This window comes from Haliotis rubra, unplaced genomic scaffold (assembly GCF_003918875.1).
Source record: "Haliotis rubra isolate DU_JTF1 unplaced genomic scaffold, ASM391887v1 Scf851, whole genome shotgun sequence".
Taxonomy (NCBI): domain Eukaryota; kingdom Metazoa; phylum Mollusca; class Gastropoda; order Lepetellida; family Haliotidae; genus Haliotis; species Haliotis rubra.
The window spans coordinates 109,915-231,810 of NW_025767581.1; the positions used below are offsets into that span (position 1 = coordinate 109,915).

Below are 121,896 nucleotides of genomic sequence, written 5' to 3' on the forward strand. Positions count from 1 at the left end.
TTAAAGATGGGCATCGCTATACACGATATCAACGCCATTACCAATAATATGGCCACGCTCTGCATGTTCTGTAAATTGACATTGGCATTTAATAACATTCAAGACTCGGTAATTGTTTTGACGCGTAATTGATCCACTACTTCAAAACAAACATAAAAACCAGTTGAATCCGTTCATTCAGTCAACTGCAGAATATGGCTTCTAAATAATATATTCTTGCTTCTCTTGATCGTCTATAAATTCTCTTAGCAGCACAACGTTCAATAGCAAACTTTACTAACAAGCCACGAATGACATGGTGCATTGTTACATACTGATTCCAGAACGTTAAGTGATATTCAGTAAGCAAAGGAACTAAACAAGAAACAACCAACAACAAAGAAACTCTGAAGGGTTGAGAAGCAAAACGACCTAAGTAGGTTTATAGGTATTCAGGAGAGATGAAACTGGTATCTTGAAAACTACTGGGGGAAAGCCCTTGTTTTCCTTGTTAGACTTGCGTGATGGGATAAAATGCATAATTCTTAAATTTACTTTAATGTTGTTTCACGAAATATTTTCAGAATTATGGAGGCAAAACTGATGATTGAATTTCCGTTTTCTAATTCAGGGATATTTTTCGTGGGAGAACGACCTAAATCCCCCAAAATGAGAAGCAAAACAACCTAAGTCAGTATGCATAAAATCATTTCAAGAAATAACACAATAATTATGAGAAAGATACAAAATAGGATGTGTGTACCCATTGCACATGTTTCTGGTGGACTTTTGAGAGGAATATTGTGTTTCGAAACGATGCTTTTCTTTCTGAAACTCATCTTAACCATAGAGGGTACCGCTTTTCCATTGGTTTACAGACTGCACTGCATCCATCAGCCATCATAATGAGTGATAAAACATCTCCCAATTAGAATTATCAAATTTATTCAAACATAAAACATTCTGAACATCATACTGTAAAAAACGGTGTACCCATGTGGGAAATCAGAAATGGGGTTCACACCAGAAGCCACCAGACACTAGATATGGGGTTCACACCAGAAGCCACCAGACACTAGATATGGGCTTCACACCAGAAGCCACCAGACACTAGATATGGGCTTCACACCAGAAGCCACCAGACACTAGATATGGGCTTCACACCAGAAGCCACCAGACACTAGATATGGGCTTCACACCAGAAGCCACCAGACACTAGATATGGGCTTAACACCAGAAGCCAACAGACATTTGATTTGGGCTTCACACCAGAAGCCACAAGACACTAGATATGGGCTTCACACCAGAAGCCACCAGACACTTGATTTGGGCTTCACACCAGAAGCCACAAGACACTTGATTTGGGCTTCACACCAGAAGCCACAAGACACTAGATATGGGCTTCACACCAGAAGCCACCAGACCCGAATATATTTTTACTAGCCACGGGCTAGCGGGCCAGCGGGCTATTTCGCACACTGTACTGGAACTGTCCATTGTATTCTGAGTAAGACTATGCTGGAAAATACCATACTGTTGTAATACTTTGTATATTTCTCTAAATATGGCGCAGAGCTGCCCCCAACTGAATGCCAACAGAAACAATGCAATACACTTGAAACATTCTTCCTGACTGAGTAATCAAGTCACAAAACATGGCATGTGCTGCAAAACGAAATGCGACTTGAAACAATTTCCTCTTGACTGGGCGTTGTGCGTGTTTGTGACGGATGCTACCAGTGGCACAGGATGCACTTGTGGAGCGCAATAGTGCAGTGGTAAGGCGTCTGCCTATCACGCTGAAGGCCCGTGTTCGATCGCCGGTGCAGGCACCGAGGTTCGGGTCCCGAGGTGGGCACATTTACGAAATATCCTTGGACAAGATACTTAGATCCACATTGTCTCAGTTCACCCAGCTGTAAAATGGGTACCCGTGAGGATGTGCTGCCAATGTGAGTGTTTAGTTCATTGCGCCTAACAGGCAGCATGGCTGTATGATCCCCAGGGAGTTGAAAGAGTATCGGAAAGTACGATAGTGTCCTATGACCGGGGATAGTAATGTACGTAGCGCCGTGAGCAGGCAATGTGCCTGGATATGAGCGCCCTATAAGCGGACTATTACTATTACTATTACTCGGAATGACTGGTGTAATCAATATTGTATAGCGATTTATAACCACATACATACGATCTGATTCGTACTGTGCACTCTGCCTTTTGTTGAAACTGCTTAATATGATTGATTTGAAAACGTTTATATTTTGCTTTTTATCTTTTTATTCATATTAAAAGTTTATATTTTGTTGACATTTACATTTATTCAAAATAATGGGGTCGTTAGCAAGATCGGGAACAGACAGAAGTGGGCACAGGAAATGTATTTTATCATGCCTAAACTCACTGATTCGTCTAGAGCCAGGCCAGTCCCTCTTAAGTCCATAACCGCCTGACCCTTTGGACCGCAGGCACTACCTGCCGCGGAATAGCAGTCTCTGACCACAGCAACGTTGGCATTGGTCACACCTGTCTTGTTGTAAAAAGCCCTGGCTTTCTTGTTGATTGCCATGTTCTGAAATATTAACAAATAATCTTACAGCAACGTGAGAGTGACTTGTTTCAACATTATTTCTGTTATGTACACTATGAAAGGCAGGATAAAATCGAAAATGATTTTCAATTTCAAATATGTGAACGCATTGAGGGTGACTTAAAATGTTTAAGGCACATCGGGCGTATTTGAGCCATATCGTGGCTATGAAGGTTGCATATTAAAATAGATCTAAATGCTATATTTATCTGCGAACGACGGGCAGTAACATCACTAAACTGTCACAGATTTACACTTAAAACTGGCAAGCAACCATAACAAGATGTTACTGTACACAATTTGGAAACAGACTGTAGAACGCAAGCAACCGAAGGTGATCAGCATGCTGGGTCCCGTTCCTCAAAGCGATCGCAGCCAGCGCTAAGGTAAGGTGATCGTAACTCCCATACTTTAACATAGACTTACGACAGTCGCAGCGCTACGATCGCTTTGAGGAACGGGGACCTGGGCCTAGATTTTCGAAGCTCTCTTAGCGCTAAAATAGTCGTAAGTGCCATACATTAACATTAACTTACGACTATCGTAGCGCTAAGAGAGGTTCGAAAATCTGGGCCCTGGGTTCTACTTGGACATCCACCGCACCTTCAGATGAAGGCGATTATAACAAATTTAGCCATGAATTAAACTAACACACGTTCTACGTTCTACAGCCGTGGTAGGAATAAATATACTTTGAATGACTAGGTCTTACATACGCTCTCAGGGACAAAGGGCCTTTTCGACTGCGTCAACGACCTTCGAGGCGAACCTACGAAAGCCGAATGCTGCCACATTTGTAGCGTATAATATTTCTTTCAGCGACAGTACGCGTTAGTTCGATTATTATCTCGCTGCTTCGAGTATTTTGTCGTTGCTTCAAGTTTTTTTCAAGTACTTGAAAGAAACTTGACGCAGCGAGAAATTAATCGAAGCAACGGAAAATATTTGAAGTAGCGAGAAAAAAATCGAAGCAACGAGAAAATAACGAGTAATTTCGCTGAAAAAAATGTTTTGCAACAAAGGTCGCAGCATTGTGAACGAACTGGCACTACAAGCAGTAGTGAAATGTAAAAGTAGATGATTGTTGTAACTTCAGCGATCTTGGAGGATGATTTTGGTAAGATAGGAAGAATGTATGCTTTTGGATCAGTAGCGCGTTACTCTGCTTCGATTTGTCAAATTTTCAATCGATCGACGAGGCATATGCCTCTAGCTTGTATTGTCGCTGACTACACCATTAAACTAACCTTTCAAAATGTTATTTTTTATCAAGATGAAGTCTCACGTTTTTTCTGATATGGTATAAATGAGGATGTTATCAGATGATTAGTGAGTGAGTTTAGTTCTACGCCGCTTTTAGCAGGGCGGGGGACACCAGAAATGGGCTTCACACATTGTACCCATGCGGGGACTCGAACCCGGATTTTCGGCGTGACGACCGAACGCTCTCCGAAGGCTATCTCACCGCCCCATTATTAGATGTTAACTTACTGTGATGTCCAGGCCGAATTTTGTATATTCGTGATACCCAAGCAGATTGTGTGTCTTTGGTGACTCCCCGGTACAATCCGGATTTTGCATCAGTGGAGCATTCATGAAGTATGGTGTTTTCAAAGAGATGTACTCGGAAGGTGTACTGTCCATTGCATGGCAATACACCCTAACTCGTGCGCCATTAAGCTTTAGTGGATACAGCCAGTACTCTCCGTCAGTGTACGTGGAACGAAGTTGTAGTACATCTGTACAGTTGGACACAGCTGGAACGGCAAGCGAGGTATAAACTATATCGTTGAATGTGTAAACCGTCTGCGTCTGTGCGTGTGCGCGTGCGTTTGTGTGTGTGTGTATGTGTTTGCGTGTGCGTGTTTGTGTGTGCGTGTTTGTTTTTGTTATGTTTGTTTGTGTGCGTGCGTGCGTGCGTCTCTCTCTCTCTCTCTCTCTCTCTCTCTCTCTCTCTCTCTCTCTCTCTCTCTCTCTCTCTCTCTCTCTCTCTCTCTCTCTCGTTTTTTGTTTGAAAAAGAAAATCGTACACATGCAAATTTCACGTCATACACCAATCATCTTTCAAGAGCGAGTACTGTACAAACAACTATGGTCATAAGGAAGTGCAAGTGGTGATACACTCTCAAAACATTCAACATTGATATATCTCCAAATTTGTTCAATCGGAAATTAAAAGTAAAAGTTCCCCTACTTTTTTAAGAGTATAGAAGATCGGTCAATGATAATCTTCTCGCGATCTCGATTATTTTAGGACTTCTCAACTGTTATTGGAATACGGTTGATTCCTAGATTGTCTGTGAAATAACATTCACTCGCTTCCTGTTGTTTTCCTACATATAAGATGGTTGGTTGTTGTTTAACGCCGCACTCAGCAATATTCCAGCTATATGGCGGAGTCTGTAAATAATCGAGTTTGGACTAGACAGTCCAGTGATAAACATCATGAGCATCGATCTACGCAATTGGTATACGATGACATGTGTCAACCAAGTCAGCGAGCCTGACCACCCGATCCCGTTAGTCGCCTCTTACGACAAGCATGGGTTACTGAAGACCAATTCTAACCCGGATTTTCACGGGTAACATATAAGGTGACTTACGCATGCAGGTCATGGGTGACCACGTTCCGTCGGTGTTGCAGGTGATGATACCACAGGGCACATATCCCACAGTGCACTCGTAAGGTAGGGACTCTGCCACAGGGGTCAGAGGCCCTACTGATGTCAGAGTAGCAAATTCTACCGTCGGTGGGTCTTGGCAGTCTGCAGTAGAGTATTTACATAGACAATCAGGGAGGTTCAAGATTAGTCAAATATTACAATCAAAAGTGAGTGAGTGAGTTTAGTTTTACGCCGCACTCAGCAATATTCCAGCTATATGGTTGCGGTCTTAAATCATCGAGTCTGGACCAGACAATCCAGTGATCAACAGCATGAGCATCGATCTAAGCAATTGGGAACCGATGACATGTGTCAACCAGGCCAGCTTGCCTGACCACCCGATCCCGTTAGTCGCCCTTTACGACAAGAATGGGTTACTGAAGATTCATTCTAACCCGGACCTTCACGGGTCTACATTCAAAAGTAAAAACAGACTGCTGAGATAAAAGGCTATATTTTTACCATTTTTCATTTTGTCACACATTTAGATTTCTTTCAATTGTGCTTAAGTGGTCATATGCTGTTCAGAAAAGGTATGATCATCTTCATCATGGCAAGGAAGACGAGAATAGGAGTGACGTCCACTCAAATGAGATAAACTGAAACCTCTGTATTCCAGCATGTTGCCATCCAGGTCATTCACGTGATTTCTAACATATTACATTAAGTGGCCTGATTTAGAGCATCTCTTGCAGTTTGAGTGAGCGAGTATGGTATTACGCCGCTTTTAGCTATATTTCAACAATATCACGGCTGGGGAACACCCAAAATGAGCTTCTCACATTGTACCCAGGTGGGGAACCGAACACGAGTCTTCAGCGTGACGCCCTTGCAGAGGCATCGGCTTTTCGGGTTGGGGAGTATGGGTTTAGCCTAGTGATTATAGCGTTAAACTTCGCTCGTTCGAGTCCCCATATGGATACAATGTGTGAAGCCCATTTTTGGTGTCCCCCGCTTTGATATTGCTGGATTATTGCTAAACGTGGAGTAGAACTAAACTCACTCACTAATCATCTGATAACATCCTCATTTATACCATATCAGAAAAAAACGTGAGACTTCATCTTGATAACAAATACCACTTTGAAAGGTTAGTTTAATGTTGCAGTCAGCGACAGTACAAGCTAGGGGCATATGCCTCTTCGATCGATCTGCTTTACGTGGCACTTGTGACCATGCTTTACGATCAATATCCTTCCCCAGTAAAACTTGATGTAATTCAAAACAGGTTTAAAACAGTTTGAACGGACACTTGTTCATCAAGTAAAACTAGTGCATACGTACAAGATATAACACATTCCGGTCCGTCAGTTTCTTCTACACACCGAGTGGTGACGGGGCAGCTGTGGTGTTCACATGTTCCCAGTATTCGCTGCAGCAAATTCAAATCATTAAACTGAAGTGCACATATGACACGTCAGAACTGTAAATACGAAAATCGTAAGTCGTAACACCCAGCACACCGAGGAACATTTTCAAATTAATATAAATGCTGGTTTGTTTCAACCCCTTTTCAACATAACATGTATCCCAATAGATAGACTAAATATTAGTTTATGTGATGCATGGCCCTCCTTCATTGGTTTGAAGTATCACTACACCTCTGTCTATAACGAGTTGACTCTTAGTCGTTGATTTGTTGGAATACGCTCGGTTTATTTTCAAAGGTAAATGTTAGTCTTGAGAGTCCCTTGTTGGTCGTATTACTGGTATGAGGTCAAATTTAGAAAAGACATTTAAATTTGGAATTTGAGGATTCATTTCCCGAAAGATTCTAGTGTTAAATGGTAGATTTCTTACCTAAATAGATGTATCCGTAACACGATATTTCCCAGGAGGAAATGCGTTTTTAGATACTTATCAAAAATCCGATTTCTAAAATGTAAAGCATAAACCATTACTTTAGTAATACTCTGTTTGATGAAAATCTTCTCAACGTTCCTTTCTACAACACTTTCACAAATTCAAAAACAATGTTTACTCACAGAAGGCCAGTCTTCAGCTTTAGATAAAACAAAGCTTGTTTCCGCCATCATTGATACTCCAGTAGATCCATCATTAGCACTACTGAGCTCACAGATGCCGTGGTCAAGATTGAAGTTGAAGCCTTGACATGCTGTTCTCCCAAGGCATTCTCTAGCACACGTCACTATACCCGGTGTGAGGAGTGTGTCAAATACAGCACCAATAAGTCTGTACCCCACTGAAACAGGAAGACTCTCCTTTGGGGAACAGGTCGTCACCACGGCTCCAGCAGAAGCAGAGAGCAGCAGCACATATACTCTTCTGTACATCGTGCAGGTTAGCAGTCCCCCAGTTTCGCAAGGATACCGTTTCATACTATACACGCATCGACGCAAACAGTAAAGATCACGGAATCGATGTATTGGTGCAATCCAGTTCCGTTCTTCTGTTTCACGAAAGAAGGTGTATGGGGAAGATTGGTGTAGATCCCCACTGGGACTATAGTCAGGCTTTTTGAGAAATGGGTTGAGGTTTCTGTTCCCACGACCGTATTTGAACACCCTTAAGCAAATAACCAGTCAAAGGACCTCATAGATTAAGTAGATACACAAATGGACTCCAGTTGTCTGTCTGCTTCTGTATCATTAGTGTAAATGGCACTACACAATTATTTGATTATAGCAATCGACCCAGTAGTTATGGCGTCTTCATACTTCTCGTGTACTTTATTATAAGATGATACTTTAGCATGGAAGAATGCCCATATTGTGTGCACTTGGTACAAAACAAGTACCTCAAAACCTTTACAAACAACACCACAAAATAATGAACATGCTGAAAATGTCTATTATGGCAACAAAGTCGTACTGACGACATCGGTGAACTGACCAACAATAGATGAATCGCATGTTTGATCTCGGTCTTCGTGAACTCTACACTTTCATAAACAACATAATACAATCATGTACATACTGAACGTGTACTAAAACTCTTGAAAATAATTGATTGCTTTTAACGTGTATTCAGATCTGATAAGCCTTAAGACAGAGACTTTGTATTTGTACTGCGTCAGGTCGTCGTTTGATAGAATACAGAGAAAGACGAACCTTAAGTGTGCTTGTATTCTGTAGTGTGAATCAGCGCAGAAATATGTGCTTATATTTCATTTGATTAACAATACCGTCAACGCATTCAACTGTTTTAAAGAACAGACGACGAAAGCGTGTCTTTGTATGATACTCACATGTACCAACACATCTATTATCAGTCAAGAGTTTCTATGGTGCAGACTGTGTTCTGGATACTGTCAAACAGCTGGAATACTACTGTATGCGGCGATCGACAAGCACACAATGCTGGGTTTGTTTGGTTTGTTGTTTTTTACGCCTCAATCAACAGTATTACATCTTTACGACGGCGGTCTGTAAATAATCGAGTCTGGACCAGGCAATCTAGTAATCAACATCATGAGCATCGATCTACGCAACTGGGATACGATGACATGTGTCAACCAAGTCAGCGAGCCTGACCACCCGATCCCGTTATTCGCCTCTTACAAGCATGGGTTACTGAAGACCACTTGTAACCCGGATCTTGGCGGATACATCAGATATGGGCTTCAGGGACTTTTCCATCTTCGTGGCATAAAGCCACTGTGGTCCCTATACCAAAGCCTGATCACACAGATTCATCAAATTAGAGACCCATATCTTTAACTTGTTGTGTCTGTAAAACCATGCAACGAATGACACAATTTATTAACTTGGGATCTGGAAACCAATAACCTTATAACAAATAGTCAATGTGATTTCTGGAAAAATCGAATTACGATTGGAATCATTGATAAAAATGATATTGTAATTAAACACGTCTAGTATCAATTTGTGTTATCTTGAGAACGCATACGATGCTACTCGAAAGCATAACGTTTAAAAAGATGTACATGGTTAGGTTTGAGAGGTGGTTTATCTCAGTTAATATCACAGACATGCGGATATAGAATTTCATACCCGTGTGGGATCAACCCTGCCTGATCATTATGATCAGGATTAAGGTGTTGCACGAGGCAGTATTTTGTCTGTCACATTATGTCATATTCAAAGAGATAGACTTTAAAGGGTTTAACTGCTTCAGTAGATGGATCACTTTTCGTGGATGATTTAATCTTTCTTGTGGAAAAATATGCATACATGAGACAGTCAGTTACAAATTTGTCTCAATATAATTTGCAAATGGTCACTTGAAAATGGGTTTCAATTTTCTAAATCAAAACCAAATTGAATACGTTTCTACCGAAAATATAAACCACATAAAACCCCCGAAATCTCTCAATCACCCATCAAGGTTGTGACGGAGGCCAAGTTTTTAGAACTTATATTTGACTTTCGTTTGCCTTTCTTACCACACATTAAACATGTGAAAGCTAAATGCCTGAATTCACTCGATTTGTTGAAAGTCGTTTCTAATTCTGGGTGGTAAGGGGTTCCAACTATCCTACACTAATATAGATCACTGGTCCGCCTAAAACGTGGTTACGGCTCCTTCGTATATGGTTGAACCTGTAAGAGCAGCTTTAAACCACTTGATTCTGTCTACTACCAAGGTGTGAAACTTTGTCTTGGATCTCTCAACTGTTATAGTTGAGGCATATGAGCCTTCCATTAAACAGTGCCACCTTCAACTCTTTTTGCAATATATTACAAAACTTTCAGAACTAAATTCTAAAAAATCCAGTCCACACAAATATTGTATTTAATCTCCTTTAAGAAGAACTACTTGGGGAAAATGTTTCTCTTATTCCACCTCTTGGAATACGAATTAAAACTTTCATTTCTTTTGCTAATATCGAACACGAAATAATATCACCTTTTGGTCGGCTCATTTCCGCCTTGGCAGTTGTTAAAATAAAAGTAGGTTTAACTCTGACCATTTTTAAGCAATAAGAAACAAATCAGTTACAGTTTAAACAGCAATTTAATCAGTTAAGACGTAAATATAATACGTACACATCTCTATAGGACCTGTAAGTCTCGCGAGGCGCTACTTCCGGTACTAATCTGGTTCCTGGCTCCCTTTGCGCGCGCCAACTTGCGATATGCGAGACGGGGCCCGGTTTACTTCCAGTTCCAGATTTCCGGTGACAAGGGTATATTCAAGGCCCTAGTTCTGGTTCCAAATTGCGCCAAAGCTAAATATGACTTTACCAGACCGGACCAAGTGTACAACCATGGTTGGCTGTCACATCTGTTGACAGTCGTAACAGTTGGCTAGTTTGGGGATGGTTAGATCGGAAATTTGTTATTCCTGCAAGGATTATGGGTTCTTTACTGTCAGCTGACAACCCTAGCGATTTACAGATGGATTCAAGCATGGCGGCGAAGTTGCCTGTGGACCTAGGTTACATTATTGTGAAAGTATTGTCACCCTGAAACTGTATGTAAGACATCTTTCAATGTATGTTGAGGCACCACACGTTTTCACTCGTAGAATATGTGCTCTTTTAATTCAAGGCAACCTTTAATTGTTGGCGATCGATAGCCATTTCTATATTGTATTTTTGTTGACAGTAAAGGCGTGGGTGGGCGAGCTGGCTAAGGCGCCAGGCTAGTGATCCGGCGGGCCTGAGGTGCCGGGATCGAGCCCACCTGTGACCGGGTGTAAAAGCCTTGGAGTCAACTGTGTGCAGACTTTATCAGTGTTGTCACAACCCCTAGTGTACAGTACACAACCCTGTGCACTTAAAATAACCCACGAATCCGTTGGTATTTTACCAAATGGTGGCCACATGAATACGTGCAAACACCAAGCTAGTTGCGGGTACAGCAACGTGCAGTAAACTTGGACAAAGTACTGTGACTATGTGTCCCAGTCCACCCAGCTGTGAATGGGTACCTCGTTAGGATGGGAAAGCCGCCATAACTCGGTGCGCCTTGTGGCAGCAAGAGTTGTATACTCCCCAGGGAGCTGAGATTGATAATACGATGTGCCGTTGAGATTGAAATCCAATGATCGAGGGAAAATACCAGCGCCTTGAGCATGCACTAGTGCGTGGATATGTGCGCTATATAAATATCCAATAATAATAATTATAAAAATAATTAACAGGAATATCTTGTTGTGGTACATGCTCGTATAAGGTCTAAATCTGTGATAGTCTAGTTACTATATTATCCTTTGTCGGCAAATATTGTCTCGTATTAGGTCTAAATCTGTGATAGCCTAGTTACTATATTACCCTTTGTCGGCAAATATTGTCTCGTATTAGGTCTAAATCTGTGATAGTCTAGTTACTATATAATCCTTTGTCGACAAATATTGTCTCGTATTAGGTCTAAATCTGTGATAGTCAAGTTACTATACGATGTATTATCCTTTGTCGACAAATATTGTCTCGTATTAGGTCTAAATCTGTGATAGTCAAGTTACTATATTATCCTTTGTCGACAAATATTGTCTCGTATTAGGTCTAAATCTGTGATAGTCAAGTTACTATATTATCCTTTGTCGACAAATATTGTCTCGTATTAGGTCTAAATCTGTGATAGTCTAGTTACTAAATTATCCTTTGTCGGCAAATATTGTCTCGTATTAGGTCTAAATCTGTGATAGTCTAGTTACTATATTATCCTTTGTCGACAAATATTGTCTCGTATTAGGTCTAAATCTGTGATAGCCTAGTTACTATATTATCCTTTGTCGACAAATATTGTCTCGTATTAGGTCTAAATCTGTGATAGTCTAGTTACTATATTATCCTTTGTCGACAAATATTGTCTCGTATTAGGTCTAAATCTGTGATAGTCAAGTTACTATACAATGTATTATCCTTTGTCGACAAATATTGTCTCGTATTAGGTCTAAATCTGTGATAGTCTAGTTACTATATTATCCTTTGTCGACAAATATTGTCTCGTATTAGGTCTAAATCTGTGATAGTCAAGTTACTATATTATCCTTTGTCGACAAATATTGTCTCGTATTAGGTTTAAATCTGTGATAGTCTAGTTACTATATTATCCTTTGTCGACAAATACTGTCTCGTATTAGGTCTAAATCTGTGATAGTCTAGTTACTATATTATCCTTTGTCGACAAATATTGTCTCGTATTAGGTTTAAATCTGTGATAGTCTAGTTACTATATGTATTATCCTTTGTCGACAAATATTGTCTCGTATTAGGTCTAAATCTGTGATAGTCTAGTTACTATATTACTTTGTCGACAAATATTGTCTCGTATTGTCGAGTCTAAATATTATCCTTTGTCGACAAATATTGTCTCGTATTAGGTCTAAATCTGTGATAGTCTAGTTACTATATTATCTTTTGTCGACAAATATTGTCTAGTATTAGGTTTAAATCTGCGATAGTCTAGTTACTATATTACCCTTTGTCGACAAATATTGTCTCGTATTAGGTCTAAATCTGTGATAGTCTAGTTACTATATTCTCACTCAAGTGTGTATATTTATTTTAGGTACTGAAAGGCCACAGGCCTGTAGTACAATGCATTTATAAATCAATATTTACACGAACGGATAATATACATGAAGAAGGGAAACTAATCAATTTTAGGTTACATTGTGTTCTGAGATATATTCTGTCCTAAACAACATGGCATAGTAAGCAAACATGGACAAGTTTTGAAGTATAGTATGGGTTTTGTTATTCAACAATGCTGAGAATTTAAAAAGGTTTGGATGGGCACAATAATATTTCTTAATATACAACTTTCTGATGGAATTATAAGCAGGGCAAATTAAAAGAAAATGATATTCATCTTCTATTTTTTGTTAAGATCACATAGTTTGCAAGTTCTATTTTCTTTTTTGACATTTTTAAATCTTCCACTTTCGATAGATAAATCATGTGAAGAACATCTCAATCTGCTTAACGCTATCCTATACCTTTTTTACGTTTAGACATGAAAGATAAGTTTCGGAGTCAAAAGTACATTTAAACATCTTATAATACAGACATTTACTGGAAAGTGATATCTTTTCAAACCATTCTTGCAAATAGATATCTTTTAATCTTTGTGTTAGTTCTAAAATAAACTTACCCTCACAATCAACATACTGATCGTTCCATACAAAACCAAACCCTTTCGAGAATAGAAACTGTCTATCAGCAGAAACCCAATTTGTGTGTCCATTTTTATCGAATAGCATCATCATATTGTAACATTTCTTTGGTAGCCTATAAGAAGGCATCTTCAGTCATTTTAACCAGTATTTTATAACTCTGATATTTGTAAATAAGTGCATCGGGTATTTACCACATTCTCCATACACCATTGTATTCATCGTATTGGATTTAACACCAAGAAATCTTTTACAGGCTTTCAATTGAACTCTTTCAATATCACTGTAATAATTCAAACCCCATAATTCGGCTCCATACAATAAAATTGGCTTAATTTTGGCATCAAATATTTTAAAGTATGAACTTATATTTATGTCACCAAGTACATTTAATTGTTTAAAGATACCTATCATGACCTTTTGTGCTTGCAAACAAGCGTAATTAACATGTGTTGTCCAAGATAAACAATTACTAAAGAACATTCCCAAATATTTGTACGAACTGGTGCATTCTAATTCTTTACCTTTATACAACCATTTCTCGTTTTTTGATAAACGCCCCCCTTTTTTAAAAACTACTACTTTAGTTTTATTTCTATTTACAGTTAATTTGTACTGGTCACAATAATTCTCAAGTTCTTGTATAAGTCTTTGTAAACCTGCAACAGTGCTTGAGAATAGCACATTATCGGCAGCAAAAATATTATCCTTTGTCGACAAATATTGTCTCGTATTAGGTCTAAATCTGTGATAGTCTAGTTACTATATTATCCTTTGTCGGCAAATATTGTCTATATTTTTTAAGTGTGGTTTATTAAAATACATTTACAACACTCAGAATTACGAATCTGGAATCTGGAATACAACAGTTCAGTTATTGATGGCATGAGTATCGATACATACATTAGCAACATGATATCAAATGTGGTGTTTAGATCATCTCCTTGTAGGTTCGGGGCTGTGAGGTAGTCTTATGGTTAAAGCGTCCGCTAATCACACCGAAGACCCGGGTTCGATTCCCCACAATGTAAGTGTGGAGTCCATTTCTGGTGTCCAGCGCCGTGATATTTCTGAAATATGGCTAAACGCGGCGTCAAACCATGCTCAATCACTCCTTATACGTTCAGCGTCACTAATGATACATGTATATTTATTACACATAATATAATTCCAGAAATTTCAATGCCTTTTGCAATGAGTTATATATACATAAAATATACATGGAGTTAACACAAATCATTCTTATTGACTGTCAGATTCCAAGGTCGATGTGAAGGTCATTTAATTATGAACGGACTTAGTTACTATGGTATTGATGCATTTTTTGTTATACATGTAGATACTCTGATTGGGTGGGTCGGTGGGGCAGATTAGTGGTTAAAGCGTTCGCTCGTCCCGCAAAAGTCCGGGGTTCGATTCCCCAATGGGTACAATGTGTGAAGCCCATTTTTGTGTCCTCCACCATGATATTGCTGGGATTTTGCTAAAGGCGGCCTAAAATCATACTCACTCTGATTAGGTGACATTCATATACATGCGTTCAAGGTTGTTCACGCCGGAGAGAGAAGATGCTACGATGATTATAAAATTACACATGAAGAACGAAACTGATGTTACTTAAACGAAAATGCTTAAAACATAATTATTTGGGTTAAACAGAAATTTGAAATACGTGATTTGACTTGAAATGACCTTGTTTGTGTATTTGTGGGGATAACTGACCTTGAGTCTTGTGGATTTGCTTACCTGAGGGTATAGAAAATGACGATAAACGTATTGTATTACGGTGTACGGCTAGGATACGTGAAAATATAACAGTGTCAAACAGCATTTAGAATCGATATGTCGTGTTTCTTGCCCACAATGTATTGACCAACATACTTTGAACATTTTATGGATGTTCAGATGATTATCTGTTTAGGACTACTTACTGTTTGTGTCTATTTGTCTCTGTGAAAATTGTATCGTGAGAATGAACCACCTGGGTATCGACCAATATGTGTTACCAAAGTGTATTTTTGTACTTATCTATCCCTCCTTTATAATAATTCAGGATCAATTTGTTACCGTAAATTTGGCTGCAAATCCGAAAATACGCAGTTGGAAACATATTATGACTATAGCTTCTTGGTACGCCTGTCCGTACGTTTACGTTTACGTTGATCAACGTATAACATGAAACTTGTGTTGGCCACACTTATGCTAAATCCGTAAGACATTGAAACTCATTTTCTTGTAAAGCATATTATGAATTTAGGGCCATGAAGCATGACAACGAAGTACCTTGTTTCAGGAAACATGTTGTTGTGTTAATTTCATTGCAAACACTGAGCTGAAGCAGGGACAGTACAAGAAAACCAGAGAGGCTTACACTGAATTAATGTGCTGTAAGCCAGAAGGTTACGCTGAATGTTGTGTAAGCCAGAAGGTTACGCTGAATGTTGTGTAAGCCAGAAGGTTACGCTGAATGTGGTGTAAGCCAGAAGGTTACGCTAAATGTTGTGTAAGCCAGAAGTTACCCAATCCCAGTCAAAGTCAGTGGACAATGTGCTTACTTGATAGCATACTTAGAAGATAAGCTGTAGAAGTTAATTCTGTCGTAACTATTGAGTTCGGATTACCAGGCTGTTGAGGCTACAGTTTTGAAGGCCTATGAATTGGTACCGTACAGAAGTTAAGGTCTGCTGAGATAACTGATGGTTCGATTTTCGTTGTGTTTGCGAGTGAGAAAGGATTCCTACAGTCGACTTAGCATTTGACTGATTTCATATTGACATGCATCCTCGATAATCTCAAGGGTATACGTTACGATCACTCTCCACTATACCCTGGATGCATCCACGGCTTGGGGCGATGATTTTATTACCTCCCTTTGCTGGCTTTTTATCCAGTCAGGTGCCTGCGCTGGGAAGTTGAGTGTACCAATCACTACTCACTTTCGCGTCTTAAATTATCTAACCGTTTAATCTTGACAACACAATTGATGCAGAGGTACTCTGAAAGAAGTTCTTTCATATATTCTATAAGTTTCAGATCTGTGAATTTGTCTTTATTATTTCCCCAAAAATCTGAGTGGCACTGCGAACAAACCTTTGCAACTGCGACTGCAATCTTTGTTGACACTGGCAAGCTCGGTTGTAACGGCGGCTTAGCTCATTGGCTACTGTGAGAATGCGGAGCCAGCCAAAGGAGGTAATAAAATCATCGCCCCAAGCCGTAGATGCATCCAGGGTTAAGTGGAGAGTGATCGTAACGTATACCCTGGAGATTATCGAGGATGCATGTCAATATGAAATCAGTCAAATGCTAAGTCGACTGTAGGAATCCTTTCTCACTCGCAAACACAACGAAAGTCGAACCATCAGTTATCTCAGTAGACCTTAACTTGTGTACGGTACCAATTCATAGGCCTTCAAAACTGTAGCCTCAACAGCCTGGTAATCCGAACTCAATAGTAACGTATACCCTGGAGATTATCGAGGGTGATTGACATGGAAGGGCCGTTTCCTGCTCAAATTTGTTGATCTGGGGCTCCTTTCACGAAGCAACCTTTACTAAGGTTAACCTTAACTTCCATTCTTTAACATTGCTTTAAGGTTACCTTAGTGACTTACGATCACCTTGTGCTTTGTGAAAGGAGGCCCGGGAGTACAACACTGAAGGCCATATACATGCTTTCAAGATGTTTTATGCCGTCATATGGACGACATTTCCAAACTTGACGCATCCTTGATTAAAATTACGCCTGATTCAGTTCTCTGTGTCTCCTTGTATGATATACTCCGGGTTATTTTGAAAGGTGAACACCGGTCTTGCCGGTGTATGTTTGTGATGACCCCATCGGTGGGGAAGGGTACGATAGCCTGTTCGCAACATCTGGCACAATGAATCGGGTGATTATACACGGGGTTTGGTTGATAGCAGATGGTTGTATTCTCATTCTGTGGATTAATCACACGATTGAGAAACATAATATTTATCATTAGTACCACATGGTTCGGATATTGCCGAGGTTTTTTTTCAAAATACAATAACTGCCCACCACTATTTACATGTTCATTTTGTAATGAGACTGATCTGCAGTGACCATTACGTAAGTTATATTCTGAATACATTCTCCGAGACGGCTGGAACCCCTGACCAATACTGTGGTGTGTCTGTGATTGAAAAACGTATCATTTTCCGTTTTCCAGGCTGATCGACTGCCTCCGTGGTGTAGTGGTTAGAGCGTCCGCCCGGAGAACGGAAGGTCGCGGGTTCAATCCCCGACCGTGTCATACCAAAAGACGTTAAAATATGGTACTTGTTGGTCCCTGCCTGGCGCTCGGCATTAATGGGTGCAACAAGGACTGGTCGGCTCGGAGTCAGTATAATGTGTCTGAGTGGGGTATTCATGCTTCACTGCGGCATAGTATCTCAGTGGGCTAGCACTACAAAACCAGCTTAAATCTGGGCTAGTACAAGCAGCCGCACATACACATACACACGCATGCACGTCGTCGTATGAGCGAAATATTCTCAAGCACGACGTTAAACCCAATTTCACCTCACCTCCAGGCTGACCAATATTCACGTGCAAAAATAAAACAAAAGTTGGTCACGGCACTTCGCGAGACCTCAGTACTTCCGATGACAAACAACGTTTCATACCTTTTCAAATGGGGTCATGGTTGTCAGTTGACAGTAAGGAACTGATAATTCTTGCGGGGTCTAACCATCCCCAAACTAGCCAACTATTTCCAATGTCAACAGCTGTGACAGCAAAGCATGCTTGTACACTTGGTGTAGTAAAGTCATATTTGGCGGTTGCGCAACATGGAACCAGAACTGGATCTTGAATATCCAGTTGTCATCGGAAATCTGGTACCGGAAATAAGCTGGGCCCCGTCGCAAGTTGGCGCGGACAAAGGGAGCCGGGGAACCAGCTTAGTACGGGAGTATCGCATCGCGAGACTTACAGACCCTGTGCCTTTCATATTCCAGTTGTCCTGTAACCATATCGCTTATTGTTTTTAAAAATCAACAAAACATATAGGGTTTTGTAACACAAGGAATTCCTTATGTATAGTCCATATGTATTAACAAATCACACATTTAAAACATTTTGGCATCTCAGGCTTAACACTGTAGGTCTGTGACACTTGCGTTCTGATAGTAAATTGAATATATGTCAAAACATTATGCATTGATACCAATGAGCTCACTTACATGGACGCTCATAAGACTGAAATAAAGTTTAATATCTTGCCGATAATAAGATTTATAACACATGAATATATATCCTAAGAAAATTACGTTGTGAAACACATATCACATACATGTAACGAAATGAAAAAAAACGACCAATCATGATATTGTTTCAATATACTCAGGATCCTAGTCACAGTGAGCTCCAGTAGTAGAACCGGAAGTCATATGGCCAAGGGCTACAACTCTGCTCAGTAAATTGTTCTGGAACAGTACAGCCTCTCTTCAGCCAAACAGTGTAAAGGAATCACTTTATCATATATATAATCCTGCAAAAAGGCATAGGTGGTTTGGGAGAGAACTGTTGCCATTATAAGGGCTACTTCTCTGTTTTGTTCAGGTATTGTTGGGAGGTGGGGTAGCCTAGTAGGCTTTGTTTGCCACGCCGAAGACCTGGGTTCGATTCCCCACATGGATACAATGTGTGAAACCCATTTCTGGTTACATCCGACGTGATATTGTTGACATGTTGTTAAAATCGGCATGAAACTAAACACACCTAACGAGGTGTTGTCCAATGCGTCTGAAAGCTGCTTCGTGACTGCGTTTACAAATCTGTCATGTGATTGCTGGCGGGCACGTATTGTCAGTATTTGCACAAATAAAGATGGCGATAAAATTGGATAAGGCGTTACTTTGCGTATATGAATGAAAGGAAAGTTCATGAAAATTTAGAAGGGAGTAATCTGTGAGCAACCGAAACGGTAATGGATTGCTTAAACCAAACGAATGATGTCACAGATTTGTTTTTAGTGAAACGCCTTAAAGATACATGAAGGGCCTTAAAGATACATCAAGGGCCTTAAACATACATGAAAGGCCTTGCGTCATAACTTGTCACAACTATATCACAGTTTATAATCAAAATGAACACAAGCCATATTTTCAGGGCAAGAATTCGAAATGGAGAAACTGCAAAGCCAGAAAGAAGAATATGCAGGTGTGAAATATATTCCCTTCCTTCAAAGACACAGCATGGTTTTCGTCAAGGTAAAGGTCGCCCGTCCATCCACAGGTTTGGCAGCAGACTACCTGGTACTCTGTGCCATCCGACATGGTCTCATTCAACTTAGGGTCGCAGAACTTTTTTGTCACACCACGTGTAGCGGTCACCGTACTCGCATCCTGAAACGGAACACGTATATATTAGTACGGCATATGGGTCGTCGTCGATAGAATATCTAATATCTTTTTGTGATTTAACGTTTGACAACCCGCCATGATGTTGCTGGAATATTGCTAAAAGCGGCATAAAACCATACTCACTCACCCACTCATAAATTGTAAATTAAACCAACACCAGTCACACGCTGAATCTCAGTCGGAAAACCAACCGCCTGTATCACCCATAACAGTTCAGGGCTAGGGGACTGTATCAACCGTCCGATTCAGTGCTAGGAACTATTTTACACTAATCCTGGTCGGAAAATTCGTTATATAAGATGTGGTCTGTAGACCTACCGAACATTTACAAGGACGTACCATCTACACCCGAACTACGAGCATCACAAGTGCTGCAACAAAGGCCTTTTATTGTGTAACAGGAGCTGGAGCCATAGTCCTCGATGTATGAAAAACAATCTTGTCCTGTGTCGTACACGGTCGCCGTCTCACCAAGGGGGCAACTATCTGGAACAAAAGTCCAAGAATTAGTATTTGTTAAGATCGAAAACGACAAACGAAAGGGATGCACCGATATAGGGGGCATTTCCTTATGCTGACCAAACATATACATTTGTCACTTTCCTCCTTTCCTCCTTTCCAGGAGGATTGTTTTACTAAATACGGACGGTGTCATCTAATGTTAACGATATGTCTGAAATACTGTCGATGTGACTTAAAATCGTAACTCACTCACTCATCGTATGTCAAAGACAATACGCTAAAAGCAAGAAGTCCTCATTCATGAATTCTGTCTGGACAGGACAATTGCATCCGCATTTCAACGAGCATACTCCTTTCCTTTACAGATATGTATTGAATCCTGGAAGGGACATTGTCGCGTTGTCGCATTGTCGCGCTTTGGTTAATTTTGCCTCATTTTGCTTGTTTTTGAGAGGGCGACAACGCGACAATGCGACAACGCGACAATGTCCCTTCCAGGATTCCATAGGTATGACATTGTGTCGATGTTTCTGTAAACATCCGAAAACTTTAGAACTGGACTAGAAAGGTTTACAAAGCTGCAAACGATCGATGTTTGATGATGGAGCAGTTCCTTCAGCTGACTTACCTACCTGAAATTGACATGAAATAGGCCAGGGAATCCGTTATACTCAGGGCTATACAAAAGGATGTTCAAATAATCAGTGACAATAATGGATCCCCTGATATGTATGAGAGGACGAACTACGTCAATTCTTGAAAAGTGTAATTTCCCTTTTGAATCGAACAGTGTTCTAACCGCTTCGACTTTTGGTGTTCACTGACCCGTGAAGATCCGGGTTAGAATTGAGGTGAGGTGAAATTGGGTTTAACGTCGTGCTTGAGAATATTTCGCTCATATGACGACGTGCATGCTGCGTGTGTATGTGTATGTGCGGCTGCTTGTACTAGCCCAGACTGAAGCTGGTTTTATAGTGCTAGCCCACTGAGATACCATGCCGCAGTGTAGCATGAATACCCCACTCAGACACATTATACTGACTCCGAGCTGACCAGTCCTTGTTGTACCCATTAATGCCCAGCGCCAGGCAGGGATCAACAAGTACCGTATTTTAACGTCTTTTGGTATGACGCGGTCGGGGATCGAACCCGCGACCTTCCGCTCTCAGGGCGGACGCTCTAACCACTACACCACGGCGGCAGTAAGATCGGGATCGGGTGGTCAGGCTCACTTGGCTGACACATGTCAGCGTATCCCAATTGCCTAGGTCGATGCTCATGCTTTTGATTACTGAATTGTCTGGTCCAGACTCGATTATTTACAGACCTCCGCCATACACACATAGAGTTAGTGAGATGGATTTTAAGGCGATTTTAGCAATATTTCTGCTATAATGGCGCGAGACACCGTTATTGTATTCAGTCATGGTGTATATGCTTGGAATCGAAACCAACATGATAAGCGAACGCACTAACCACTAGGCTAACCAATCGCAACGCAACGAAAAAAAAAGAAAGAAAAAATCATCATATTCACCTGATGTAATGGATGTATCATTGGTGTCGACACACTGCCCTCCCTGGCACCACTGTAAGAAAACAAACATTGGTAAACGTTTGTTTGTTTGTTTGTTTGTTTGTTTGTTGTGGTTAGAATTGGTCTTCAGCACCCATGCTTGTCGTAAAAAGGCGACTGACGGGATCGGGTTGTCAGGCTCGCTGACTTGATTGACACATGTCATCGTATCCAACTTCCGTAGATCGATTCTCATGATGTTGATCACTGGATTGTCTGGTCCAGACTGGATTATTTACAGACCACCGCCATATAGCTGGAATATTCCTAAGTACGGCGTAAAACTAAACTCACTCACTCATACACTTCACTTATATACACCTGCTGAGCATCAATTTTTCACTGCCTACATTCCCACGTCTACACTTGTGGACAGACTGTCTAGACGTTTTGGAGTAACAGTTTAGCATCACCTAACTTCCCACTTCCACACCATGTACTGTAGCAAGGACTGGATCTGGACTGGTGGTGTTAAGGAAACAGGTTAACATCGCTTCCATTCCTGCTGCCACATTGGGTAACAACGGCTTGCTATATAGACTGGCAGTTTTAAAGAAATAGTTCGGCATCGCCTACCTTCCCACTTCCACACTGGGTACCAAGAGCTGGATATATCCCCTGGCAGTAGCCTGCATAGCCAGGTATTTCACAGTATAATAATCCACACAATGTTTCCAATGGTGTCAGACCCTGAAACGTAGATTACAGGTTTCCTTCTAAAATACCATTAAAGAGAAAAAATAGTACGTGCATATTCACTGCAGACGACTATTGTAGTATCATTTGATTTTTTTCTGACTTTTTTTTTAGTTGACTTTACTCTTATTCCCGAGTTTTCATTGGTACCCAGCAAGGGACTGACAAAATCAAGCGGTCGGTCTCAGAGGCACGGTTGATTGTGTGTCTCGGTGTTCATGACATTACGTGTCCAGACACAGGACTGACTGTTCCAGATTCGCATATTAGCATGTCACCGTCTTAGCGGAATATACTATATGGCTGAAATTATGCCGATGAACCTAAAACTTCAGTACTTCTGGAATATTCTAGGCAGTGTGCAATGATAAGGCAGGTTGTTTGCTCACTCACAAGACAGATGGTTGACCCAGCTCCCACGCCTAGTTCACATTGCTCATTGATGGTGAAATCCTGGGCATGCCTTTTACCAGCAACGTCAAAAACATCTGCATTAGTTTCTGCGACCTCACCGAGACACTTGGAACCTTCTCTGTGAAGGAAAAACACTGCTGTACTAAGCAACATAATTGAGGGGAAGCGAACCCGGGTCTTTGGCGTGAGGAGCGAACGCTTTAACCACTAGTCTACCCCCACCACCCCTCATTATATAAGATACGGAGAGAGCCTTAATTATCTACATATCTTTGGTTTAGGAAACAAGAACAAGGTAAAACCCTGCGAAAGTTGGACAAAACATTTATCTAGTTGCAAGATTATACACAGACGACATTCATACTTCCCTTTCCTAAAACTGACATGAAGTTTTGACCACAAAGTGCAGCAACAACTGCTGGACATAATACATAGCCAGACCATCTTCTTGGCATCAATGAAACCGGAAGTAGGATTTATTCCAAGAACTGGTTGTACAAAAAGACGTCTTGTGTTCATGCACATCGTGCTGAGTACTTACTGAGTGTCTACAAGTGCTTCAAGATGGATCTTGAAATAGGTGACGGAGCAGTGGGAAAATTCCCATACGTGGTAGATGTTGGTGGACGTCAAACTTGGCCACATCAAGAACTTCTCATCTTTCCAGCAAATGTTACCAGATCCGTCATGTTCCGCTCCTAGACTGAATGTAACATATGCCTACAATGAGTGAGTGAGAGAGTTTAGTCTTGCGCCGCACTCAGCAGTATTCCAGCTATATGTCTGTAAATAATTGAGTCTGGGCCAGACAATCCAGTTATCAACCTCACGAGCATCGTTCTACGCAATTGGGATACGATGACACGTGTCAACCAAGTCAGCGAGCCTGACCACCCGGTCCCTTTTGTCGCCTCTTACGACAAGTATGGGTTACTGAAGATCAATTCTAACCAGATGTTCACGGGCTAATCAATCAATCATCTTCTTTAAATGCCGTGTCGAACTTTTCTGTTTCAGGATTAAATATTTCCAGCTTCGGAAACGGAGAGATGGGTCTGACCATAATCGGCCTTTTTCAAAGGCATGAATGTGTTGATGATCTTTTACATTGGAACGTATGAAAGATAATTGATGTACTGAATGAAAACATAGTTTATACTATATTTCTCAAACTCGACTGGAGTAGACTACGTACAAAAAACAAGAGACCTTCTTGTTCATCCCCCGGTATTTCTGGCAAGTATTGCAATTCTTTTGCTACATAACTTGACGAAATCCGAAAGATCACATTGCGAAATTACGGATGAGGACTTATTTTTACGTTATGTGATATTTCGAGATTGGCATGCACGTGAGTGTGACTACACAGAGGTCGTCTTAATAACAAGGCAGGACATTGTTTGAAACTGCTTGACTCTGAGAGGAATAACGATTCTCGCAAAAACCAAAAAAATAAAGGTATGGTTCCAGCGGAAACATTTATCTGGCGGAAACATTTATTTGTAATTTCCATTACGTAATAAAATATTCATCAATACTAATGTGTCAGTCAGCACCGTGTTGCTATAGCGCTTTTATTGGACAAACGCAAAGTAATTTTACAGTAAGTCCTCCAGTATGGGTAAGATAATGAAGTATACTGAACCCCTATTCAACCGGTCGGTAAGATTCCTGGTAAAACTGCCCTAATTAACGAAAAGTCAGATTATGATTCATGTTTGTCCTTTTTGCTTTGATAATATATGTGCGGACTCCATCCGCAACTGAGAACACATTGATTGACGAAGTCAGGATCAATTGGAAAGATGTGAAGAATGTGAACGTTCTGTATAGCAACACGAATGTATACGGAGTGTACATGCTCATGCTGTTGATCAGTGGATTGTCTGGTCCAAACTCGATTATTTACTGACAAAGTACCAGGTTCAGTGAAGTAAGGTGATAACGAGCATTACATTTTTTAACATATCTTTCCGACAGTCATTTTCTAGATGGCAGAGTTGCAGTACTAACGAGAGATGTGAGTAATGATATCCATCGAACTCTAAACATAAGAACGTATATTTGCATGTATATAATATTATTAATAATTTACTGTTTCCAGTATTCGAAGACTGTTGATCTTGGGCGTTATACTTCGATCCTATGCTTACTGATCAATACTCGTATAGTAGCATTCTTGCCACAAATATTGACAACACCATACAGACACTGCAAGTACTGCAGTATTATACTGTGAACGAATACAGACTTATCAATATCAATACATCCAAGCAGAATACACTGGTAAAAAAAAAGTATTTCGCATTGTCCGTCTAAACTTTAAAGTAATAAGATGATTATATCTATTGCATTGTTGACCTAATCCGTAATATGTAATACTATATATATTTTTGATATACCGACTTTCTGCTAACGCTTCTGGAGTTGTTCCGATCATCACGATCGATCTACCTTTGTCGCAGTAAAACGCTCTTAGATGCCGTTGATTGTGAATCTGGGTTAGGGCGGACAACTGATTGGCTATTTCATGGTATTTTGTCAAATAAAAAAATGAAATTCATTTAATCTGGTTTGGTGCTCTATACAGTGATAGATTCATCACATATCTGGGGAAAGACCTGTTCATCAATGTGATGTCAAGAGAGATATTCCAAACTCTATCATCAAAACTTTAAAAGATGTTTCTGTAATTGAAAGATCGCAACAAAATGTAGAAAATGTCAATAGCAAATGGTTTCATTTTACTTAGTTAAATAATGGCCGCTTTGACATGTACTTGCTTTGACATGTACCAATCAGACAAGGCCTTTTTACCATAAATCATAGAAGTTAGGAAACGTTCTGACCAATGAGTGCTTTCATTACAAAGACGTTTCCTCCTTGCTGTTGTCTTGTTGCTGCCAAATCTACACATTACAACTGGGAGTGGTACTGTTCACATACAATTAATGCAAAGTCTTGGTTCTTTGGACAGGTCCTCTTCATTTCATAAAGAATTTCATAAGATTACATCGTCTATACACGGATTAATTTACTCCAGGTTTGAATTATATCTATGTTTTATTGAGAGCTGAACCACTTAACCTTTGTTACATATAACGGTAGTTCCTTACGCCCCCTTATACATACATATGGCCAAGTTCGTGGGCAGCTGTGGCGGTTGTCCCTTCAAAACGGTCGCTGGACTCCTCAATAAGCGAGACGCTGTCGTTGCTGCACGTCGCCCCGACAAAAGCATATCCTGTACACAAAAGCATATCCTGTACACAAAAGCATATCCTGTACACAAAGTGATAAGCAGAAGTAAAGTGACAGTGGTAATATACATGTGGCGGTCTAGAGTTTTAAGCTTGCCTAGTGGATGTCGCATTAGCCACGTTTATTGCTATAGGGCTAGATTATTGCATGTGCGATGACACTAATTAACTCACTTACTCGCATCGGTTGAGTTATTGGCTGAAACCTCAGATGCACACGACAATTGTGAACTTTGTATACTGTACAGTCCGTTTGAGACAAAATGATACCGATGAAGCAAGATGCACGTGCGTTAACGGGTTCTCTACAAACTTTTGAGCTGGCGAGATGACACGTACCCCAGCTGCACAGGCTTGTACTTAGTAATTGCATACTTGGGTCTCCCCCTATCATTTTCATCCTTGAAAAAATCATAGACTTGCTAAATTATAGACTTTCATTTTCTCTCACTTTGTCAATCAGAAGTAATCACATGTCTCTGACGTCACTAATGCACGTGCATCTCGCTTTTCGGGCTGTTCCTTTAGTTGCCACTCCGCCCTTGTAACAAACTTGGAAAACGAACAAATAAATGATGACAGTTTCTTAAATAACTTTTTTATTTTTGTGACAAAAATTATGCAAGTATTTTCTAGAGTTGGTCTGTTGTGTTTATTGCAGTTCGCATTGGTTTGATTCTTTTATGCCGATTTGTGTTTGTGTTAGATTGCAATTCATCGGTATCATTTTGTCTCAAACGGACTGAAGGTGGGTCATACGTGAAAGGGGGGTAACTCGAGTTACAACGGTGTCCTCCCATAATTTAGACGTCCCATTTGTCAGACACGTTAAAACAACTTGGACATCTTCCTTGTTTGCGTATTTTCAAAAATGCCGCGCTGAAAGTGGTCGTCGGACTACCTAAACTCACCATCTAAGCCTGTGTCTAAATACATTTTTTGTTATTATGTTTTACAGATTAAAGATGAAAATGCAGCAGAGAGGGTTCGGGTGATCCTGGCACAGTCAGGCTGGTAAGGCTCATCATCAGCTCAGGGCCCTTGCCCCCTCTACACGTAGCCCAGACAGCGAATGGGACTTCTCCCAGGAAACACTGCCTTGTCAAACCCACCAAGAACTTTCCGGAGAATATGAAGGCTCCCCAACACTGCAGCCTTCTGCATTAGCCAGAATGTCAGAAGGGCTGTACTCCCGGTGGAGAACCCGGGCACTCTCCTGATCTGCGCCAAGAGATCAGGAGGTACCAAACCAAGGGCACCGAGAACAATGGGGAGCCTGGCGACAGTGTACTTGGGATGCAAGCGAGACATTTCAAAGGCGAGGTCCGCATATTTATCATGCTTTTCCTGAATCTTGCCAATCACATGGCTGTCAAAAGGGACAGAAAATTCAATGATATAAATAAATTCATTGGTTTTATCAAAAAGGAGAAGATCAGGTTTGTTGGCAGGAATTCTGCTGAGGTTGTATATGGGCCTATTCCACAGAAGTTTGAAAGCATCATTTTCCATGACGCCTGGACATGTTCAGGGTCGTACCAAGGACGGACCTCGAAGTCAAAGCCACAGGCATGCCGAAGACGGTAGTAGAAGCAGCGAGCCATGCCATCATGTTGTTTCAGATATGCTGTTTGTGCCAAGGAAGGGCATCCTCTGACAAGGTGTTGGACAGTCTCTGTGAATTCATTGCAAAGTCGACACTTCATGTTAATATTCTCCTTAAGAATCACATTAAGGCGATTGCGAATGGGAAGTGACTGGTCCTGAGCAGCAAAAAGAAAATCAACATCAAATTTCAGATTCTGCCCAACAACCTTAGCACGCTTAAAATAGCTGTGGAATTCCTTGCTTTCATCATGAGTCTTGACATGCATCACCAGCGGATCATCCGATCAATAAATATGTGCAAAAGTACACAATCAAATTCTATTATGAAGAGCCTCCACATTAATCAAACCCCGACCTCCAGAATTGATTGGCATATATAAACTGTTAAGAGTGTAACGAGGGTGGTGGGCTCTATTATCAGACATGATCCTTCGTGGTCAGGCGGTCAAGACTCTGGATGTCTTGTTCGTCCAGTCAACTACTCCAAAGGAATAGGAAAGGACTGGCACAGCAAAAGTATTGGTGGCTTTGACCTTGTTTCGAGCATTTAGCTCTGAGCTCCAGATTTTTTTTAAACGAGATTTGTACTCGGCCCGAAGCATTCTGGAGCTTGTCTCGAACTTGCATTCCAAGATAGGTGTAGGCCTGATCTTCCACAAGATGCTCAATAACTCCTCCCCCCTTGTAACTTGACCGATCCACCATTAACTACCTTGCCACGTTTCAAATGAAGAGTTTTACATTTGTCAAGCGCAAATGTCATGCCAATATCATTAGAAAAGGACTCGACAAGGAGAGCCTGCTCTTTTACATTGGAATCTCCTTTGGCAAGGAGCTCGATGTCAATCATATAGAGAAGATGAGTAAGCGGTGTTGGGGATCTGTGCTGGGGAGGTTCGGGGTGGTAACCCTCCTCTCTGTTGAGCAGAAAGCTCAAAGGATGTAGAGACAAACGTATTATTATTATTATAATTATTATTATTATGTTTCCCTTGTTTATGTGATGCCACTGTGTAAAGCGATTCCTACAATGTTTGTTTCCAGTTTCAAGGTTGACTTATTTTTGGAAATGGACACGTAACCTGTCACAGACATGATGTGTAAACTGGTCCAAATGATTAACAGGCTACGTACCGACAACTCCAAGATTCGCGTTGCCGCCTTCGAGATAGGACAAGGCGTATCTGAAATAGTAAACAATGATCGACTTTCACATAGGCGAACACGTCATAGACCCCCCCCACCCCCACCCCCCACACACACCTTTTGTCCTGACTTTCCGACAATTCAGGCAAAAGGATGATTTCATCGCATATGCTTGGATGATTTGACCCCATATACACAGTGGATGTGTCAACTGTACACGAATTACTTGAATTAACTAAACACCAACCTGGTGAACAGCATGGCGTGGTCATTGACAGGCAACGCTGTTTCCAGCCGCCATTTCTTCAGACGGTCAATGGACAAGTCGACGTCGACGTGGTAAATGTATTCGGTGCGGTCAAAGGCCTTGTATGGTTCAGTCCATACCGCCGTCGTTGCGTCCTGTGGTCCATAAATACAAAATACGTTTGCGTTCCTAGTATGTACACTGGTATACTTGTAATTTAACCATGAACTGATCATTAATAAATATATTTGCCCCGTTTTGAAACGTTGCGATAACTGCCACATGTGAACGCGTAAACGTCCTGACGTCAAACATAAATGTGCGTAGATCGAAAGTCATTTTCGCAGTTGCTAAAAATATCATTACTTGTATATTTGTTGCCGATTTCTTTACCTTTGTGGCAATATACGTTTTTTGTGGCCATATACGTTATTCAGGTATATGTTCTAAGAAATCGATGGCGATTACTCGTTACTTATAAACTTACAAACGCCTGTATCCTTTTTCAGGTACATTTGATCGTCATGTTTGATAATGCTTACCAAGCTCGGATTTCAGCGTGAACGAAGATAAACGTAAGTGCATGAAAACATTGTGTATCAAATATCACTGTACCTCCGCGACGAAATAGCCAACCAGCCTCACGACAATAGGCGGATCCATATCACTGACGTCAATGTCTGCATACCGCAGTGCGATCTGAAGATATAACGTAAATATGACCCTTGGTTATTCATCTTTATTCGTTCTACTCCAGAAAAAAGTAACGGTTACGTTTCTGTTTAAAGCTATAACCAAATTATTCTGAGAAGGGTTTTGGATTCCAAGAGGTCTGGTCCGTTTGTGTGGGACCTATGACAGTTATATCACGGTGTATCAGTCTTTGATGTTTGCCAGTATGGTGGGGCACCCGAACACTAACACGGTGCTGACAAACCTTTAACACTAGCATGCTTTCAACAATATATCGGAGTCTTATCGGGGCGGTGGGGTAGCCTAGTGGTTAAAGCGTTGGCTCGTCACGCCGAAGACCCGGGTTCGAATCCCCACATGGGTACTATGTGTGAAGCCCATTTCTGGTGTCCCCAGCCGTGATGTTGCTGGAATATTGCTAAAAGCGGCGTAAAACCAAACTCAGTCAGTCAGTCAGTCAGTAGGAGTCTTATCCGTCTCTAACTTGTAATAGTCTACGAGCTGTGTCACCGGAATATGGGAGATGCATGTTTCAAAGAGATTTTTTCCATGGATTTCATCACAGATGATGGAAGGATAGACAAACTATATCGAGTATATGGAAATAGAAAATCCGTATCTTCGAATATTTTAGAATTATTGAACGTATTTACACCATCATGCGCAATAGTAATCTTTACAGATTGTAGTCCACAAGTCCTCGTCACCTATGCTGGTCTTAACGGGCTCCACAATATATCGGGATCGGTGACTTGGTCTTATGGCATGTTTGTTCTATCACAGGAGGAGGACAAGGCCCCCATGCACCTAAAGATATAAATTTAAATTACCTTTTTTGTAATTCCAAAAGTGTTTAATGAATCAAGCTAGATGTTCTCAACGTGAAATGTTACCAAAGTTGTCAACTGGTAGCCAAACTGGTGGTCATATTGTAAATCCAGCGAAAATATATGATCGGTATAAATAGACAAGGGATTTATAAATTTATATAACAGACCATTTATGTGCATTTTAAAAGGATGTATACACGATTACAGCTTTATAAACATTTTGAGTAAGGTGAGTGAGTGAGTGAGTTAAGATTTAAAGTCACATCGGCAATATTTCAGCTATATCGTGACTAAAACTAGTTCTAAATGCAGAATACATACATATAATATATAAAACCCTGTCACCGAAGGACAGTAACAGGACTAGATTATCACAAATGATTTAAAACTAGCTAGCATATATCTTTTAAAAACAGAAAACTATATTTGGACAATACAATGTAAAAATGGGCTATTTATCGGCAACAACTGAAGGTAGATCACCATATTAGGGTCCATGGGGACTTACATTACTTTTGCTACCTGCATGGACCCTAGCTGGATTTACACCATCCCTTCAGCTATTGGCGTTTATGCTGAGATTTAGCCATGCATTAAAATGACAAAAATACTACGACTAAAAACCTGGTAGACTTAAATTTAGATCAAATGTTTTGGGACTTACGTGCCCTCTCAGTAGGACAATACTTTTACGATACTTTAACCCTCTTTAAGGGTACAGCCACTAACAATTTGAGTTATTAAATTAAACTTCCAATCATAGAATATTTATGTATTTACAAATCATTTAACAAATCTAATTCTTTTAACATTGCAATAATTAAATGAGAACTGACATTATTAAAAGATCCTTCAAAGTTCGTGATTTAAAATAGTTATCCCTTGTGATTTGAGTAAGGTAAACACAACTTTATTCCAGTACTACAAGAACTGATGGGGCGGTGGGGTAGCCTAGTGGTAAAAGCGTTCGTTGGTCACGCCGAAGACCCGGCTCCGATTCCCCACATGGGTACAATGTGTAAAGCCCATTTCTGGTGTCCCCCGCCGTGATATTGTTGAAATATTGCTAAAAGCGGCGTAAAACCATACTTACTTACTCACTCAAGAACTGAACCAGTTAGTCAGCTGATTACAGGTAACCATGCTGAATGACACGTATGTTGGTTTTTGAAAATGATACTTCTTAACAAAATCCAGAATATTTTCAAGGTTGGCATCCAAATCAAAAAACATTTAGACCAGCCTGTAAAGAATACACGCCAATATTTAAGGTGAAAAAGTTCCCATGGAATGATTACACACTCTTGATTATCCAACGAATTGAGAGTCAATATGTTGTAAATTTGAAACTTTAAGTCAAAAGAGCAAGTAGGATATGGATGGAACATTTACAATCAGTGATGACACACGGTACTGGTCTCGAATAGAAGGTAGTTCGAACGTGAGTCCACTACAGATGATGTAACCTTCCTACCCCATTCATTATGTGGGCGTAATATTTTCGTATTTCTGTCAAAGCATCATCTCGTTTTAGTGCCGCCGTTCCCAGTTGGCTCCTGTCGAAATATCTGCAACAGAACAACGGATAACGGTGAATGTATACGACGAACTGTGACCTCTTTCCGCTGTTCTATAATCATAAGAAAGTTTCGCCGTTAAGCTTACCTACAAAACGTGAAGGACAACAGTTTCAGAGGATGGCCTAAACCTATGGCCGACTCGATTTTCATTAAATCTAGGACTAAGGTTCGTTGATTAATTTAACTGCAACATAAGACAACAGCCGATACGGTTATTTAAACTTGGTGCATATCTAAACATTGCCAGTGGATTGAGAGAAGCTTACTGAAATTATAAAAAAAATGATTATATAAGTCAATTGATATCCCTCGCCATTCAAGTGTCACGCAGGAATGTGACAAGTACGTGACCTGCCTAATCCAGTGTTCATACAGATATCCCCCTACGCTCGCCCAGTTGAGTTAATGATCCAGGTTAATTAAATGAACGGTATTATATTGCCACTGAGTTCCGGCAACATGTTTCACTGAAAGCGCTCGCTGGTTCTCATGACGCTATACGTCGGTGAATGAGTGAACATTGAGTCAATGCCACAACATGTCAACTCTTTTAGGGTTTAAGGACCAAAATGATGCAAGTTTACAACATCAGAGAAAGTTTATAGGGAAATTCAGCTACGAATTTTGTATTCAATCCCACTATCATAACATTCTGGCACGCCAAGGGGGGGCAACTCTGACCAGTGATGTCAGTGTCATGGGCATGTAACCTGGCATCGATTATATCTTCTAGTCCAAGAACACACATTCTGCTACCCTTTTGACAGTTGCACTGTGTTTAACTAACAACATATGACTCCCTTGAATGCATTAAAAATAAGAAGGATGCGTGAATACACTGAGCAGTTACCCTGTTTAATCCATAAAAATATCTTGGACAAAAGACTAAATGAAACACATAGATCCGTTTTCCATGTAAGTATGACTTGATGTGGTTCCATTTTATAGTGTTACACATGTTTACATTTAGCATGTTTCGAGTTACACGACAATCGAGTCTTGGCCGGACAATCCTGTAATATATATAGCAACGCTCTTCCAAGACACGCAATAATCCTAACGCTCGAATCTGACCATCCTATTGGTTTGACCACCTCTAATGACAGTATAGGTTGCATGGGACCTGTAAGTGTAGGAAATATATACGTAGCAGGCCTACTCTGAATAGATGCTGTAGTCGATGACGGCGAGCACGTCCACGTTGTATGCAGTCACATCCCGTTTGGATCTTGTAGGTGCCGTAGGTTTGGGGACGCCGTGAGGAGATGGCGTGCTGGGTTCGGCCGAGTTTCCTGTGGATGCTGAAAACATGATGCATCACTGGAAACAGTCTCAACCTTAAATATATTTACATGACATGAACAATTTTCAGGGGAATGGATGTCTTATGGATATATCCCTCCAACATCAACATAAACAGGTTGAATAACTGGTTCTCCTTGAAAGTATATTTAATATGTTTTTATAAAAATATTCATTGTGCCTTTTCCATCCTTCAGAGAAAAAATATGTTGTTTTTCAAGAAAATACTAAAAATATCCTCCCCAAATGTATATTTTTTTAATACAATCAGCCCGACTACATGCTTTTATAGGTATTCGTTTTGGATGAAGTCTGTTGGTGTGTAGATCTCTTAAAACTGATACAATGAATATCATTATGTTCTTTATAATACGGCCTAACTGTTATGGGGCTTGGTAGGTACAGTGTCTAAGGTGCCGCCCATCGCTACCTTGTTCGAATCTCAGTTCACCATGCTGCTTACAGTGTACTAGTTGTGTTACTTGGGACTTTCATCCCACGCCGTGGTGTTGCTGAAACACAGCTCAAAGCTGTTGTAACCCGAGTCCCCAGTCAATAACGTTACTTACGTCTCAATTTGAAATCGACTCCAAAGTCCGGCAGCTGGTACGGCTCCATTTCATACTGTACAGGACTACCCGGCTTAAAGCCTGTCTTTGGTCTCAGGACCCATTCTCTGTCGCGGAAAGCAAGTGTCCCTTCCTGGAACAAAGAACATCACTGATGTCATCACCATACCCGTACCCGTGGGGGTCACCAGTGGTTGGCGTGGGTTCCTTCGGGTTTTCCTCCCACATTAAGCTAACACGCTGTAATGTAACTGAAATACTGCTCAAACCAGCGTTAAAACTAAACTCTCTTTATCTCACTACGTGAAAATCCAGGTTGGAATTGGTCTTCAGCAACCCATGATTTTCGTAAGAGTTGACTTAGGGGCTCGGGGGGTCAACTTTGTTGATACATGCCATTGTATCAATCACTGGATTGTCTGGTCCAGATTCGAATATTTACAGACCACCTTCATGTATCTGGACAATTGCTCAGTGCAGCGTTACACACTTACTCACTGATAACTGTATCAGACACTGCGGATACCTGATGAAAGGCTGGTATGAATAAACCCTGCTCCCCAGAATGTCGCAAGGGGTGGATCATACTATAGAACATCAGATACTTGCATTGTACATCAAGTATTTTTCTTTATTACTCGCCCGTGGAAGATACTGCAGTTTATTATATTCTTAAGGGTGAAATACTGTAAATATTGGTGAAAAAAATGGTATTCTCACTGAGTAGAATATCACTTTCGCCTGGAACTACTTTCTTATTAAATAGTTACTCGATGTCTCGATCATATATACACACTGATCAAAATATAATAAATAAAATATTTTGTTAATGTTGTCAAGTAACATATATATTTCATCTCATGGTCTGACAAGGTTGATATGCGCCACTCGTGAACATGTCAACTTTGTCAGACCACTCGATGTTATTTGACTACATTAACAAAATATCCTCTATGTAATATTATATAGAGGATATTATATGAGTGCCCATGTCATACTATGTTTACAACACGAGTGCCTAAATGTTGGTATTTCCCGAGCGAGAGCGAGGGATATACCGATGTTTAGGCACGAGTGTCGTCAAATTGAGGAAAATAAACCCAAATCTACTTTCAAACACAGGCTGGCTACCCGCCATCGCCGCATGTAGAACGCAACGTTATAAAAGAAACGTGACATCATACCATTGTTCATGACGTCACGTCACCATGACAAAGTGATATTTTGCCCTAGGGCATCGTATGAAAAATATGAACCCCGATATGTTCGCCCTCGTAGGTAATAATAAGGCAATATTACACTAGTGTAATACCGCAAGACGTATGACGTCATAATGGTTTACAGTTATGACGTCACAATGCTAATTCCTCTGTCACAATGGCATTAGGCCTTGCTTGACTACGGAAAGCTCAGCGCTCTTAGCGCTAAGATAGTCGTAAGTGCCATACATTAACATGAACTTACGACTATCTTATCGCTAAGAGAGCTTCGAAAATGTAGGCCCAGAATACTAGTGAGTGAGTGAGTGAGTTTAGTTTTACGCCGCACTCAGCAATATTCCAGCTATATGGCGGCAGTCTGTAAATAATCGAGTCTGTACCAGACAATCCAGGGATCAACAGCATGAGCATCGATCTGCACAGTTGTGAACCGATGACGTGTCAAAAAAGCCAGCGAGCCTGATCACCCGATCCCGTGAGTGGCCTCTTACGACAAGCATGGGTTACTGAAGGCTCATTCTAACCCGGACCTTCACGGGTAAAACAGTATACTAAACTTGCTTTCGTGAAATACCATTTCATTAAACTCGTGAAATATTTAGCATCAAACTCGCTTTCGGTCCGTTGATAACAAATCATTAACTCGTTTAACTTTGTATTACACGGAAAGTCGTTTAGTATCCTCTATATGTTTCCATAATACAAACGCCTACGTTTCAATATTGGAAAATTACAGTGATTCTTGTGTTTAGGTGTCGCGTACATTTCGTCGAGCTGTGATTTTATATGATTTAGATAAAGAATACTTCTTTAGAAAGAAACTCATGGGATCAAATAGTATACTGAACAGCAAAAGAAACGCAAGTTTCGAAAAAATGAAATTTCATGAAGGTAAGCGTTCATGTTTATGGAACGTTCATGGTAAAGTGACGTCATGATCCCCGATGAGATGATGTCATGCAATTTGACGTCCATACCAAACACTGGCACAAACACACCAACAGTGCAACAAAACAATAATTTTAGCACGTGCATCGAAGGTTCTGGATGGAAAGCATGCATTTCACTCTGAGGTATCCTTTATAAAGGTTTGTGTCAAAAAACAGTTCAGTGTTGACCCTAGGAGGTGTACAGGTAGACTAACGACTGAGCAGAGGGGAATGGCCATTTGAAAGTTGCACGGAGGTAGCTCTGCAACCGCTGTAGCTAGACAATTGGGCTGTCATTTTACCACCATTACACGACTTGCTCAACGTCATCATGAAACCGGGGTTGCTGCTGATAGTCCCTGTACCGGACGGCAACGAGTAACAACTCATACGCAAGATCGGTTCATCCGGGTCACTCATCTAAGGAACCGAACTCAAGCGGCACCAGTAACAGCAGCCTTAATTCTTGGGTCATAGGGAGCAGTGTCCAGCGATACGATTAGGCGTCGTCTTCGGGCTGCTGGAATCCACTGCCCAAGGCCATATGTGGGGCCAATTTTGGCACGTCAACAACGCCAATGACGTTTGCAGCCCTCACACAGCATGGGTGTCGATGGATTGTCTGGCTCAGAACAACATTAACATTTTGCCATGGCCATCTCTTTACCGGATATGGCTCCCATTGAACATTTGGGACGAAATTGGACGGAGGATTGGGGCAGGTAGACAGCCACTCACACTTGTACAATTGGAATAGAGATTGGTGTTTGGGCGGAAACAATTGCCTCAGGCATCCTTTCAGACTCTAGTGAACTCAATGAGGCCGCGTTGAACGGCCTATGTGCAGGCTCAAGGTGGCTATACGCGCTTCTAAAGAGACTGTCACTTTTTGCGTTCAGGGGTATCTCCATTTGACGGACTGTGATCAATTTGAACTTATTGCAATTCAATGTCAGCTCTTAAATTGACAGTGTCTTCTATAGAATAAATGATTAGACATGATTTTGGTTGTCTTCTATTCAAAAACTTCACAAAAAGCCAGACTTGCGTTTCTTTTGCTGTTCAGTATATATAAGGCAATCCTTTTTACCATGAATGTTTTTGTCCTAAAACTGACTGGATAAGGATAGAAAAAAACTTAATTTCTTAATTTATTTTGTTTGATCCAAATATAACAGAATTTAATCAAGCATGTGACTTTCACTCCTCATGCCACGTATACTATATTGAAATATAATGTAAAGATTTGGCAAGAGACCATGGATGAAAAGGTTAGATTCCCTGTAAATATGTGACGCGTGCAAAAAGGTTGGAAACCGAAATGTGATTTCGACAAGTCTTTTCGACCTGCATTAAAGTGGCAAGTGTTTGTTTCTAATACTTACAAATATCAGTTGCACGCTCTCTCCATACGGCGCAAAACACGTGACCTTCATTGACGCCATATTGGTTACATCCAGGAACATGCCGACGTTCTGCAACAATTACACACCAAATCAAAACAAGCAGCTCGACGTTCTGCAATAATTACACGCCTAATCAAAACACGCTAACCGACTTTCTGCAACAATTACACACCAAATCACAACAAGCAGCCCGACGTTCTGCAACAATTACACGCCTAATCACAACAAGCAACCTGACGTTCTGCAACAATTACATGCCAAATCAAAACAAGCAACCCGACGTTCTGCAACAATTACACGCCTAATCAAAACAAGCAACCTGACGTTCTGCAACAATTACACACCAGAAATGGGCTTCAAACAATGTACCCATGTGGCGAATCGAACCAGGGTCTTCCAAGTGACAAGCGAAAGCTTTAACCACTTGGCTAGCTCACCGCCCCTGTAATGCATACACAATCTGTTCATCCTCTATGTCATCTGCAAAAGCAAAGCCAGTTACCGTGTGCAAATAGGAGCGAACGAAAATGTAGATGCAAATTATATTGTACGTTATGTAATAGTTAAGTTCCAGTCCTTTATAAAGACTGCGGGCAGTGGAGTAGCCTAGGTTATAGCGTTAGATCGTCACGCTGAAGACCTGTATTCAAGTCCCAACATGGATACAACATGTGAAGCCCATTTCTGCTCTCTCCCGCCTGGATATTGCTGTAATATTGCTTAAAGTGACGTAAAATCTCACTCAGTTATATACACCGAAACATAAATCTGCATCCTGGCATTGACCTAATATTCAGTGTTTAAAAATGTCTTGGTGGCTCAGTCCTCTAAGGCAGGCAGTTCTCGTGGTGAGTTAGAGTATGACCAGAAATTATTGCAAATTTTAGGAATATGTTTAATTGGATTTCTAGTATAAACAACCTTGACCAGCTATCAAGTCCTTGGTTTCATTCAAGAGAGACAACTCCGTTAATCCTTTTTCATTAGTTTGTGAATAATTATTTCTTTTGTTTACTTGCTAGCAGACGATCCTCAGTATGGATGATTTAGAGAAGAGGAAGTTGATTTTAGAGTATTATAACAAGGACATCAGATCAGCTGACGTGATTTCAAGTAGAACAGGCATCCCTTTGTGCACTGTTAATCGTGTTTTGAAAAATATTGCAAATGGATATGGCATTGAGCACCAGGGAGGCGCAGGTAGGCCAAGAAAATTGAGTGTCGGTGACAGGAGACGGCTTAGTATTCTTGTTTCTAAAAACAAACGAAGGAGTTTAGAAAACTTAAGGCTGGATATGATTGATAGAGGAACTGTGGCTGTCTGTAAAGAGAAAATTCGAACTGAGCTGCATGCAATGGGTTGGCAGAAAAGTCGAGGAATTCCATCACCGATCATGAAACCTGAACAAAAGGAGCGAAGGTTGAACTGGAGCTTACAGCATAGAAATTTTAACTGGGACAATGCGATTTTCTCAGATGAAAGTTCTGTGTGGCTGTTTCCTAATACACTGAAATTCTGGACCAAACAAATTGAAAAACCTTTGTATCAGCGCCCAAAGTACAGTCCGAAATTTGTCCGAAGGTGTGGGGTGGCATATCTAAAACCCTGACCTAAATCCAATAGAAAATGTTTGGTGACTTATGAAGGAAAGTGTCAATAAGAAAAATCTGACAAATATTGCTGACATGAAAGAAGAGGTGGTCCGATATTTGGACAGCATGGACCACGACTTTCTAACTTCTTTGATCAGTAGTATGTCCGGCCGCATTGAAGCCTGCATTGCTGCCCATGGTGACTTGACAAAATACTAACTGTTCACCTGTCTTTGAATCTGGAGTTATGTTCTGCTAATATTCACATTTAATACGCGAGTAATGAGTGAAAAAAATATAAAAAATTCTCAGTAATTTCTGGTTGTACTGTAACCTTCAGCACGCCAGGAAACAAAATCTTAAAATTGTAATTCGATGCTGATTCAGTTTGTTATTATGCCAATAATTGTATAGCGACAATGTTCAGCTCAACTGCCCTTTGTTTTTCCCCTCGATCATTGGTTGTCAATCTAAAACGGCGCATTATATTATCAGTTCTCAACTCCCTGGGGAGTATACAACTCTTGCAGCCACTAGGCGCACCGGGATAATGTGTCTTTCCCATCCTTACGAGGTACCCATTAATAGCTGGGTGGACTGAGACACATAGTCACAGTACTTTGTCCAAGTTCACTGCACGTTGCTGTACCCGCAACTAGGTGTTTGCACGTATTCATGTGGCCACCATCTGGTCTTGCACCTTAACCATGCAGTGTTTTTGTGACTGTTTTCAGCCCATTTTGACAAACATTTTGTCGAATCCAGTTCTCAATTGTATACTGTTTGCCAGGTAATTTAGTTTATAGTGCTTTATATTAATATCCATTTGGAAAGATCTTGCTCATACCGTAATGTCTCTAAGGCTGAGTCTCACAGTCTCGCCACCTTTGTTGGAGGTATACGTGGGAACGTTGACATCGGCGTTTTTGTTCTTGATCAGTTTAATGGGTGACCTTTCGCCATCACTTTCCATCGTCACAAGCAACGTCTCCGACAGGGTAATACAGTCGAGGTTTTCCCTGATCGTACTTTGGTCGACCTGCATATACGCACTCTTCCCTGCATACAAAATATTAAAATATATATATATATTTTACAAAAATTGATGATCATATTATAAACATTTAACTGTTTTTTTATCGAGTGTCTGAACATTGTATAGACGAAAGTGGAAAGAAGAATCTTATGCTGATTCGATTTATTGATCTTAATGTTTAATTGTTTCTTTGTTTGTTTTTTTATGTGTTGTTTAATACCACAACATTCCATGTACATGTATACAGAGGCTGAAAAAGACAATCCAGTGAATACGGGGCGGTGGGGTAGTCTCGTGGTCAAAGCGTTCGCTCGTCACGCCGAGGCCCGAGTTCGATTCACCACATGGGTACATTGTGTGGAGCCCGTTTCTGATGTCCCCCGCCTTGATGCGTGAATGTTGCTAAAAGCGGCGTAACACCATCGTCATTCACCCACGAGTGATTACACCGAGAGCGATGGTACCTAGTTAGACCAGATTGGACAATTAGACAGAGACAATGTCTGTATCATATATGGACCTAGGTACAACGTCTAGACATTCCTGTAGACCCACGCTCCGCCTCCCTCCATCTAATGCCCATTCACAAGAATGCAGTACGACCGTCGTCACTCTCGTTTGTTATTTGCTGAAGACCAACTCTAACCCGGATCTTCGCGTGTCTCGAAGCCATTGACTTTCGAAAGCCTCGGTGCTGAGATTCAGTGGGTGCTGGTGAATCATATTGAATTCAGATAGTAATGATTCTATAAAACATAAAATTAAGCATCTTCAGAAGTGACACAGACAGTTTTTAGGAGACAATCCGAAATCATATTATGTCAGCTCCAATCTACCATGACGAAACGCGATCTCGCGTTATGTTAGCGAACAAGGAAGTGCGATGATACCTTCCTGACCTAGCTTTGATTCGATTACAAGAAAACACCGTCAATAGCCTATTAATTAACTATGACGCTTTGTGCTTCATTATACTTACTCATATATGCTTAGGTACTAAAATGTATAGGACAGCTACTTCTTAAGCTTATATTGGGTTGATTCAGAAGGTTTCGGCATAAAATGAGGAGTATAATTGCCCTCATGTAATAGAAAAACATATGCTTCATGTCCCGAATAAACAGTAGTTGTGCTTTTATTTAAGAATGTTCAAAACCTGCATGCATAGGCTCTCAAAGAATGATAGAAATATCTATGATTCCATATCATTGCTCCAACATCACAAATGAATTTTCATGATAGAATATTGTGGGTTCACTTGTGTTAATCTCAATGGCTTCATCATTATATTTATACCGTTGGATCTTAATCCTACCTTGTGTAAACATGTCATCATGATTGTATAATACAGAAACTTTAAAAGACGTATTCGGTATTATCTATGAAGGGACCCGTGAAGATCCGGGTTAGAATTGATCTTCACTAAAGGGATCGTGGGGTCACGCTCGCTGACTTGGTTGAACTTGGTTGAACACATGTCATCGTATCCCAATTGCGTAGGACGATGATCATGCTGTTGGTCACTGGATTGTCTGGTCCAAACACGCGTATGTTCAGACCGCCGCCATATAGCTGGAATATTGCTGAGTGCGGCGTAAAACAACAAATCAACCTCTATGGAGGGGCAAGTGGTATCATTGAAACTACAATAAATATAGGAAGTTGCCATGTATTCATAATACAACCTGTATGTGAATTTATACCTACCACACACCAGCATGAACAAACTGGCAGTAAGGAGACAGGGCATCCATGTATGTAAAATGTCCATGTTCAATGTTTTCATAATGGAGCACTGCAACTTGGGTTCATAGTGACTGCATTATCGTTTTCCTCTAACACAGGCGCTACTCGGAATGACTGGCCAATATTTCGAGTCGCGAGGGTTATATCGTGCCTGTCAGCCCGCCGGGAGATTACTACCGTGTCTGTTAGTGTTTATCTTAGTTTCTTTGCACGAGAGGCTCTGTAAACGTATCCGACTTACCTGTGTCCCTTAAAGAAGGTAGTCACCTGTGACGATCAGGACAGCAACAACGTCGTCACACAGTCGTCAGTCAACAACCTTAATTCGAGTAGGTAATGGTTTGTAAGTACAAACAAGTCACGTTCTACCACAAGATCTATTTCGATTAAATAAATCACTCAAGGGCAATATGTTGAATAGTTTTGTGTATTTCTGTGCTTTGATATGGTTTTTGATAGATTAGTTAAGATTTTGCAGCCAATCAAATTCAAAGTTTTAATGCTATGGTAATTTAGATCGTGAAGGCCAGAGTTTAACGAGTCTCGATTGACAACCGAAACAGATTTCATTGGGCGTTAAAAGAGAAATGTACAAAAGGAGAAAATGAGCGTTAAAGGAGAAATGTACAAAAGGGAGAAAATGGGCGTTAAAGGAGAAATGTACAAAATGAGAAAATGAGCGTTAAAAGAGAAATGTACAAAAGGAGAAAATGAGCGTTAAAGGAGAAAAGTATACAAGGAGAAAATGGGCGTTAAATTAGAAATGTAGAAAAGGGGAAAATGAGCGATAAAGGAGAAATGTACAAAAGGAGAAAATAAGCTTTAAAGGAGAAATGTATAAAAGGAGAAAATGAGCGTATAAAAGGAGAAAATGAGCGTTACAGGAGAAAAGTATACAAGGAGAAAATGGGCGTTAAATTAGAAATGTAGAAAAGGGGTAAATGAGCGATAAAGGAGAAATGTACAAAAGGAGAAAATAAGCGTTAAAGGAGAAATGTATAAAAGGAGAAAATGAGCGTTACAGGATAATGTACAAAAGGAGAAAATGGGCGTGAAAGGAGAAATGTACAAAAGCAGAAAATGGGCGTTAAAGGAGAAATGTATAAAAGGAGAAAATGGACGTTAAAGCAGAAATGGCTTCACCAGAATTGGACGTACACGTGACGATCAACTCCTCTACCTACTTGACAAAGTTGGAAACATGTCAGTTTACTGTATATTTGAACTGAATTTTAGTTTAGATACTGGTTTAGAGAGGGGGTGGGGTGGTATCAATCTAAGACACCACAAGTAATTCAGAGCGTTTCATCCCTTTACAAAGATAGAAAGGGAATTTTGTTTGAGATGCAATGTAGCATGTGTAGAAAATGACGGTTTTGTTCTGTGCAACACCGTGACCATATTCAAACCTTGGCCTTAACCTGCGCCGCACTGAAAAAAGTCAGCGATTTGATGGGACATAATTTATTTTTAGCCAATGAGCTCCCTTGCTCTTTTAAGTGCGGAGCAGGTTAAGGCCAAGGTCGTCAATGGCGAACGGGCACGACACAATTCTGTTTGCGATGAATAAATGTACGTAAACTCATTATGACCATGAGATGTACGTGTCTCCGAAAGTATGAAAACTAGCGCGCTGACAGGTGCCATCAGTTCAACATGTTTTGATGAATGTCGTTTGTGTATACTGTGAAATAAACAAGCAAATGGGTGAGTTACCGCTACAAATTCTGAGCAGGAATTTTGGCTCGGAATCGAGAAATCACGATTTTTTCGAGCTTCCGAAGACCCTAGCTCCCAAAGTACTGCTTCGATTTTTGTGCTGTATGTCTCATTTTGTAGGTAAATTTATTGGCTTGAAATGTGTGCAACTTTAAATGGGATAAATACAGTGGGCATTGTTGAATTCGCCCTGAAATGAACCTGGTGTGTTGACCTCGTTACAGCGGGACCACAGGGGGCAGGCTCGCTGCATGCATGTGATTGTATTTCATTTGCATAGTTAGTCACTGGGTTGCTTGGTCCTGACTCGATTGTTATCAGGCTGCCGTCATACACCTGGAACATTTGGCTAAAAGAAGCGTGAAACAACAAACAAACAAAATGGTAACAGAATCATATTTTCCAACTTAACACACCTCTCCCCAAAACCTCCTACCCAGGATGTAAGCCCCTCGGTCAGGTAGGGAGTTATTGTCAAGATCATCTCTACAGGACAGGTACACACTGGAACGAAATGCGATACATACACTAATCTGTTAACATGTATATCTGATGAGTGACACGCCAATATATACTTTGACATGGACACTGAAAAACACATCGCCCGAGATAAGATACATTTTCATAATTGTCGCTCTAAGAAGACAGAACATGTATGGCTTGCTTGCTTAACCGTCATACATCTGTCTTACGTCAGTAGTTCATACAGATCTGTTAATATCATGTGACTTAACCCTTGCACGGTATACCGTTTTCCTTGATACTAATCGTTGAAGCGTTGGCATAAAGAATGTTCGAAAAAACATCACGAAAGTTGTTTTGCAGATTACTATTGTGCGTTTATGTAACGTGACACGTATATTTGTTTGTATCACGATTCGAAAACAAAAGCCTCAATTAGTGTTATTATTATAGTTATTATGCTTTCCACGACCAACATCTCCAAAAATAACAACATAACTTGCAAATCAAACTGGAGATAATTCTTAACGTCAATTAGTTAAATGTGTTATGTATATTCTCTGACCACTACAAATACTTAATAAAGAGAATCTGAGAAATAAATACAAATATTTTACTGCTAAATATTAAATACCTCAAACATATCCTAAATATTTACTTTTTTCACATTTAATAACCAAACCTAATTGGTTCGCCAGTAGACAATCCTATCACCATAACATAAAACAATGAAGTTCTAAGGTAATCTTGACTGTCAAGCAGTTCAACATTTTGTAATAAGAGAGGGAAAAACTGCAAGAATCCCGTTCAAATATCATAACGATTTCATCAAAAGTTTATACTGTAATTAGTCTCACAGTCCATGAACCACATAACCACAACCTGCCTAGCCATCCCTGCGAATGAAGTAAGTCTTTTAAGTTATGGATTTGGCAGTACTTGGATAATGCAGGAAATTGGGTATTATGAAGTATTCATTCATGCTTTTAAATTCAGATTGAGGGATATTTCTACTCAAAATTGGTCTATTCAATTCAACAATGTATAGCACTTTCAAATCTGTCCTGCAACCTGAAAATATTTCAGTTCAATTCAACCATCAAATTTAAGAAGGGCTTTAGCGAAATTTAGTTGCTCAAATGATTATAAAATCAATAGATTACCAAAGGATTGTGATTTTATTGACGCTTTAAGCGATTTTTGTATGGAAGGGGATATGATGAATCTCATGAAATGCTTATATGTCCATCCTATAATCAACTTCGTGTAAGGTATTTACCTGCATTTTATTACACATACCCATCAGTGTTGAAGTTTATATCCCTAATTACTACACAGAATGATGAATTGTTATTTAAACTCGCTCTTTTTTGTGAAAAAGTGTTCAAATTTGGAAACTCTGTAAACCATTGAGCGCTCTGTTATCTAATATATTAAGCTTACACGTTGTGATATAGCTCGGAACAGTGTTGAACACAACTCACTCACTCAAAACTGCAGACATTTAAATAGTGAGAGAGACTAGACGTCTATCATTGAAGAAGAATAGAATGTATAATAACGTTGATTAGAATTCGTTTCATGATTCACAGTCACCAAAGCAGGTACAGTACGATCTGTTTGGCTGTGTTTTCCGGTGATTAACAGTTAGGTCTTTTTTCTAACGCCGTTCACTTACATCCATTCTGACATGCTCGACGTACACATCGGACTCTTCCTTTAAACAGAAGATAAAGCATAAGCCAATATGACAAGAAAGACGATTAAACTCGCCTGTGAAAGAGGTGAGAGGGGTCTTTCGTATTCTTCTTAAATATTGTAATGTAAAACGTATTCGTCAAAGTCTGAGTGAATTTAGGGTTTTTTTGCCGTTTTTAGCAATATTCCAGGAATATCACGGCGGGGGGACACCAAAAATGCGCTTCACATATTGTACCCATGTGCGGAATCGAACCCGGGTCTTCGTCGTGACCATTAAACCACTCGGCTACTCCAAACGCCTCTATTCGTCAAAGGAAAAAACAACTACTTGTTCAATGCAACAAATAAACGTGTTGTAAATAGGTAACAGGTAGGTTATATATACCGTCCAAACATGGCAGGAACCAGGGTACAGTCAGGTGTACGATGGGGGGTGGAGGGGGGTGGGTGTTTAGCCTAGTGGTTAAAGCGTTCGCTCGTTACGCCGAAGACCCGGGTTCGATTGTTAAGCCCAATGTGTTAAGCCCATTTCTGGTGTACCCCGCCGTGATATTGCTGGAATATTGCTAAAAGCGGCGTAAAACAACACTCACCCACTCACTCAGGTGTACGGTAGTATTTTATCCCCTGCCATCATTAGATAGAGGGATGTGACCCATCTGGAAAATAGTTGTTGACAGTTCGGCATCGGTGTCGAAATATGTAAAAAGGCGGACGTACATTTATATATTGAATGCAAATTTTAAGAAAGAGAGTTAAGGACAGATGGCTTGTATTACCTAACCTTGATGACTTTGAGTGTCTCTGTTCTGTCATCCGACAGCGTTTGTTTGTTTGTTCATTTGATTTTATTCCAGCTATATTACGGCGATCTGTAAATAAAGGAATCTGGATCACACAATCGGGTCACTGACATCATGAGCATCGATCTATGAAATTGACATGTTTCAACCGAGCTGTAGATGTGTCTTCACCAGAGGCAAACACAACTACAGATGTAGTTAGAGTTATCTCCCTTCCAGTGCACCCTCGAAGCCTGATACCTAACCGAAGTAAAGTGATTGATTATATTGTGTATTCTTTCATTCTTCATCGATCTTTACGTATCCATTGACGCAGCAACTTAGAGTGTCTCAAACCCGATTCCGTTTGTCACGGGCTACGACAAGCATGTGTTGCCGATGACTATAGTCTGTTTGGGTCAAAATGATACCGATGAATCACAATCTAACGCCAAATCGGTCCTTGATCAAACATTCATTTCAACGCGGAAGGGGTCGTATCAAAATCTCCACTTTTGAAAGTTGACAAATTCACTGTTTTCAGAAAGAGTAAGCATAAAATGATAAGAAATACAGAACATTCGTTGATTATATCCAAACATCAGTTATAGAAACTTTTGCATAACTTTGGGTTTCGTTACAAAAAGGTAAGAGGGGAAAACAGGCGGGTGCTATGTGAAAGAGCTGACATCGTGCGACTACGCAACACATACTAACGCACTATCAGACAAAAACGTGAAGAGGGATTCGAACCAGTGTTTTTGGATGAAGCATGGGTGAACGTCAGCCACACTTCAAGCACACAAAGGGCAGATAACTCTTCCACAGACCCATGTAACAGGCAACTACCATTGGGCAAGGGTGAGCGACTCATTGTGATACACGCAGGTTGTAAAATGGTGGGATTTCTGCCTGACAACAGAGTTACCACACTGAAATGAATGGGCAAGTTTTCTTGAATTGGGAGAAAACAAAACAGCTGGTCCCAGCACTTCACAGAAAAGGTTAATTGTGATGGACAACGCACCATATCATAGCGTGCAGGATACAGATGCAATAGCTCCAACATCCAACAGCTGGAAAAGTGATATGGTAGAATGCCTTGAAAAAAAAAGATATTCCGTTTCCATCAAAAGCAACTAAACCTGTTTTGAATGACTTAATAAAGCGCAACACCAAACTAAAAGTTAAATGAATATCTCAAAGGTCAAGGCCATGAAACTTTACGTTTACCGCCTTACCATTGCGATCTCAATCTAATAGAACTTATCTGGGGGTATAATAAAATCTGATGTGGGTAGACAAAAATACCACGTTCAAACTTTTGGACGTTCAAAACGAAGAACCTAAAGCCATAAGTAAAATAACACCAGCAATCTGGCAAAACCGTGCACAGAAAGTTGAAAATGAAATAGAGAATCAGTACTGGATAAAAACGGGTTTAGATTACCCCACCATTCAACCAGTCATAATAAGTGTACAATCTGAGAGTAGTGACAGTGAATCGAGAATTTCCACAGATTCCAGTCCGGAAGAGTTTTGATACCATCCCTAAATGTTGACATCCTAAGCTGCACGTGCTTTCCGCCCTTGGGGCTGTTTCTACAGCCGTTATCTGTGTATGAAATAAGGCCCGTCCAACCGCCCGAGACGGGCTAGATTTCTGACGGACGTTCTAGATTTACAGTCAGCCAACCCGATGGTCTGGTAAAACGTTTAGATTTTCCATTCATATCTTGGTGTCTGGTCTGGTTAAATCCATTTGGGGCTGGTTACATTTTGAAGTTACCAGCACTGATGTCTGGATGGGCTTTTGGCTTATTTCATATACTGTTTATCCTCGTGAAACGTCACACGGAAAATCAAAACAAAATGATGTGTTAAGGTTTAGAAATTACTGAGATAAAAGGCTTGTGAGTCCAATTTAAACCAGCAAAATAGAACACAGACAAGTTTATGATATTCAATAATATATTGAATATACAGTGTTACAATGAAAGGCAGTACAGATAGCTAATACAATACATTTGGATCACAAATAGCATCACAAATCTAAAATATTGACTCACCAAAGTCTTGATGTTCGCAGTAAAAACAAAAGTCAGTTGAGCGTCGGCCTTGATACTTCGATGTTAGCAGACAGATGAGCGTAAATCCAAAGTAGAAGTCCCTTACATCTCACAAACAATCCCTTATATACCCCTTATACAGTTCTGGAGAATTCTAGCAACAGCCATGTCACACTACAATCATTTAGAAATTACTGGAATCCCCTCATAAGCAAGGGGCGTAGCTACCATAATAAAAAAAGCCCGGGCTTACACATGATTGTTGCCAAAAAGGCTGGGCAAGCCCTCAATACTATCTAAATATGAAGCTTTGTAACCTATCGGGCTTACACGAAAAAATTGGCTTGCTACGCGCCTGTAAGCTTATAGCATCCTACCGAAAACACTGGAACAAACAAAGGGGATGTAACTCTAACTTACTCTTAACGGGTGAAGTTACATAGCCAACGTCCAAGATGTGAGTTCAAATCCATGATCAGCGCTTTAAACTTTTGTTATCCATAACAGCTAAAAGTCAATCAATGTGACATCACAATAACAAAAACACATCCTCATAACAGGTGATAGTTTGTTAAGTAACTTTTTGATTTTGGAGCAAAACGTTATGAAACCTTTTTCCAGAGTTGGTCTGATGTTTTCATTACATTCTGCGTTGAAATGAATGTTTGATCAAGGACCGATTTGGAGTTGGAGATTGTGGTTCATCGGTATCATTTTGACTCAAACAAACTGTAATTCCAACCTGGATCTTCACGGACCCACAGAGTGACGGTAGTGACCCTAACGAAACGACTAGCTTGCCTTCCTTGCAAATTGTGCTCATCATTTTGGACAGTTGGTAGAGGCCAGTCGGATCTAAAGTGTCTTCTTTGATTGGAATTCTAGAAGTTGGGTAGATGAAGAATGAGGACTATTTTTATGGATATACAACTTCTTTATTCTATATAGGCGACGTTTTGACATAGATTCTAATGTCGTTGTCAACGCTTGACAACGACATTAGAATCTATGTCAAAACGTCGCCTATATAGAATAAAGAAGTTGTATATCCATAAAAATAGTCCTCATTCTTCGGATTTAAAGTGTACAGGGACGTAGGCACAAAGCATGATTCTGGGGGTTAGGTTGCAACGAGACACACTGGCCTAAATATGACCTGTCTTGACTTTTGGTGATTTCTGAATGGATCACATCAGTACATTGCCTACATCCATCAAAGTGGGTGGGTGGGCCAATCGCATTGAACTAAGGACTGCATCAGTCTCGAGAGCACTCTATGGTTATCGTCGATATCCAGAATTATGTTCGATCAACATTTACAAAATCTATGTATCCGATGGTTGATTCTACATTCTTGTGGAATTCCCTGAATTGTGAAATCAATAGGATCGGGTGATCAGATCGCTTACTTGGTTGAAACATGTCATCGTATCCCAATTACGTAGATAGTCTGATCCAGAGTTTTTACAGACTGCCACCATATAGCTGGAATATTGCTGAGTGCGACATGAAACAACAAACAAACAAGAAAGGAATCTGTGTTTGTGATCACAGAGGCAGATAGATTAATGGCTCGCTGCAAAATGTGCACCCAGTGCAGCTTGATAAACGCTTTGCCTTAACAAGTGTACTTTGTGGTCTGTTAGTGAATCAGTTGAACGTGACACTCCTTGCTAAATGCACGACACGCTGATCGATAAATGCAATTATTTCCTTCTCAGACAGTAACGGTATCGGCACTTGAACATTGATCGTTTGTATTGTCCTCCTGTGTGATGTTTATGCCTCGGTGACTGTATGCGGTATAGAATTGTGGTTTTCTGTCTTTCCATTTATCACTTAGGTTGTATTTCTCAATCATTTACACTGGTACGTGAAGTCTTTTGTTCCCCGCCGTGATATTGCTGGAATATCAATTTTGCTAAATGTGGTGTAAAACAATACCCTCTCACTCACTCAATCTTTGAACCTTTATGGTATAATATTTTATGAGCGCATACCCCAGTACCTTCATTATGAACAACGGTGAGAGTTCTATGTAACTATATACAACTTCTTTATTAATAATATAAACGACGTTTCCGTGTAGCTACTAACACCGTTGTCAAGCAAGCCACACCGAAACGTCGCTCCTGTTAATAATGCAGTTGTAGATCCATAAAACCCTCCCCGTTAATCATCTCAACTACTTCTTAATGCCACTCAAAGACATTTCTTTACAAAGCTGATTATGTTTTTCACTGGATGCAGGATACGCTCATGTTTTGCGAACAGCTGGTATCATAGTATTTGTATAGTGATTCGCATACCTATGCCATGATATAGCAGGAAGCAGACAATGTATGTTGCTTTTAGCAAATATTTCATATGATAGTGAACATTTTTTAATGGTTTTGTTCCTTAAATTTCCATTATCCACTCCCGAACTCAGCTAAGATGGACTTCAGTAAATTATTTAACACTGTTTACAACAGCATGCGCACCGATGGACAAACACCATATATATTTCCTTTTGCAGTAAAACATTTTCATGAACGTTTCAATAATGTATATGTTCGTCCTTGTAAATGTTCAGCCTCAGTGAACTCGAATGTTGCGTTGTTGGTTAGTGAGCTACACACAAAGTCTATCTCCTGTGTCTGTGGTCGTTTCTCATTAAATATATTAGCTCTGTAGTACCGTAGTTTCTCTATTGGGGTATACTTTTTTGTGGAAATTCAAGTTGACGTGTTGGAAAGTTCAGATTATTACGGCGGACCCTGATTAGTAGTGGTTTCAACAGCCCATGCTTGTAAGGTGGGATGGACTCACTGACTTGGTTGATTCATGTTCTTGTATCCCAACAACGTAAATAGATCTTCTTGATATCAGTCACTGGATTGTCTGGTCCAGTTACCGTATTGCTGGAGTAATTTCTCAATGAGGCGTTAAGCAACAAACAAATATGACTACGGACGGATAAATTGATATAACCCAGTGGTTGATATTACGAGCACCGCCTGCTATAAGACGCTGAGGCTGACGACTCGATTCGACCCGTGAAGATCCGGGTTAGAACTTATATTCAGTAGCCAATGCTTGCCGTAAGAGGCGACTAACGGGGTGGTCAGACTCGTTGACTTTTTTGACACATGTCATCGTGTTCCAATTGCGTATATCGATGGTCGTGCTGTTGATCACTGGACTGGCTGGTCCAGACTTGATTATTTATAGCTAGAATGTTGCTGCGTGCGGCGTTAAAAGACCAGTCAAGAGAAAGAGAGAGACGACTCCATTCAGTTAGTCAGTACGATGACATCTACCTATATCAGACGCTGAGGCTGTTAGTCTGGACTTTGAGAGTGATTGCTGATTTCACCAACACCGTTGCTTGCATGAGGAGATCAGAGCCTGACGCATGTCGGCAAGATCTAATACACAGCAGCAGGGATATATGTGGTTTTATCAATTCAACGTCAGGTTCTACAACACACGCCTCCTGCTCGGCGAATACAACCTACCCCAGGACACAGGAAATACAACCCTCATAATACCGCAACAGTTTGTTGTGTAGCAGAAGCCAAACACAAGGTCCTGTCTCATGAATATTTATTTGTAAACAAAACAGAATATGTAGAATTGTAAAATTGTTTATTACAAAATAATTTGTTAATCACTGTTTGGTGTGCATTGTATCATATGCAATATAGTTTTAATAACAAAAAACACGTGGAGTATACATTAATTAATGTATTACACCAGCGGGATTCTGAAGATCTGTTTATGGAAGACTCTATATGTAATATAATTGTATCCTACAAACTGAAATCCTTTGGACACCGATCATTCTCTTACTCTGCACCTGTACTTTGGAACTCTCTCCTATGTGCCCTTAAAAGCTCTGACACAATTGACATTTTAAAGTCCAGACTTAAAACCCACCTTTTTCAGTATATTATGTATTACTTAATCTCTAAATACTCCAGTGTAAATATTCTGTAGCGCTTTGAGCATGCCTTAGGGTATGGAAGGGGCGCATTATAGATATGCATTTATTATTATTATTATATTATTATAGCAAGCATAATGTATAGGGGCTGGCTAAAAGGATGAATAAAGGGAAATATCGTCGATAGTAAATATTATTAATGATTATCGACATGAAAATTGTGTTATTGATAATATCGTACATTAGCTTTTGTGACAGAGAAAGTTTCTCATAAAATATACAAATTTAGGATTTTATACAAGGTCTGTTTCTAAATAATGTTCAGGACGATGTTTTGTTGGTAGTCCAGGCAAAATATGTCACCACCCACAAGTGATGTAAACTGTATCTATTCATTTTAGACTTCTTTTGCATTTTTGTTCAAAGTTACGTCACCGATATTTATCGATAATCGACCGATATTTACTTAACGATTATCGATCCCTATGATCGATATCGATAACCAGCCCTGATAATGTACCACAGCACTCTTGTATGTCAACTGACATTGGGAACCAGGTAACCCCCTCCTATCCCACAGTCCACATGACCATCAAACGATGACTACATCACCTTCAGATAAAGACAGACTGTATGTCCTTTGCGATAATCATGCAGTAGGATTAATGATGACTTGATGAAGAATGAAACAAGTAGACACATATTCCGCAACAAATTGTGTCCCCCAACCCCCTTGTGATGACAACGGCTCTAATATGTTATGCGTGGCTAAGATGTTTCTGCATTTATAATACTGGATTCGTGATTTGCTGATTTTGGTTCCAGGACTATGGAAATACCATTTTCCTCAGGAGATTTGGCAGACTAGATTTTGAGTACACGAAGCTTTTGTTGTTTTGTTGAGATGATATTCCAGATCGATCCTTTTCTGATCTGCTTCAGCCGCTAGAGAAAACCTGCGCATGCTCTGACAAGTACAGTATTTCAGAGAAGGTGGCCAAGTGATTAAAGCGTCCGCTTATCACACCGAAGACCCAGGTTCGAGTACCCATAGGTAATGGGTACAATGTGTGAAGCCCAGGTTTGGTGTTACTGTAGGAATACTGCCTCCAGCGGCGTAAAACACTCTGCACTCACGACACAGCGTCATGTGGCCATGCTTCCTAGAAAGTGTATTAGACCTCTATACTTTTCGATATATACAGAGGGAAGAAAATAAGGGATCACATGAAAGCACAGTGTCCCCTTATTTATTTCCAGATTTCTTCACAAGCTATGCGATACAAAGCTTGTGAATAAACCTTGGATAAAAATAAAGGAACACTTGTACTTCATGTGATCCCTCATTTTTTTTCCCTCAGTATATATCGCTTACATAAGATATATGATTTTAGGTTTGGCTATTGTGCTTGAGCCTGGATGGTATATAGGTTTCGAGCATAAAGTGTTATTGCACATTAATGCGACCATAATCACAATGTCATAGCACACTCATTTAAGTTGACCATCATAAACATACGCACTGTCATGAAAATATATAACATCTTCAATACAAAAATCATTCGAACAAATCGTAACTTTCATTTGGCAGTAAACACTGCAATTTCTCTTACAATCAACCAAGGCTCCTGGTGCTTTGTAATCTTGATCCTCAAACACATGGCCTTGAACTTGATACTTTCTTCAAGGGTATCAACGTCAATTCGTCCATCTTTGAATTCACCGATCATGATATCGTTCATGCACTGTATATTGACGTCGGTTTTCAGTAAGGTCAAACTGACCTCTACGTGACCGTCGAGCAGTCTGTCTTCCGGGTGACCTACTGAACCAGTATCTACGATAACCCTCCGCAGTCGATGCGGTTCCTGGAAAACGACGGTGAAACTATCGCCGTCACTGGGTGAACCATGTGTCCAAAAATAACCTTCCGTTTTCTCATAAGCTAGACGCGGAATGAATGTCAAAAATACTTTCATAGATGTAAAAACCTCAGCTGGTGGATTATCTCCGTGGTATTTCTTAGTCATCTGGTCAAAAAATCTGTCTTTGAGGGGCTGGATTTTGCCTGGGTAGGACGAGTGAATACCTTGGTGCTGAAACAAAGTTGGTTTGCGCATGCGTTGCACCATTTGCGTGTTCAACATATTGAAATACAAATATGTATAATCTACAGGCTGTTCTTCATAAAATAATTTCAACAACGCAGCTAGTTTTCGTAAGTCGGTATTCTTGTATAACTTCCCAATAAAACCAAGTTCTGAAAATTCCAAACAAGTCCACGTGTCCTGTTGCTCAGCTATGTACTGTTTAACAGCGCCGATGTATCCGTCCACCGTTATGACGTCGTCTTCGATTTGCATATAATACTTTGAAATATTTAAACTGTATTCAAACATATATGCATAATCGAAATTTTGTTTTGCTCGCCATTGAATATAATTTTCAGGCTGGCCATACGTGAATTTCGTAATGGTTATGTTTGGGTAATAGCTAACCGGAGCATGGATGACATGAAGGATCCCTGTGTCAATGGCGTCACTGAAGTTACGCCTAATGTCTCTCGCCAGCTTGGCTTTTATCGTGGGATCCGTATCGGCCAAAAACACAAGAATCAGAACTTCTTTCTGTTCCTCTGGAGACATATTTGACATCAGTGATTTTATAGTATGATCATAATACGACGCCCCCTTGCGTTGAATCGTGGGGATTCCTATCGTTAAAAACACTGAAAAAAAGGGTAGAATAGAATTAGTGCTGAAGAAATGATAATAATGGCGATTAACAAATGAATGCATTCACGTGATTTGTATGTAGGGGCGGTGGGATAGCTTAGCGGTTAGAACGTTCGCTACCCGAAGAAGACCCGGGTTCGATTTCCCTCATGGGTGCAATGTGTGAAGCCCATTTCTGGTGTTCCCCACCGTGATATTGATGGAATATTGCTAAAAGCGGCGTAAAACGCACTCACTGTATTTTATGAAACGATGGGCATGAATGCGGTGGGGCTAATACCAGGTATGGGTGGGACAACTTGGGAATGGCCAGCGAGTCCTAACTTGACACATAGAAGGAAGCGAGCTACAAAGACATATTTTATATCATTGGAAAGATCTCGGGGAGATGAACTGAAAAAATTCATGTGCAAGTGCGCGCACGTGTTCATAAGCTCACAAATGGGCTCTGAAAATGCATTTCTGCAGAAATTACTGGCAGAATTAATTTTTTCCGCAGAAATTTCTGGCAGATTTTTTTTTTACCGCAGAAATTTCTGGCAGAATTTTTTTCCCGCAGAAATTTCTGGCAGAAATTTTATTTCACTACCAGAATTATCTTAATTGAAAAATATTAGACACCATTTTAGGATAATTCAATATGGACTTTATTTAAATGATGTTACTTTCTCCTGTAAACAACTTCAAGTTGGAGGATAATGGTTCCCAGAAGTAGATCGCCGCACAAATCTTACAAGGCATATTTTAACATCTTATCAAGACGAAATGAAAATAAAAATAATATGGTGATTTTTTTATACATCTTTTATTCACGTTCTGTATAACATGAGTTTCACTGGACGAAGTTACAGTCATTTCATGTTAGACATGAGCCCTGTTGCCAAATGTTTCAGAGATAGATCCTCTCGGAGAAATATGCGTCCTATATACTGTATATATATAAATATTTGTCAGGGTTGAGATTGCGATCTGATCTGAGATTCTACCAGTAGAGACTTCGCAGTCTTTACCAGTATCCTACTAGTAGAGATTGAAATCGGATCCTACCTGTCAGATCCGATTCTACCAGTACAATTTCCAATTCAACTGGTAGAAACCCTGATTGTTCTGTAGGCAAACAACACTTTATTTGCTGAACAATAATATTCATTTGTTATGCATGTTATTTTAATATGTGAAAAATGTAAAGAAATTCAAATAATTCCATATCAATGTATCTCACTTTAATACAAATTGCATTAATTGATAATGTCCTAATCATGACCATTTTGTTGATACAAACTATGGTTTCACATATGAAAAATCATATGTAGGATCAGAATGGAGCTTCCACTGGTAGAGATTGCAATTGCATAGGTTATTCTATATAATAAGTTTCTACCAGTACAGACTCCGCTTGCAATCTCTACCCTGGCATATATATCATCTCTATATATACATTGTATATAGTTTAGGTGAATGAATTCATGTATTCAAATCATTGAACGCTTATTATTAGCATATATTCTGAACAACATGAAAAACCCTCAGTCTTTTCCTATAAATATAAGTGCATTCAATATGTTTGGACACATACTAGATACATAATAACAATATTTGATCATTTACATATTCCTAGAAATGCCTCCATCAACACGCTCAACATGACCAGCGTACCGAACTGAGATGATAAACAATACCTGGGCGACAATGTATCACTGTTCAAAGTGACAATACCCGAGAAAATCTAATTGTTTTCACACCTGATAATTTGTTGTTTATGGGGCTGTCCCTACAAGCGGCCACCGTCCCGGTTCGGTTGTCCCTGGTGGCCACAGCAATTAACAATTGCGTAATCCAGAGAGCGGCCACTCAGGGGAAAACACCAAAACAATGTCGGGTGGTGCCGCATGGACAATACACGTCTTTTGGGTTCTATCCAGTAGGTTTTATCGGTTCAGTTAAACACCAGATGATGATATTTTGTTGATTGTAGGAAGACATTAACAGAGAACTTTGTAATGAAACATACATTGGGTCCGCACAATTAAATTTCACAAGATATAACTTTATAAATATTCTCTTTCATGTATTCAAAATACTTTTTTTCTAAACGATGCATAGTTTGATAGTTTATCCATGTATATTGTGGTATTACACAAATATGATATTAAGCAGCATGCGCAAACATATTTAAGTCATATGTCTGCACCCTCAAGTACTTACAATGTCGTATCGGAAATATTCATTGTCCTGCAGCAACAACAGGTGTGCATTGTCTGCCGATTTCAAATAACAATATCAACCGGCATACCATGCAGATTTTATGTGGTACAGGAAAAGGTAGGCAACGGCTCAGTGTCCAAGCAAACATATGTTGCTGGGTAATCTACGATAAGGGTTACTATAATTCATTGCAAATGACAAAACTCTATTAGAGAGGGGTAATCATAATTATCAAAGGAGCAGGTGCCCACTCTTTGCACAGATCAGACTTTACAGGGAATAAGTAAAACAACATGTAGGCGTGCATCAAAGGGATTAACAGCAACAACTATAGGATAGTGGTAATAAAGCAGTGACAACAGGAGGAAGTCAAATGTCCAAGAAGTAGAAAATATACATGGCTGGAATGCTCTGCTAAGTTGTTGCTATCAGTTCATTGTATGCAGATGGGATGAGATATCCTTCATCTCTGTTGATGGAGGGCTTGTGTCCGCGGATTTGAACTGCTTAATCCATGTTGATGTATATATAAGTCTGCTACAGCACCTCAGTCTCGCTTGACAACGGTATAATAATCTATACTGAAACGCCGCATCCTATATAATATAGACGTTGTCATCCATGAAGCGAAAATGTGTTGAAAGAACGATATGAATGTAAGTCACTAACGTGAGGCTCTAAAATCATATGGTGGTGTGCAAATCATATGCGTTTAATTCGTGATTGGTATATTTTCTCATGATATTATTGTATGAATAATCGTTTCCTTTCACACTCGTATTACAACACAAATCATAAAATAGATAAGATCTATATATTATGATCTCGGTAGCAACAGCATGGAGCGTGTTGTTCAGTGACAAAACAATGTGAAAATTCATCGAGGAGATACTTTGTCCTTAACCACCTCAGCATATATTCTATACTTCACGGCAATGACGATTTATCTCCTTTAGACAATGAAAACCTTATAAAATCCGTTCAGAATTATATAACTGAAACTAACCGCTTTACGGAATTCAAGTAACAACCTATAAACATAAAATGCACTTGGTGTCTTGTTATTTATTTTCTTTTCTTTATTTTTATTTTGTTTTGATTCATTCATTAATGTCCTAATGTCTGCTCCATAGAATTAAGTCAAGATAATAACGAACTATATGCGGACAAGCATTGACATAGGCCATATGGCCTGTTTGCTAATCCTATTTCCATTTTGTTATGTTGTGTATTATGAAAAATGTAAACATTAATGGAAATTTTAAAAAATACTGTTTAAATCACAATACTGTATAAATCTCGAACAACCTCTGCGTTTTGCAGGTACAGTGTACAGTTCGAGTGACTATACAAACAATAGAGATACATAAACCATAGCAAAGGGACAACGGGACTCATGTGAGAGATGAAATGAATGCAACTTAGCGCAATGAAACTCATGTAATACAGAGTGTGAATAAACGATGTATAAAGAAATCATCAAATTATTTTTTATTTCATTTCGTCTTGATAAGATGTTAAAATATGCCTTGTAAGATTTGTGCGGCGATCTACTTCTGGGAACCATTTCCCCTCCCACTTGAAGTTGTTTACAGGAGAAAACATCATTTGAAGAAAGTCCATATTGAATTATCCAAAGATGGTGTCTAATCATTTTCAATGAAGACAATTCTGGTAGTGAAATGAAAATTTCTGCGGGAAAAAAAAATTCTGCCAGAAATTTCTGCGGAAAAAAAAAATCTGCCAGAAATTTCTGCGGAAAAAAATTAATTCTGCCAGTAATTTCTGCAGAAATGCATTTTCAGAGCTCATTTGTGAGCTTATGAACACGTGAGCGCACTGGCACATGAACGTTTTGGGTTCATCTCCTCGAGATCTTTCCAATGATATAAATTATGTCTTTGTAGCTCGCTTCCTTCTGTGTGTCCAGTTAGAACTCGCTGGCCATTCCTAAGTTGTCCCACCCCACTGAAACAACATGCGAAGTTTGCCGTGGATACCAAACAACATTGATGTCAATCCGCCCACAGCTTGTTTAATGCCGCCCCGTGAATATCAGGGTTAGAACATATATTCAATAGCCAATGCTTGTCGTAAGAGGCGACTAACGGGATCGGGTGGTCAGGCTCGCTGACTTGGTTGTCACATGTCATCGTATCCTAATTGCGTAGATCGATGTTCATGCTGTTGATCACTGGATTGTCTGTTCCAGATTCGATAATTTTCAGACCACCGCTATATAGCTGGAATATTGCTGAGTGCAGCGTAAAACTGAACTCACTCACTCACATCCCCTGTAATCCCCTTAATGCCCAGGGCAGGCAAGGCAACAACAAGTATCATATTCTTAACGCGACCCGGGATCGAACACCAGACCTCCCGCTGTCCGATACATGATTGCAATAACACAAATATACCTACGACCCCTGAAACATTCAGTGAAACCTCGATGTAGATGAGCCAAAGGTTTGTATGAAAGACATACAAACTATTCGATACTTACGGAGGGTGATATACAATAACTGGTTAATTACCCTCAATGAATGTGTTTTAAGAAGTAAGGGAACAGTGTCAAACTGATAATGCAACCGTGAGTGAAAATTGATTGTTGGTTGCATGAACGGAGCTACACGCCGTCGGCTAGGATGACACGCATACCACGATCCTGGGCCCCGCTCCTCAAAGCGATCGTAGCGCTACGACTGTCGTAAGTCTATGTTAAAGTATTGGAGTTACGATCACCTTAGCGCTACGATCGCTTTGTGGAACGGGGCCCTGGGTACTCGGGTGCCATTCGTATCCAACAGAAGCCTGACCAGCGGAGACCAGCTTTTTTAAGATATACTTTTAATATAACATTTTTTAACTGTACTTACGACAGTCGTAGCGCTACGACAGTCGTAAGTCTATGTTAAAGTATGGGAGTTACGATCACCTTAGCGCTACGATCGCTTTCAGGAACGGGGCCCTGGACGTATTGCGAACTGATGATAACAGCAACGACGGCCTTTGTTTGTACAGAGGATGATCTCTGACCGAGATCTACCATCGATTTAAGTAGCAATGCTTACCGGTTTCGCGTGTCGGTACAGGGAACATGAGGGGGTTATGTTGTGGCGGGGTTGCAGTCACAATGGAAGTCCCACAGGAACAGTCCTGGAAGAGAGCATCGGTACATACTGTTGTTATAAACACATAGTATATGGAATCAGTTCAAGGTCTGATGTTTGGTCTCAAAACTTCAAATATCAGTATTTCCCAAATTCCTGCTATAACACTTTGCAGATGCGGTTTTATAGAACTTCAGGAAACAGAGGAAGACTAACGTAACATGCACATCCCTTCATTATAACGACAAGACAGCTAGCACACCTGAGGAAATCTGCACTATGTGGTCTGATTACTATGGGGATCTGCTGTCACCTCTCGACAAGCCTGAGTTCGACAAGGACTTTTATGAGGAAACGAAGTCAAAAGTGAGTGATATAGCAAAAAGTGGCATACTTGAGAACGATCTCATCCTGAAAACAGATATTACATCCGATGAAGTGAAAGCAATTATTAAGAAGCTGAAAAAGAATAAGTCTCCGGGACCTGATTGTATTACTGCCGAGCATCTCCATTATGCCGGCACTCTTCTGTTTAAACACCTGTCGCACCTCTATAATATGATCGTCAGCTCCTGTCACACGCCTGCCATGATGAGAACTGGAACTATATTATTCCAAGATATAAAGGAAATAACAAAGATAAACGCAACCCAGCTAATTATCGCGGTATCACTCTCACATCAGTGATTGGGAAGGTGTTTGATAGACTGTTGCTTGACAGACTGGAATCCTACATCAAAACTGTAAATCCTGATTTCCCACATCGCCTCCAGAGTGGATTCCGGAACGAGAATGGAGCCAGTGTAGCCACATATGTATTAAAGGAGGCTATTTCATATTTTATCGAGATAGACACTCATATGTCCTTGTTGCCTTTCTTGACAACGAAAGGCTTTCGATAGGATATGGCATGAGGGGTTGTTGTTGAAACTATTCAGTCTTGGTGTAAAGGGCCGTGCATGGCATATCATCCGCCAATCGTATCAAGAAGCAAGTGCCTGTGTTAAATACAGTGGTAAAACGAGTGATTTGTTCAATGTCAACAAGGAGTAGGACAAGGACGTGTGCTCTCAGCATGAATGTTCCTTGTCTATATCAATGACCTGATATCTCAACTTGACGATTTACAATACGGGCTAATCGTTGGTAAGGAGCACATCCCCTCAGTATTACTGGCTGATGACACTACTGTTGCCAGTACTACTGCACATGGACTGAACATGTCCCTTGCTGCTATTCACCGGTATGCCCTCCGCTGGAGACTGACATATAACGCCAGTAAGAGCTGTGTCTTGTCTTTCATCAGTGACAGAAGACAATGTAATAGATCTGTCTTCAAAACAAGATCCGTACGTGACAATGCCGATCCATATACTAGCACGACTTATGCTGGCTCTCTGATGCACACAGAGAAAACAAGTGGACGAACTACTCGAGCTTGTACTAAAGCAAGACAGAAAATCAACTCCCTAAGAGAAGTTGGCCTCAGAGCTGGAGGATTTAGCCCAATATCTTCTTCCAATATCTGGCAAAGAGTAATCGTCCCATCTTTCTATGCATGTGAACTCTGGCCAAATATCAGCAATTGTGAAATCAACGAAATGGAAACTTTGCAACTGTACTTTGCGCGGCGAGTCCAGAATCTCCACAAGAGGTCGTATACAGGTGCTACAATCCAGGTCCTTGGATTATAGACAATGCTGGACAGAATAGACAAGATGAAGCTTCTCTTCCTAGGACGACTCTGTAGAGCAGTCGGCACAACCATTGTGAAGCCGATCTTCTATCTGAGACTGTGCCAGTATGCCACGACTATCACACATAGTACCAGATCCATAACGCATGATCTATTAAACGTAGCCAAGAAGTATGGATTATCAGGCGTACTAGACAAATTTATCAAAACCGGAGAATTCCCATGTAAAAGTATATGGGAAAGCACAGTCCAACGAACCTTGTGTAGATTTGGAAATTGTAAATGGAGAAACACTTTGCAACAACGTCATGATGTGCATAGGTTTAGTGATATTCACACCCAGCTTGCTCCACATCGTCTCTGGAATCTGTGTGTATGGTATGGTATTGAATCTCCTCCTGTTTATGCCCTGGTTAAGCTCGGCATATAACCTGTGACATCGGGACAATGTCTGCTCTGTGACTACGAAAGTGAGGACTTTCTTAAGCATCAATTGCTTTACTGTGAAAGCCTCGTTGAACACAGAAATGTGCTAAGCGAGTCGTTGTTTGATAACCTAAGCCTTGACACCTATTTCAGACTCGATGACATTGCTAGTGATGAAGCTAAGGTCCTGACATACCTCGGTGCCATTACGGATGTGGTCCATGATATGACACTTGACAGCTGGGCAACATTCATGAGCATCGTGGCTAAAAATGTCAGCTCATGGAACTTAAGGTGTATATTGTATCTGTGAAATTATGTCACACACCATGTAAATACAGCTCTTCATATTACTCTTCGTTGTGAAAACCCTGTTGAATTGTCATATGTATTGTCTCTATTGTCAGTGCGACTGACAAGTAATATAATCTAATGTACTCTCCAAATCATTGGGGGAAATAAAGAGTATTCATTCATTCATTCATCAGTTCATGTGTAAACAGTACCTTTAAACAGTATGGGGTATTTAGTAGAACAGTTGACTGTAAGTGGCTACATTTACACTAGTGAGCCTAAACTTTTGATGGGTAGTATATTTGTATCATGAATAATCGTAAGGGGTTTTATTGATGTATGTCGTTCTCATTTTCTGAACTTAACGACCAAGGGCCCGATCCACAACGCGTTCGCAGCATTACGAGCTATCGTAACTATATAGTTTATCATAGACTTACGAATGACGTAGTGCTACGAACGCTTTGTAGATCAGACATGTTTTGTTTAAAGGTTGATCTGAAAAGGGGACGACTGGCTTTTTATCGGATTTAATCAATACACAAGATCACGTGGTGGGTGGCATTTACGCAAATCTCAAGTCAAGAACGAGATTGCATATTTCCATTATAGTTGTCATATCGAACACACTTCAACACCAGTCAATCAATATCGGTAAAGCAGCTATGCACAGCTTGTGCGTGACCAAAGGTGATGGCCTTTGCACGTGGTGTTTAACAAAAAGAAGGATAACAGCGATCATATTTATATCATGTCAATAGAGGATTGATCTGTTGCGCCACGTGCAGAGCATGAGCAGAGCATGCACGTGCACAAAATAGTTAAAAAAACGAAATATCAACCACAGTAAAGTACTGTTATAACGAATCCATGGCGACAACTAGTTCCACTTCGTAATAACCGTATTTTATTGTACGCTTTTCGACTGAAGTGTACATCAGTGACAAAATAGAAATAGACATACATCCGTCAGTTCAGTAAAAAGTGATTGTTATCAATGTAGTTAAGTATATTGACCGATTTTGATTTCAATAATATTTTTGGGGGTACATTATTAACCATCTCGAACTGATGATTAAGATTAGATCAAGTGGTGCTCTCATACTCAATACAACCTTGGATTTACCGAATCCGTGAAGTTTCTAATTTAAAATCATCTGTGGGAAAAATCAATATATACGCGAGTGCCACGTTACCAGGTGTACAACGGTAAATCATAGGCAGTGTAGTATCGACCGGAACAACTAGTGCACGAACATCGATCCACGTCATCTGGGCACGATGACTCGCCTAAGTCCGATCACTGTATATTGCTCAGTTAAAATAGATACAATGTGAATATTTATCTATATCCGAAGAGTATTTACATTTAAGTTTCATTTATTGATTTATGTTTAAAAAGACAAAAGGAGGTAGGTGTCCAAACGTTGTGGTTTGCACGCGCGCATGTCTGTGAGTGAGTGAGTGAGTGAGTGAATGTATTGGGGCGTGTTTTTGTGTATGTATGTATGTATGTATGTATGTATGTATGTATGTATGTATGTATGTGTGTGTGCGTGTGTGCGCGCGTGCTTGCATTCGTGCGAGGGTGGATGTATGTATGTGTGTGTATGTCTTTGTGTATACATTGTATGTATGAGCGAGTCTGTGAACGGCGCTCTGTCGAGTCTCGGCAATTGATACATGATGAAGTGTTAACGTTGCTATGATCCAAGTCGTACCTTCTGACGTGCTTAGATGCCGCTGATTCTATTCTAATTCTGAATCACCACACGTGAGCTCCAGGAACAGAAGATGAGAACTAGTTCTTATTGTGTCCCGTTTTAACGACTTGAACTTGCATGTATGTTCCAGACAGGCACAGACTTTAATCATGGTAGACAGTGTTATATGACATGGGTACCCGTAGGTAGTGATCATAATTATAGAGAATTATAGAGAAATGGTGTATCAGTTTTTACGTGTGACATGTTATACTCTGTCCGACGTCAAGATGTGACAATAATTAGAGGTAAGGTAAAATTGGGTTTAACGTCGTGCTTGAGAATATTTCGCTCATATGACGACGTGACAATAATTAGAACGGCCTTAAATTGTTCAATTCTTCAATAGCATTTTAAATGTTGTTTATGAAATTCATCACTGGATTCACATTTAAGACATAAGACATTGTCCAAAAGTGTTTTTGCGCTTAGAGCACCAGGAGCTAATTGAGCCTTTCCATCAGAATTTCAACCAAGCCGTTGCCTCAGATAACGGGAATTTAACGGACACTCTATTTCTGTGTGAATGTGTAACAAATGGTATTATTATCATTAATACCTTGACTTGGTCTGTCCCCTCCTCGCGGATTCCCATGATGTCTCTGTGACTATGTACTCGTTCCACCTCCACATCCTTAACTGAAACAGTCAGTCTAAATTTAAAATATGTACAATGTTAACATCCTAAAACAAAATCCAAAATCAAGATTACATTGGAGTTGAGCATTATTATAATCGGTAATGTAATAAACATGGATATAATCCATTCTGAGAAGAAAACGAAGAGAGGTACAACAACAAAATACACAAACGTTTCCTATTGGTGAGTGAGTGAGTTGAGTCTCAGTGAGTGAGTAGGTCTAGTTTTACGTCGCACTCAACAATATTCCAACTATATGGCGGTGGTCTGTAAATAATCGAGTCTGGACCAGATAATCCAGTGATCAACAGCATGAGCATCGGTCTACGCAATTGGGATATTATGACATGTGTCAACCAGGTCAGCGAGCCTGACCACACGATCCCGTTGGTCGCCTCTTACGACAAGCATTGGTTACTGAAGATCAATTCTAACCCTGACCTTCACGGGAGAGTTGGGTCTCAACAGGATGCTAGTTATAACGCTTAGCGTCAGTTTAATGTGAGGGGAAAGTTTGAGGTGATGCAGGTACAGGGCCTCCTTTCACAAAGCACTAAGGTGATCGTAAGTCACTAAGGTAACCTTAGTGCAATGTTAAAGAATGGGAGTTAAGATTAACCTTAGTTGCTTCGTGAAAGGAGCCCCTGGTCGTTTACCACTTGGGTGGAAGTCCGACCACAGGACTGCTGACATACATAATCAGAGCCAACATGGGTGGGAGTGAGTGAGTACAGTTTTACGCCGCTTTTAACAATATTCCAACAATATCACAGCGGGGGACGACAGAAAAGGGCTTCACGTATTGTACCTATGTGGGGAATCGAACCCGGGTCTTCAGCGTGACAAGCGTACACCTTAACCACTAGGCCAGGATGGGAACCCAAGGTCACAGGTTGCTGTTACAAAACGCGGCCGCAACTCCCCACAACGCCGTTTACATTTGTATAAGATCTTGTGCATGTCTGCTGCGATATCGCTGGCATGTGATCAAGGACACAAACTATTTCATGACTGGTGTTACTGCAGCAACAAAGTCGACAAAACCATTTCTGTAATGATGAGCAATCTCTACTGACAGAGGGACCCATTGTACATCATAGACTATAGCATAAGTGAAGCGCTGCATAAAGTGAAGACTATACCATAAGTGAAGTGCTATTTATGATACAACGTGAAATCACACAGGAATAGTCCATTGTCCCTAAATAAGAACTATGGATTACAAAATAACTCTAAATCGATAGTCTAATAAATGTCAGTACTGCACATGGCAATAAATACCTATACCAAACAAAATTTGCTGTTTGTTATTTGTACACACATCACTGGAAACAAATTGATTAAGAACTATGTCCAAGTTGACATCTTAACAGTACGGGGCATCGCGGTACAACACATTTTACAGGCTGATGGTGAATTGAAATCTACTACACTGTTCCCGATTTTTAGTTATTTTGCAATTCATCGTTCTCATTTTGAGACAAACGGATTAGCTATCTGTGATTCCTGACAAATCAGGAAACAATAGCCAGTGTCTTCAAAACTGGTATTTTCTAAAATTCTAAATGTCTCTAACGTAAAATTCAAACTGGTGGCATTAAACCGTGCTAACGTCTTCTTTCGGTGAATTAGACGTCAGGGGCCGTATTTATAAAGAATCTTAGAATTTTCGTAGTTTTGGTCTTAGAATTCCTAAATCGGTCTTAGTTAAAAGTTCGCTCTTAGAGTTATCTACAAAGACATATCATCAGTAGACATCAGTATCATCAGCAGAAACTTTGGCTGTTCCTTGTCTTCCAATTTGGGAATGGTTCCTGACATTTGCTACGGAAATGGGGCACAAGACCGGCCGTTGAGCAGGTCCAGACCAGGATATGAAATTGTACACTCTGCATGGGATCAATAACGTCACAAAACTACAGACGACTACACCATCGATTGCATAATTGTCGATTTCAGACCATCTGTTGCAAACAAGATTTGAGCTGGGTGTAATATATTGATCTAATACAAAAAACACGATATATCAAATTGCAGCCTAAGTTAATTATTTGACTTTTCATTCTCTTCAAGAGTAAGAGGTGCACACGCCCATCAGATCGATATGTTAGTCGATGTCAGTGTCACAACCTTATAATGCTCAGTTTTATATAGGGATAGAAAGGTTTCATACTAAACGTCGACATCCCAGAAATCCGGTTTAAACCGATTCCGCTGTGTGTGCAAGTTTGTTTGTGTGTTTGTTGGCAATATTTCACCCACCATATATCCAGTACATATGCACCGGAGTCTAATTTAAGTGATTTATACTCATTAAACTGTTGTCTATTTTAGACAGGGATTAGAATAAATATACTTCTTGCAGAAGACGCAGAAATAGGTAATATAGATGTCTAACACATTATTTGTAATGAATTCGGTAACGGATATGAGCTCCGTATTGACAGGAATCCGGATTAGTCAGCGTCTGGTATGGACAGATTCCACTGTAGATATAATTAATGGTGTATCATATGATAATGCGGCTTCGTAAATTGGACTGTTTCACAAAGATCGGTATGTACGTTTTGATATCAAGGTATATGCATCGATTACTGGATTTAACGAAAGTTACATGTATGTTTCATTAAAAGACTATAGTAATGTAATAATGTAATCAAACCCAACCGTACTGAATATTGTTAATAATATATTACATAACAGTCTGGTACACAGATACACAAAATAGTTCCTTCTAAATGGGAAACTGAAATCTTGTACTATTATAAATGCACGTTTCCTGTGACACTTATCAGACTACAACCGTTATAACCAAGCCATCCCTCTCAGCAGTAGATAGGGATACTGCAGTAGGTCAACGTGATGTCTGACACTAGGACAAGTTACTGATATGTGTGTATTATTAGACAACTTGAGATAAAGCTAAACCTGCTTCTGTTCTACGGTCACCATACCCATGTCCGTCATTTTCAAAGTGACGATCATGCTGTTGATCACTGGATTGTCTTGTCCAGACTCGATTATATACATATCGCCGTCATATAGCGGGAATATTGCTGAGTGCGGCGTAAAACTAACTCACTCACTCACTCGAAGTGATGAGATGTCGGAGAACTTCGTTACTTCGGGATTTTCTCCCACATTAAGCTGACACCTCGTGATGTATCTGAACTACTGTTCGAAGCGCCTTAACTCAAACTCCCTCACTCGCTGTTTTCAGCAGTATCGAACACAATATGACAATATTTTCCAGCAATGGGTTCAGAACCAACCTTGCCTCACCAAGTGTATATACAAATATAGCCATTTATTTGGGTTTGTCATATAATACATAATATTTAACTCAGAGGTTTAAGGAACCTTTTCTCTTTTTAATATCACAGATAACACTACTGGCTACGTAAACCACATGTCTGAAATGAAAACTGATGTCAGTGCTAAAAACGAAATGATTATTTTTTTACGCAAACGAAAGTTACTGCGCACGAGTTTGTTTATATTGTTATATACTGTGTTTGTTTATATTGTCATATACTGTGCCTGTTTATATTGTTATACATTGTGCCTGTTTATATCGTTATATACTGTGTCTGTTTATATTGTTATATACTGTGTCTGTTTATATTGTTATATACTGAGAGACTGAAAATATCATTAACATTTTTATCTCAGTAATATAAGATCAAAATACTGGACTGTAATATCTCTCATTCGGGACTTACAGTGGTTCTATTTTATGTTTACATAAGAGTTTCTCAATCTTAATTGAACCAAATTATTTTAACTCAAACTTACACAGATTATCTTTCACAGACTGTTCCATGAATGAGTAACGGTTCTATAGACAAAAAGCATTAACAGTTATTTAAAAATTCAATTTTAATAAAGAACGGTATCATTCGTTTTGTCCCTCACTTGAGCTTTATTCGGAATTCGTGTACAGACATGAAGACCCTGTACAGAAGGATGGCAGGTCCTTCCAAGGCGGAGACTTGTCCTGTGTGGTCACTGAGCACAGCGGAGAGGTATCCTCCCAAAACTTCCACACCTTATAATAACAACATTTCTGGTTGACTGCACACAATTTAGCATACTGATTACATCAGTCTGTAATGGTTTAATCCATTAATCAGTAATGAATACAGAGCAGAGTAGACGAACACAACTGTGAAAGGGACGTTACGGTGGTGACATTATATACCGTGACACCACCGTCACAGTCGCAGCGGAGATGTTTTCGGAAATGCGTTTCCTGTTACATGTGAAGACGGTGTCCTGTTAGTCACTCATTTCTACTTCCCGGTGAATGAAGACACTATCCTTTTTTTTACCCATTTCACATCACCCAGATGTCTTATTTCATATATTCCGAAAGAAAATGTTAGTGCACTGTTCTCGAAGCAAACTATGCCATCACTAGAAATTGTAGAATACGAAGATGAGCAGTTTGGCCGGTTTGTGCGGTTTACCTAAGTATCCAGTGCTGATTAAATGCATGTGTTTGGACCTGTCAGTGGTACCAATTTCAATAGAATCTTGCGGGGTCCCTTCGACTTGGAGCTGTGACAAGAAACGTCAGTCAGACAAACGTTTTTCAACAAAACACAGTCTCATCTGTTTGGAGACGTTAGCAATAGTTCGCAGTGGGGTAGCCTAGTGGTTATAGAGTTCGCTCGTCACGCCGAAGACCCGGGTTCAAATCTTCACATGGACACAATATGCGAAGCCCATTTCTGCTGTCCCCCGTCGTGATATTGCAGGAATATTGCTAAAAGCGGCGTAAAACTAAACTCGATCACTCACGTTAGCTTATGTAACGCACATTCACGACTTGCCACAGAATAGCCGTACACGTGTGACGTTACGTCAGGACAACCATATTCGGTTGGTGCAACTTCAGAATCGATACCAAAGTTCACATTAACAACACGGACAATTCATTAGTTGAGACCTGTTAGTGGCACAAGTGTACGCAACCGGTTGAAGGGGCGCCACATCTGGGTATGACGTCCGGAGACGAGCCCAATCTTACTTCCATGTCAACGTCAGGCAGGACTAGCAAGGTGTAGACAGAAGTCAACACTAGGACAGTGTACTATTCACAAATGAGTCCAAGATTCATCTGGAGAGCTCTGGTGCTCGTGCAAGGATCTACAGACGTCCAGGAGAACGTTTTAGCGTGACGCTTACGTTCCTTAACGTCGACAGTTTGGGTGTCAAGGGTGTGCAATCATCGGAGAAATCGGATATTTATGGTGAGATAGTCTCTGTAATCGGGTGCATTCATTATAACACATTCGCATTCTAAACGCATTAATTTCAAATCATAATTCTTAACTTGTAATACTTTTCAGTTTACTCCAGTTGCTTGAAGCCGTTAAGTATTTGACGTTAAGCATTGTATTGACTTTTTGACACAGCGTTAAGGTTTACAATACGTATATCTGTCTATATATGGATTTCATTAATTCCGGACAAGTTACTTTATACATTTTTAAACCATGAAGTCCAAAGGTTAAGAGGAATTGATCCTCAGTGAAAACATTCAAACTCTATTAATGTTTTATCACTCTTCAAAAGACCCGTGAAGGTCCGGGTTGTCGTAAGAGGCGAATAACGGAATCGGGTGGTCAGGCTCGCTGACTTGGTTGACACATGTTATCGTATCCCAATTGCGCAGATCGATGCTCATGCTGTTGATCACTGGATTGTCTGGTCCAGACTCGATTATTTACAGACCGCCGCCATATAGCTGGAATATTGCTGAGTGCGGCGTAAAACTAAACTCACTCACTCACTCACTCTTCAAAAGACTGGGTGGGAGTGGGGTTGGGGATGGATTTGACCCCCACATCCTCAGCCCACACTCCCCGTACACGCCGGTTACAAAACATATGGAGTTCTATAGACGCAGTAAGTACGTGAGTTGTGGAGAAATGTGTAACATTACTTCATCAACATGTGTTGTCAACCAGCTGTCAGTGTATGCTTCACGACTACATAATAAAGCCATATACTTACCAGGGTGCTGCCTCGTCAGCAGTAGAAACTGAAGAGTTACAATACATGCTAGAAGGGTCACGATAATCGGAGACGATCCCCTCCGGAACAGATTCACTCTGCTGGCGAGCCTCATGGCTTTGAGACCCCTTACAAACAGAGCAGAGCACGGCCTCCTTACGCCTGCCATGCTCTAATAACGCCGTGTACACCTTGTAAGGGTCTTTGAACCAACGATGTACCGCGTGGGAAGAACAGAAAATTAGAGCTCATCCAGCGTCATTCAAGTCCAATGAATATGAGCCGCTACATCGAACACGGAATTTTCACAACTGCGTCCTGGGCCCGCACAGAAAACACCAGTTTGTTTACAACCGATCTTTCACATCTCCACATGAAAGCTGATTGGCACACAATAAAGTCTTCGCTTCCCTCGTGACAAAACCTATTCATTCGTGTTTTGACCAAGTCTGTTCGGAAACCTGCCCCCAAAGCATACTAAAACATACAGCACAGAAATTTTGGAAGGTCAACCAATCGTCCCTCAATCTGTGTTGTGTAACCACAAATACAGCATTGGGTATGACTTATCGTGTTGAAATATTTCCTCGTTGGCCATGCGATGTTATACCACGGAGAGACATCACTTTCTTTTTGTTTGATCCATCAACTCATAAAAATACTTCCTTCTTTCTGTCCTGCTCTTCTTGATCTCAATTCCTTTGATTATATCCCCATCTGAGACAGCTTTGGTGAGGTTTCATGAGGTTTCATATCTGAAATGTACACAAACGGAAATTAATATTATACATATATCAATGTGGAACATTTGTAATGTACGACGTCGAGATATGTTCTGTTGCAACACTTTCTCTGCATATTCTTTAGTACCTGGATTCTAGCCCACACTGTAAGAAAGAGGCACCCGACTGCATTCACACAAAGTCACGACAATCGAACAACTGGGAGCCTAGATCACGTGTTCACCGCTGAATAGGCACCCGTCCATTGACTGACTGAACAAAGAAACGAATGGGCAACTAAGTTGTGTGTGAATGAACTGATCTATAAACGAAGCGTCAGATGTCATCTAAACAGACAAGAACATACAAGTGACAACAAAATGTCTGCTAACAAGAGACTGGATTGTATGATGTGTTTATGAATCGTCACCAAATAGTAACTTGAGCGAAAGGTTAGCCTATCACGCCCCTTCAGGGGCAGCAGTCAAAGGTACGTCAACACGTAAGACACCGCTGCCTCTTTGTGAGATGAGGTAAGGTAAATGAATAAATGGATGCAGTCATAATATCCCCCAAATAGACAGGTAAACGTGCAACTAATGACGTATCGAAAATGAGTTTTAAATGAAAACGTTTGAGTTATTCTACCTTTATACAATTGTTTGTGATGTGCCAAATTCATCAATACATGTAGACTTGAGCAGTAAATCCATTAGTGTATTCGTGTCTCGCCTTATGTACCAGAGTAAAAACATAACCCATAAAATAACCATAAAATCATAAAACATTAAATAAATTATTTCATAATCTCTTTGCACATTAAAGACAAGTAACTGCAATCACGGGTTGGAATGGTTGGGATATGTACAAATATGTACAAATACAGAAGTTCATCCGTTGGTCCACAACACAACACAACACTTTATTCGGGGTCTGACTGTGCAATTACATAACAGTGCAGCAACGGCCAGGCAGCGATAGTTAGACAAACGCTTAGTCTCTGAATATATACTCTCCCACAAAAGAAACGCATATAAGAATTTCAACTGTATTTTTATGTTTATTTTGAAACAACTTGTAGGCTTTATGAGTCAATGAAATATAGCGAAATTGCACACTGGGAGTGCAGACTTATCCGTCTTTGGCACCAACTCGAGGAAAGTCAGTTTGAGTGTCACATGGAGACGTGTGGTGGCGCTGAAGTCAATACCTCGTGTGACCGCGGTGGACATCCAGAACTGCACGGCATCGCCTCGCATCGAACGAATAAGTCTCAGAATCTCGTGTTGCCCAATCGCAGCCCACTCTGCCTGTAGTGCCTGTGCGAGTTGCTGAAGTGTCTGGGGCTGAGGGTTACGGCGTCGCACCCGTCTGTCCAGGGCATCCCACAGATGTTCCATCGGGTTTAAGTCCGGTGATCTTGAGGGCCATTGATGTTGTGGTTCTGGAGGAAGTCTCTAGTGTGACGTGCTGTGTGGGGCCTGGCATTGTCCTGTTGACAAAACTCCCTCTGGCGATCAATGATTGGAAGGAGGTGTGGGCGTAGGATTTCGTCACAATACCGTTGAGCTGTCAGGTTGCCCTGGATCATCACCAAATCACTTCTCCTACGGCAGGTGATCTCTCCCCACATGATAACACTGTCCCTGCCGAATCTGTCCACCTTGGGAATGCAAGCCTCGGCGAAACGTTCACGTCGATGTCTGTACACCCGCATTCTTCCATCGCGTCGTTCCAATAGAAATCGTGATTCATCACTGAACCAGATTCTACGCCAATTCGGTAGGTTCCAGGCCTGAACGTTGGTGCACCATTGAACTCGATGTCGACGATGTTGTTGTCGAAGCACAGGGCCAAAATAAGGTCTTCTGGCACATAAACCAGCCTCTCTCAACCTGTTCCTGACGGTCTGTGCAGAAAGCCTCCTCAATCCGGGTATTTGTCGAGCGGTACTGGTCGCCGTAGCTGTTCGATGACGCAGGTGATGTACCGATCCTGCGCCGCAGTGGTCGCTCGAGGTCGCTCGAGGTCGCCCACTACGAGGGGCATCTGCTACCGAATTCTGCCAGCGATATCTCTCCCAGAGCGGTGAAATGGTGCTTTGGTGAACATTCATGCGCCGGGCAACTGCACGTTGAGACTGGCCAGCTTCAAGCAAACCAATGGCGATATGACGGTTGGCTTCACTTAGACGTGGCATTTTGCGTTCGTCAGCAATATTCCAAATACAGTGAATAATCGACAGACAGCGATCAACCTTTTATACCCATCATTGAGACTATCTGATCCCCAACTTTCACGTGCATTACATGTGAATTGTGTATTCTGTGACACCACACGCCGAAATTGAAAATCATGCTGTTAAATACGGCGTATTTTACGGATGGTGCGTTTTGTTGTGATGTTTCAAAACATAAACACCACAGGACTCATAAACAGAGCAAAACCTTTTGTAAAATGAATCACGTTTTAATTCATTGCTACATGAAATTGCTATTTTCATGATGCGTTTCTTTTTTTGGAGAGTATATTATAATTTTGATAGTAACAAACAAACCCATTATAATTGAAAAGGAGCCCCAGGGAGACCAAAGATTCAGAACCTGAGGAAATCTAGATTTGCTTCATTTAGGGCTTTAGCATTGCAGAGAGGGATAGGCAGTAGGGAAAATAATGTGGTCAGGGACTGTGAGACAGACTAAAGCGAAAGTCAGCTCACCTGCCTAGTCGCTATCCGAGGGCCAAGTGCCTCTTTCAACAAGAATTCAACGTATACCACTGACTGCCAGCAGCCCTGTACCGCATTAAGGTGCAGGTATGGCCAGCCTATAGTGTCCAGCACATCATCAACAATGTTTAACTTCCGTGGCCAACTGGCCATACGTTAATGTTAATTATAGGGGTGGGTATTGCAGAGAATTTTCACATTGCGATATATTGCGATGCGAAAGCATATATTGCGATATGTATTCAATATATTACAAGAAGTATTTTTAAACATAAAACTACTTATAATCGATTTAATGCTTGATTTATAAAGCAAAAACACAACAAAATAACAATGCTTTATTAAGCTTTAACAACAACCTTTAATCATGACAAAATAAAATGTAAATAATATTTGGCACAAATGAAACAAGGAAATATCCGAAGATTTCCGAGTGTTACGAAGTTTTCCGAATGCAACTCGAAATACAGGTTTTGATCAGCGTATCGCAGTACGTATCGTTTTCATGTTTGAACCGGTAAATAACGTTAAACCGGTTATATTGCGCAGCCCTAGTTAATTACACGCAGCTGACCTGCATAGGGCTGTGCTGATGGTCATGATCATAAGCTGTTGTTCTTTCATTTCTATTGGCAGCACTGTGAAGAGTTCGATACACAACTTTAACTTTACTCAGGGAATATACCACCATGCCTATACTACCTGTTAAGCCTATACTCCCTGTTAAGCCCATATCCCGCCAAAGTGCCTACGATACTGATGTACAAATGCCAGCCGTACAGTTAGGAACACACGTGGGCACACACTTACGTACATTAATTATCAGGCAACTATTTTTCAAAAGATACGACGTAGGGACGCTAAGCGAATTGAGGTGCCGTAGACTTGTGGGGTATAAACACTAATTGGAAGGACCTTTGATCATGAAGTCCAAGATACTGCGGGTTCGAGTGTAAGATTATTATGTTCATGACCCCTAAATAGTGAGCGTCGTGATTCTCTTGAACCCGGCATCATGCACGCCTAGATGAGTGAGTGAGTATGGTATTACGCCGCTTTAAGCAATATTCCAGCAACATCACGGCAGGGAACATCAAAAATGGGCTACATACATTGTACCCATGTGGGGAATCGAACCCGGGCCTTCGGCGTGACCAACGAACGCTAAAAAGCTTTAACAACTAGGCTACCCCACCGCCCGCACACCTAGATGAAGCCGGTACTTAAATACCTACCTCATGGCTTCAGCTTTAACATAGTGACCCACCTGAGGTCGTTAACATATCACCTACATAAAACTGAATGCGTCATGCCCTATTTCAACTCGCATTACCAGACTCCCTATCCTCAACCCGTTAACAAACTACCCGTGAAGATTCTGGTTAGAATTGGTCTTCGGTAACCATCTTTTGTCGTAACAGACGACTAACGGGATCGGGGTGTCAGGCTCGCTGACTTGGTTTTCACATGTCATCGTATCCCAATTGCGTAGAATGATTATCAAGATGCTGATGACTGGATGCCTGGTCCAGACTCGATTATTTAATTGACTGCCACCATATAGCTGGTATATTGCTGAGAGCGGTGTTAAACAACAAACCAACACCCTAAACATACAGACAACTTACCTCAACCCGTCAGCATACCGATACATGAAAGCTTTAGAAGACTCACTTACATCAACCCGTCTACATACCGACACATGAAAACTTTAGCAGACTCCCTTACCTCAACCCGTCAACATACACACACATGAATCCATATGCAGACTCCTAAAACTCAAGCCGTCAACATACAGACACATGAAACCTTAGGCAGACTCACCTACCTCAACCCATCAACATACAGACACATGAAAGCTTTAGCAGAATCCCTTACCTCAACCCGTCAACATACAGACACATGAAAGCTTGAGCAGACTCCCTTACCTCAACCCGTCTACATACAGACACATGAAAGTTTTAGCAGACTCACCTACCTGAACCCGTCTACATACAGACACATGAAAGCTTTAGCAGACTCCCTTACCTCAACTCGTCTACATACCGACACATGAAAGCTTTAGCAGACACACCTACCTGAACCCGTCTACATTCAGACACATCAAAGCTTTAGCAGACTCCCTTACCTCAACCCGTCAACATACAGACACATGAAAGCTTTAGCAGACTCACCTACCTCAACCCGTCTACATACAGACACATCAAAGCATAAGTAGACTCCCTTACCTCAACCCGTCTACATACAGACACATGAAAGCTTTAGCAGACTCCCTTACCTCAACCCGTCTACATACAGACACATGAAAGCTTTAGCAGACTCACCTACCTCAAACCGTCAACATACAGACACATGAAAGATTTAGCAGATTCCTTTTCCTCAACCTATCAACATACCGACACATGAAAGTTTTAGCAGACTCCTTTACCTCAACCCGTCTACATACCGAAACATCAAAGCATAAGTAGACTCCCTTACCTCAACCCGTCTACATACAGAAACATGAAAGCTTTAGCAGAATCCCTTACCTCAACCCGTCTACATTCCGAAACATCAAAGAATAAGTAGACTCCCTTACCTCAACCCGTCTACATACAGACACATGAAAGTTTTAGCAGAGTCCCTTACCTCAACCCGTCTACATACAGACACATGAAAGCATAAGCAGGCTAACCTACCTCAACCCGTCAGCATACCGACACATGAAAGCTTTAGCAGACTCACCTACCTCAACCCGTTAACATACAGACATATGAAAGCTTTAGCAGACTCCCTTACCTCAACCCGTCAACATACAGACACATGAAAGATTTAGCAGACTCACCTACCTCAACCCGTCTACATACAGACACATCAAAGCTTTAGCAGACTCCCTTACCTCAACCCGTCTACTTACAGACACATCAAAGCTTTAGCAGACTCACCTACCTGAAACCGTCTACATACAGACACATGAAAGCTTTAGTAGACTCCCTTACCTCAACCCGTCTACTTACAGATACATGAAAGCTTTTGCAGAATCCCTTACCTCAACCCGTCAACATACAGACACATGAAAGCTTTAGCAGACTCCCTTACCTCAACACGACAACATACAGACACATGAAAGCTTTAGCAGACTCCCTCACCTCAACCCGTCTACATACAGACACATGAAAGCTTTAGTAGACTGCCTTACCTCAACCCGTCTACATACAGACACATGAAAGCTTTAGCAGACTCCCTTACCTCAACCCGTCTACATACAGACACATCAAAGCTTTAGCAGACTCCCTTACCTCAACCCGTCTACATACAGACACATCAAAGCTTTAGCAGACTCCCTTACCTCAACCCGTCTACATACAGATACATGAAAGCTTTAGCAGGCTCCCTTACATCAACCCGTCTACATACAGACACATGAAAGCTTTAGCAGACTCCCTTACCTCAACCCGTCTACATACAGACACATGAAAGCTTTAGCAGACGCCCTAACTTCAACCCGTCAACATACAGACACATGAAAGCTTTAGCAGACTCACCACCTCAACCCGTCTACATGCCGACACATGAAAGCATTAGCAGACTCACCTACCTCAACCCTTCTACTTACCGACACATGAAAGCTTTAGCAGACTCCCTTACCTCAACCCGTCAACATACAGACACATGAAAGCTTTAGCAGACTCACCTACCTCAACCCTTCTACTTACCGACACATGAAAGCTTTAGCAGACTCCCTTACCTCAACCCGTCAACATACAGACACATGAAAGCATTAGCAGACTCACCTACCTCAACCCTTCTACTTACCGACACATGAAAGCTTTAGCAGACTCCCTTACCTCAACCCGTCAACATACATACACATGAAAGTTTAGGCAGACTCACCTACCTCAACCCGTCTAAATACAGACACGTGAAAGCTTTAGCAGACTCACCTACCTCAACCCGTCTACATACAGACACATGAAAGCTTTAGCAGACTCCCTTACCTTAACCCGTCTACATACAGATACATGAAAGCTTTTGCAAAGCGCCTTACCTCAACCCGTCTACATACAGACACATGAAAGCTTTAGCAGACTCTCTCACCTCAACCCGTCTACATACAGATACATGAAAGCTTTAGCAGACTCCCTTACCTCAACCCGTCTACATACAGACACATGAAAGCTTTAGCAGACGCCCTAACTTCAACCCGTCAACATACAGACACATGAAAGCTTTAGCAGACTCACTACCTCAACCCGTCTGCATGCCGACACATGAAAGCATTAGCCGACTCCCTTACCTCAACCCGTCTACATACAGACACATGAAAGCTTTAGCAGACTCCCTTACCTCAACCGGTCTACATACAGACATATGAAAGCTTTAGCAGACTCACCTACCTCAACCCGTCTACATACAGACACATGAAAGTTTAGGAAGACTCACCTACCTCAACCCGTCTAAATACAGACACGTGAAAGCTTTAGCAGACTCACCTACCTCAACCCGTCTACATACAGACACATGAAAGCTTTAGCAGACTCCCTTACCTTAACCCGTCTACATACAGATACATGAAAGCTTTTGCAAAGCGCCTTACCTCAACCCGTCTACATACAGACACATGAAAGCTTTAGCAGACTCTCTCACCTCAACCCGTCTACATACAGATACATGAAAGCTTTAGCAGACTCCCTTACCTCAACCCGTCTACATACAGACACATGAAAGCTTTAGCAGACGCCCTAACTTCAACCCGTCAACATACAGACACATGAAAGCTTTAGCAGACTCACTACCTCAACCCGTCTGCATGCCGACACATGAAAGCATTAGCCGACTCCCTTACCTCAACCCGTCTACATACAGACACATGAAAGCTTTAGCAGACTCCCTTACCTCAACCGGTCTACATACAGACATATGAAAGCTTTAGCAGACTCACCTACCTCAACCCGTCTACATACAGACACATGAAAGCTTTAGCAGACTCCCTTACCTCAACACGACAACATACAGACACATGAAAGCTTTAGCAGACTCCCTCACCTCAACCCGTCTACATACAGACACATGAAAGCTTTAGCAGACTGCCTTACCTCAACCCGTCTACATACAGACACATGAAAGCTTTAGCAGACTCCCTTACCTCAACCCGTCTACATACAGACACATGAAAGCTTTAGCAGACTCCCTTACCTCAACCCGTCTACATACAGACACATGAAAGCTTTAGCAGATTCACCTACCTCAACCCGTCTACATACAGACACATCGAAGCTTTAGCAGGCTCCCTTACCTCAACCCGTCAACAAACAGATACATGAAAGCTTTAGCAGACTCCCTTACCTCATCCCGTCTACATACAGACACATGGAAGATTTAGCAGCCTCACTTACCTCAACCCGTCTACATACAGACACATGAAAGCTTTAGCAGACTCCCTTACCTCAACCCGTCAACATACAGACACATGGAAGATTTAGCAGACTCCCTTACCTCAACCCGTCAACATACCGACACATGAAAGATTTAGCAGACTCCCTTACCTCAACCCGTCTAAATACAGACACATCAAAGCTTTAGCAGACTCCCTTACCTCAACCCGTCTACATACCGACACATGAAAGATTTAGCAGACTCCCTTACCTCAACCCGTCTACATACAGACACATGAAAGCTTTAGCAGACTCCCTTACCTCAACCCGTCTACATACAGACACATGAAAGCTTTAGCAGACTCCCTTACCTCAACCCGTCAACATACAGATACATGAAAGCTTTAGCAGACTCCCTTACATCAACCCGTCAACATACAGACACATGAAAGCTTTAGCAGACTCACTACCTCAACCCGTCTGCATGCCGACACATGAAAGCATTAGCCGACTCCCTTACCTCAACCCGTCTACATACAGACACATGAAAGCTTTAGCAGACTCCCTTACCTCAGCCGGTCTACATACAGACATATGAAAGCTTTAGCAGACTCACCTACCTCAACCCGTCAACATACAGACACATGAAAGCTTTAGCAGACTCCCTTACCTCAACACGACAACATACAGACACATGAAAGCTTTAGCAGACTCCCTCACCTCAACCCGTCTACATACAGACACATGAAAGCTTTAGCAGACTGCCTTACCTCAACCCGTCTACATACAGACACATGAAAGCTTTAGCAGACTCCCTTACCTCAACCCGTCTACATACAGACACATGAAAGCTTTAGCAGACTCCCTTACCTCAACCCGTCTACATACAGACACATGAAAGCTTTAGCAGACTCACCTACCTCAACCCGTCTACATACAGACACATCGAAGCTTTAGCAGGCTCCCTTACCTCAACCCGTCAACAAACAGATACATGAAAGCTTTAGCAGACTCTTACCTCATCCCGTCAACATACAGACACATGGAAGATTTAGCAGCCCTCACTTACCTCAACCCGTCTACATACAGACACATGAAAGCTTTAGCAGACTCCCTTACCTCAACCCGTCAACATACAGACACATGGAAGATTTAGCAGACTCCCTTACCTCAACCCGTCAACATACCGACACATGAAAGATTTAGCAGACTCCCTTACCTCAACCCGTCTAAATACAGACACATCAAAGCTTTAGCAGACTCCCTTACCTTAACCCGTCTACATACCGACACATGAAAGATTTAGCAGACTCCCTTACCTCAACCCGTCTACATACAGACACATGAAAGCTTTAGCAGACTCCCTTACCTCAACCCGTCTACATACAGACACATGAAAGCTTTAGCAGACTCCCTTACCTCAACCCGTCAACATACAGATACATGAAAGCTTTAGCAGACTCCCTTACATCAACCCGTCTTCATACAGACACATGAAATCATCAGCAGACTCACTTACCTCAACCGGTCAGCATACAGACACATGAAAGCTTTAGCAGAATCCCATACCTCAACCCGTCAACATTCCGACAAATGAAACCATGAGCAGACTCTATAAACTCAACACGTCAACATACAGACACATGAAAACTTTACCAGACTCCCTTACCTCAACCCGTCAACATACACACACATGAATCCATATGCAGACTCCTAAAACTCAAGCCGTCAACATACAGGCACATGAAACCTTAGGCAGACTCACCTACCTCAACCCATCAACATACAGACACATGAAAGCTTTAGCAGAATCCATTACCTCAACCCGTCTACATACTTACACATGAAATCATCAGCAGACTCACTTACCTCAACCCGTCAACATACAGACACATGAAAGCTTTAGCAGACTCCCTTACCTCAACCCGTCTACATACCGAAACATCAAAGCATAAGTAGACTCCCTTACCTCAACCCGTCTACATACAGACACATGAAACTATAGCAGACTCCCTTACCTCAACCCGTTAACATACAGATACATGAAAGCTTTAGCAGATTCACCTACCTGAACCCGTCAACATACAGACACATGAAACCTTAGGCAGACTCACCTACCTCAACCCATCAACATACAGACACATGAAACCTTAGGCAGACTCACCTACCTCAACCCATCAACATACAGACACATGAAAGCTTTAGCAGAATCCCTTACCTCAACCCGTCTACATACCTACACATGAAAGCTTTAGCAGACTCACCTACCTCAACCCGTCTACATACAGACACATGAAAGCTTTGGCAGAATCCCTTACCTCAACCCGTCTACATGCAGACACATGAAAGATTTGGCAGACTCACTTACCTCAACCCGTCTACATACAGACACATGGAACTATAGCAGACTCCCTTACCTCAACCCGTCAACATACAGATACATGAAAGCTTTAGCAGATTCACCTACCTGAACCCGTCTACATACAGACACATGAAAGCTTTAGCAGACTCACTTACCTCAACCGGTCAGCATACCGACACATGAAAGCTTTAGCAGACTCCCTTACCTCAACCCGTCTACATACAGACACATGAAAGCTTTAGCAGACTCCCTTACCTCAACCCGTCTACATACAGAAACATGAAAGCTTTAGCAGACTCACCTACCTCAACCCGTCTACTTACAGACACATCAAAGCTTTAGCAGACTCACCTACCTGAAACCGTCTACATACAGACACATGAAAGCTTTAGTAGACTCCCTTACCTCAACCCGTCTACTTACAGATACATGAAAGCTTTTGCAGAATCCCTTACCTCAACCCGTCAACATACAGACACATGAAAGCTTGAGCAGACTCACCTACCTCAACCCGTCTACATACAGATACATGAAAGCTTTAGCAGACTCCCTTACCTCACCCCGTCCACATACAGACACATGAAAGCTTTAGCAGACTCCCTTACCTCAACACGACAACATACAGACACATGAAAGCTTTAGCAGACTCCCTTACCTCAACCCGTCTACATACAGACACATGAAAGCTTTAGTAGACTGCCTTACCTCAACCCGTCTACATACAGACACATGAAAGCTTTAGCAGACTCCCTTACCTCAACCCGTCTAAATACAGACACATGAAAGCTTTAGCAGACTCCCTTACCTCAACCCGTCTACATACAGACACATGAAAGCTTTAGCAGACTCCCTTACCTCAACCCGTCTACATACAGATACATGAAAGCTTTAGCAGGCTCCCTTACATCAACCCGTCTACATACAGACACATGAAAGCTTTAGCAGACTCCCTTACCTCAACCCGTCTACATACAGACACATGAAAGCCTTAGCAGACGCCCTAACTTCAACCCGTCAACATACAGACACATGAAAGCTTGAGCAGACTCACCACCTCAACCCGTCTACATGGCGACACATGAAAGCATTAGCAGACTCACCTACCTCAACCCTTCTACTTACCGACACATGGAAGCTTTAGCAGACTCCCTTACCTCAACCCGTCAACATACATACACTTGAAAGTTTAGGCAGACTCACCTACCTGAACCCGTCTAAATACAGACACGTGAAAGCTTTAGCAGACTCACCTGCCTCAACCCGTCTACATACAGACACATGAAAGCTTTAGCAGACTCCCTTACCTTAACCCGTCTACATACATACACATGAAAGCTTTTGCAAAGCGCCTTACCTCAACCCGTCAGCATACCGACACATGAAAGCTTTAGCAGACTCTCTCACCTCAACCCGTCTACATACAGATACATGAAAGCTTTAGCAGACTCCCTTACCTCAACCCGTCTACATACAGACACATGAAAGCTTTAGCAGACGCCCTAACTTCAACCCATCAACATACAGACACATGAAAGCTTTAGCAGACTCACTACCTCAACCCGTCTGCATGCCGACACATGAAAGCATTAGCCGACTCCCTTACCTCAACCCGTCTACATACAGACACATGAAAGCTTTAGCAGACTCCCTTACCTCAACCCGTCTACATACAGACACATGAAAGCAGTAGCAGACGCCCTATCTTCAACCCGTCAACATACAGACACATGAAAGCTTTAGCAGAATCCCTTACCTCAACCCGTCTACATTCCGAAACATCAAAGAATAAGTAGACTCCCTTACCTCAACCCGTCTACATACAGACACATGAAAGTTTAGGCAGACTCACCTACCTCAACCCGTCTAAATACAGACACGTGAAAGCTTTAGCAGACTCCCTTACCTCAACCCGTCTACATACAGACACATGAAAGCTTTAGCAGACTCCCTTACCTCAACCCGTCTACATACAGACACATGAAAGCTTTAGCAGACTCCCTTACCTCAACCCGTCTACATACAGATACATGAAAGCTTTAGCAGACTCCCTTACATCAACCCGTCTACATACAGACACATGAAAGCTTTAGCAGACTCCCTTACCTCAACCCGTCTACATACAGACACATGAAAGCTTTAGCAGACGCCCTAACTTCAACCCGTCAACATACAGACACATGAAAGCTTTAGCAGACTCACCACCTCAACCCGTCTACATGCCGACACATGAAAGCATTAGCAGACTCACCTACCTCAACCCTTCTACTTACCGACACATAAAAGCTTTAGCAGACTCCCTTACCTCTACCCGTCAACATACATACACATGAAAGTTTAGGCAGACTCACCTACCTCAATCCGTCTAAATACAGACACGTGAAAGCTTTAGCAGACTCACTTACCTCAACCCGTCTACATACAGACACATGAAAGCTTTAGCAGACTCCCTTACCTTAACCCGTCTACATACAGATACATGAAAGCTTTTGCAAAGCGCCTTACCTCAACCCGTCAGCATACCGATACATGAAAGCTTTAGCAGACTCTCTCACCTCAACCCGTCTACATACAGACACATGAAAGCTTTAGCAGACTCCCTTACCTCAACCCGTCTACATACAGACACATGAAAGCTTTAGCAGACGCCCTAACTTCAACCCGTCAACATACAGACACATGAAAGCTTTAGCAGACTCACTACCTCAACCCGTCTGCATGCCGACACATGAAAGCATTAGCAGACTCCCTTAGCTCAACCCGTCTACATACAGACACATGAAAGCTTTAGCAGACTCCCTTACCTCAACCCGTCAACATACATACACATGAAAGTTTAGGCAGACTCACCTACCTCAACCCGTCTAAATACAGACACATGAAAGCTTTAGCAGACTCACCTACCTCAACCCGTCTACATACAGACACATGAAAGCTTTTGCAAAGTGCCTTACCTCAACCCGTCAGCATACCGACACATGAAAGCTTTAGCAGACTCCCTTACCTCAACCCGTCAACATACAGACACATGAAAGCTTTAGCAGACTCCCTTACCTCAACCCGTCTACATACAGATACATGAAAGTTTTAGCAGACTCCCTTACCTCAACCCGTCTACATACAGACACATGAGAACTTGAGCAGACTCACCTACCTCAACCCGTCAACATACAGACACATGAAATCTTTAGCAGAGTCACCTACCTCAACCCGTCTACATACAGACACATATGCATGAAAGCTTTAGCAGACTCACCTACCTCAACCCGTCAACATACAGACACATGAAAGCTTTAGCAGACTCACTTACCTCAACCCGTTAACGAACAGTCTTCCGTCAAACCTTTAACATACTGACAGAACCTCCGAATGTCTGAAAGCTGAGACCTACCTTACGTAGTTAAAACACAGAACTACCTGATCAAAGTGACATACAGACCTACCTAACACAGGTCAAACACAGACATACATTATCCTGGTAAATTACAGACCAACCTGATCCAGGTGCAACACTTACCCACCTGATCCAGGTAAAACAAAAACCTATCTGATCCAGGTAAAAACACACACCTATCTGATAGGTAAAATACATACCATCCTGCACTCTACCAAGACGGACAGCGTCTGCCACCAGCTGCCGATCCCATGTGTTTGACTGGCAAGGCCGTGGTTGGGTTATATGTAGTTGTTTGTCACTGATTGTGTGTGTCTGGGAAACAAGGGAGGTGCGTCAGCTGACTGATGCTTTCCCCCGCGTTGGCAATGATCACAAACACCTGTACATGCTTGTATAATTTATATCAGCATGCTGGTGGTAAATTACGTGTCGAGCAAACAGAAAGTTCTTCTTATTCACTCATGCCAGGCCAAACTGGGTACTAGGCTAATAGTGCAGTGAAATGTTTAATGATCTTTTCACGAACTACCGACAGACACTGGGGAATCGATCAGAATCGTGTACAGCAATATCGTGACAAGTTCGCAGCATGCAGTAGCTTATCATACAAAGTAAATCGATTATTTTCTAAATTGATAAAACGCAGTGTACACGATTGCAATGCATCTACCGAGAGGCTGGGTATGTTTATGATGATGATGTTGGCTCGGACACATACAAACAATAAACAAACTTTGAAAGAAGATTGGATAGCGTTCCTTCCGATGGACGATTCTGAATATGTAATCTTAATGCCTTAGGTGATGAATACCGTTCTATGTTTCTATGTGGCAATTATACGGATATTTGCATAACCTACAACAATCCTTCCATTGAATATACGTTTTGTACACATTGGTTTAAGCAGAATTATTATAACAAAAGGATGACAAGTCACCATAAAACTAAGTGATACTCTACTAACCTCTTCATAATACATGTATGTGTACAATTTAAGTACAAAATAGTGAGTGAGTGAGTTTAGTTTTTTTCTCTTTGTCTCTGAATATATTATTTTAATAGTAACAAACAAGCTCATTTATATTGAAAAGGAGCCCTAGGGAGACCAGAGATTCAGAACCTGAGGAAATCTAGACTTGCTTTATTTAAGGCTTTAGCCCGCAGAGATGGCTTGGCTGTAGGGAAAATAACGTGGTTCAGGGACTGTGAGACAGACTAGTGTAAGTCAACAAATATTTAATGTCAGTTTATATGACTGGGCCGCTGAAAATCATTTGATGACACCAGGCGTTCAATATAAGGGTTAACATGTCCTACTTCACCGGTAGCACCCGGTATTCGCACAATTTACCCCAAAGTAAGTTTTTTGCCAAACCCGTCACCCGCCAATGCACCTGTTATAAAAACCGCGACCTATTCTATAATTATAATGACACGAATACCATTTGAAAGTCTGTCTTGACGTGATCCTCTGTCACGTGGAGCACCCGGGTTAATGTTTGTCATGGATCAGTGGACCAGCGACAGACTCACTGTGAGTCATGTACCCCGTAAACGTGGATCCATCAAATAATATCAGTCACCAGATTGTCTAAACCTGACGTGAATATTTACAGGCAGTCGCCATGTGCCGTAATACTGCTGAACGCCTTCCTGAGCAGCAAACAAAAAAACGAAAACCTGATTTGGAAGAGGCAACAAATAGTAAATATCGGTTTCATGCATTTCTGCTCCCGAAACAAATTTTAACAGCCACGAATTTTTAAGAAATAAGAAACGACGAAGGGGGTTATTTATAGTGCAATAAAACACTGCTGGTAGGATATACCATGCGTCGAATTCGTTGTGTTCAACAAACAAACGACGAGGGGGGTGTATATTGTAAGATATATCACGCCTCATGGTCCTTTGTGTTTAGGGACTTGTAGCTAGGCTCTCTTATTTATGCAGACAGACAAATTAAAGATACGGTAAATGGAATCGGGAATGTTCCTTGGCATGACGAGTGCGGTGTGTATGTTTGTCACGTAGGCAGGGCACATGCCTATCAGGGCACATGATAAATCTGCACAGTGGAACCCCGCTTATCCAGACCCTGATAATCGCAAACCTCGCCTCCCGGACGATATTTACGTGAAACGAAGCCCATGCTAAAATGCCTCATTTGTCCGGACATTCGGTTTCCGGATCAGACCAGTGAATTTCAATTATCAACAATGTCAAATAGATACTATTTACCCACACCCTGTAATACGCGCCGTTGGTGACGTGATTGTTACTGGAATACCGGAGTGTTATGGGTAATACAACGGGTTGTTATGGGAATTCAATAAGCATGCGTGTTTCAAATTTATCTCCTTTTATTGTAAGTATTGTCATTTCACCTTACCAAGTCATGTGTTTAGATTCACAGATAATCATTACATGAAAATAATGCATTTTCTAGGATGTGAATTTGTAATGGAGCAAGGAAAACATTGTAAACTTTCAAAAATTTACCTCTTAAATATTTTCTTGACTTAGTAAAGCGACAATTATTTTCTATTCAAATAATCTTAATAAAGGTTGTACATACTTCGATTCGCAAAAATCATTCTATTAAATGATAAGTCAAACATAAAGAAAATACTGTGATTGGTTAATACGGAAATACATGTTTTCTGAGAGAGGGGTGCATTTTAGATACATCGGATTGTTTCATGACATTTCCCGGGTTGTTACTGAGCGAGCACATTTTTTATACGGATTGTTATGAGATATTTGATTGATTTAAGTATACTGATGAGGTTAAATCCAACTGTTTATCACCATCAGATCATGCGATATCGGTGTCACGGATGTGAAAAAAGGAGGATAACTTTGATATATAATTATATGGTCTCTGATCTGATGCATCTGCAGAGGTATCCTGAACAACACGTAAAATCAATCTGGAATCTCTACAGTCAAACCATTCAAATTCTGACGATTCAAATGACAGTGACAATGAACATGAAAGTGAAGGTAAAAGTGACAGTGACAGTGATATTTCCTAACGATAATATTGCTTCCTCGATGTTGCAGTGGTTTTCAGCAAGAACAACAACAAATATGAGATACAGTAAACACGTAACAACCCGTAACATGCACATTCACAATCTGGAACACGGTTAAACGTAACCTAGTAACAATCAGTTACCAAACAATTACACCCTTCCCTAACTAACATCAATTATCAACAACTAAAACAATCATAAGTGTTAGTCTGTAACTCTCCGGTATTCCAGTAACAATCACGTCACCAACGGCGCGTATTACAGGGTGTGCCGGACAGCCATTGCATGTGAGGATGTCTGTTGGGCATTCATCACCTGGCATTAAGAGGGCCTGGTATTATATGCTCACAGTGTTAATTTAATCCTGATTTTACACATACCGGCTACAAACAGTATTCACTCTATGTCCAGACTGATGTTTGTGATTTTATTTTTTTAATCAATTTTATTTTAAATTATAATTTCTTTCAATATTGCTCATCGACATTGTGTGTGACCTACATTAAATCGTTTACATCCCATTACCGCTATTGATGCTTTGAAGAATTTTACAGAATTCTATACAAGTCATATACTATAATTGACATACTTTGACGGGTTGCGAGTCATGTTTGTTGTTGCCTGTTTGAATTGAAACAAGAACAACCATTGAAACAATAATGCACATGTCATGTTGAGACATGGGAATAAACACCGGACAACTGACAGGGGTAGCCTAGTGGTTAGAGCGTTAGCTCGTCATTCCGAATGCTTCAGTTCAATTCTCCATATGGGTGCGATGTGTAAGCCCATTTCTGGTGTCTCTCGCCATGATTTTACTGGAATATTGCAAAAGTCAGCTTAAACCCGACTCAGTCATGCGTTCGGCGAGTTCTAATATAAGCTAAGAATTTCATCATTTCAATCCAAATGAACTTCAAAAATGCGGTTTTACGTATCGTAAAATACCATTAATAGACGCAGTAGAATAAAAGTCTGTCTTTCCGCTGTCCGAGACAAGTGTTTTGGTCAGTATGTCCAGAAGCTGTTTACACCTCATGTAGGCGTGGAAGGATTACACGGAATATACTGGTACTAAGTTACCGAACCTGAGCGTTCTAATATAGGACCTCACACAACCAGGAGAGGTTTCTAGGGACCTATATTTCTGTCCTGGTATCCCCAAGGGACATAACTACATGTAGATAAGTAAGGATTGTGTCACGTTCTCACGCAAGCATTCGTATTAAGGGGGCACCGCCTCCGTGGTGTAGTGATTAGAGCGTCCGCCCGGAGAGCGGAAGGTCGCGGGTTCGATCCCCGACCGCGTCATACCAAAAGACGTTAAAATATGGTACTTGTTGGTCCCTGCCTGGCGCTCGGCTTTAATGGGTACAACAAGGAGTGGTCGGCTCGGAGTGAGTATAATGTGTCTGAGTGGGGTATTCATGCTTCACTGCGGCATGGTATCTCAGTGGCCTAGCACTATAAAACCAGTTTCAGTCCGGGCTAGTACAAGCAGCCGCACATACACATACACACGCATGCACGTCGTCATATGAGCGAAATATTCTCAAGCGCGACGTTAAACCAAATTTCACCTCACCTCACCTCGTATTAAGGGCCTTTACACGGATTCGCACTCTTCAGCTGCTGCAAGCACAGCATGACAGGCTTCAATAATTGATATGGTATTAACAGTTCTAAATGCAATTACACAATGGCTGTACATAAATGTTCCCATTTTTACAGAGGAACATTTGACCTGCCTTTGCATGTGTTTATGATGACCGCCACCTGCGGGGCAGGACACACTGTCCAACTGGTATCATCATCATTTGATTGTGATTCAAAACGCGTGCTCATTATATGGTCGAATGTCGATTCTTTTTATGGTGAAAGATTTCTGCCGCTTGCATTCCAATAAACCTGAGAAATACACGTCAACGCAAGTGTACTTACTCTGTTCTGTCGTACATTTGCGTATTGTCAGCGGATAACTCGATAATACTTTGCGAATAATCCGTGAATAACCTGCAAATAAACTACCGGCCAAAGAAAGTTATCACTTTTAAAGTAATTGTATGAAAAAACAAAAACGCTGGCAAAGGTTTGAACCCAAGCAGAAAACATTCGCCAAAACGCAACATGGTCCCGACAACAACGCATCTACGCGAAAACTTCGTACGAATCGTGCATTTTTCAAAGCGTGAAAAACTTCATTGTGGGACATTGGTCCAACAGCACGTGCATGATTATGGAATGGGGATGTTGGACCAAAAAAACCCAATATATACCAAGACTTACGCATGCGCAACGAGTCAGGACGATCGGTATGGCCAATATGGGGACTTCACAACGTCAGCTGACAAGAACCTTCAACTGCAGCCAGGCCAGCTTTATCAAACTGATATACTGCGACCAACAAACAGGCCAGACCCAAGATCGGGAAGATCAAGAGTCACGGCACCGGCCGAAAAGCGCTACATCCGGCAGATCCACCTCCGGAACAGATTCGTGACGGCGGACAGTCCTTCGACTTGGTATGCCTGGGGTAGTCTAGTGGTTAGCGTTCGCTCGTCACGCCACACACCCGGACTCGATTCCCCACATGGCGAATGAAGCCAATTACTGGTGTCCCAGCACATTGCAGAAAACCATGCTCAATCAATCAATCATTTTGCACTGTGCGGCTTCGTGAAGGGTGTGCAAATGACGTAATCAAGAGTTACGATTAACAAGTAGAATTGTTTTTTATATGCACAATCCGATACAAGGCTGAACCCAACCCTTATTAGATGTCAGAGTAAGTGAGTGAGTTTAGTTTTACGCCGCACTCAGCAATATTCCAGCTATATGGCGGCGGTCTGTAAATAATCGATGACATGTGTCAACCAAGTCAGCGAGCCTGACCACCCGATCCCGTTAGTCGCCTCGTACGACAAGCATGGGTTACTGAAGATCAATATTCTAACCCGGGTATATTAGATGTAAGAGACAATCTGGAAGAAGAAGAGTCATTAAAGGTAACGTGAGTGTTCGAGGAGCGAGTGTTGGCTGGTTGTTTCGTTATATTTTCTTATTATATTTAATTTCTATTTTTTTATTGCTAATTCGGGGCGGTGGGTAGCCAAGTGGTTACAGCGTCTGCTCGTCACTCTGAAGACCCGGGTTCAATTCCCCACAAGGGTATAATGTGTGAAGCCCCTTTTCTGGTGTCCCCCGCCGTGATATTGGAATAGTGCTAAAAGAGAAGTAAAAACCATACTCACTCACTCACTTAATACGAGAGTGGGGACGTCCCATAACCGGCGCTTTTAGCAATATTCCATCAATATCACTGCGGGGAACACCAGAAATGTGCTCCATTGTCTCCATGTGGGGAATCGAACCCAGATCTTCGGAGCCACAAGCGAACGCTTTAACCACTCGGCTACCCCACGTGACCCCCTATAGTGTCATCGTTGTTGGTTTAAGCAAATATTGTGTTTCCATGCGTCATCAACATAACTGAACAATAGTTACCGTAATATAGGCAAGTACCAAAATATAGCCAGATTGAAGGGAATTGCTAAATAGAGCCCAGCATTACATTCACATGCACGCATGCCCTCGTTTTGAAAATGAGATTTACCTTGTCCAACTTGACAACCACTTCCTCGTTCTGATATCGATGACAACTATCTATCGGTCCATACAAACAAGATATGTGTCAGTAATGTGAAGCAAAAAATCTGTATAAACACACACGGCAGAATGTACAATCTCACTGCCGATGTTTTACAGTATCCCCTAGCCCCTCACTCCATACAACATCCACATGGGATAGTTTCATGAATTATTTGAATACGATTTTTATCATATCCCGCTGCATTGTAATGTTGACTAAAACAGCTAAAAGTCCACTCACGTATCCGTGTCCTCGTGAACGGCAATCTCATCCACACAAGCCGCCCACGTCTGACCCTCTTCCCAGTTCGACGGGATGTGCTGTGTGCATAACACGGGCGGTTGCACAACGAGAGCGCCCACCTACCTGACTACTTACCTACCCTCTCCGTAAATGAACCCGACTGAGTTGGCTCTACATACTGACACGCTTTTAAATTCAATGAAAACAACAAAAGAGAAAAAACGTTGAACGTGACTCCACGCAAATCAGGCACAACAATGAATAGAAATCCGAAACAATATATGCACGCTACCTTGTCAACAGGGGGTATTTCCTTACCAGGATCTTCTGCGATGTGCTCGACGTCTTCTATTGTTTTTCGACACATGATAATATATAGCGATCAGCTGATGGAGACACGTGTTCCTCTGATCAATGCCCTGTTATCGTACATTGTTTGAGTGGCAGATGTTACCAGACACGACTTCGATAAGCATGACTATTTCAGCGATCTAACAAACGCGAATCACGAAAGTCTGATATGTTACAGGCTTGGAATGTTTGAATTACGATTACGCGTTCTACGTGATTTCCTTTACGAGATTGTTCTCCGTTGAAGGCTTGCTGCTGTTAAGAAGTGTAATTCAGAAATGACATAAAAAATGCTGTCAAGAGATTTAAATATGTTGTGGTTGGGGGAATCTGTAACTGAGAGCTAAATAGTCCCGTTTAAACAGCTCTGTCTCTTATTCACTTCATTTTATTTAAAGCGACGAAAGCAAAGAATGAGATAAAAATCTCTGCATGCAGTTTACTTCTAATAACAAGCCTCTGCAACGCAGCTATGCCGGAAGTACTGGGTTATATTGAAATAATTTCAATGTACTTTATTCATATCCAGGAACATTAGGAAATACTGAACTAAACGCGCATGTTTTGTCCTCTGAAGTAACATGATTGATGAAGGTGCATGACAGGGAGTGGATAGTTTATCGTTTCTATAGTCAATATCGGTCTATTTATTCTTGCATTATGAGCGGGAGAAACGTCCGAAGCACATATTGTATTTCAAATCAAACGACACTTTTTATCATTAAAAGCGGTGTATTGGGGTAGCCAAGTGGGTTAAACGTTCGCTCGTCACGCCGAGGACCTGGGTTCGATTCCCCACATGGGTACAATGTGTGAAGCCCATATCTGGTGTCCCCCGCCGTGGTATTGTTGGAATATTCCTAAACGCGGCGTAAAACCATACTCACTCACTCACTTCATTAAAAGCTGATGTTTGTTGAGAGAGAGAGAGAGAGAGAGAGAGAGAGAGAGAGAGAGAGAGAGAGACTTACTCACGCACACTCGCACGCACCATTTCACTACACTTCACTTAACAATTTGGGTGAAAGTCAGATCACCAGAGCTTTTAATTCATTGATTCACCCATACCATTTCCGATCCGAATAATTCTGCTTCAACAAGAAGGGGATAAAACGAGTAGTAATAGATGTCATCAGTCGCCATCAGTGGACCGTCCGCCCATATATGCGAACAATGTCCAAAGAGAGATGTTCCTATTTTCATTGTAATATCTGATCTCATATTGTATATTTTTGCAACAGTCACACAGAATACCACACAGAGACGCCTGCCCAGATAATCTCTTTTAATAGTGACCGCTACAATCTGATGGTAAGCAAAATATTTTTATTCCAAAGATATTTATATTATACCAAGAGAAACCTGTTAAGGTAATTACTACGAGTGCGACGTTTCAGACGTGAGCTGTTTTTATTATTCCGCAAATAGTTTTTTAGTGTTTGAAAACGTAAATCAAATTCACCAGTTCGCCCATTCTCAATAACAGCTGGGTTTTGACGATAGCAGAATTCGAAAAATAGAGTCAAGATTTATTCATGAATTATTTATATTTGTAGAATTAGGTAACAGGTGTCAGGCAATCTTAATTATAATAACCAACGGCCATAACTCTGTCAGGCCATCAACTGAAACTGCACACAGAAACCTGCTAAGATAATAATAATGCTATATTTGCTATTTGAGAATGAGTGAGTGAGTGAGTTTAGTTTTACGCCGCACTCAGCAATATTCCAGCTATATGGCGGCGGTCTGTAAATAATCGAGTCTGGACCAGACAATCCAGTGATCAACAGCATGAACATCGATCTGCGCAATTGGGAACCGATGACATGTGTCAACCAAGCCAGCGTGCCTGACCACCCGATCCCGTTAGTCGCATCGTACGACAAGCATGGGTTACTGAAGGTTCATTCTTACCCGGACCTTCACGGGTCGCTATATGAGAATGAGTTTATTTCTGTAAGGGAGCCACAGGCCCATTATACAAGTACATAAAGTTTGCAAAGTGATACAAGCGCCATACAATAATAAAATATGACAATGTTCAACATGATACAACAGTTTTTCTAAGTTCAGTTGTCGCATTATCATACCAAGAAGCACATATTTTGTCAAACGATTCACAGTTTGCGGATTATTAGATAGCATTAATTGTATACATTTTCCACCTTTGGATAGGGGCAAAAGTACATGGGAAGGATGTCATGTCTTAATTTAGTGTAGAAACACACAACCAAATATATTCAGATTCCACACAGGGAATAACACAAAAGGGACAAAGGCTTGCACTTCGATGTAAATTATACTTTCTTCCCTCTTCTACCAGCAGAATTTGGTTTGAGCAACGGCACTTAGATAAGGTTGTCCTATACTCAGGAACAATAATAATAGATAAATATGGTTCAAATCTAATTTCTGATTTAATAATACAATCAGTAACATTTAACAAAGTATTTATGGAAGTCTGTAACAACAACCAAATCTTACACTGTCCTTCTCATGATCATCCAGTGTCAGCATCCTTTGAGAGGAATCTACTGAAACCGCTTCACAATACCACTCTGACAACAGGACATGTAGGCCAGTAAAAGAGGTTATTTCCAATTCATTATGTTCTTCATGAAAATGACGTCGGAATTACGTGCGGCATCCTTTGATGAAAATGGCAGGTGATCGGACGCTAGCGTTGCTTTCCAATAGATTGATGGAACTAGATGAATTAGTGGAGCGGGGGGGAAATTCCTTCGGGTGAATTTGTTGAGACACGGAAGTATGTTGAAAGTATGAAACACGAAGTAATCGACAGCGACGCTGACGATGAATGAAGGTGTGCAAATGACATTCAAAAGTTGTTGAATTAATGTTGTAGAGTATGAAAGGTGTTTAAAAATGATAAATTCTTACTTGGTTAGTATAAAGTGATAAAAATATCACGACCCTCCCTTTTCCCCACGATTTTCCCGTTCGATTCCCCACATGGGTACAATGTGTGAAGCCCATATCTGGTGTCCCCCGCCGTGGTATTGTTGGAATATTCCTAAACGCGGCGTAAAACCATACTCACTCACTCACTTCATTAAAAGCTGATGTTTGTTGAGAGAGAGAGAGAGGAGAGAGAGAGAGAGAGAGAGAGAGAGAGAGAGAGAGAGAGAGAGAGAGAGAGAGAGAGAGAGAGAGAGAGTGTGTGTGTGTGTGTGTGTGTGGTCTTGGTCCGTGTATCCAGTGACCGACATCGATGAATGCAATAAACTATATACAATAAACTATGCATGTTAACTGAGCGTGCAGGCGGAATATTTAGCATTACGAATCAACACACTCGCAAAACCCATCATAAAGAACATTCAGACCGCAAATCTAAACTGGCACCTTCCCCAAGAATGTTAAAGATTACGGAGAGAGAAACTTGGAGATACAGCATTTGTTGGTAATATATGAAATACCAAGGGGTAATTAGTATCTCATCACAGCCAATTCCTACAAATGTATTTAATTACAGCCAGCAGATGGATTAGCTAATTGGCAAGAACTAAAGGTTGTAACGTTCGAGGAGTGGGGAACAGGTGCTTCTAGGGCACCATCTACACAAACCTGGTAAAACACATCACGCGATGGGGTCCTGGCATCATGAGGTATTCAAGGTGATTACATCCTGGCCGGCCTTGAATATCACCACGCTACACGCAAAGTTTAGATTCTTAAGCGTGTTCAAGAAGTAAGCATGGGTGATCTTTTCCCATGGCGATGTCTTGTTGATACGTGATGGAGCTAAGTGACGACTAGTTCCATCACGTATTCGTGGTACCCAGCTTCATGGTGATGTTTGAGAGTATAAGTAGTTGCATGGTAAGCTGCACGGCGGTGTTACGAGTGGTATATTTTCTGTCAGGTGGGGTATATTATAATAAGACATTGTGTATCATATGTTAGATCAAAAATATCATATGTAATATTTGTTATATTTTTTTATACGTCTGGTATATCAAATGTTACGTCTGTGTAATATCTTGTATTTCATATGTTACGTCTGTTATATCATAGCTACGTTATGTATATCATATGTTACGTCTCCTAATGTATAATATCTTGTTTTTCATATGTTACGTTATGTATGTCATATGCTACGTTATGTATATCATATGTTACGTCTCTTATGTGTAATATACTATTTTTCATATGTTACGTCTATTATATCATATGCTACTTTACGTATATCATATGTTACGTCTCTTATGTGCAATATCTTGTTTTTCACATGTTACGTCTGTTATATTGTATGCCACGTGTAATATATCATATTTTACATCTGCTAAATTTTAATTTACGCGTGGTATTACTATCATCACCCTCCCTTTTCCATATCATGCCCCGTCTTATCCCGAGACGCCTATATCTCACTAAGGCCGTTAGGCCGAGGTCAAATTTGCAAATTGGTTCGAGGGATAAAACGGGGCAAGATATGGAAAAGGGAGGGTCGTGATATATTTATCACTTTATACTAACCAAGTAAGAATTTATCATTTTTAAACACCTTTCATACTCTACAAAAATATTTCACTTAAACACTCTTATTCAACATTAATTCTACAACTGTTGTCATTGTCATTTGCACGCCTTCATTCATCGTCGGCGTCGCTGTCGATTACTTCGTTTTTCATACTTTCAACATACTTCCGTGTTTCAATAAATTCATCCGAAGAAATTTCCTCCCGCTCCACTAATTCACCTAGTTCCATCAATCTGTTAGAAAGCAACGCTAGCGTCCGATCACCTGCCATTTTCATCAAAGGTTGCCGCACGTAATTCTGACGTCATTTTCATGAAGAACATAATGAATTGGAAATAACCTCTTTCACTGGCCTACATGTCCTGTTGTCAGAGTGGTATTGTGAAGCGGTTTCAGTAGACTCCTCTCAAAGGATGCTGACACTGGATGATCATGAGAAGCACAGTGTAAGATTTGGTTGTTGTTACAGACTTCCATAAATATACTCTCCCACAAAAGAAACGCATATAGGAATTTCAACTGTATTTCTATGTTTATTTTGAAACTTCTTGTAGGCTTTATGAGGCAATGAAATATAGCGAAATTGCACACTGGGAATGCAGACTTATCCGTCTTTGGCACCAACTCGAGGAAAGTCAGTTTGAGTGTCACATGGAGACGTGTGGTGGCGCTGAAGTCAATACCTCGTGTGACCACCGTGGGCATCCAGAACTGCACGGCATCGCCTCGGCATCGAACGAATAAGTTTCAGAATCTCGTGTTGCCCAATCGCAGCCCACTCTGCCTGTAGTGCCTGTGCGAGTTGCTGAAGTGTCTGGGGCTGAGGGTTACGGCGTCGCACCCGTCTGTCCAGGGCATCCCACAGATGTTCCATCAGGTTTAAGTCCGGTGATCTTGAGGGCCAGGGGAGCATATTGTTGTTGTGGTTCTGGTGGAAGTCTCTAGTGTGACGTGTTGTGGGGCCTAGCATTGTCCTGTTGAAACAACTCCCTCTGGCGATCAATGATTGGAAGGAGGTGTGGGCGTAGGATTTCGTCACAGTACCGTTGAGCTGTCAGGTTGCCCTTGATCATCACTAAATCACTTCTCCTACGTACGGCAGGTGATCGTTCCCCACATCATAACACTGCCCCGGCCGAATCTGTCCACCTGGGGAACGCAAGCGTCGGCGAAACGTTCACTTCAACGTCTGTACACCCGCATTCTTCCATCGCGTCGTTCCAATAGAAATCGTGATTCATCACTGAACCAGATTCTACGCCAATTCGGTAGGTTCCAGGCCTGAACGTTGGTGCACCATTGATCTCGATGTCGACGATGTTGTTGTCGAAGCACAGGGCCAAAATAAGGTCTTCTGGCACGTAAACCAGCCTCTCTCAACCTGTTCCTGAGGTCTATGCAGAAAGCCTCCTCAATCCGGGTATTTGTCAAGCGGTACTGGTCGCCGTAGTTGTTCGATGACGCAGGTGATGTACCCGGATGTAGCGATCCTGCGCCGCAGTGGTCGCTCGAGGTCGCCTACTACGAGGGGCATCTGCTACCGCATTCTGCCGGTGATATCTCTCCCAGAGCGGTGAAATGGTGCTTTGGTGAACATTCATGCGTCGGGCAACTGCACGTTGAGACTGGCCAGCTTCAAGCAAACCAATGGCGATATGACGGTTGGCTTCACTTAGACGTGGCATTTTGCGTTCGTCAACAATATTCCAAATACAGTGAATAATCGACAGACAGCGATCAACCTTTTATACCCATCATTGAGACTATCTGATCCCCAACTTTCACGTGCATTGCATGTGAATTGTGTATTATGTGACACTACACGCCGAAATTGAAAATCGTGCTGTTAAATACGGCGTATTTTACGGATGGTGCGTTTTGTTGTGATGTTTCAAAACATAAACACCATAGGACTCATAAAGAGAGCAAAACCTTTTGTAAAATGAATCACGTTTTAATTCATTGCTACATGAAATTGCTATTTTCATGATGCGTTTCTTTTTTGGGAGAGTATACTTATTAATGTTACTGATTGTATGCAGTTATGCAATCACTAGAGCAAATGTCTTTATGAGACTATTAAATCATAAATTAGATTTGAACCATATTTATATATTATTATTGTTCCCGTGTATAGGACAACCTTATCTAAGTTTCGTTGCTCAAATCATATTCTGCTGGTAGAAGAGGGAAGAAAGTATAATTTACATCGAAGTGCAAGCCTTTGTTCCTTTTGTGTTATTCCCTGTGTGGAATCTGAATATATTTGGTTGTGTGTTTCTACACTAAATTAAGACATGACATCCTTCCAATGCACATCCTTGCCCCTATCCAAAGGTGGAAAATTTATACAATTAATGCTATCTAATAACCCACAAACTGTGAATCGTTTGACAAAATATGTGCTTCTTGGTATGAAAATGCGACAAATGAACTTAGAAAAACTGTTGTATCATGTTGAACATCGTCATATTTTATTATTGTATGGCGCTTGTATCACTTTGCAAAACTTTATGCACTTGTATAATGGGCCTGTGGCCCCCTTACAGAAATAAACTCATTCTCATATAGCGACCCGTGAAGGTTCGGGTAAGAATGAACCTTCAGTAACCCATGCTTGTCGTACGATGCGACTAACGGGATCGGGTGGTCAGGCACGCTGGCTTGGTTGACACATGTCATCGGTTTCCAATTGCGCAGATCGATGTTCATGCTGTTGATCACTGGATTGTCTGGTCCAGACTCGATTATTTACAGACCGCCGCCATATAGCTGGAATATTGCTGAGTGCGGCGTAAAACTAAACTCACTCACTCACTCACTCACTCACTCATTCTCATAGAGCAAATATAGCATTATTATTATCTTAGCAGGTTTCTGTGTGCAGTTTCAGTTGATTGCCTGACAGATTTATGGCCGTTGGTTATTATAATTAAGATTGCCTGACACCTGTTACCCAATTCTACAAATATAAATAATTCATGAATAAATCTTGACCCTATTTTTCGAATTCTGCTATCGACAAAACCCAGCTGTGATTGAGAATGGGCGAACAACTGGTGAATTTGATTAACGTTTTCAAAAACTAAAAAACTATTTGCGGAATAATAGAAACAGCGCACGTCTGAAACGTCGCACTCGTAGTAATTACCGTAACGGGTTTCAGTTGGTATAATATAAATATCTTTGGAATAAAAATATTTTGCTTACCATCAGATTGTAGCGGTCACTATTAAAAGAGATTATCTGGGCAGGCGTCTCTGGGTGGTATTCTGTGTGATTGTTGTGAAAATATACAATATGAGATCAGGTATTACAATGAAAATAGGAACATCTCTCTTTGGACATTGTTCGCATATATGGGCGGACGGTCCACTGATGGCGACTGATGAAATCTATTACTACTCGTGTTATCCCCTTCTGTTGAAGCAGAATTAATGGGATAGGAAATAGTATGGGTGAATTAATGAATTAAAAACTCTGGTGATCTGACTTTCACCCAAATTGTTAAGTGAAGCGTAGTGAAATGGTGCGTGCGAGTGTGCGTGAGTAAGTGGATGTGAGCGTCACTCTCTCTCTCTCTCTCTCTCTCTCTCTCTCTCTCTCTCTCTCTCTCTCTCTCTCTCTCTCTCTCTCTCTCTCTCTCTCAACAAACATCAGCTTTTAATGAAGTGAGTGAGTGAGTATGGTTTTACGCCGCGTTTAGGAATATTCCAGCAATACCACGGCGGGGGACACCAGATATGGGCTTCACACATTGTACCCATGTGGGGAATCGAACGGGAAAATCGTGGGGAAAAGGGAGGGTCGTGATATTTTTATCACTTTATACTAACCAAGTAAGAATTTATCATTTTTAAACACCTTTCATACTCTTCAACATCAATTCAACAACTTTTGAATGTCATTTGCACACCTTCATTCATCGTCGGCGTCGCTGTCGATTACTTCGTTTTTCATACTTTCAACATACTTCCGTGTTTCAATAAATTCATCCGAAGAAATTTCCTCCCGCTCCACTAATTCACCTAGTTCCATCAATCTGTTAGAAAGCAACGCTAGCGTCCGATCACCTGCCATTTTCATCAAAGGTTGCCGCACGTAATTCTGACGTCATTTTCATGAAGAACATAATGAATTGGAAATAACCTCTTTCACTGGCCTACATGTCCTGTTGTCAGAGTGGTATTGTGAAGCGGTTTCAGTAGACTCCTCTCAAAGGATGCTGACACTGGATGATCATGAGAAGCACAGTGTAAGATTTGGTTGTTGTTACAGACTTCCATAAATATACTCTCCCACAAAAGAAACGCATATAGGAATTTCAACTGTATTTCTATGTTTATTTTGAAACTTCTTGTAGGCTTTATGAGGCAATGAAATATAGCGAAATTGCACACTGGGAATGCAGACTTATCCGTCTTTGGCACCAACTCGAGGAAAGTCAGTTTGAGTGTCACATGGAGACGTGTGGTGGCGCTGAAGTCAATACCTCGTGTGACCACCGTGGGCATCCAGAACTGCACGGCATCGCCTCGGCATCGAACGAATAAGTTTCAGAATCTCGTGTTGCCCAATCGCAGCCCACTCTGCCTGTAGTGCCTGTGCGAGTTGCTGAAGTGTCTGGGGCTGAGGGTTACGGCGTCGCACCCGTCTGTCCAGGGCATCCCACAGATGTTCCATCAGGTTTAAGTCCGGTGATCTTGAGGGCCAGGGGAGCATATTGTTGTTGTGGTTCTGGTGGAAGTCTCTAGTGTGACGTGTTGTGTGGGGCCTAGCATTGTCCTGTTGAAACAACTCCCTCTGGCGATCAATGATTGGAAGGAGGTGTGGGCGTAGGATTTCGTCACAGTACCGTTGAGCTGTCAGGTTGCCCTTGATCATCACTAAATCACTTCTCCTACGTACGGCAGGTGATCGTTCCCCACATCATAACACTGCCCCGGCCGAATCTGTCCACCTGGGGAACGCAAGCGTCGGCGAAACGTTCACTTCAACGTCTGTACACCCGCATTCTTCCATCGCGTCGTTCCAATAGAAATCGTGATTCATCACTGAACCAGATTCTACGCCAATTCGGTAGGTTCCAGGCCTGAACGTTGGTGCACCATTGATCTCGATGTCGACGATGTTGTTGTCGAAGCACAGAGCCAAAATAAGGTCTTCTGGCACGTAAACCAGCCTCTCTCAACCTGTTCCTGAGGTCTATGCAGAAAGCCTCCTCAATCCGGGTATTTGTCAAGCGGTACTGGTCGCCGTAGTTGTTCGATGACGCAGGTGATGTACCCGGATGTAGCGATCCTGCGCCGCAGTGGTCGCTCGAGGTCGCCTACTACGAGGGGCATCTGCTACCGCATTCTGCCGGTGATATCTCTCCCAGAGCGGTGAAATGGTGCTTTGGTGAACATTCATGCGTCGGGCAACTGCACGTTGAGACTGGCCAGCTTCAAGCAAACCAATGGCGATATGACGGTTGGCTTCACTTAGACGTGGCATTTTGCGTTCGTCAACAATATTCCAAATACAGTGAATAATCGACAGACAGCGATCAACCTTTTATACCCATCATTGAGACTATCTGATCCCCAACTTTCACGTGCATTGCATGTGAATTGTGTATTATGTGACACTACACTCCGAAATTGAAAATCGTGCTGTTAAATACGGCGTATTTTACGGATGGTGCGTTTTGTTGTGATGTTTCAAAACATAAACACCATAGGACTCATAAAGAGAGCAAAACCTTTTGTAAAATGAATCACGTTTTAATTCATTGCTACATGAAATTGCTATTTTCATGATGCGTTTCTTTTTTTTGGGAGAGTATACTTATTAATGTTACTGATTGTATGCAGTTATGCAATCACTAGAGCAAATGTCTTTATGAGACTATTAAATCATAAATTAGATTTGAACCATATTTATATATTATTATTGTTCCCGTGTATAGGACAACCTTATCTAAGTTTCGTTGCTCAAATCATATTCTGCTGGTAGAAGAGGGAAGAAAGTATAATTTACATCGAAGTGCAAGCCTTTGTTCCTTTTGTGTTATTCCCTGTGTGGAATCTGAATATATTTGGTTGTGTGTTTCTACACTAAATTAAGACATGACATCCTTCCAATGCACATCCTTGCCCCTATCCAAAGGTGGAAAATTTATACAATTAATGCTATCTAATAACCCACAAACTGTGAATCGTTTGACAAAATATGTGCTTCTTGGTATGAAAATGCGACAAATGAACTTAGAAAAACTGTTGTATCATGTTGAACATCGTCATATTTTATTATTGTATGGCGCTTGTATCACTTTGCAAAACTTTATGCACTTGTATAAATGGGCCTGTTTACAGAAATAAACTCATTCTCATATAGCGACCCGTGAAGGTTCGGGTAAGAATGAACCTTCAGTAACCCATGCTTGTCGTACGATGCGACTAACGGGATCGGGTGGTCAGGCACGCTGGCTTGGTTGACACATGTCATCGGTTTCCAATTGCGCAGATCGATGTTCATGCTGTTGATCACTGGATTGTCTGGTCCAGACTCGATTATTTACAGACCGCCGCCATATAGCTGGAATATTGCTGAGTGCGGCGTAAAACTAAACTCACTCACTCACTCACTCACTCATTCTCATAGAGCAAATATAGCATTATTATTATCTTAGCAGGTTTCTGTGTGCAGTTTCAGTTGATTGCCTGACAGATTTATGGCCGTTGGTTATTATAATTAAGATTGCCTGACACCTGTTACCCAATTCTACAAATATAAATAATTCATGAATAAATCTTGACCCTATTTTTCGAATTCTGCTATCGACAAAACCCAGCTGTGATTGAGAATGGGCGAACAACTGGTGAATTTGATTAACGTTTTCAAAAACTACAAAAACTATTTGCGGAATAATAGAAACAGCGCACGTCTGAAACGTCGCACTCGTAGTAATTACCGTAACGGGTTTCAGTTGGTATAATATAAATATCTTTGGAATAAAAATATTTTGCTTACCATCAGATTGTAGCGGTCACTATTAAAAGAGATTATCTGGGCAGGCGTCTCTGGGTGGTATTCTGTGTGATTGTTGTGAAAATATACAATATGAGATCAGGTATTACAATGAAAATAGGAACATCTCTCTTTGGACATTGTTCGCATATATGGGCGGACGGTCCACTGATGGCGACTGATGAAATCTATTACTACTCGTGTTATCCCCTTCTGTTGAAGCAGAATTAATGGGATAGGAAATAGTATGGGTGAATTAATGAATTAAAAACTCTGGTGATCTGACTTTCACCCAAACTGTTAAGTGAAGTGTAGTGAAATGGTGCGTGCGAGTGTGCGTGAGTAAGTCTCTCTCTCTCTCTCTCTCTACAAACATCAGCTTTTAATGAAGTGAGTGAGTGAGTATGGTTTTACGCCGCGTTTAGGAATATTCCAACAATACCACGGCGGGGGACACCAGATATGGGCTTCACACATTGTACCCATGTGGGGAATCGAACCCGGGTCCTCGGCGTGACGATCGAACGTTTAACTCGCTTGGCTACCCCAATACCCCGCTTTTAATGATAAAAAGTGTCGTTTGATTTAAAATACAATATGTGCTTCGGACGTTTCTCCCGCTCATAATGCAAGAATAAATAGACCGATATTGACTTTAGAAACGATAAACTATCCACTCCCTGTCATGCACCTTCATCAATCATGTTACTTCAGAGGACAAAACATGCACGTTTAGTTCAGTATTTCCTTATGTTCCTGGAGCGTCACTCACTCTCTCTCTCTCTCTCTCTCTCTCTCTCTCTCTCTCTCTCTCTCTCTCTCTCTCTCTCTCTCTCTCTCTCTCTCTCTCTCTCTCTCTCTCTCTCTCTCAACTAACATCAGCAACAAACATCAGCTTTTAATGAAGTTAGTGAGTGAGTATGGTTTTACGCCGCGTTTAGTAATACCATAGTATTTCTTTCCAAACTTGCCATGTCAAACATTTTACTCAACGAAAACAGGTCTATAATATCAATGATACGGTTCCTAATCATCACAAGTTTAATGTGTTTTGCTACAGTCTATAGTCTTTTTGCAGTGAAAACGTACCGATGAATTTTACTTTAAACAAAAATGTAAATCAAACAAGGGAGTAAACGCAATAGTTGGAACAGCGAAACAAATGCACGTGCAGTACGTGATGAGCGTTAACTTAGACCATCCCTACTTGTTCTCGGTGTTTCATTTAATGTGCATACCCCCTTGTAATACAAACCAATGATAACGATTTGAAACTATGATCGTTTGTTAAACAACTTTTATCCTAAGTTGAATAAAATTCTGAGATTTAAATGTTCAATTGGCAAGGTGAAATCATGAGGATTCGCACTTCTAATTTCACTTTATTTGATTATAGTTTTTGTTTAAAGTGAAATTCATCGGTACGTTTTCACTGCAAACAGACTATAAGTACATGTATATCAGTACGTGGTCACGTGGTATTCATTCAGACGACCATCACGTGACTTTTACAGATATCGTGTTCATCAGGCCTGCGGCTCCGGCGTCCAGTGACATATACTAAGTTATTTATCCCTCAGAGATAAACATTGCGAGGTCAGTAAACTTTATACAGCTTGTATTGCTACACCAATACATTGAAGAAATGTATGCGTCAGTGATTATTTGATAGACATTTAGGATTTTGTTTCTATTCAAGACTTCAGAAAATGTAAATTTACTAACATCATTTAAGCTTTTAAACAATGATGTATAGTTGTATTATAACTGGTAAAACTGTTGCCATAACAGTATAATCTGAGTATAAGTTTCTATTGCGCAAATATATTTACAAACGTAATGATAACTGTATGCAACACAGCCACCTGTTAGACATACCAGTCTGTCAGTCAGTCAGACATACCATAACACACGTTAAACTCCTGTCGGAACTTTACCTAGTCCTCATCGATATTTTAGACAACCATCATTTTATTAGAAACCACCGCAGCACACACGCTTTCATGCAGCACGCACGCCTTATCGTACTCTCCAACTTCAATGATATAAACATGTTGTACTGAAAATACCAGTTATTTCATACATGTTCGTTTAGCCTCAAATAGCCACTGGTTTGCATATAACTGGCACGTTTTCAAGACAAGTTTCTGCTGGGAGGTTCACAAGCTGGCAATTTGTTCATCATTATTCAAGAGAACACAAAGAAAATGCAGGAAGCATATTCATGATCACGTAAACCAAAATGTTCTTTCAGACGAACCCCTTTGGAAAGGCCACGTTGATTAACGCTAACAACTCCTGGAGACAAAGGAGACATTCACGACTTGCCTGCCCTAATTGTCTTATCATACGGTTCAAGCCGTCTCCTGCACAACGGATCGGAAATACGAGGAACTGAGAATGGAAGGTCTGACAATGCTTGGCTGTTAAATTGAATAGCGGGTATTTATTAGATATGCCTTGAAAAAGATTCCATCCCAGACAGACAGATTTGTCTTGCACGGCGGCCATTAGAACTGTAGTACAAAAACACGTTTGTTTGTACAGAGATGCTCCTTATGGGAAGATAACCAATTGAAAAACGTTCTGTGAAGAACTGAGTGAGTGAGTTTAGTTTTACGCCGCACTCAGCAATATTCCAGCTATATGGCGGCGGTCTGTAAATAATCAGGTCTGGACCAGACAATCCATTGATCAACAGCATGAGCATCGATCTGCGCAATTGGGAACCGATGACATGTGTCAACCAAATCAGCGAGTCTGACCACCCGATCCCGTTAGTCGCCTCTTACGACAAGCATAGTCGCCTTTTACGACAAGCATGGGTTACTGAAGACCAATTCTAACCCGGGACCTTCACGGGTCTGTGAAGAACTGAAACTGTAACTGGGTAACGTTTATCACGACTTGAACATTTGTTGACTTTACAATATATAATAATTTCATTCACTGTCTCGGGAATTATAAACTCAGATGCTTGATGGGCATTTAGAAGTTGAAGGTAACATAACAACGTATGGTATGGATTTACAACTTTTTTACATTTACAACACGACGTTTCTGGGCTAGTTATTCACCTGACGAAGGGGAATAATATCGTGTTGTAAATATTAAAGAAGTTGTAAATCCATACCATACGTTGTTAAATTATACACTCACTGTCGTAGACCATACAGTGGTACAGAACATGTATTTGTCTCCATTACATTACAATATAGCAGGGCGATGGGGTAGCCTAGTGGTTAAATCGTTCGCTCGTTACGCCGAACACCTGGGTTCGATTCCCCACATGGGTACAATGTGTGAAGCCCATTTCTTGTGTACCCCGCCGTGATATTGCTGGAATATAGCTAAAACGGCGTAGCACTAAACTCACTCACTCACTACAATCTTGCACAGTGACCATCACAGCTTACTAAACTTTATGAATCCAATTGATACCACGAGTTTTATGGCCACCGTTACATTTAGTTAGTAGTTGTGCAAACTCGCAGATAATACTTTTCCAAAAATAATCTTCACAAGTCAGATTGTATGTATCTGGCAATAGATGCCAAACATGAAGTGCGGTTCCATATACACGTGAACAGTTACGTTTTGACTGGTTCCAAATTGCAATCTATATTGTTAGACCAATGGACTCGTGGCGTTTAATGAGAGCGGTTTCTGTCCTTGTTTAACAATGCTATCGTGCTTTCTAATTGTCACGGTCTTCAGCTTTCTGAGTACAAAAACATTAGTCTTATAGATTTATGCTATAGATTTATGCTATCAGCTAGGAAGATAGTGTAAGTGATCATTGTCACCGGATTAAGTGACCGCAGCGCCTCCCCCTTCCCTGACCGACTTGATACTCATAAGGGCTTCAAGAACTATGTTGTCGATACATTTAACTCACAGTTACTCGTATACGTTACGTTACGTACTCGTATACGTTCATCAGGCGGCCATGTGTTAAAAACATTTCAGTAACGTTTATTTTGCAGCACTTGTAGGACTACGATGTAGATACGTTTCGTGTATTTAAGGTCATTTTTGCCTCGTCACGAAATGTTTGTATCGGGCTTTAAATTTTTATTGTTACCTTCAGATAGCTTATGCTCAACTCTTCATTGTAGTACCTAGATCTCTCCGAATGTTTTGGTAGGTAGTTTGCTAATCGTGTTTCGTAATTCGCGGAACATAATTCTGTTAATTCCCGAGGCATTAAGGAAACCTACTAGCTAGCGCAGACTGCTTTCTCCAACATCCATGGGCCGGGATTCAGAACAACAATTTCAGATTGCTCGACCGTTACCGCGGGACTGTTACTAGGTGGCCAGGTCGAAAGTAACTAGTAATGGGCGATGTTGATGTTGTACTGACTTACGTCTGGTGTTGCCGAGCGGAAACTTAATGGCTATTGCGTTATATATGATACCCCATATTTCTGGTAATCCATGGATAACAATTTTCCCGGAATTGACAGGTCAAGCATGTTCCTTAATTGTCAAGACAACATATCCTAGAAACGTCAAGTGAGTTTTAATTAAGCGCCTACACCTAATCTTAAATGTCCAGGAGACATCTTTAGGGGAAGATTCATAGTGCTCATTTCTTCCTAATTACTAAAGCCGAGGTTACTGTCTATATAAAGAGTTGAAGTAATTAATTCCCAGATGATAGTCGGTCACAGACGAGTTCGTGGTCTATCTGTGTCCTGTCAGAGAATGACGTTAGCCATCTGTGGAAATAGCGGCTTAGCTTTGTTTCATTCAATGTTGTTTAACGCCGCACTCAGCAATGGTCCAAACATATGGTTGTGGTATTGATATAATCGAGTCTCGACCAGGCAATCCAGTGATCAACAACATATAAGCATCATTCAATTGGGATACGATGACATGTGTCAACCAAGTCAACGAGCCTGACCACCCGATCCCGTTAGTCGCCGTCTACGACATGTTGCTCAGCTACTTCAGCTTGACAATGTACATTTGGTCCTGGTTTGCTGGATCTCCCGACTGCTTGTCCTTACTTATAACTGCTAAAGGGGAAACTGTGAACTTGAACCACGTTTCTAATATCATTTTATTCTTTTAAATGGCACCCTGATTTCAGAAACCCATCTCCGTGAGTTATACATCCAATATGGGGAGGACAACTTACCTTCACGAATGCATCAACATATAAAAGATGCACCATTGTGCTCTGTGAAAAATGCATTCATTTTCAAATCACGGTCTCGACAGCACGTGACACAGAAAAAAGATGCTTAACCTTTCACGACAACTGGACCCTGAACACGATAATTCATGATAATGATATAGTATGTAGTGGACCAAATCAGTATATGTTCACTGTGATGTAAGAATCGAAGAGAGGTATTCAATATGCCTGTGTTAAATTGGGAATTGAGTTTGTGCGCTTAGATAATTACTATGCACGTAAGTTAGCAAATATCAAATTCGATGTTCCCAAGTACTCAAAACCACTGTTCAGTGGTCAGTTTCAATTTTAACCTTTTTGTGTCCTATATGTGTCATGTTCATGCGCATATAACGCTCCATAATAAGATACTTCGGTAACACGTGGCACACCATTTAACGCATCCTGTATATGTATTGAAAGGGAGTGTCATAAAATTGACGTGATGTAAATACAGATCTGGACATTTGGTGGCGGTTGGGCCGACAACATAGTGATCGTATCTTTATGCCAGGCACGTCACAAACCGGACCTACCAAGACAATGGCGTTTCCTGCTACGGCGCATTTAAACTAGGTTTGGTCTTGTTTCGTTCTAAAAAATGTTGTTTAACGTCGCACACTGCACCATCCCAGCACTGGGACTGCAGTATGTATATAATTGAATCTGGACCAGATGATCCAGTGATGGGCATTATGATGATCGATCTACGCATGCGCGATGCAGTGACATGAGTCACCGCGCTTGAGTCGCCACACCTGATCCTGTTCCTAGTCTCTTACAAGCATGGGATGTTGGGCGTCTTGTATGAGAACATTTGTTCAATGGTCAAGTAAAAGCAACGAGACATGCCCATAGTCATAAGAAATGACTTTTAAAGCACAGAGCATTGTTCAAATCCAACAATATCATAAGCATGACTTTTTCTAGAATGAATCACTAGAAGTATGGTGGCGATACCACACACAAATTTTCCCTAGCTTGAGAAACCAGAAAGAGAATGTTCTTTCCAGAAATTTGGGGAACAGATTGAGTTTTTCGGACAATTTCTCCAGGATTTCGAAACGCCGTCACCTTAGATACATGATACTGTTCCAATGAAGTATCCGGGTCCATAGCACTCAGCATGTAGTCTGGTCCTAAGATACAACTAAATTGATCGGGTGGTCTGGTTAGGTGACTTAACTGGTCACGTGTCATCCTATCCCCACAGCCCGGATCTTTGCTCACAATATTAACCACTAGGGTGTGTGGTCTAAGCTCTTTACTGACAGGCAGCGTCGTAGAGTTTGAATATTGGCGTTAGTGCGGCGTTAACAAAAAACTGTTTGACATTCACATTGTTACTTGAACTATCGGGGTCACGCCTGACAAATAAACTTTCTTCCTTCTATGGACGTTCGTGAAACAATTTAATAGTATGTACGCCCTGAACATAAACATTCATTTCTTTAACTTGAATTGCAACACGTCATATTTATATAATGAACAGTGAAGCTAACTGTATGTTGGTTGGGGGGAACTGAAAGGACAGTATTTCAGTCTCTGTTCTCAGCTCCCTCAGAATCATACAGCTCAAGAAGCCTGGCCGTCACTACCTAATTCTACCGGGTACCCATTCCCCGCTGGCATATGTTTCGAAAAATGTGCTTCAGGGTTGGAGAGGACTGTGTTTAGAAACACGTAAGAGATAAGTTGCCTAACACGATCACCCATCCAACTCCTCTCCGAATCCATCAGGGCCTCACTTGACCTGACTCCTGACCTGCGCACAGGACTATAGCATGGTCAGATTTCACGGATGTATCACAACAAGCAACTAACACCTCGCTCGTCTACATAGTCGGTATTAATCAATGAGCATCTCTCCTGGGGCTATTTAACTCCAGTCGTTATGCATCACGTGAACTATCTGTTTAGTTGGCTCATAGCCAGATTCTCAAATTCAACATCGTTACTTGCCGTCTGGACAATTATCAATGGATAATTCAGGAATATTGCATGTGGAACCCATTTCGGTTAAAAAATCACGAATAACCAGAGTTACAGTCCACAAACATTGACCCGTGAAGATCCGGGTTAGAACTGGTCTTCCGTAACCCATGCTTGTAAGAGGCGACTAACGGGATCGGGTGATCTGGCTCGCTGACTTGGTTTACACATGCCATCGGTTTCCAATCGCTTAGATCGATGATCATGCTGTTGATCACTGGATTGTCTCGTCCAGACTCGAATATTTTCACACTGACGGCATATAGCTGAAATATTGCTGAGTGCGGCGTAAAACTAAACTCACTCACTCACTCATTCACTCACTCCTTAAAGAACAAATAAACTTTTGGTTTTTTTACTCTTTTAACTATTACATGTGAAAGATTTGTGGTCAGTCTTATGCGGAACACCAATTTCATTCCTTAAAAACTTGTGGTTAATTAGTACCGAGCAATTAAAAGTTGCCAAAAAGTCGCCTGCTTCACTCTCGCCCGCCAACGAAACCACAGACAGGTTACGTAACTTTGTCGCCAGAGCACTGCAGTGACGTCATATGAGGAAGGATTTTCAGTTAGTTGTATAGAAAGTGTGTAGCAAGCTCGTCATTTTGATGATTTCTCGACATCAACGAAGACATGCCAAATCGTTGCGTTGTCGTCGATTGCTCCTAGAGGTCGGGCGCTGGTGTCGCTATGCACAGATTTCCACAGGACCCCGCAGTTCGTGCTAAATGGGTTATGTTTGTGAGTGCGAAGCGAGCGTTGTGGATGCCTGAAACGATATCTTACTTGTGTTCAGATCGCTTCACGGAAGTTAAAGAATCAAAACTACTTACTAGTTGTAGTAAAATATGTATATGATTGATGACCATAAAGATTTTCCATGACACAACTTGTTACATACCGATTTCTTCCTCGGAAGTGAGGATGTGGTCGAAGTAACAATAATATTGTAAGTAGTATTATATTGACACCCACCTCGCTGCCAGGAGAGAAATTGTTATGTTATACGCTATGTCATGCAAAATCCTATTGGCCATCAATCAAATACATATTTTACTACCAGTAGAAAGTAGTTTTGATTTTTTAACTCGGTGAAAACAAACCTAAATAGCATTTATACTCAGACTGGCGGATGTTCGCGACAGGGCGCCGCCATTTTTGAAAATCGTGAAGTCACGGGCTAAAGTCTGTTAGAATTAATGAGATTGTGGTTTGTTTTCATCAAGTTAGAAAATCAAAACTACTTTCTACCCGTAGTTAAATAAGTATTTGAATCATAACCAAAGGCATTTTGCATGACACAACTTATAACATAACGATTTCTTCCACGGAAGCGAGGTGGGGGGTCGAAGTAACAATACTGCGCGATAAATTTCTTGCTACATTCACGTGGTTAACGTCCACTCACCAGTATGTAGATACTAGTCCATGTACGTCTTCATGTTTGGTCTTATAATCCTAATTAGTTTATTATCATACTTGTATGCATTTTGAAACTAAATAAAAAGCAGACGATCTGCTGATACTTATAGTGCATTTATAACAGGACTGTAATATCTAGACAGTTTATAGTTTGCCAATGTGAATCATAATTCGCACACACGCCCTAGTGTATGTCTCATTACACTTCACGGCGAAAACAACGATTCTGTTGAATACTACGGCAAATGAATAAAAACAAAATGCAAATATTAAACTTAAAACAGATTAAATTTATAGGAACAATGTCAGGCTATTACCTTGTTCGAGGAATGTATCCATCAATATCCACAAAAACGCGTGATATGCCATTCATCTGCAGCTGTTCCAAGTATATGTGTCTTTTAACAGTCTAGTATACGAAAAAGTGATATATCGTTTCAGGTATGTCACATTGGTGTATAGTCTCATTGGTCACCCAGGATAGCACACCTGGCAACTGATTGCATAATGTCCGCCATTCTTTAAAAACGGTAATTTAGTTAGCCAATAATGAGCAATCAATCACTGTATTGGCGGTTAATCCTTTGAAGGAAGGACGTTGTTTTTACGCAGACACAGACACGAAAGAGTGTATTCAGTATAGATTGGTAAATCTACATACATAAACACTACATTTTGACAAATCCGCTGTGTAAGAGAAAAGTAATTAATCAATCAGCGTGTTATTGGTTAATCCTTTGATCAATGTTTATAATGTTTAAATGCCAAATGGGAACCTTTGTCGGGTAATCTAAGTGGTGTTACCACTAATTATACCTGTTATAAATTCATAAACTGACCATCAAGTGAATGATGACAAATAACATGTGTAGGTTTATACCACCTAACACGGGTTACCTTGAAAGTTATCTATTACACCTCCCATTAAATGTACGCATTTGGCTTACCTATATTATAACTTGTAACCATAAACGTTCAATAGAAACAGGTAGATGGTATAATATTATTAAAGAAGAAAGATTATGTACACTGTGTAAGAACACAATAGGAGATGAACTTCACTTCATGTTATATTGTCCATGTTTAAGTAATGTAAGAAATTCATTCCTACCAAACTATTATTGTAATTATCCATCATTAGATAATATTTATATCCCTCATGTCTTGTATGCATAAAGCACTATTGTTAAAAATAAGCAACTATGTGAAAACCGGACGACGTATGCCCCCATGAAACAAATCTGTACATTTGTATTTTTCTCTGTCACTGTTGCGTGATGTTCATGAGAATAAACCATTCATTCGTTACAACGAGGGAGTACAATTGCTGTATTGCATGCAATTTTAATTGCATGTGAAAACTTATGGGCAGAAACTGTTTTGAGAATACAAACAGAACTTCATTGTTGCATAAGAAATACATATAAGCATTTGCTGTGTGCTAAAACTGTATGTACCTATTTACAATGAACCTAAGTAAAATTTCAGATTCTTCTAGCAATGGCAAAATAGGGTTGTTTAGTTTACCGATTCAAATAAATCAAATGTCAATTTTTAATATCATACGTAATAGACGTCATAGTTTTACATGACATGATTAAATATCGAGGGGGTAATAAATTATACAGATAAGGCCTAACGACACCAAGCGAGTTTGACAGAATCGTCTATGAAAACAAGTTGTAACTCGGAGACAAAATTATATGACAGTAGATTGTGAGAACATATAGCTTTCATTTTACACAACAGTTGTCACGATTTCAGGTTTATACAAAACTGTCAACAAGATAATTTACCCCCTGAAATGTAGATGAATTCTGCATCAGCTCTCATATCTATTCCTCATATGACGTCACAGAGACGCGCCGCTCTGATTGGTTGAAATTTGGTTCGCGGGTGAGAATTGTGCACTGTTGTCCAAAAAGGTCGATTTAAGTCAATTAAAGGTCGAAATGAGTAGTTTTAATGACGGGGTTTTATTTATAACGATGCCAGTTAGTGATTTATGTATTTGTACCCCCTAGAGTATATGTGATCTTTAAATTTTGACAGCATCTTTCAACATTCCATGATACACAAATTCAAAAGTCTCTCGCCTCAAACAATTTATTATCACGGAAGGAAACGCTACACCTGTGATGCAATTCAATACCCGCGAAGAGAGGAGCTCAGTACAATAACCCTCTCGGAAACCCGCGCACGTCTCGCACCATAGACTTGTTCAGTCTTTGTTTTGAACATTTATACATTGTATTTCGTTGACACCTGATGTTGCAGATGGCATGTGCTTATGCCTTATGCTCGTTCACGTAGAATGAGTGAATGAGTTGTAACATCGCTTTGAGCTCTATTTGAGTTTTTAAAGAATTACAGTTATATCATGGTGTTTCGGTATACTACTTTTAGAACTTTGCAATGTTTGTGACGCTAACACATGGTCATAGGCATCTGCTAATCCAAGGACCGTAACTCTGCACAGCAAATTGCGACGCCAAAGACCATATTCCGCTTGAGTTGTAAGGCGTAATCGTTAACATCTAGATTCATATACATGAACATTGATTTAGTGTTTGAATAACCTGTAACAAGCAGAGTAACGTGTAACAAACACTTGTTCTGAGTTATGTCCCTTAGTCGTGACAGAACCTGCTGGCGGTGGGCTGCCATCCTCATTTAAACCTTGCTGTGATCATCTGAACGTCTGAAACTGTGGTTGTAGGTATCTTCACATTGGAACAGCGCAACCTGACCGTGGAATCTGACTATGCATCAGAAATGGGCTTCACACATTGTGCCCATGTACCTCGGCGTGACGAGCGAACGCTGTAACCACTAGGCTACCCCACCGCCCCTTTTATAAGAAGGTTGCTACAATATGAACCCCAAAGAACAATGCTTTGGTCGTATTCTCTGAGGGTTATCTCACTCACGCGATCACTCACTAACAACTGACTGACTGAGTTTGGTTTTACGCCGCTTTTAGCAATATTCCAGCAACATCAAGGCGGGGGGACACCAGAAATGGGCTTCACACATTGTACCCATGTAGGGATTCGAACCCGGGTCTTTGGCGTGACGAGCCAACGCTTTAACCACTAGGCTACCCCACCGCCCCCACTCACTAACAACATCAAAAATAAAGAAATGTAGCTACCTCAACGAAGATGAAATCGAACAGAAACATTCCAATCCGAAACATACCTTGGATATTATTGAGTCTAACCTGGTCTGTCCCTCACAACCTTGTTCCTCTATTGTTCCCTGTTAGTAATGAATCAGGTTCTTCAATTATATACAGTTGATGACATTTAAGCCTCCACATGACCCTACGTGAAATTCAATAGCAGAATGTGTATAATCACAACTGACGTTTGTTTGTCAGGACCTGTGGAAATCTGCAGCTTCCGGTAACTCCTACAGGCATTTCGATATCTACTAGACATATTCTAGGTCATGTTTGTTCACTATCAATATCAAACATGCTTTCAGAGGAATGAATGAGTTCGTGCAGAGCGGGATATATCACACTTACTACTGTTATTCAAGTGTAGGCCGTGAAACCCGAGATCTCGTTAATGTCCCCTATTTTCTGGAGTGGTCGGGTATTTTGTTGACATAACGGTAAATAGTTTAAAGGGGTTATACAGTGAGTCGTCGATACGCAGGACAGTACTGTTATTCCTGAAATCACCCGTATTACTTCACCAACAGATTAGTGTAAGTGAGGATAGTGGGGATGATCCAGAACCGGTTGGAATCAGAATACGAACACATACCCAACATCATATGCGTGACATGACAAACACTCATTCTCAGTCAGTGTGCACATTCGTGATCACGGAAATAGAAAAAAAATGTTTTTATCTGAACACAATTTTTCGATATGACGACAAGTATTATTTACTTGACCCATGTACAGAATGACAGGATACAATGTCTTATGGTTCGTTAATAAACGGCAGTTACTATCAGTGGGGGTATTTTCTAGTGTATTTAACGTGACACAAAATAATTTAATGTTAGATATAAGTAAAACTATAGTACAACTTGTTTCAATTGTTTGCTTAAATCCTTTATCAAACTAAATTTAATTTCAACACAAATGAATTAAAAGAGTAATCAGATGTTAAATAGAATTTGACCGTTATACTGACAATTGGTGAAACTTCAAACAAGAATTTCCAAATAGATTCTCTAGTTCATCTAAAGCAATACTGAATGCCTTACGCTGGCATTTGTATATTTATAGACAACGTCAAGGAGGTATGCGACCTGGAAATATATTTATTTGTCCATCGTGGTTATCAAATGTATCACTGTAAGGTAAGAAACATTTTATACAATTGTAACGTAAAATACTGTCAAACATAACGGCTGCAGTTTTTGTCATGTTGAGAACACTGCAATTACAAATAAATTAATTACATATCTTTAACAAACGTTTACAACAAACGTTGGATTATATAGGCATTTATGTTCATTTAACGTCAGTACAATCTAATTGTATTTTACGTTACAGCAACTGTATTTTACGTTACAGCAATTGTATTTTACGTTACAGCAATTGTATTTTACGTTACAGCAATTGTATTTTACGTTACAGCAACTGTATTTTACGTTACAGCAACTGTATTTTACGTTACAGCAATTGTATTTTACGTTACAGCAACTGTATTTTACGTTACAGCAATTGTATTTTACGTTACAGCAACTGTATTTTACGTTACAGCAATTGTATTTTACGTTACAGCAATTGTATTTTACGTTACAGCAACTGTATTTTACGTTACAGCAACTGTATTTTACGTTACGAATACCATATGGTAATTTCATTATGTTTTCAATTACCGAGCATGATTATACATGATACATCTCATTAGAATGTCTTCTTTACACGCATTGTTAAACGTTTAACAGTTTGGCGTGCACACATATACAAGATTCATACATGTAAGGTTGAAAGTTCAGTACTTACATACCGATGATTTAACCCGTCAGAACTTCAGATCATGAGCAGCACGCACATTGAAATCAACATGAATGACGCAACATGTTTTCATAGCGTCAAATTTGTTAGTGGCGTAAGCACATTATGTGATGTTAATAGCCATTTATTACCCACGTGGTCAACGTATGGGTAGTTGCATACTAATCTCGTACATCACACGAGTGTCGTATCGCGTTGACCTGTGTCGTAACGACTTGACCTGAGATTCTAACGATTCGATTGGATAACCGATGACTTCTCAATTAGGTCATATTCTGACGTAACTATTTTTTCATTCATAACAAACACGTGAATTCATTCATTCTACAACTTAAATGCATTGTGGGAATGTAAACATTGCGAACGTTGCCGTGTCGGTGTTAAATGTGAGTCGAACTGAGACATTATATCCGTTGATAAACATAAACGCAATGTTTCCACCAGTGATGTTAGCCGAATGAAGCAACTGGAAACCAAGAAACGATGTGCTACGGAGTAGTTTACTGTAGAAGGCTGTACGAAGCGATGACAACTGACATGCATCGTGCCGTCGGTTACCAAGGCAGTGACGTCATTACGGGGTGACGTCATGCAAATATTGTACTATAGTACAAACTCTTCCGCAACCTCTTTATGAAACCGGTTTCGGTTTGAAACCAAAAACATAACCAAAATACGCTATTTTGTCAATTTAATGCATGTAAGACGTGGGTAATAAATAAAATACCACACTCGGTCTCATAACATACGAATTATACGAAACTCGTGACCTTCCTATGTTATCTGACCTCGCTTTCTCTCGGTGAGACCTCGTGTAGTATTCTCTATATATGGAACTGTAACGTAAAATACCGTAACGTAACGTAACGTAAAATACATCAGCCATTATCATGAGCCACGCAAATGATATATTGAGAATATAGAAGACAGGAAAAGGAACAAGGCTGCATATTCCTTACCAGATGATCATATAGGTGTGCTCAGGTTATGTATGAGGTCTTATAAAGTCGTAACGTAAAATACACCCTTATCTATACTGTATGTGATTGTATCTTCCCAACATATTTATAGTTTAACAGGTTATTACAACGTATGGATTTAATGTTCAGTGTCTTCAACAAAGCATGAACGATTAGTTTCTTAAAGTTACAGGATGAACATTTTTTTCTCTATTGATTTTGTTTTCTTTGTTCTGGAGCATAACGTAAAATACAAAAGAATTGGCGACTGTGGTATTTCATTAAAAATTCAAATTACCTTCAAATATTAGGTTAAATGACTACCTCACAGTACAATTTAGCATGATATCTTCCACATGATGCATGAAGCGATAACATTCACTATCACTATAGTTATAGTGTTATTTTGTATGCAACAAATATATACACCGTCGCTGGTGACATGCAACTTTTAACTAAAATGGGATCATGTTATACCTATCGTAAGAATATATCTTTTATGTATCTTGGAAATGGTAATGGTAAATTAACGCAGAATACCACATGTATCTTTATTTCCAAACTAACTTTTGTGAAGAAGCTCAATATTTTTGCACTTACAATCATGCGACAACGAAATAGAGTAAATGTGCATGTTGAGTGAGAACGAGTATAAACCGACCCGGCAGTCATGACGCCCACACATAAGTACAATATGGCGTGGAATAGAGTGGAGGGTTTAAACAAACAAACAAACTCAAACTGACATGGGAACACCACAACAAGGAAATGGCATATATGTACCTGAGGTATATATGAAAATACATGAAAATTTAGATCTCTACTAGATTAAATCCATATTTTATAGCATTGCGGTTCGCGGTATATATGAACTTCTATAAATGATTATAATGTCTAATAAAACTTGAATGTTTATTCCAGAAGACTAATTATGTATATGCATTCAGAGGCTGCCTAATAAACTCACGTTTATTCACTGCGGTCTTGTGTTGTGTGTGGTTAGTAGTGGTACCTCTTGCCAAGCGAGCTGATTCCCCAATATACATGCGTTTTATAGAATTACAAACGTTTTAACTACTGGGTTGAAAAAAGTCACCGAAATTCACCTCCCAAATATTAATATGTTACCCAAATCAAATTCATCATTCAATAACTTTTTGTTTTTGTTTCATGTAAAGCCCCTCACCGAACCTCGTGTACAGTTTCTTTTGGTCCAGTGTATACTCCAAATTTGCCAAAGGCGTTAGATTTTACTTGTTTTCTTATGTCTGTGTTCAGCGTGAAACTGTTAATACATCTCACACAATAGAGCAGCATGACCTACATATGGCTCCAGACAGACTTATCATTAAAGGGTTACACCGAATGACTGCAGTACAGATAATAACGTGGACTCTATGACTTAGCTTTAATGTAATTTTGGCTTTCACTACTACAGAAGTGAATAACCAATGCATATATTACGGGTGTCAATGGGTATCAGCAACCGACTTAATGAAAAGGTGGTCACATACAGTCACGACGTCATTGTACTCCGACGGCGTCAGTTGTTCTCCCACAACAACAATCGGGATTATCTGCTAGAGGGCTATACTCTTGTAACGTCTCCGGGATTATCTGCTACAAGGCTATACTTTTATACGTCTCCGTCATATGGCTTGAATAATGATTACCGCGGTGTTAAACAGCGAACAAACACAATCTTACCTTACATTCCTTGCTACTTCGTACGTTGTGCCTTTAGTGTTGATTAAATAGTATCCGTCAGCTTTTCCGGTGTAACTTGGATTCTCATTCTAAGGTGGTATGGTTGTTTTGTTTTGTTATATTTTAACTGACTGGCAAAGATAGAGAGACAAGAGGTTACTAAGCGGCGTGAACACGTTTCCGTGAAGATATCCGACATGGAGACGATGTATTAGTCATGTCTCCTCGCTCGCGGCTAACACAACACGCGTGAGAGAGAAGGCGATGGCCAGGAGGTGATATGATATATTGATGTGTGTCGGTCGTGAGGAGGGGTTGCATTACTAGGGCGTATCGCGTTACCACAACGTCGGAGAAAGGAGAGAGAGAGACAGAGAGAGTAATTCATAAACGTTTATATGGTGTCCAAACCGAACGCTGTTAAGTCACTCTGCGACAATATTAATAGACACATGCATGTACGCACACTCTCGGAATGCTAAATATTCCGTCTGCACGCTCAGTCATCATGCATAGTTTATTGTATATAGTTAAGGTGCGACGTCACAAGTATGTGTATCTGAGATGCTCGCTGTACCATGCTGACGTCTCCCCACACTAAATTGTCACAATCAATATCATTACTGACCTGTGATTAGAAGTGATCTTCTGTAACCCAGGTGACCTACTCGGGATCTCTCTCTCTCTCTCTCTCTCTCTCTCTCTCTCTCTCTCTCTCTCTCAGACATACTCTCTCTCTCTCTCTCTCTCTCTCT

The 121,896-nt window shown here is 40.8% G+C and overlaps 3 protein-coding genes across 7 annotated transcripts in view; all 3 read right to left on the reverse strand.

Annotated features, from left to right (window-relative positions):
* LOC124262738 overlaps positions 1-7,523 on the reverse strand; it is a 10,875-nt gene extending 3,352 nt beyond the window's left edge. Inside the window, exons 1-5 of the mRNA XM_046697281.1 lie at positions 7,215-7,523; positions 6,514-6,601; positions 5,170-5,331; positions 4,058-4,323; positions 2,381-2,548 (exon numbers count right to left, since the gene is read on the reverse strand). Of these exons, the coding sequence (XP_046553237.1) occupies positions 2,381-2,548; positions 4,058-4,323; positions 5,170-5,331; positions 6,514-6,601; positions 7,215-7,523 (993 nt within the window). The remainder of the gene's footprint in view (positions 1-2,380; positions 2,549-4,057; positions 4,324-5,169; positions 5,332-6,513; positions 6,602-7,214) is intronic.
* Positions 7,524-18,494: 10,971 nt separating this feature from the next.
* Positions 18,495-34,634, reverse strand: LOC124262742 (metalloprotease mig-17-like). Its single transcript, XM_046697289.1, has 14 exons — positions 34,575-34,634; positions 34,049-34,181; positions 33,337-33,478; positions 32,072-32,165; positions 29,690-29,773; positions 29,075-29,229; positions 28,816-28,865; positions 25,946-26,057; positions 23,355-23,516; positions 22,793-22,931; positions 22,280-22,393; positions 21,665-21,716; positions 20,005-20,151; positions 18,495-19,647 (listed from the first exon to the last, which is right to left on the reverse strand). Exons 1-14 carry the CDS (start codon positions 34,632-34,634, stop codon positions 19,592-19,594), a joined length of 1,500 nt encoding a protein of 499 aa, XP_046553245.1. The 3' UTR covers positions 18,495-19,591.
* Positions 34,635-54,204: 19,570 nt separating this feature from the next.
* LOC124262739 (alpha-1,3-mannosyl-glycoprotein 4-beta-N-acetylglucosaminyltransferase C-like) lies at positions 54,205-121,423 on the reverse strand. 5 transcript variants are annotated; one of them, XM_046697283.1, is made up of 5 exons: positions 121,142-121,423; positions 71,530-72,284; positions 65,428-65,507; positions 60,651-60,735; positions 54,205-55,367 (listed from the first exon to the last, which is right to left on the reverse strand). In XM_046697283.1, exons 2-5 carry the CDS (start codon positions 71,696-71,698, stop codon positions 54,220-54,222), a joined length of 1,482 nt encoding a protein of 493 aa, XP_046553239.1. In that variant the 5' UTR covers positions 71,699-72,284; positions 121,142-121,423; the 3' UTR covers positions 54,205-54,219. The 5 variants fall into 5 exon arrangements, with proteins under 5 accessions (XP_046553239.1, XP_046553240.1, XP_046553238.1 ...); XM_046697284.1 differs by lacking the exon at positions 121,142-121,423 and adding an exon at positions 93,309-93,410; XM_046697282.1 differs by lacking the exon at positions 121,142-121,423 and adding an exon at positions 93,014-93,173.
* Positions 121,424-121,896: the final 473 nt, after the last annotated feature.

Excerpts from the sequence above, each read along its gene's own strand:
- LOC124262742 (XM_046697289.1), bottom strand. The coding sequence starts at position 34,634 with ATGATCCACCCCTTGCGACATTCTGGGGAGCAGGGTTTATTCATACCA. Across the intron at positions 29,230-29,689 it reads TTGGCTATTTCGTCGCGGAG|GACGCAACGACGGCGGTATG; the intron begins GTACAGTGATAT and ends TATGGACCACAG. Across the intron at positions 28,866-29,074 it reads CACGCCATGCTGTTCACCAG|ATACGCCTTGTCCTATCTCG; the intron begins GTTGGTGTTTAG and ends TTACTATTTCAG.
- LOC124262739 (XM_046697283.1), bottom strand. The coding sequence starts at position 71,698 with ATGGCAGGCGTAAGGAGGCCGTGCTCTGCTCTGTTTGTAAGGGGTCTC. Across the intron at positions 60,736-65,427 it reads AGGGGACAGACCAAGTCAAG|GACTGTTCCTGTGGGACTTC; the intron begins GTATTAATGATA and ends GCTCTCTTCCAG. Across the intron at positions 55,368-60,650 it reads TGTACCGACACGCGAAACCG|TGTTTTTAACGATAGGAATC; the intron begins GTAAGCATTGCT and ends CCTTTTTTTCAG.